General features: G+C 38.8%; 7 protein-coding genes, 1 long non-coding RNA gene and 1 other non-coding gene across 34 annotated transcripts; 6 read left to right on the forward strand and 3 right to left on the reverse strand.

Annotated features, from left to right (window-relative positions):
• Positions 1 to 12,207: 12,207 nt before the first annotated feature.
• On the reverse strand, positions 12,208 to 23,582 carry LOC104594812 (MLO-like protein 3). Of its 5 annotated transcripts, none has more exons than XM_088899436.1 (16): positions 22,309 to 23,320; positions 21,968 to 22,200; positions 21,805 to 21,862; positions 21,357 to 21,613; positions 21,090 to 21,206; positions 20,684 to 20,744; positions 17,144 to 17,232; positions 16,926 to 17,000; positions 16,718 to 16,806; positions 14,964 to 15,013; positions 14,812 to 14,852; positions 14,509 to 14,682; positions 14,371 to 14,406; positions 14,204 to 14,271; positions 13,221 to 13,281; positions 12,212 to 12,977 (listed from the first exon to the last, which is right to left on the reverse strand). In XM_088899436.1, the coding sequence occupies exons 1-16, from the start codon at positions 22,409 to 22,411 to the stop codon at positions 12,717 to 12,719; spliced, it is 1,773 nt and encodes a 590-aa protein (XP_088755562.1). In that variant the 5' UTR covers positions 22,412 to 23,320; the 3' UTR covers positions 12,212 to 12,716. The 5 variants fall into 5 exon arrangements, with proteins under 5 accessions (XP_088755566.1, XP_088755562.1, XP_088755564.1 ...); XM_088899438.1 differs by having other exon boundaries at positions 22,305 to 23,320; XM_088899437.1 differs by lacking the exon at positions 22,309 to 23,320 and adding an exon at positions 23,327 to 23,558 and having other exon boundaries at positions 12,213 to 12,977.
• Positions 23,583 to 30,699: 7,117 nt separating this feature from the next.
• Positions 30,700 to 37,691, forward strand: LOC104594814 (serine carboxypeptidase-like 27). The gene is made up of 9 exons (XM_010255306.3): positions 30,700 to 31,542; positions 31,661 to 31,756; positions 31,939 to 32,031; positions 32,162 to 32,247; positions 32,347 to 32,607; positions 33,610 to 33,737; positions 33,830 to 33,925; positions 36,952 to 37,057; positions 37,180 to 37,691. The coding sequence occupies exons 1-9, from the start codon at positions 31,173 to 31,175 to the stop codon at positions 37,318 to 37,320; spliced, it is 1,377 nt and encodes a 458-aa protein (XP_010253608.1). The 5' UTR covers positions 30,700 to 31,172; the 3' UTR covers positions 37,321 to 37,691.
• Positions 37,692 to 38,321: 630 nt separating this feature from the next.
• On the forward strand, positions 38,322 to 38,393 carry TRNAP-AGG (transfer RNA proline (anticodon AGG)). The gene has a single exon. It is a non-coding gene; the product is annotated as a tRNA-Pro (tRNA).
• Positions 38,394 to 41,331: 2,938 nt separating this feature from the next.
• Positions 41,332 to 43,264, forward strand: LOC104594815 (tetraspanin-6-like). The gene is made up of 3 exons (XM_010255307.3): positions 41,332 to 42,095; positions 42,525 to 42,841; positions 43,016 to 43,264. The coding sequence occupies exons 1-3, from the start codon at positions 41,604 to 41,606 to the stop codon at positions 43,053 to 43,055; spliced, it is 849 nt and encodes a 282-aa protein (XP_010253609.1). The 5' UTR covers positions 41,332 to 41,603; the 3' UTR covers positions 43,056 to 43,264.
• Positions 43,265 to 52,362: 9,098 nt separating this feature from the next.
• LOC104594816 (MLO-like protein 6) lies at positions 52,363 to 58,912 on the forward strand. Its single transcript, XM_010255308.2, has 15 exons — positions 52,363 to 52,726; positions 52,848 to 52,905; positions 53,037 to 53,275; positions 53,539 to 53,655; positions 53,763 to 53,823; positions 53,947 to 54,035; positions 54,653 to 54,727; positions 54,869 to 54,963; positions 55,040 to 55,089; positions 57,014 to 57,054; positions 57,163 to 57,336; positions 57,453 to 57,488; positions 57,670 to 57,737; positions 57,858 to 57,918; positions 58,040 to 58,912. Exons 1-15 carry the CDS (start codon positions 52,604 to 52,606, stop codon positions 58,496 to 58,498), a joined length of 1,746 nt encoding a protein of 581 aa, XP_010253610.1. The 5' UTR covers positions 52,363 to 52,603; the 3' UTR covers positions 58,499 to 58,912.
• A 9,718-nt stretch (positions 58,913 to 68,630) lies between these two features.
• On the forward strand, positions 68,631 to 69,465 carry LOC104594817 (Preprotein translocase Sec, Sec61-beta subunit protein). Its single transcript, XM_010255311.3, has one exon. The coding sequence runs from the start codon at positions 68,820 to 68,822 to the stop codon at positions 69,141 to 69,143; it is 324 nt and encodes a 107-aa protein (XP_010253613.1). The 5' UTR covers positions 68,631 to 68,819; the 3' UTR covers positions 69,144 to 69,465.
• A 5,354-nt stretch (positions 69,466 to 74,819) lies between these two features.
• LOC104594818 (uncharacterized) lies at positions 74,820 to 82,017 on the reverse strand. The gene is made up of 3 exons (XR_734792.3): positions 81,549 to 82,017; positions 75,617 to 75,724; positions 74,820 to 75,493 (listed from the first exon to the last, which is right to left on the reverse strand). It is a non-coding gene; the product is annotated as an uncharacterized LOC104594818 (long non-coding RNA).
• A 10,788-nt stretch (positions 82,018 to 92,805) lies between these two features.
• On the reverse strand, positions 92,806 to 106,555 carry LOC104594819 (uncharacterized). 21 transcript variants are annotated; one of them, XM_088897435.1, is made up of 10 exons: positions 106,370 to 106,536; positions 100,795 to 105,278; positions 99,781 to 99,921; positions 97,869 to 99,441; positions 95,410 to 95,576; positions 94,385 to 95,137; positions 93,899 to 94,308; positions 93,445 to 93,543; positions 93,217 to 93,354; positions 92,806 to 93,091 (listed from the first exon to the last, which is right to left on the reverse strand). In XM_088897435.1, exons 5-10 carry the CDS (start codon positions 95,507 to 95,509, stop codon positions 92,942 to 92,944), a joined length of 1,650 nt encoding a protein of 549 aa, XP_088753561.1. In that variant the 5' UTR covers positions 95,510 to 95,576; positions 97,869 to 99,441; positions 99,781 to 99,921; positions 100,795 to 105,278; positions 106,370 to 106,536; the 3' UTR covers positions 92,806 to 92,941. The 21 variants fall into 21 exon arrangements, with proteins under 21 accessions (XP_088753561.1, XP_088753559.1, XP_019052842.1 ...); XM_088897433.1 differs by having other exon boundaries at positions 97,869 to 99,421; positions 99,781 to 105,174; positions 106,370 to 106,548; XM_019197297.2 differs by having other exon boundaries at positions 99,781 to 105,174; positions 106,370 to 106,548.
• Positions 106,556 to 120,749: 14,194 nt separating this feature from the next.
• Positions 120,750 to 131,343, forward strand: LOC104594821 (syntaxin-71-like). Of its 2 annotated transcripts, XM_010255321.2 has the most exons (9): positions 120,750 to 121,119; positions 121,225 to 121,350; positions 121,893 to 122,052; positions 122,180 to 122,265; positions 122,413 to 122,481; positions 122,564 to 122,608; positions 122,738 to 122,800; positions 122,921 to 122,997; positions 131,036 to 131,343. In XM_010255321.2, the coding sequence occupies exons 1-9, from the start codon at positions 120,964 to 120,966 to the stop codon at positions 131,046 to 131,048; spliced, it is 795 nt and encodes a 264-aa protein (XP_010253623.1). In that variant the 5' UTR covers positions 120,750 to 120,963; the 3' UTR covers positions 131,049 to 131,343. The 2 variants fall into 2 exon arrangements, with proteins under 2 accessions (XP_010253623.1, XP_088754695.1); XM_088898569.1 differs by lacking the exon at positions 131,036 to 131,343 and having other exon boundaries at positions 122,921 to 123,001.
• The last annotated feature ends 12,836 nt before the right edge of the window (positions 131,344 to 144,179 follow it).

Genomic DNA, 144,179 nt, shown 5'->3' on the forward strand with positions numbered 1-144,179 from the left:
TAGATAGTTCGAACAGTTCAACCACCTGGGTCAGCAATTTGCTGACCAAATCAATGGTTTTTGGTGAAATAACGATTCTGGGGTAAAATGTAACCGATCACTTGACCGATTCCCAGTTTTCCAGTCTGACCATACGGTCCGGTCCAGTTTTGAAAACCATGGTGGGTCCATAGAATGTAAACTCGTCCTCGGCGATGTGTATTGTGTTGGGTGGAAAAGTTAAAAAAAAATCAATTCAGGTGGTTCAATCAACATTATTTGAACGACAAAGATTTTGTACACGTGGCAAATAAATTAATTTGGAATTTAAAAACGGTTTTTCCAAAATTTTCCCCGAAACCTCTTGTCACGTTACAAAATAAACTAATTTTATAAGTGACTCACCCATTTGATGAATGGGCTGGATACTGGATTGGCTACAACACCTCTCTACGTGACAGAAATAGGTAGATTAATTTAAGAGCAGCTAGAATGTATATATTAAGACATGGTGTTTAAAAACGAACAGGTCAGGGGTCCGGTTACCGGTTTGAACGGTCTGACCGTTTGATCCAAACGGCTGGTCCGTTCTGATAAAAAATAAAAAAAAATTTAAAAAAATCGGAAAATGGTCAAAACCGTTCAAACAGTTCGAACGTTTATCCGGTCAATTCAGCAATTTACTGACCAAAATCAATGATTTTAAGAAAAAAAACGGTTTTGAAGAAAAACGGACTGATCAGATAACCAGTTCCTAATTTTTTCGGTCCAACCATCCAATCCAGTCCGATTTTGAAAACAGTGTATTAAGACAAGGACACCTTACATCGGAAGAAATATAGAATAGAGAAGAAGTAAGGGGCCGAGTCTAATTAAAAGGATAAAAAGCTTAGAATGTGGAGCCCCATGTCAGCCTTACAAAAAATCTGATCAAAGCCAAAGCTGGGTGGAGATAATTATATTCACATTGGAAAAACTAGTTTTGGACAAGTAATAACTCAATGAGTTGGTGGTGGAGAGAGTGAAATGATCATTCTTCTTTTAAAGGATAAGTGGCATATTGTTTTGAGCTCCATGAGTTAAGTGGCCATGATGTTTTTACAGTCAATATAAATCACAATCTGATAGTGTAAGTGTGGAACATTCTCCACCACACACACACAAAGAGAGAGAGAGAAATAAAAAACACTAAAAAAACTGTGTCAATTGGTTTCAATTGTATTGCCTTCTAGATGGAATTAATTTCACTATCTGGACCAATCCGCCCCACTGACTTGGTCCATGCTTTTCTTCTTTTCATAAATCAAGTTTAATTGTGGCATGCATGCATCAACAAATTTTAGTAATAGGAGTCTGCTCCATTCAGTACACATTGTAGTGCTTACATAAAAGCCCGAATAGCTTATGAATGATTAACCACTACAAATTTAAGGGGTGTTCAACAATATGGTAAGCCAACAAAGTTATATGTACATGTAAGGTTCAGAATTTTGGTATATGTTGGGCCGTATCGACTGATATGTATCACATCAGGGCCTTCTCAATATGTCCTTACAGGAAGTGTTTCGGGTCAGTGAGTGGTTCAAGGGGTAGATCGGCCTTAAATCGGTCCCTCTGAACCAGATTCAAAAAAAAAAAAAAAAAAACAGTACCGATACATCCTACCGGTGCATCACCCTATATTAATATTTTGAACCTTGTATATATGTAACCATAAATTAAGAGAAACAAACACAGAAATCCACGCTTGTTTTCCTTTCCTTATTTGGCCAGCCAATAACATACATCCAGTAACTCCAGTTATATCTATTATTTAGGTTAGGACTTAGGATCATGCGGATTCAAGCCTGGTCTGGTTTGATCCAACCTAGTGTAGGATCCATTAATATCACTGTTGTTAGGGGTGTTAATGGATCAGGTTTGGACTGGACTTGTCCAAATCAAAATCAATTTGAATGGATTGGATGAACCAATAAAACATATTGAATTGGATCAGTCCAGATTTTAAACAATTCAAAATATTTGTTGGATTGGATTGGATCTGGTCCATTTGTAATGGATCCGTATTGGATTGGGTTGGATTGAACCAATACCTAATTCATTGACATATGATAAGAGCACAGGTGTCGATGGACCAGGTCTAAATTAAAACTAATTTGAACATTTTGGGCAGACCAGATCGAATTGGACCAGTATCTGGTGCATTGATAGCCCTAACTGTTGCCTAAGAGACTAGGGTTTAGAAAATGGCATGATATGTGTGCCTTTTCGCCTTCTATTCATGTAACTAACAATTTCAACATCAAAACTCCAGTTATATGTCTAAAATAAAGCCTTTTATATGGGCAGTTTTGAATCTAAGGCCGAGTTTGTAAGGAGTACAAATGCAAGTATGTACAATGCAAATACATACAAAACAATACAAAATATATGGTTTTGCACTCTACATATTTGCATTTGTGCTCCTTCCAAAAGAGCACAAATATAAATTCGTAGAATATAAAACCTTGTATTTTGTATTATTTTTTATATATTTGTATTTGTACTCTTTCCAAACCGAGCTTAGGGCTGAGTTTGGAAGGACTACAAATGCAAATATGTACAGTGCAAATACATACAAAATAAAAGGTTTTGCACTCTACACATTTGCATTTATACTCCTTCCAAACTGAACCTAAGGTTCTATTTGGAAGAAGTACAAATACAAATTTGTAGAGCGCAAAACCTTGTATTTTGTATTATTTAGTATGTATTTGTGCTGTACATATTTGTATTTTGTATAGAGTGTAAAACCTTATATTTTGTATGTATTTACACTGTATATATCTATATTTGTATTCTTTCCAAACTGAGCCTAAAAAAGTTATCAGAGGATCGAAGAACAGGAATGAACACTTGGACAACCCACCCAAAGAATCATCAAGAAACCAGCCTAGGAGGTTCAGAAATAGGGTGTTTAGGCCCAAGCCCAGACCTTGTTTTTTCACAGAGGCGCTGGACCTGGCCCAAGAAACTAGTGGTGTCCGACATACGATGATGGACCAATCCGGGGCTTCAAATATCAGACAACTCTCCCTTGAATGCCTATAAAAAATTGGAAGTAGGAATGGCGTTTAAGGCTTCAAATACAAACGCATTTTTATCTTTACTCCCTCCCCCTCTCTCTCTCTCTCTCACTTGACACCGGACCCTATCAAGGCTAACACAGCATTCACATCTAAACCTGGGCTTCGGGCTTTGGCCCATTTAAATTTTATCAAAAACTAAACCTGAACCCAGCTCATGAACAAATCTATTAATGGTGGAATTGGTGCAGTGGTGGTGACCCAAGGCAGACAAGTTTTTAGTTCCCAGATGTTGGGTAATTAGGATTTGGGTGGACTAGTGTTGGTGTTGGACCACCATTCAAACCGGTGAAGCCTAGCGACAGCGAGTGAACTGGAATAACGGATGCCTTTCCTGTTTCTAGTTTTAACAAACAACAGAGACAGAGGGTGTGATTTCTATCAAAACCAGTTAATGAATGGGCACGGCACGTCTGTCCCCACTCCCCAATCAAATAAAAGATGAGGAATGGAGTACTTTTGATTGTTAGTAGTCAGTTTGTTTGTATAGCCAAGGATTTTTAAAGCAGAGAGAGAGAGAGAGGAAAGGCCAAAACAAAGCAACAACATCACGTGAACACACTCATTACGGTAGAGAGCAGAGACACTCGGGTGGAACACGCAATCCTGCGTCGTCTCTTTCTACTCTCTAGGTCCATCTCTTTCTCTCAGTTGAGAGTTGTTTGTAGGAGTGGAGGACCGACCACCATACGTGATGGTAGCAGTAGGTGCCCCACAACGTCCCACACTGTATCCACGCCTTATATTGGGAACATCATCGTATCTGATACTATCACCGGAAAATGTTTCGATCGCAGATGTGAATTCGCAGTGTAGGGTGTTAATTGTTAATTAATTGTGGGGTGTGGGGGGCCTCGGGCCTCTCCAATTCCCAATTCGCTTCTCACATCCAGATAGGGATTAAGGATTAAGGTGCATTTTCTATGTTTAGGGTCGGTCGAGATCGGGATATACTTAGAATTTGATCCATATGGCATCTTTCATACTATCTTATTGCTTTTAAGTAAACATCCTCATCTGAGACAGAGACTGAGAGGAACCTTGTCCTATCACCCACCACCCACAGATTCCACCCCACCTTATGTTTTGCTTAACTGTTTCTCAACAAATCAATAATATTCATTTTGTTTTTAATTTTCTGTACTTATGGTATTTGACAGATAGGTAGATTTTAAGATGCCCATGCCATGCCTATGCCTGTGTCTATGCATATATGCCTATATATTAACAATTTCACATTTGAGAATTGTGAGATTCCCGGGCCCCAACTCTCACCTCAATATCTATCGTTTCACAATGAGGATATGTAATGTATGGATACTTTGGGAGTAGGATGGAATCGATGGCCTCATAAAGTAGTGAACTATGTATTATTGGGCAAAAAATGACCAAGGACCATGCATCAACAAGAATGCTCCTTTCACCCTCTTATAGAGTTACAAGATGATGTGACGGTTTCCGGTCACGTATTATTTTTTGGCTAAGTACCTCGTCAATTTGTCTGCTCTCAAGTGGCCAGTGACTCAGGGGCTGAAGTGGAATCCTCTAGTGTGGCGCAACCCAGCTGCTCCCTATAGGAGGTGATCTGGCTACCAGCAACGACGGGAACTGAACTGACTACTCCCTACTGGCAATGATCTGCTCATCTTTATAAGCGGTGGGAGTTGAGGGACCTGCGAGAACTAAATCAGAGAACATGTGGGTGTTTATCCGACGAGGACACTCCGATGGCTAAGTTACCATACAGTGGAGAGCTAAGAATGATATTAGAGAATGAGAGAGCTAGAGAGGTAGAGAGCAGGGGTTACCCATCCCTTTTTTTTTTTGCCTCTAGGGGGTGAGGTCTTTATATACTGGAGTCCTTGTGGGTTAGGTGGAGTAGTTCTTGGATTCCCTCTATGATGGGACCTGTTTTCGTGTTAGGTGGGGATAAAGCTACCAACTGGTAAGGTTGCTCATTTCCGCCTGACTCGGGGAGTGGGTGAGCTAATATAGCTGTTACAAGTCACAATCCCGTAAAAAGTGGGGTATGGTGGTGAGCTCCTCGGGGTTGTCAGGTTGCCAGATCGGTGCCTGTGTCAGGTTGCCAGGTCGGTGCTTGGGCCAGGCCGCCAGGTCGTGCCTGGGCCAAGCCGCCAGCTCATGCCAAGGCCAAGTTGCCAGCTCGTGCTAGGGCCAAGTTGCGCTAGGGCCAGACTACCAGTTCGTGCCAGGGCTAGGCTGCCAGCTCGTGTCAGGGCTAGATCGTGCCAGGGCCAGGTCGCGCCAAGGCCAGGCCACCAGGTTGCGCACACCATCAACTTAGCAAAGGCAATGTGTTACCAAAGTGGTCCCAGTGAGGGGAGGAACCCTTCCGTGGGCTGATTTCCCTGGCAAGAACAACGACGCCCTCCTTGCTAACTCTATCTACAAGCCTATCTATGCTAGAACTCGACATAATTGGAAAACGGAAAAAATCTAAGGGAGACTCACCGAAAATGAGGAATGAAGTGGGAAATGAAAAGAAAACCGAGCTGGAAGACTTTGACGTGACCTCGGGAGAGATCAATCGCAGAATTTGTGGTGAGGATAAGTCGCGGACCCTTCTATTTATAGCCGCTATGTCCGAGAACTAACGGTCGAGATTGAAGCAACCCTACGACTCCTAGGAAAACCGGCTGTGCGACCCCCGAGGGTAAATTTGGTTTAGCGCGCTTTTTGACATCTGCGGAGTTTATAATTCGTGTGACGTCCGCGCATAAACCAAATGCGACCTACGTTTTCCTGGTTGAGCTGGGTGGCCGAACAAGTCTGACCCGTGAGCCATCTGATAGCTGGTCGGTCCTTGGACCAAATCCACTTGGCTCGTTATGAACTCCCCGCATCAGGTCAGGACCCCTGGCCCGGGGAGTGGGGGGCAATTGATGTAGGGTGATTTGGCCCGACCTAATAATAGACGGACACGTGGACACAACCTAGTTGACAGAACGACAGCTCATCCCAACGTACCCAAGTGTGCGATGGACCGAGCTTGGATAACCGAACCACCTCGGGGCAGGTTCACCTCGGAAGCCAATTCACTTCGGGACAAGTTCGTTTCGGGGCACAATTGCATCAAGATCACCTCGGTTACCAGGCACCTCGACGTTCGTAACAAGTCGGACCCGGGGGCATTAGTATATAAAGACCCCACGAAGACTCCAGTATATAAAGACCCCATCCTTTTGGGGGCAAAGGTACGCGCAATAACTGCTTACTAGCTCTCTTGCTTTCTAAATTATATTCAACTTGCACATTACCGATTTAAAGCATCGGAGTGACCTCACTGGATAAGCACTCCCGGATTCTCGATCAACCGACTCCGTCGTCTACTGGAAGTAGAATCATCTCCGGCTAGGAACAGCCAAATTGCGTCGCATCACAACACAATGTGATATATGTCTAAATTCTGATGGTAGCTTCTTTTACTCCATTTGTATTCTTTTTTCTTCAGCAGCCGTTGTAAAAAGGAGTTCATCAAAACCGCTCCTTGGTCCTTTAATTAATAATTTATTTACTAAAAGACAAATCAAATCCACCACAAGGTCTCTCAGTTCAGCTTCTTAAATAAATCTTAATGACAACCTCTTACTAACAACAATATTAAGAATAGACCCAAATTATCGATCATTATCATCCAAACCACAAGGAAACAAATTAAAATGAGATGAGAATTGAAGCAGAGAGACTGGACTTTGACTCTTAAATTGGATAGTTAAAAGTCTTTACTCCTTTAGTCGGCGGGCCGGGTAAACCACCCTGGACCCCTGGCTCTGAGACTCTGACTGACTGGAAATTGAAAACAGGAAAAAAAAAATAAATAAAGGCCCCAAATAGAAATAGAAATAGCTTTTTAATTAATGGAAGGGATTGCCCAACCCCATATGGCCATACATCCATATTGTCTTTGTGTTGTAGAAAATTTGAAAAACAAATTAAATCAAACTTTGTTATTGTAGTTGTATTTGACTAGCTATTATTTTGTACAGCAGAACAGAACAAACAAATGTCTCTCCTCGTCTTCTCTTCTGTAATGGCTGTCCTTTGTTGGCCTGGCTAGACCGAACCAGAGTTCCCAACCTCAACATGTGAGTGTGACATTCACATGGTCCGACTTAAAATGAAGTACAATTAGCGTGTGGGAGAGGCGTGGACGATTCAAACTGTCGATGCCACCGTTGTCCTTCCTGTCTGTCCATCAGATCAAGAGGTACATCACATCTGGTCCCAACCAGTCCCCAACGATTAGATACCCGGAAGCTTGGAGATGCCGATATGCCGACTCCGACTCCGGCGCCGAGCCCAGGGTCCAGGGATGATGCAAAGCCCAAACCCCATCCACTTTCAAGGTAATTACAACGCTATCTCACAACAATTTCCTCTTCTACCCACATAAGGCTGTCAACATTCACCAATAGCTACTGACCAGTAATGCTACATGAGCATAAGCAATTAAGCATAGTCTCTCTCTCTTCCTATTCTCCTTCTCTTCCTTACTATATTGTCAAACCACACAAGGACTCGATTCAGGATTCTTGTCGAACCACAGACGCAACGGTTCTAGCCCAGAACCGGAGATGTTTCTTCATTTCGGCGGTGGCAGAAGCCCGTGGCAACCTCAGATTGAGGAGAGGTGAATCGGGTCTTTTTATTAACCACGCCTCGGATAGATACGGCCTTCTCACCCCTCTCTTCTCTTCTTTCTCCACTTCAATTTCCTCATCATCCTTGAATTTCTTTTTTTCAGCTGCTTCCATTCCGCATCTGTAATCCTCTCCTTCATCTTCGTGGTCGTTGTACTTTCCAAGCCTCTGTAGGCCGGGAATGACACTCATCATTCGTGGGGTCAAGTATTCCTTATCAAACGTGAAGCCCAGATCCATGAACCCCTTCACCTCTTCGTATTCCAGCTCCCACAAACTCTTGCAGCTCGTGGTCTTCTGCAATATTCTTCTGCTTCTGTCATTGTTGGAGTATGTAAGATGTTTCTGGCCTTTCTTCATACAAGGAGACGATGAACGAGAGCGGCTTTGGCTTACGTCGAAATCCGACTTTGTGGGTCTCTTGTTGTTCGTCTCTGTACAGACCTTGCGGTGATTTATATTATATATGGCAAGAGGAAACATGATGAGTGAAAGAATTTCGCTGACTAAGCTTAAAGCTAAAATTGTTGTAAATAAGAGGAACGGAAAGGAAAGGAGAGAATTGATTACCTGGAGAGGGATAAGGGGCGAATCTGATGAGATTTCTTCCTCCGAAAGAGGCGTGGAAGGGGGAGTTGATGAAATTGAAGGTGATTTCATTGGATAAGTTTCTGTAATGAGTTTGGAGAGTTGGCGCCGAAGTGACACGTATTCTGAGAAAAGAATGGTGTGATGAAACCAGAGAAGATCCATGACTTCTACGAGGTTTGGTAATTGATGGTTGTCGGCCATGGCGACGACACACACATACAGAAAGGAAGTAGTAGTAGTTCTTCGGTTTTCGGTCTGGAAAATCTTATATTTAAGATGGTGGATGACTGGATGTAGTAGTAGTAGTGTTAGTGACTTGTGAAAGAAGACTGGAAACGAATGAAAGAAAAATATAAAATGAGGATAGAAACGAGGGGTGGGTCCGGTGGGACAGGTAATCTTTGGGGGCCGGCTACACGGCCTACACTAGACTAGACTACAGACTAGGAATGGGTTGTTGACTGACCCAGACCCGTCCCTTCTTTTTTTCAGATCAGATGGTGATGGTCTACAAAATGGAGGGCAGTGATCCCCCTCTTAACCCTTAATCAACACCCGATTTAGCAGTTATAGTGTTGTATTATTTGAACGGAGTAGTTGAGTATCTTGTCTACATCTGCTCTTAATTAGGGATGGGGGAACTCCACTTTATAAAAGCAAAAAGGAGGGGAGGGAACGCCTGGTCTGTCCCCAATACGTGGCGTGGGAGGAATTGTGTCAGACTTGGTTTTCACCTTCCTGTGTGCGGAAAATGAGAGAAGAGGAGCGATCACCTCCTTTACTAGTATGGAGTATGCCCCCCCCCCCCCAGCTTTCTGTTTCTCTCTTATTTTGTATATAAGAAAGCCAAACACTGCCTAATAAATTGCAGTTTTGAAGCATACCAGTCGCCTAGTCTCAGGGTCTCAAATGGAACATGGCACAATTAAACACAGCTCTTGAGCCCTGTATTACATGAAATCACAGCGAAGCATCACTGTATCATATTTATAATGATCTGGACCAAGCATTTATAACTCATCATCATCATTTAAGCCTAGCTAGGGGTCGGCTACTTGAATTCTATTTCATCATTCCGTCCTGTTATTTGCTGTTAAATTGTGGATTTTTAAATCATTTCTCATTACTTAGGTGGCCTGCCCTTGACTCTTCTACTCCCCTCAGTGAAGGTATAATATAAGATGTTGTAAATAATAAATAGATCGAGGTTGTCTTGTAAATTAAGCCCCAGTGATTTTTTCTCTTTCTCTTGTAGTGCTGAGGGACTGAATTGTTTTGGTTTGGGAACTGTGGGTTTAGGTGGGGGGATAAGGGAGTAGAAAGTAGAAACCTATGTGAGAGTGGCATCGTCGATGCTCCCAACTTCGGAGATTTGGCTGCAAGAAGAATGTCACTCCTTTACTGTTTACTGTTTCAGTAATGCAGGTACGATTGTGCTGTGAACCTCTGTCTAAACAACCACCCAAGTCATATCAGGCTTCACGCCTTTCTTTCTTCAAAAATTGCTCTAAACATTTAATAAAAATTTTTACTATTTCCACATCAAAACAGGGGTATTAATTTATTTATTTGTTTTTGGGGCTGAGAGATTCAATCAACATGATTTTAGCCCATATTACTTCTACCTATTAATAATAATAATAATCATAAAGAACAGGATATACAAACAATCAGTTACGATGAAAGAGAGATCATAATTAATTAATTAGAGACAACTGCTGAAGAGATCTCTTGTTTTTCACCATAAACAGGGTAAAATATAGAAGAGTCAAAAGACAAAATTGGGTTTTTTTTTTAAAGGCAGAATAGATTGTCATTGGGTTGAATAGACGTTGTTGCGACAATGACCTCAAATTTGGTTCCCGCCGGGACTTAACCCCATCTACAAACGTAATAAAATGTCATTCTGGGTGAAGTAGCTATGTCGTCAGTAGATAAGTTTGAAAGACAAAAAGAATTCATGGCCACTTGATGATCCATTAATTACTGCACAAAAACAACTGGACACAAATAGGATACCCACAGATATACATTCCATCCTGGTTCAGTTCAATCAATTTCCTTCAAGAGAAATTTATGAAGATAATGAATGATAAGAACCCATTCTGTAGTCTGTAAGATGACAGCCATCTTCTGGCCCACTGGACCTGCGCTGAGGTGACGTCCACATTCTGCTCCAAAATCAGCGGGCTTGGAAGATCGGTTGTCCCAACTGGACAGCCCAATCCAAGGATCGCTTTATATACTTTGGAAATTGAAGACTACTTGTTATGTTCGTGTTGGAATTCCTTGTTGTGATCCGTTTCTTGACCCAATCCATTTGAAATCGAGAAAAACCGCAAAATTTTATAGTGGTTTGTGATGGAAATTATAGGGCCTTACGGCGGTTTGGACTTCAACTTAGGATCAGTTTGAAAGGAATACAAATATAAATTTGTAGAATACAAAACCTTGCATTTTATATTATTATTATGTATATATTTGTACTGTACATATTTGTATTTATTTCAATATGATCCTTAATGAAAATACAAAGAGTAATGTATTTAGAGTGCTTTATCTTGTATATACTGTCATTGGCTTTAATGAGAAGTCAAGTGACGTGGGTGTAATTTATTTTTGGTAAGAGTGATGTAGGTGTATTTGGGGTTTAGGGTATTGTGTGTGTGTGAGAGAGGGGGTATACATAGTTATAGTTATGTATTCTTCACCATTGTTCATTCTATAATGGATTTCTGCTCCTCCTTTGCTTGTGGATATAGCCTATAAGTTAAACCACATAAATCTATGTATTCTCTCTATTAACTTCTCTTTATCTCTATTTATTTTTTTTGGGTATTATTCAAATTTGTATTTCTAGGTTTTGCGCAACATATTGGTTGACAAATGAGCCTATAAGATTAATTTGCCAAGATATATTTATCATATACTTTTAGAGGGCACTGAGGCAAGGCCCTATGGCATATGCCTTGAAATAGGGTTGGGAAAACCCTTAAGGGCCGAAGGTTGGAGATAATGCAATGAGTCCCAACACGTTTAGGTTTTTTTTTTTTTGTTTTTGTTTTTTTTTAATTTTTAATTATTTTAACAAAGATAATAAGATAACAGATAATTCCTGTCTAATAGAACAAAAACATTTGGATGAGAGACATGTTAACCGGGACAAATGTCACACAGCCAAACCTAAACGTGTTGGGACTTATTGGATTCTCTCCAAGCTCCAACCTTCTACCGTTTAGGGTTCTCCCAACTCCAACCTTCGGCCACTGCAACCAAGTTCTATCCAACTTCAACCTTCAACCACAAAATTCCAACTCCAACCTTTAAAAGTTCTCTTTCTTCCAATAAAGCGAAGAAGATGAATCTTTAGAGAGGAATGATGCTAGGCCTCTCAAATTGGTCCAGAACCCTCTTTTCAATTGCAAACAGTGGATGAGGAAGAAAATGACTAGGAAAAGCTGTGGTATGAGAGAACTCGACAGTTGTTGAAGGTCGGTATCAGAGAGAGAACCCTAAACGGAAGAAGACCGGAGAAAGTCCAATGAGTTCCAACTCCCAACACGTTTAGTTTTTCTTTTTTTTTTTCTTTTTATTTTTAATTATTTTGACACAAATAATAAGATAACAGATAATTCCTGTCTAACGGAGCAAAAACGTTTGAATAAGAGACACATTAGATAGGACAGATGTCACATAGCTACTAGGTATTCACTCATTGTGCTTACCTAACGTGCCTACTACATCCAGACCCATATGCTGCATATATATAAATCCAACCATGTAGGGTCCTAATTAATAGGAAATTTCAACAGCCATAGTTCAAAAGCTTAGCTTCTATTTGTTTGTAATGTAATTTTATTTTCACTAGTACAAATGCATGGAAGTACAAAGGAAAGGAGTTTAAATTTACTTGGGCAACTTTGATTTAGACTTTATACACTGTGAACAAACAAAACAAAGTAAGATTGAAAGGAAAAAAAAAGGATTTGCATTCAACTCATTTGCACCACCATACAAATGAAATTGTATAGCAAACAAAGTCGTCCTTAAAAAAACCCATGAGCCTTCATTTCCTGAATGCGCATGAATTGGCGACCTCAGCGGGTCCCCGAAGCCACTACTGATGTGTTGGTTACATATAAGTGGGATTAACTATTAAGCAATTTCCTGTAGGAAGAACATCAGACCTTGACATCTACTGTAAGCTGAGGAGATTGCTCGGATATATGGAAATGGTATCAACTCAACGCTGGCCTTCTAAATATATTGTGGGTGACGCCTCGACGGTGGCAATTCTATTACCACTATCCCCGAGTTTGAATTGCCCAAACTTGTTTCCTCTTCAAGTTGTTCAGTGATGTCATCTCTGCCAGGGAATTGAATTGCTTCGGAAACTCTGGTTGTGGACTGTGGGGGATAAAGGGGAAGAAACCTGAACTTGGGCGGGGGTAGGGATAGCCTCCTCGTTGGTGCTTTCAGTTTTGGGCTGATCACAACTTGGATGAGATTGAGAATGTGACGATTGTTCTTTTCTCTTCTTCTTCCTCCCTCCAGCATGCCACTGCTTTATGAACTTTTCTGTTTGCTCTTGAAGCAATGCGCTCTTGAAATGTGAACCCATCTGCGTCCAACACAACCACAACCACCCAAGTCATATCCACTCCTCCTCTCATGCATTTCTGCATAGATATCTTGACCATTAATTTTTAAATAACGACCCATTACTTAACCAGAGTTGGCGATTTTATCTGGATACCAGACACTGAGAGAGCTCCATCGAATTTAGTAATTTGGGTCATACTTTTTGCTTTGTTCTTTGTTGATTGTTGTTTGTACATTGAATATATATACCCTTTCACCTTACCTGTGTTACGAGTGCATAGAGAGGGAGAGTAATGTAGCTGCAAAGGACTTGCACCGTCACCCTAGGAAGTAAGAAATATAAAGAAATTAACCAGATTTTAGAGGAAGTTTAATCATCAACTGCAGAAATGAGGAAAAGATCGCTGTCATCTATGCACAAAAAATTAAGGCTGCAACTTGGGCCGGGTTGGCCCGAACCTAGCCCGAAAAAGTTGGGTTGGGTTGATGTTTGAGTTAGGATTAAGGTTGAAATTCATGAATCTGATTTTACTTTGGGTTGGGTTAGGGTTGACCCCTTAACCAACCTGAACCCGAAACCCTAACCCGACTCTATAGTACATGTAATATATAAATATATGTTATATGTAATATATAATATACATTGATTTGTTTAGATGCACGATATTTGTATAGCCCCCACCATATAGTATCATGTATTTCTTTTAAGATAATCACTTCACTTAATCCTAATCAGAAAGACTAAAACTTTAATAATTTTATTTTATGTTTTTTTGAAAATTTTATTCTTCATCTCCTCTAAGTTGTTTGCTGCCCAAGAAAGATCTATCATAAGCCATAACTCATAATAAACTATAGTCATTTCTAACACCTGCTTTTCTGAATTTTGTACCAAAAGAACAAAAAAAAAAACTGTCAACAAACAAATACTAATAAAAATAGGATTAATATGTGTAGTGAAAGTTGAATTAAAATCTAAAATCAAAAAATTCTATGAGATTTTAAGGGATGGGAAGAAGGTTGGGTTGGGCCTAACCCGAAATTGAATTCGGATTGGGTTAGGGTTGAAGGAATTTAGTTAAGGTTATGATTAGGGTTTAGAACTTAGGATTGGTCTCAACCCAACCTAACCCGGCCCGACTTATAGCCCTACAAAAAATACCAATAAAAGAGATGACGAAACACTAATCGGCAATTAATTAATTATATAAAAGAGATTAATTAGAGCTAGCTGTGGATCCTTACGCTAACACAACCCTTGTGATGATGATCTCAATATTCTCATGGTAACAAGATTTCAGTCCATATTCTATCTGTAAATATGATACGAGAGACATCAGGTCATTGTATATATACTTGTACCGATAATTTTAACTAATTTTTTGACAAGGGGATCAGACCAGAAAACTTACCGTAACCCAAATGAAGAATGAAAGCTGAAACGCATTCTAAAAGGATTCAACAAGATAGAATCAGTCAATTTGGAGTGAAAAGATCGTTAAAGGATGTGAGAAGATTTCTTGTTTATTGGCGAGTCAAGAAGGGATTACCATAAATAGGGTGAAATGTAGAAGAGTCAAGACAAATCTTGGATCCTTGAACCAGAAAAGATTGTCGTTGGGTTCCACAATAAGAGCCCCTTTGATGACGGTGTTCTGGTCCTTTAGCTGAAGAGCCATTCTTGTGATAATGACTTCAAGTTTGGTTCCAAGAACTAATACTATCTACAGCCATGATCAAATAATGGTTTGCTGGGGTAAGTTTTAGATTACTATGATTTCGAAATGAAAAAGTGATGAGAAACAAAGTGGTCTTCTTTTTATTATTATTATTTTTATATAATTAATACTTACAATCAATGGGAGAAAGGAAACCCAAAGATACACGTTCCATCCTGCAGTTCAGTAAACTAACCGGGTTTGAGGAGGAAAGAAAAAACTGAACACTGAAACCAAAACTACAGGGTTTGAATGAAAGAAATAATGAATTAATTAATGGTGCTTACCATGCACGTCAACGAGTATGAAGACGATGACAAGGAACCACATGACGGGACTGTTGTGGCAAATTAAAAGAAATCTGATTAACAAGAGGACATACGGGAGAGGAAAATAAACATGCTAGATGCCTTAGCTTTTAATTAATTAATTAAAACTCCGTTTTAAAGAATGATTACTTTTTTTAAGCCACAAAGAAAGAATGACTACCTAAAGATCGAATTCTGAGCCAAAAAAATAATATTTTCTTAACGCTACGGTTAGATAAGTTTCAGCCTTTGTGTTAATTTTTTTAAGTCCCAAAAAGTACAAAGCCCCAATTTTAGGCTCTGTTTCTGGAGTTAAAAGTATTTTGATTGTAACAAATGCTTACCAATTACAACACTTTTTCACATTTTTGCCTCCATAGCACAAAGCTCAAAAGCAGCTTATCCTAGCATACTTTTTTAGTTTCAAAAGATTTAATTCTTAGAATGAACTTTAAGCCCAGAAAACTATTAATACTAACAATTTTCATAAATTCAAATGTAGAGGTGATTCTTAGAATCGCAGAATTTAACAGAATTAATTCTTTAAAAGCATTCCAAATGCAGCCTAAGTATATTGATTGTTTCCCGTTGTTAAATTAGGAAAGAAAATATGCTACGAGAAAGACATGACATACCACCTTATTGGTTATCACTGTTATTAACACCGGTTGATCGTTTACTAGTTTTTCCAGCGTCGTGTCTTTATGGTATCATGGTCGAACCCTTGAATTTAACAATCGTTTTGACGAGGTGTAGGGGTGTCAAATTCAGACCCAACCCACTCATTTACAACCTATTCAGACCTATTCATTTACTTGGTAGTTAAACATCCATTAGATCAATTTAAATGGATTGGATTGGACTGCCTTATAGGCACACGTATGAATGATAAGTTTAAATTGCCCATTTTTTTTTTCATTATTTGCCATTGCCCCTTAACCTCATTCATTAATGCATTAACTTATGATTAATTGTTGAAAATAATTATTAACTCAAACTACTAAAACCTAACATTAACTCAACTTGTAATCAATCGATGTACCTAATTAATTCAGTAGAGTAGGGGTGGTGACCAAAAAAAAAGAGTAGAGGTGGTGACAATTGAATTTGGCACATAAAATGGTCCAACCCATAACCAGTATGGACTGATCCAATCAGTTTTCCAGACAGCTAATGGGTCCAGTTTGCTACTAATAAGTTATAACACCTATATGAAATACAAGCATTCTTACCAATAAGTCATGTCTAGCCAAGTTGTTAAAAATAAGTTGATATTAACTTTTAATGCATTATCTAAAACTAAAGTTATATCAATTTGTGTTGAACCTAATTCATTTAATTTTATTTAAATGGGTTGGAACTCAAATCAAATTCACTCAATTATCGCCATTACATTTAGGTGGTTGCGGTGAAAACATTTTCTAATTAGGGAAAAGGAGGGCCAAACCAGATTTTCAATTACTTGACAATTAAATTTAATGACCCTAAATGTTTTTTTTTATTTATTTATAAACAACCTTAAATGGGTTTGGTAAATGTTGATGATAACTCTTAAGGCTCAATTTGAAAGGAATACAAATACAAATATGTACAGTATAAATACTTATAAAATAATATAAAATGTAAGATTTTGCACTCTACCTATTTGTATTTATACTCATGTTGTGTAGCACTGTGAAATTGCATGGAAAGAAAAACTTTCAAGCAGAATGTTAAGTTGCAAGATTTATTACCTGACTCCGACTACCAATTTGAAATCATCCTCCAAGGATCGCTTTATGTACCTATGAAAGTTGAAGGCCTTGTTGGTGGAGATATGAGCCTATCAGATTAATTTGCACAAGTTATATTTAATCGCAGAAGTAGAGACTTTACTTACTTTCTTTTTTTTTTTTTGAAACAGGAAATTTTACGATTACAAATTAAAGATATTAATCTTACTGCAATGAATCCATGGCGCAAGGTGAGATAGTCGACTTTTGCTACTGAATTGAAGAATTGCCGGAAGAAGCATTTCTGTTCCATTTTGTATACGTTTCCCGAAAAAGGCAAACGTAATTACTTAATCACAATATTTCCTTAGAAAAAACGAAAAACAAAAAGAAATAAAATTGAAAACCTATTTTGAAGAGAAAAGAAAATGGGCATGGTGAACTCACAGTCCAAAGCAGAACTGAAGTCCCTGTGAAAGATTTCATATGTCTTCTCCCAAATGTCGTTGCCCTTATAAATCTAAAACGTCTAGAATCTGAATTTCATTTAAACCAAAAAAAAAGAAATAAAGAAACAATATATAAACACTTTATATCTGGAAAGGGAACACCTGAAGGCCCAAACCCTTAAGTACTCGACCCCCAAGTGTACAACTAGCTAAGAGACTTTACGTTAGCTGGTACCTTCATTTTAGTTTAGGTAAAATACAAAAACCTTCCCTGAAGTTTCTGACAATCATAAAAACCTCCTCTCTAGACTCTAGTTTAATTTTAAGTTTTTAACAAATACCTCTTTTTAAATTTTTGAGAAATTTGACAAAAACCTCCATTCCGTCATTTTCTTAGACGTAAAACGTTAGACTGATGTATCAATTTCTTCTAAATACTCATTCTACCATTTTATAAATTATTTTAGATACAAAATTACTGAAATAACCCTGTTTTTTTACTTGACAAAAATCTCCTTTTAATGAACATCTTCTAATGTTTTTGTCGAATTAAAACATGGTTATTCAGTAATTTTGTATGTAAAATAATTTAAAAAAGGGTAAAATGGGTATTTGGAAGAAACTACTACATCAGTCTAACGTTTTCTGTCTGGAAAGGTGACGGAAGGGAGATTTTTGTTGAATTTCTCAAAAGTTCAGGGGAGGTATTTATTAAAATGAAACTATAGGGGAGGTTTTTATGATTGTCAGAAACTTCAGAAAAAAGGTTTTTGTATTTTACCCTTTTAATTTTTATAGCATTTTGTGTTTTTCACAAGCTAGTCCCCTCGTCTAAATGGATTTGTTACAATCAAATGTATTTGGTAGAGGTGGCAATCTTATACCCAACCCATTAGACCTGCCAAACCGATTCATTTATAATCTGTCCATTTTACTTAGTGGTCGGTTGAATCATCCATTGGGTCAACTTAAATGTGTTGGGTTGGGTTAAGTTGCGGGTAACCAATAAATTAACGGATAATGATACAAGACTATAAGTGTTAAGTTGTCTAGCTATTTTTTTAATTAATTCCTATCATCCCTTTATTAACTCATAATTATCGTGATTAATTTTTTTATAAAATTATGTGCATGTGATATGGTTTGATCCTAGAGCACTTGCATTAAACAAATGGTACCATTAAGTCGTATATAACCAAATTATTAAAAGTGAGTTGGTTTTAGTTTTTAAGACATAGGACTAAAATTATTGTTGATGGAGGGTGATTTGGCACGACCTATTAAGTAGAGGTCACGTGGATGTGATCTGCCCGAAGGATGACAACTCAGTGAAAAGAGCCCAGCCAGCAATAGTTAGAGCTCGGGTGTTCGGTTACCTCGGCACAAAACCACATCGGCGTAGAGTCACCTCAGCGTAAAGGCATCTCGGCACCTAATCCAGTTCGGGCTTAAGACTCGGAGTGACACGTCATCAACTCCAGACGCTGTCCAATGAACTCTGAACCTCACGAGATCACACCGCATAACGGAAGGCCTTATCTTCTCCCTGCCCGGATCGGGCGGAGACGATAGACCTCCTTAATTGGTATGTTATTCTCCGACTAAAGCGGAAACGGACCTCATCTACTTAGGCCGAAGATCTCGGGACCGTTTCATAAGATCCACGACAACTCAGCTATACAAGGGTTGTAACCCTTCCAAAGCCCATGTATGCGCGATTGTTTACATTCAAGCTCCTTAATATCCAAAGCTTTAATTCACAATCATAGCATATTACTAACTTAAGCATTGGAGCGACCTCATCGGGTCTTCCACTCCAGTCTCTCTAATCCCTATTTCACAGATTGATCCAGCTTGCCACGTGGCATTCAGATCATGCATCATCAATTTTATATAAGGTTAATGGATTGGGTAAACCCAACCCACTTAATTTTATTTAAATGAATTATTAACTGGTTAATGGGTTAAATGGATTGGATTGAAACTCAATCCAAATCCAAATTGCCCAATTGCCACCCCTAACAGTCATTCTCTCACCTTCACTTTGAAAGCACGTCAACCAACTATTGCAAAACCTACTCAATTCAAAATTTGATTCAAACTCTCAAATTCATCACCTCCACTACATGAGTCAACTCTAGTTGCCCATTTTCTACGGCCGAAACACCAAATACTAAAACCTTCACCGGACTTTGACAAAGACGAGAGACTTTCAAAGCTCAAAGATGTTCCAATGAGACTGCAAATGGATTTGAATCGGATATACCTCCATTCAAATTCAATTCCAATTGAATTATATATACTTGGGTTGGTTTTAGATATTGTATATCACAATTAAAGTGACCTAGGCCAGGATAAGTATATTAATTATCACATTGGGTTTGGGTTTCGGTACCTTGTTCGATGATTTATAATAAGAGAAAGAAATTGAAGAGGATGTCACTCTCACCCATAGAATTAGAATAGGATGGACAAAATGGAGGGGTGCACCTAGAATCTTATATGGAAAATTGGGTTTGTTTCTGACCTGTTCGTTATGACTCTGGATCTCCTACACTAGTTTCCTCAGCTCAACGTTCTCCTATACTTCCGTTCAGTTGTGACTGGTGTCTCTTTTACAGTGCCTATGTGATCCGGATTGTCCCCTTACATGCCTATAAACAGTTTGGATCAGGTAGGCACAATGTTGTAAGCATGAACACTTAAGAATTTTTTTTTTTACACCTGTCCCTTAAAATATCCCCAGACTACCTTTTAAAAAGATTAAAAACTACTTATAACAGTTGTCAGAATATTTTATCAAGTGTTCATTGAATGTACTTATGCCTACTAAATCCGGTCCCGTCTATAAATATTTGTTATCTGCCTTCAAGTTTGCAATCAAATTATGTAGACTGTAAGTCCACAATGTGGTTCTTCCACTTATACAGGGATCCTAGAAGAAAAAATATAAAGAGTGAATAAATTGATGTTTATTATTGTGGGCTGGGTTCAAAACCTGGAGCATTTTGTGGTTTGGGCTAACAGGGCCGGGCCATATTGCAGCCCTGCCAAGCCAAGCCGGATTCTTGGCCTATTAAGTACTAACCATCAAGTCTAAAGCAAAAAATATACAGTCAACGGAAAAACATGTCGCCAAAAGAGTAAACCGTAGAGCCAAAGGTAGTGGTTTTGGGCGGTGACTTGAATTTCCTTTTTCTGGAAAAAAGAACCTAATAACCATTCTGTTTTCTACTTTTCTAGCATTTCTTCCCTAGCTCATTTTTAATTTAAACCTGCAAGGCATCAAGGGCCGTGTTGAGTCGCCGGTTCTAGTCTAAGTTGAATTCAAATTCTATATTTGTTGACAGCATGCATGACCCAAGTCCGATCGGACCAGACCCAAACCGACTATATACTATATATTTCTCACAAACGGCTAAGTGGGAAAAATTAAAGAAAGATGGATTATTGTATTATGTATATATCACAGGATCTCCTTATTAAATTCCAATCTGATGGCTGAAAGCTAGTGGCAGAAAGAGATTGCATACAATACCATTAGCAACTTGGTACTCAGTTGTCTGGGTTTCTTTCTCCCATGCTTTCCAGTTCTTCATCTGGGCTAGATTGAGAAAGAGACAGAGTGAGTTGAGCGAACCGAAGAAGATAAATCATAGATCTAAGAAGAGAGTAACAGAGTGTTGGTAAAGGTTGGGCGGCCTCATTAATTACGACTAGCTACTCAGAAAGGACTCACAGCCTTTACAATATATACGACAGATCAGGCCCAAGTCGCCAACCACCACCGACGACAGGCGACATAGTAAACTAAAAATAAATGAAATGAAAACGAAACTTTTTAATGCATGGATAGAGCACTTAGCAGGATAGGTATATAGTTAGTAGTACTTGTGGTTGTGGAAAAGGGTAAAAGTAAAACATAAGATCAACATAAAATTCACCTTCGCCCTTCCCAGAGCCATTGTGACAAGACTGTATACAATCTGCATCACAGCCAAAACAAAGATGAATATATGAAGCTGATGGATCCCGTCTTGGCTTATCAGAGAAACCATTCCCTGCATTACAGCAATCATGCAAGAATGCTCGATCGTTATCTGATAGGAAAACCGATCACTAAACTAGCTAATTAATTATACATATATTTGCGTTTGTGATGTGTATATATGCATATATGCAATCGACCGGAGAGAAGTCTTCGATCATACCTTAGCAGAACAATGATCTAAGGTTTCACTGCTATCCTCCGCTAATCGTCTTTGGGATTGCCATAAACTATGTTCACCCAAAAATTGATTCCAGGAATGACTTTCACTATTCAAGTGCCCATTTATTCTTGTAGTAGTTTTCATGGTTTTATGGCATGGAAGCATGGTCTCTGCAACTCTGTTGGGTATGCAGATGGAAGAAATGGGTCTTTGGATTACTGTTAATAGAAGAGACATGAACCCCAATAGCATCAACTCTGCCACAGCCACCAATCCATCACAAGTCCATAATCCAGAAGTCGGAATCCCCCACAAAATTAAGTAGAATTTTGTTAGTTGCTTTTGATTAATACTTGTTACAGGAAAACTGATCGATAAGGAAATAATATATTTGGTCAATAAATAAATAAGATGGGTCATGGGCATGAACATGATGGATCCAATTAACCTGATTTAAGCTTCTCTACAGCTTCGTTCAGTGCCTTCTTTTGACGCCTCTTGAGCCACTGCAACGATATATGATTCCAGGTTAGATAAAGAAAGGGAAGGAATTCATTAATAAGAGATAATTAATTCTTGTTGTATTGTTGATCGATGTCGCTACTCCCTACGTTGGTAAGGAGATGAATGGAGTGCTCGAGGAAAATGGAGATGGAGATGAAGCAGAAGCAAACGGTGGCCAGAGCCCAGGTGGGTGTTTGTTGGAGAGAGCGTGAGCCTACTGCCGTTGCCGACGCCATCTCCTTCGCTGAATTTCCTCCTATGTGTTCTCGTTGTTCTCTCTGGACAAACAAGGCCAAGCAGCATCGAAGTTTTTTGCTTCTTCGCCTCAGACAGACCCGGACTGTTTTATTCAAAGAGCCAAATTAAAGGAAGTCTTCGCTGACCAGAGAGTAGGAGAAAGGATCAAAGGAGAAGAAAAACTTGTAATGAGTTTGGATATACTACCCACACTCTATAACCGAACACCGAATTAATTCATTTGGGGTTCGCATCCGCCCCCACGGATTTGACCCCAAAAACGTCCCACAAAACCGAAACGCGACGCGTGTCATGAAACACACGCACTAGGCGAGATGCGTGCGAAATCAATTTGACGCCGTTTCAGGCTCCCCCGTTAATTCCTATCTTGCCCAAAGTGTTTCTTCTCTCAGTCTTCTCCATTCACTTCGAACTGAAACCCTGAAACCATTGCCCTTTCGTAACCCACCCACCGGAAATTAACCCGGTCGAGTTCCGCCGGCTGAGAAGCACCATGTGGATTGAGAACTCTCTCTCTGCACCTGCTTCAAACATTTGGCATGCATGTGGAGTAGTCTGATGTCTGAACACTCTTGAAGTCTGAATAAAGGTTCAACTGGCATTTCCTTTGAAAGTATTTTTGGAATTGGTATTTCCCTAATGGGATCCGTCAAACTGTAAGATCTTGATCCTCTCTGCTTCTATAGAGAAGATCAAGATTCAGTTGCCGCAGACCCGCACCTGTTTAGCAAAGACATCTCTGAGTTAATGACGCTTCTCTGCCGGACTACTCCACATGCATGCCAAATGTTTGAAAACCGGACTACGACGGTGACGTTTCAGATACTAGTCAATAATCTGCCGACGGCTAAGCTCACCGTGGAATCGGTTGGGACCGTCAACAACCTCACTACGAAAATCAAGGCCGCCCTTCACTACGAAACCGAGAGACAGTGAAGAGATTGAAGGTGCGGGTGCTGGCTGTAACTGTCCTTACTTGCTTGAAGACGACTAATCTAACGTTTGTGTATCCCAAATAAATAATTAGCAGCAGCATCCCAAGTGGATTGACTGAAATATATAAAAGCATGAAATCACACTAGTGTGTACATGCAGTTTTCAGTCATCTCATAAACATCAAACATAGAAGTAGAGTTACGGAAGGTGGAGGGTTTCAGGTCTGAAATTGGAGAAAGAGAATGGATTACGGAAGGTCGAGGGATACTTACCTCCTGCCGGAACGATCATCGGCGGAACTCGAAGAGAGCAATCTCCGGCGAATTACGAAAGGTAGAGAGTTTCAGGTCTGAAATTGGAGAAAGAGGAGAAGGGGATGATGCTCTTTAACTCTTTTGGGCGAGAGGGAGCTAACGGGGCGAAACTAACGGCCGTCCTATGAACTCCGCACGAGTCTCTTTATTTCGCGTGTGAGCGGACGTGTGGCGCGCCCACAAGGCGTGGGATGTATTTGGGGTGCAAATCCGTGGGGGGCAGATGCGAGCCCATTCATTTGCTGCGAAATTTGTAAAAATCATAAAATTGAAAATTTATTAAAGACCTCACCAAGAGGGTGTCATCCATCATTTCCTCTGAGTTACACCTCTGCTAGCTATTCACGTACGAATGAATAATGTGAGAATCCAATTACAATACAGTGTCAATCTCCCTGCCCAAACAAACAAACGCATAGGGTTTTTCTTCTCTGCTGCTCCTTGGGTGTTAGTACCATCTTGCCTTGTTTCTACAACTCAATGAAAATTCATCAAAATGGGGAAAAACTAAAATGTGAGATCAAATTAATCTTCTCTCACATTCAACCATCTGCCACCTCACGAATTTTAATGATTTTTTTTTTGTTGGTTAAGACTTATGAGTGTGTTAAGTGCAGGAGATCTGGTGATCATTTTCAGCCCGGCCCATCCCCAGCCTGAAAATTGTGGGCTTGGACTGGCCCAAGCCCGCACCTATTTTCCCAATTCCTACACTTCCGTATCGTTCAATTTGTGGCAAGCAACAAGTGACACGTGTGTATTTCCATACAATACATATTGGCTATTCACGTACATGTGGTATTTTATCCAATGACCTTGCAGTTCCAGGGGTTTGATCTCACATCTTTGTTTTTGGAGGAATGTTGAATGGATCTTCTCAACTATCAAGTAAAAATGTATTATCTTCAAAATTAATTTAAACATCAGATTATTGTCAACCTTTTTCTTTTTGCACAGCAAATATTCGAAATGTACTATAGTTACATGACCTTCCCAATTAAGGACATTTATATTTGCATGATTTATTTATAATTAAATTTATTTCATGGCAGCAATCCTAACCAGATATAACAACAATAATAAAATAAAATAAAAAGAAAAAAAGAAAAACAAAGCATTGGTTAGTCTAGATACATGGTTCATACTAATAACATTTAGAGAATTCTGAAAAATTATTAATTAATGAAATATGGCCTATAAGAGAATTCTGATTCTTCGGTCTTTTTGAAAAAGCATCGCTGTGAATGTGATTGTAAACAATGTTTTCCTGTATCTTCTTCGGTCGTTCTTCTTGCACTCCTCCATCGAGCAGCATCTCCTGGCATTCGCTCGAAGCTTCCTGCAGTTACTCTTTTACCCCACCCCCATGTATGTTAATATGTCATACACATGAATCTTCAAAAGAGCCTCAGGGCCCAGCCTTTCTTTTTCTTTTTTATTGGTAACATACAAACTTTTTAAGCTGAATTTGATTGACGGTTGCTCACAAGAAGAGAACTTCAATTCTCTAGAATGTATTAGCACTATTGATTATGGGCATAAAACCATTTTTTTTTTTATGGTAAAAAAGCGCATTCTCACAAAGTTGTTACCCATCTGTTTATTTACTAGCTAGTGAAGCTCCCCACAATCAAAGGCACATGAAGGGCCTCACAGCTTATTTTGTTTATCTAATGTCAGAAGGAAATGATGTTATAATTAAGACATTTTAAGAGTGAATTTATAACACATAAAAATATTAAGAGAATAATTAGTTAAAATACTATTAAATAGTATTTACTAGGGCCAAAATTAAAATACAAGATTTAGGGGACAATAAATATAAAATTATTAATCAGGATGGGCAAACTAATTTCTCAAATCTGGCTTTTTATTATTATTATTATTATTATTAAACTAAAATTGTTAGATTTATCTATGAAAATTCCCAATGGGCAATGCCATTCTTTTAATTAATGCTGAACTGTTGGATTGAGGCTTTTTAATCAAGAGGCCAATAGAATACAATCAATTGCAAGGTTAGGATTGTATTAGAGTAGGAGTTTATTTGCTCAAAAAACCCTTGTATCAGAATATAGGAGCCATGATGACTCTCACAGTGCTGAGGCCTCAGATATTCAGACTCAATTCACTCGACCCACGATCTAGAGAGTGGAAGTTCCAATTCAACAGTAGTATAGTAAGGGCATATTTCCTTCTGAACCTGAAGTGACATTGTTATCACTAATATGATGCATGGGTAGATGTTAAGCACTGGATCCGTAATCCTTTGGCGTTTTACTTTTATGGGTCCAAACCCAAAGGGAATAATAAAACTTTGTGGAATGATTATTGCCTTGTTGGTTGGGCTTCCACAAAACTCCAAACCCCATGCCAATTTGTTTTGGCCTTGTTAACTCCATCTATAGCCTGTAGAATTGGTCTAGACTGTGACCGGCCAGACTAGTTTGGCACCAGAGTGAATACATGGACTGGACTAACTTGCTGATCACAGAGAAATGCATGCATGAAGTCACATTGATCTGCCCATCGACTGCCGGCAGGTGCAGCTTGAAAGCAGACCCAATGAATCGACAGCTGGTTTTCAAAGTTCAAATTAATGCACCAATTGAAGATTGCAGCCGAAACATTAATGCGTCGATCATGTGTGTCTCCGACATCAATTCTATTTCTTGGCCCATGAGGTTGGAAATTGCAGTCCGATTCCGACTCTAATAATTTCTTTTTTTTTTTTTTTTCTTAAATAGCCCTACCCGCCAGGACGGATTTCCATTGACTATTTAAACCAGCTGTCAATTGACTTGGCTCAGCTCGGGTCGGTCTACTAATAAAATTAAAAACATCATGCCCCAACCCAATATCCAGCCTGTGGAGTGTGGACACTCTTAACCGCTTGAGAATTGGACAATAATCTGACTTTTAGGTAATTGGGATCTGTATTTTAAGGCTTTAAGCAAAGCTGATTAGAATTTGAAGTGAAACGTTGTGAGAAGAGATTGACTACTGGAGGATTTTGTTTAGGAGAATACTAAATTAGATTGTACGGTTTGGGACCCGTGGTTTTATTTAGAAGAAATGAAAAATCGAGAAAAGCAGCTTATGGCATTTCCAATTAAAGGTGTTAATTTAAGTCTAGCTCAAGCTTTTTTTAGGGGGTTATTTATGTCTAGCACAAATTTTAAGTCTCACTTTAGTGAGAGTGGCTAATTTATTATGCTCTAGATAAATTTGTATCATTTTTTATTTTTTTATGATTTGTAATTATTTTTGTATTATTCCTATTTAAAAATACTTGTTTACCAACATATCTTTTGGTTTGTATTTATTTATGAATAAAGTTGATTAAGGGTAAATTTGGTATTTAAGAACGAATGCTAACAAAAGGAAAATATCTGTACCTTTTTTCAAAGCAATATGAAAGGTTTTTGTAAAGGTCATAACATATATAGGGGATGTTCATAGGATTGTTAGAAAACCCAAAGAGGTTTTTATAATTTTCTCTATTTTTAAATAGGATTTAAATGAAAATATAAAATGGGTTATAATTTTTATGATTTTTTATTCAATGTATTCAATTCTTCGTTGACTCAAACGGTTAAACTATTCGAACCATCACTCAACCCTATTTTCTAATTTTGGGTTTCCTAGAATCTATTATTTTGTCAAAAACCATTCCACCTAGGTGGTTGAACCATTGATCCTTTGGTCTAGTCATTGAGTCATGGGTTACAATATACAATGTATTGAAAATTTCTAGAAGATTACTTTTCATAATCTTTGCAATCCCCGCTATACAAAAAATAACTCATTTTGTGATATCAAATTTCAATTTTCAACTCATATTTTTATATTTATAAAAAATAAAACTAAAATAAAAATGTACAAATTGAACCTAAAATGATATAAACACACACAAAAATGTAATTATATTATATCGTATTATATATAAAGATGGAAGATGTGTCATAGTTTGATTTGTCCAACCTGGACATTTGAACCATTGACCCATGACCTAGAGGCAAAAACTATTCAGCCTCCAAGTTGATTTTTCAAAACAATGGTTTTATTTGTTAACTGAATTAAATAATATTTATTCTGAAATATAAATTACTTAGTTAGTTAGCATAAAAATTAGATTATTTAGTCTAATAATATATCATTGAATATATCCATTCCAATATAACTTTTTTTTATTGATAATTATAATTTAATATAAATATATTTAATGTATATAAAATTATAGTTAAATTTGGATATAGAATTATAAATATAGATAAAGTTATTGTATTTAGGTAATTTAATGTGATAATGAAGAAGAGAAAGAATTAATGGCATGAGCTATTGAAGGAGAGAATTAATGGTATAATTAATGAAAAAAGATAATTAAAGGAATTAATGAAAAGGAGGAGAGGGATTAATGATAAGTTAATAAGAGGTGATAAATGTCTTAAATCTAGTTCACCACTTATTTGGACCTTCCGGGAGTCAAATTTTGTTTTGACTTAATGGCATGTGACTTAATGAGAGGTGAATTAATGAATGGCATGTGAGACCTTTTGTTTTTTCCTTTAAGTGTGGGGTTGGCCATTGCTTAAGGAGAAAAAGAAACAGAAGGCCTCACTTGCAATTATTTGACAATTACATCCATAACCTATGTTCGTAATCGTAAATGGACTATCTGACAATTCTATTCTACGTTACGTTAATTAATTTTCATCATAATTAATTTTTTATTATACCCCAAGTGTATTACACATTAGGGATAACTGTAGGTAGGGTACACATTGTTGAAAGCTCTTTGATTGATTACTTTCCATCGTTTTTTTTTTTTTTTTTTGTCTTGGTAAACGGGTGATTTCTTAAATAATTTTCTCTTTTCAATTGATAGTATTGAAATAATTAATAGTTTTTTATGCTCACGTTGATTTTTTTATTTTGAACATAATTCCATTAATTGAACTATGTATCAACTTAAATTAATTCCATTCAAGATTTTGTTTGATATATAAAAATACATTGAAGTTTCTTTAATTTAAATGAAACATATTACATAATTGTTTTGTTTTCCATTTCCTTTTGCAGATACAAGTTGAACATTCACATGGTTCATACAAGTTATTGTGGAGGGATTGCTCTTATTGGAATACCTATGGATATGGCAAGCATGATCCTTTACTACACGTGGTAGTTTGTTAAGCCTTTGTTAATTTATTTGCCTCCTCATGCATATACAATTACAGGCACAAACTAAATATAGATGCATCAATTATGGTACCCGTTTACACTTTTTGCATACTTTTTATATATGCACATTTACATTATAATATATCAAGTGGAATCATTAATCATGTTTTAAGTCAGTTTTGTTTTCTTAATCTTATCAGTCCTGTTTAATTAGGATTAAAGAAATTGAAGTTTAGTTTTATTTTGGGTCAAAACTTCAATAATCAAACAAATTGGTGTTAACACAACCACTCAAGAATCACCCAAGTGACTACACCCAACTTGGTAAGTTCTATACCTAGTTTTGGTTAATCGTTCACTGGTTTTAACCATTCTATTAGTAATTTTCAAAAGATAAGATGATAGGGGTGATCATGGGCCGGGTTGGGCTTTGCCTTAATAACAATGGGCTTAGGCTAGGCCCAAGCCTAGCCCGACCCGCATTATGGGCCTAAAAATATAAGCCTAGCCCCAACCCAGCCCTACATGGGCTCGGGCTAGGCCAAGATTCTAGGCCTAATTATTGTATTTCAGTTTCAAAATTAAACAATTGTACTTTCTTTTTTCACTTATTGTCATGGAGAGTATGGTAACTTGTAAGAAACTTTAAACTTAATATCAAGATAAAAGCTACTAACATAAAAGAAATTAAATAATTATACCTTGTAATTTATAAGTTTCAATTGGTCATTAATATGCTCAAAATGATAATTTTAACAAACCAATTCTTCTATCAACAAAAAAACAACCTAGAACCTATAATATCTATAAAAAAATAACCATCTATTGTCATGTAACATCCACAAACAACATTAAACATCTCTATAAGGGGCTTCATCTTCCATTCAACTCCTACAAATAAAAAGTGAAATAAAAAAGATATTAACAAACTAAGAAAAAATAGTTCAAATTAATATAAATAAATAAGTAATCAAATATTGAAAATGGTTTCAATTTTGCTCAAAATTTGCAATTGCTCTAAACTTCAGATTTATCTTCATCACTAGAAGATCCATCTTTTGGTGTGTGTGTGTGTGTCTGAGAGAGAGAGAGAGAGAGAGAGAGAAAGAGATTGGACAGCACAGTGGTTTTGTGAAATTGGTGAGAGAGAGCCGAGAAGATTAGGATTTAATAATTTCTATATTTTATTAAATACTAGATTAGAAGTTGGTAAGATCTAAGACCATAGGATTAAAATCTTTAATATCCTACAAATCTCTATTTAATATATAAAACATCAATTATCAAATGTTTTTAAATAACCTATGTACATAAAGATATATAAATTATTTATAAATATGCGGATTGGGCTAAAAAATTAGGCCCAAGCTCGGTCCTAATATTTTAGCTGAAATGATGATAAAGGGTATTTTAAATGACAGGTGTCAAAATTTATGTTTGATCATCTTACCTGATCCAGACTGCTTTGTTGGTAGCATGTCGGCACTGGGAAAAGTAAAAAATGGAGGGTTGTCACTTGTCACAAGTGATATTGAGTAAAAGACAAAGTGATAATAGTTATTGAGTTGAGCCACTTCAGCTCTTACCACACGACCGGATTGAATATTCCCATTGGAAAGAAAGGCTTTTTCTTTTGAAAGGAAAAGTGAAAGCTGAGAGAGAGACATGCAGGGGACAACCATGACCCACCCCATGAACCAACTCGGAAGTCGGAACTCGTCCACCACCACAAAACCGGCTCTACCACGGAGAGAGAAATCTTAATAATCCCGGTCCAACCCGTGGGGTTAAACCAGATGAGTAGGAACTGTGGTACCAGACAGGGGAGTTCATTGTTGTGAAAGTAGTACTCCAGTTAAAACTTAAAAGCATTCTTTTTTTGGTATCTCAGTTGAATTGAGTTTGATATTATGAAGATTTTAAGCGGTTAAGACTAATTAAAAACTCGATTTTCTTCCTTCTTTTAAAAATTAAAATCCCCGAAAGCTGTAATAAAAAGGCAATGCTTGCTTGTGTTTTGCTTTGCATATGCATGCTCCAGGCTCCAGCTTATCTTTTACTGCAATAAACGCAATCAATGGCGATTGAAACCCCAACCCCATGTGCTTCTTCCTTCCTTTTTATATCACCTGGTCAATTCTCTCTCTAAACCGACTGAAACCGGATTCAGTCAAGTAGGAGATATTCCCAATGTAAGGTGGTAAATTCTGTTCGAACTGAAGCCGATCTCAAAGCGACTACCAAAACAGATAAAAACTTTAATAAATATAAGAAAATGAGGAACACACAGCAAAAGAACACGAATTATGCTTCGCGCTACTGGTCTCAATCACAACTCATCACACCGACTGCGTATCAGCCCCTGTATGATTAATGTGCGTTAAATATCAACCAAACAGCAACTTCAGTTTCCGTCCTTTACTGATCCTCCAGTCCCATCCCATCCGTCTGATTCCTCTCTTTCTTCCCTTCCATTCATTTATGATGAAAACACAGGCACTACTTTCAGCAAGTTCCATCTTCTTGGACTCTGTAAATAAAAGTTATTTATAGAAACACAGAAAAGTTTTGGGATCTGGGTTTCTGGGCTTTTGCTTATCTTTCGATTGTTTAATTGATTATGGATTTTTCTCTGTTACCCGTTTTGGGTTTTGCATTTCTTTTACTGGATTCCTGTTTTTGTTTTTCTTCTCCACTTCAAGACCAAGAGAGAGACAGGATCATCCAGTTGCCGGGACAGCCGAACAATGTTGGGTTCTCTCAGTACTCAGGATACGTCACAGTTAATCAACAGGCAGGCCGGGCCTTGTTTTACTGGTTAGTCGAGGCACCGGCGAATCGTCGGCCCGAGTCGAGACCACTAGTGTTGTGGCTCAATGGAGGGCCTGGGTGTTCATCGGTGGCCTATGGAGCCGCCGAAGAGATCGGACCTTTTCATATCCGTTCAGACGGAAAGACCCTTTTCCTCAACCCCTACGCTTGGAACAATTGTAAGTCAAATTTGAGACTGTCTCATCTTCTTTCGTTAAAACTTTCGGGGAGATCATTCCCGCCGCGTTTGATGCCTTTTCTAATCCAAGTTATTTTATCTTTAATTTTCTTTTACAGTGGCAAATCTGCTTTTCCTAGAATCTCCAGCAGGAGTTGGTTTCTCGTATTCGAATACTTCGTCTGACTTGTACACTGCCGGTGACCAGAGAACAGGTACCTTTATAAATATACATTTTACTTCGTGCTGCATATCTTTTCTGTTCTCTCTGTTTCTGTTTGGATTTGAACCTTTTTCTGTTATTGGCCTTTGCAAATTTTGGGATTTTGGAGGATAAATTAATTACTTTTTGGGCATCTCTAGATAATTTTGGGATTTCTGTTTGTCGAATCTGCAGCTGAAGATGCATATGCTTTCCTTGTCAATTGGATCGAAAGGTTTCCCCAGTATAAGCACCGAGACTTCTACATTGCTGGAGAAAGTTATGCAGGTCTGATAATTATTTCAAATCTTTTACCTCCTTTTAAATCGATTAATTAGTTAATGAATTCTTGTTTTGGTGTCCCTGAAACTCATCCCTTGAGTAGCAGAGTGAGCTGCTTTTGTTCTACGTGTTTCAGGTCACTATGTTCCTCAATTGTCTAAACTCGTTTACGAGAAAAACAAGGGAATTCAGAATCCTTTTATTAATTTCAAAGGTTTCTTGGTAAGCCAGTGAGAATTTTCCATGATATGTCTTAGGCTTTTGGTACTTAACTGCAGTTAAACATTTATGCGCTTGCTGGTTTCCTTTCTGCCTTTTCAGGTGGGAAATGCTGTTACTGATGATTACCACGATTATGTGGGCACTTTCGAGTATTGGTGGACCCATGGTTTGATTTCTGATGCTACTTATCGAAATCTAAGAGTTGCATGTGAGTTTGGATCATCACAGCATCCTTCTGTTGCATGCATCAAGGCTCTTGATGCTGCAGATAAAGAGGACGGAGATATTGATCCTTACAGCATATTTACACGTCCTTGCAATAACACAGCATCTCTCAGGCACAACTTAAGGGGCCATTATGTAAGCCCCCTCACGTACTTCTGTAATTTACTGGAAGGCTTCGTCTAAGCATTATCTGCATTTACTTCATGACCATTATGATATCTAAACCAAGAATGTCTTGCATTTAACTACACATTGTTGCTGTTTTCTGTGCCATTACTGTAACATGGGTTTCTTCATAACCGAAGTAATCCTGTGCCAACATCATCTCTCACTGGAATATCTTAATTCATGGTTCTCCTTGGACAGTTTATTTTCTGGCCACCATTTCTTAGTGTAGCCTGCAATTATCCGTACAGGACCTTTAAACTTACAGACAAGCACAAATTTTTTAAACCCTTTAATTTCTTGAGTGTAACTTGTGCAAGTCCCATCCCCTTGTGCCCCTGACTTCTACCTTTAGAGAAGCAAGGGTTGACATGCAATGCAAATTTTCTTTCGTCTCATCTTTCTTTATTTTGACAGACCTGACCTACATAGATAGTCTTCCTTTCAAATGATTCTGTTTAGTGATTTGCTGCTGATATGGCATGTCACCTTCCCTATAGCTTATAGGGAGAGAGTCGAGAGACTACTATCAATCTCCAAGAAAAAGTAGTATGCCTGTAGCTCACCCAAACCATGGTAACACTTTGCCACAAATATTCCCTGGTAGTGTAAGACTAGACACCAACAAACTGGTTTAGGCTTTGATCAGGAGGTTTAAACCAATTATTTTGTCAATAAATTTATCCCACTCAACTCCTCAGGTGGTGGTAAAGAAACAGAGTTTGAAGCAGTTATCCTGTCCATTTTTTACTTGGATATAGGTGGCCAAAGGTCATATTGATTGTCCTTTCCCTTTAAATTGCATGCCAATAATTAATATTTTTCCCTCTTGGGGGGATGATCATATATATATGTATATATATATATATATATATTTCACTATTGGAGTTAAAAATTCTTTATTTGGTTTCATCTGTTAGAAACTCCTTAGTGGTTTTGTGGTTACATTAACACTGTTTTGTTCAAACTCAGCCTTGGATGACCAGAGCATATGATCCCTGCACTGAAAGGTACTCTACAATGTACTTTAATCAACCAGAAGTGCAAAAATCACTCCATGCCAATGTAACTGGCATTTCCTATCCGTGGAAAACATGCAGGTACAGTCTCATTTTAGAAGTTGGCTGGACTTTTTTTTTTTTTTTTTGCAAAATAGTTTGTGATAAAACAGTTGATTGAGTCTTTGTTGCAGTGACATTGTTGGGGACTATTGGGCAGATTCTCCATTATCAATGCTTCCTATTTATCAAGAGCTTATTGCAGCTGGCCTCCGAATTTGGGTATTCAGGTGCATTTTTTAACCCCCTTTTTTCAATTACTTTTTAAATGATATCTTGTAACTGATAAGGTGTTATTTATTTTCCCATTACATCACCTGATTGCGTAACTTTTGTTTAAAAAAATTGCTTTATTTTTATAACTCTGAATATGAGTTAGCTATATTTGTGTAGATAGTGGCTTTTCTAAAACTGCTGGTCGATGTGCATGTGGAGCCTAGATTTTGTAGGCACACTTGGTGAGTACACTGAGTAAGCACATGATCAATGTGTGACACCAACCCTGCAAGTGTGCTTAAGTCATCACAAAGGTGGATTGGGTGGCACACTAGTGGGACAGGTTTGACACACTCTTGTTGTGTGCTTACTCAGTGTGCTCAGTGCTCACTGAGTGTGCTTACCAGATCTGGACTGGCACTTGTGAAATAAGCAGCATGGTATGTTTAAATATTATGTTTTCATGAATCATATATGATTCTGATAAACAGAAGAGGTGTGATTTGATACTTACCTTACCAAGTTCAATGGTTTATAGGTACAAATACCAATAATCTGAAAAGTCAAGCTGTTTATATATGTGTAGACATGAATACTGGAATAGACATTGTTTCTCATATCAACATTGTTAAAACATCATGCATTGCATGGTCCACTTTTGAACTTCAAAAAAAAATGTAACTTGATATCAATCGGATATTTTTTTTTAATTGGAAAGAAAAAGATGGTAGTTCTAACAATTCACGGTCTCCTTGATACTTTGATTATGCTTGATAAATATTGATAGCTCACACTTGATCCATGTGACAATGTCATTCTCATATGCCAGAAGTTCACACACCTTAACCTTGGCATAACTTTTAGTAATAAACCTTGGCTTCTTTCCTTTATTTTGTTTCAAATTATGCAGGTATACTGTTTGTGGTTTATACAAATCATACTTAAATCTATTGTAGGGCCCAAATTGTCTCCCATCATCTGAATAGGTAAAATTAGTTCATCTCCAGTGGTTCAAAGTTCAACCTTTGGAGAATGATCACGCATCACCTTTTTTTCCCACAAGGTGCCACCTTCCCTAAAAGGGGTGATGACTGTATTAACTCAGGATAGTAATCTTACTGAAGAATGGCAAACTTCGTTTTCCCAGAAGTGGTTAGCCACACAGTCAAATTTTTGGATAAAACTCCAATATGTTCAATACACATCATCTCTCTCTCTCTCTTTCATTTCTGTCATCTCTGAAAATTTCACCAGCATGCAGGAAGGGGAGGAAAAATTCATTCTGCACATTTTACCAGTTCAATGCAGAAACCCCATCATAAATAAATGAGCATATTAACACACTCCCAAACATGTGGTAACCGGTAAAAGATTTAAAGGTTTTGGGTGGATGTGTGGACCACAATCTCCTTGGTTACTGTACCTTTCTTATCCTGTTTAATTTTGAGGGTGTTGGCTAATATGTATCATTTTGTTTCATAAAACAAAAACAACTGCCACATCAGAAAAGACAATTGTTCTTTTTCTTTGTGCAAAAATACCATGTATGCTGTTGGAGAAGAGTAAGTTTTCCATCTAACTCATCTGAATTTTATTGGTGATGTTGATAATTGAGACTGGTTGATGTTGAGACTGGTTGATAATTTTATTGGTGAGTAAGAACTTTTAGCATGAACTGTGTTACACTAATTGATGCTCGGAAAACTATATCAAATGATGTTAATTTTCTTAATATGCAGAAAAGATTATTTGTAAGGAATTAGCAAATTCTATTACATTATTTCATTGCATCTTCCTTTCTTTTAGTTATTTACCATTACAATGTAGAGATGGAAAAGACAAATATAATGACATCCAGGTTGGTTGGTTGTTCACCCATCTATGTGGAGAGGTTCATGTATCATGAGGGTGCCTATAGTGTACAAGTGACTTCTTGGTGAGTGCAAAACAATAGGGTTCTTGTCCATTTGGAACTATAGCAACTGGCATTGATAAATGCATTGCTTTAAGCACGAACTTCACTGGAGAGAAGGTAAACTGTGATACACATTATTTTGTATTTGACATAGGTCCAAACAATCTTCTCCCAAGAGCCACAAGACCCACATCCTGTTAGATATGCATGTCTACTCCAACCAAATATAGAGCAGATATACAGGTTTAGCACATTCAGCAGTGCATACATTAGAGTTAAATCAGACATTTAAGGTTGGGTTTACCTTACTAATGTGACAATCGATTTTTCGGAAGTTCTAATGCACAAAGATTTTCGGGAGGGGGTAAATAAAATTCTAAACCAAATCATCCACCTTGTGCTTTGATTTATGAGAAGAATTGTTGATTGTATTTTATGTTCCAGATTTAGGCTCAGAATGTCTTTAAATGCAACTCCATGCTTCCCCTCAAGGGACCAACAACCTTAAATTGAAGTGGATGGATGAGGATTGCTTGAAACTTGTAGAAAACAAGCCCCAACTCAAATGGGAAATTTTCAACTTCATTCCTGAAAAAAGAATCAGTATAATCTGGTCTAATCACTATAATATTGGTTTTGGCTCCACGGCTCAAACTTCCCTGCAACACATGAATTCAATTTCTTAGAGAATTTCACTCAATTACTTGACAGTTTCAGGATTCAATTCCTTTTTTTTTTTTCAAGATTTCCTCTTACCTGCCATTTTTTGATGGATTGAGTGACGTTTTGTTGATGGGCATTATTTTTAGTACTGTTTTCACATTATAATACTTTTACAGGTACTGAATCCATATTTGGTAAATTTTGTTTTTAGCAACATTTTAAGACTAATTTTGATGACATTGAGTCTCATTCATGTTGTGGACAGTATGGTGCAAGATTTTCCCCATTATTCACTTTGTTTTGGCATGAAGCCCAAATGACAAAACCCTAAAAAAACAATGTAGAAACATGGAATTCTTATAGTTGGCTAGTATATCAGGAGAGATTCTCAGCTGCCTTATTTCTTGGATTTCTTATGCTTCCTGTATCTGATTGTGGCTCGTGATTATACACATCCTGCAGTGGAGACACCGATGCAGTGGTGCCTGTGACTGCAACTAGATACTCTATTGATGCTCTAAAGCTACCAACAGTTATCAATTGGTATCCCTGGTATGACAATGGAAAGGTTAGTCTTGTAATCTGCAATCTCAGGATCTCCATTTTTATATGGGATGCTACATTACACCCATCTTACAGCCCCTTCATTTTTTTGTCATGGTATTTATATATCTGTCCTGTGTGATGTAGGTTGGTGGGTGGAGCCAAGTGTACAAAGGCCTGACCTTTGTGACAGTAACAGGTGCTGGGCATGAGGTTCCACTTCATCGTCCTCGAGAAGCTTTTATATTATTTAAATCTTTCTTAGAGAATAAGCCAATGCCTAGCTGACGCATTCAATCTGATTGGTATGTGTTCCCCCAACAATAAGGAAGATTGATTTATAGAAGAGTTAACGAGTGGGGGCTCCAGAAGAAAGAAATAAAAGGATATGAAGGACCTGCACACCCAGTTCATGCATGGTGATAGCATTACGTTCATGCAAGGATTCTAATCTCCTTTAATCACATGGTTTCCACTATCTTTGTAGTTTAATGATTCTATACATATGTAAAATTTTCAGCCAATATAGTCCACTGTGAACAAATTTTGAACTGCTCAAGGCTTTGCCATGATTAGAAATTATTAGAAGGCACAACCTTGAGAAGCATTGGAGGTTAGTTAATGTCATACTACATATTAATGAAATTGATTCTTTACAAGGCCTGTGCTTCATTGAAATGCATATTGCTTAATTTCATTTTGATGTTGAATATTTATACAAGAAAGCATCTCCGTGAGATGAAAGTGCAGAACCACCAACTCAAGGATCCCCATGACTATGGAAAAAAATAAAAAATCAGAGCTCCCCACCTTCCCCCCAAACCCCATTTGTTCAATTGTGCCGAGTGCTGCGGACCTTAAAGGGTTTGATGAAAAATAAGAGAGAAACAGACCTTAAATCCTTTAGAACTCCCCCTCAACTTTCTGTTTCTTTCTTATTTTCAGGTTCCTGAAAAATCATCCGAAAACAAAATGCACCAAAAATCCCTAAACCGAGAAGGATGATGTAGGAAAGAAAGTAACGCAATTGTAAATGTTTTATTCCTTATCCCATCACCCCATGATTCTCATCCATAATGTTATAAACTCTGTATCTTGTAAACCGAGACGTTGATTGAGAAATTGCTAGCATCCATTGGTGCCTTGTGTGGCAATCACGTCACGACCAAACAAAGGGTCGAATAGCCTATACTTCAGTACTTCGCCCTCCAGAAAATAAGAATTAGGAATAATATTGCTTTGTGATGAATTATCTATTAAAACAATAACAAAAGCCAATTTAGCAAAACGGGCATTTGGTCTAGTGGTATGATTCTCGCTTAGGGTGCGAGAGGTCCCGAGTTCAATTCTCGGAATGCCCCAAGTTATGTTTTTTTCTCTTTTCAATTTATTCTGCCCACAGTACCCTAAATACCATGGTTTTCAAAACCAGACCGAAAAACCGGGAACCGGTTAGGTGACCAGTTTGGATTTGCCCAAAACCGTTGATTTTGGTCAGCAAACTGCTGACCCGTGCGGTTAATGGTTCAAACCGTTCAAACGGTTTTGACCATTTTTTTGTTTTTATTAATATTTTTGTCAGAATGGGTCGATCGTTTGGGTCTGAGAACCGGACCCCTGACCGGTTCGGTCTCCAATGGTACCCAACTTCCCCAATCCCATAGGGTCGAGGATGGGGATTGAGGTCCCCGGTTCGGTCTATGTATATATATATATATATATATATATATATATATATATATATATATACCAAAACATATTTAAAAAAATATTTATAATTAAATTTTTTTATTTATTTTAAGTAAATTTATTTTTCAAATAAGTATTGTTATCTAAAAAAATTCGGGGATCGGGGATGGAGGACAAATTTTACCCCCAACGAGGATCGGGGACGAGGACGGAGGTTAATTTCATAAACAGAGTTGGGGACGGGGAATATGATCCTCGCCCCGTTGCCATTCCTAGATTTATCAACGAAAGTAAAATAAACAATACTTATAACTAAGGAAAGAATGCAATGTTGTTTAAAATAATCACTTGGTTAGTTTTTTTTAATACATTTTGGTATTTTTTAATAATAAAATCCTATTAATTGTACTTTTTAATTATTTTTAATAAATACCCTTATTAACATAAAATACTGTTAACTTTCAATATTTTTTTAATTACTTTCAATATTTAAATTACGTTTAGGTTTTTCAGAATTTTTCAGATTTTTAATTAATTGTTGGTATTTTTTCATTATTATTTAGTAATTTTTGCATATGAGTAATTTTTGCAATAAAATATTGTTAATAAAACGGGTTCTATATTTTAAACATATATTAGTGGGAATCCCATGGGGTGGGGATTGGGATCCTCGCGGGGCGGGGAGTGCTCTCCCCGTCCTGGCCTCATCCCTGCTAACGGGGATGAAAATTTCCCCATCCTCGTCCCTGGAGGGGGAAAGTCATCCCCATCCTCACCCGATTCATACCGGATCCCCACAGGGATTGGAAAAATGGAGAAAATTGCGATCCCTAGCAATGAGTTCAAAGCCATTGCAAAACTGTGATAAGTTCACGTTCACTATAGGTCGAAGATGAGCAAAGAAACATATGATTCACCAATGTCGTGTGTGATAGAATGCCTAGTAAGATTAAAAAGACACATGAGATTAGTATTGATGTCATTCGTGCCACGTCAGTCTAGGAGACTCGCAAAAGAAAATAGCATATGTATATTATGAAAATCATTAGAATAAAGGAAACATTGTCATTGAAATATCTCATAAGACACATGGAGAAACACTAACGGTATTCCTTGATAACTGACACTGAATTAAATATTCCCTTTCCTAGTGGGAGTCAAACCCTTTTTAGCTCTTTGCTTTCGGGACCTTGAGATCTCTCCCTATAAATAAAGGTCTAATTCATAATGAGGACATCATTCTATCAATTGGAGTCTTTAGCCTTCCTTCATCCTTCAAGGAGATCGTGTACATAACCTTACCACCACACTCACACTAATAGATGGTCTCAAATATCTATTTTTGAGAGTTTAAAATATTCAAGTGTTGCAATTGAAAGTTCAAGATATCTATTTGTGACTACCGGAAAGTACATGTACCTATATGTAATTTACCATTTATTTTACATATATAGTTTATAATAATACACACACGGGTTAAAAGGGAAGAAGCGATAAATAAAAGAGGATGGATGATGGAAAAGGCAATATCTATGATGCCAGAAAAGGAATAATACCGGAAGAGCTCAATAAACAATTCAGTGGATCCGCCTGCAAGGCTGCAACATTAAACCACGAGCTTGAACAAAGCTATCAACTTTGAAGAAATTAAAAGAGGTTAGATTAATTTGAGATAAGAAAAAAAAATCTCCTCCTTTATACTTCCCCACCAAGAAAATAACATATCTCTCTAGTCTCTACCGAATCAGAAGCCCCAGAAGCAACTTGCTTTTGTTTCACACCGAGTACCCACCATTCTCACTTCTTTTACGGGTTTCCAGGGTTGTTAACCTAACAGATGCAAATCCATTCTATTGGGGAAAAAAATATTAAAGGTCCACATATTCTAATTCTAATTCTTCATGATGTACCAATTCAACCACTCATTCTAATTCTTACACATACGTCCTACTCCAAACTTCATTTATGAACGACGCCGCTGATTTGATACCTAGTGTAGTTGTCCCGAGTCTCAACTATGCTTCAATTTCATCCACTGACCAACTCGGGTTTAAATTCTTATCCAAAACCCCCATCTGCATCTGGAACTCCAACTGAATCCCACCCTTTTAAGCCTTCTGTGGTCTAGACCAGTTATAACTCAAGGATCTTTAAGCCCGTATCCACTTAAAGCTAAACGTTAAAACAGTTGCTTTTCCTGTATCTAACCCAATGTTGAACTGGGTTACAAATTGGAATTCCCCATCGATCATGGTTTTTCTGGTTAATCCATTTAACTCGATCGTGAAAACCATCATATTAACCGAAACTCAGAAAGGCCATCAGTTCCTGGTTTTTACGGTCCAACCATCAGGTCCGGTACTCCGATCTGAGTCTTATTACAACACTGATCTAACCTACCCAAACAATAAAAGTAGCTAGAGAGCAAATTTGTGACTACTGCCAAACGTAACCCAAAGTCCCGAACAATGATGAGAAGGGCCATTTGGTAATTGCATCTTTCTTGTTAGTCCATTCTGTCATCTCCTACGTTGCAAATTGCAATTTATGAAATTACTGATGATTCCCACTTCTCGGCATATAAAATTAAATGTATGTGGATGAATGAAAGAAGGGAAAGCAGCAGTCGGCCAGTCGCGACTGTCGACTAAAGAAAGGTTCCATACAATTTAGAATAATTGAGCGAGGTCTTCAATAAGGAAAAGAAGCAGCAGGCCAGCAGCAAGCACTGCCCTTCATTCAGAGAGAGAGAGAGAGAGAGAGAGAGCCGGAGAACTTTAGCCTTTAAGATGAAAAGGATAGATAGGCGATCGAAGAAGAGAATATAAGTACTTGTTGTTAGTGTAAGGAGGAAGACATAACTCAAAAAAAAGAGGGAAGAGATGTATCGGTTCAGTAATACAGTGATCGGTTTCTTGAACCTGTTCACGCTTTTGGCTTCCATACCCATCATAGGTGGAGGGCTGTGGATGGCAAGAAATAGCACCAGCTGCGAAGGGTTCTTACAGACGCCGCTTCTGGTTATCGGGTTTGTAGTCCTCATCGTCTCTCTGACCGGCTTTATAGGGGCTTGCTTCAACGTGGCTTGGGCTCTGTGGGTGTACCTGGTGGTGATGCTGGTTCTCATCGCCACCTTACTCTCCTTCACCATCTTCGGTTTCGTCGTCACCAGCCAGGGTGGAGGGGTGCAGGTGCCCGGTCGGGTTTACAAAGAATATAGGCTCCAGGACTACTCACCCTGGTTGAGAAACCGAGTTAAGGATCTTCATTATTGGACCACCATCAGGACTTGTATCTTGGGTTCCAAGACCTGCTCCAAGCTCGCCTTTTGGACGCCTCTTGATTATCTAGAGAGGGACCTCTCTCCCATACAGGTTCATCGATTCTCTCCTCCTTCTATCTTCTCTTCTCCTGCTGTACGTTTTCTGCTTCACCTAGCTATTTCTTTCTTTTTTCTTTTTCCTCTTTTTTGCTTTTTTTTTGTTGACAATTTATTAGTCGCAAAAAATCCCAGTTGAGCTGAGAATTAATCAAGTAAAGGGGTTCCCTTTTTTATTCTTTTCTTGAATTAATACTTCCTCTCTAGTCTCTAAGAGAGAAAAAAAAAAAAAAGATAGTAAAGTTACCTAGAATCTTTTTGCTTGTTCTTCAATTGCAAATAACTCTAAGGAATAAGGAAGATGATTTAAATACTCCCATTGTTTAGTTTTTTTTTACATGAATGAACTGTGCCCAACTACTACTGCCCAATAAGCAGAGATTCACCAAAATTAAGCAGGTTTTATTTGTGATTTTGGATTCAGTCTGGCTGCTGCAAGCCCCCGACGTCATGCAACTATGGCACAGCTACCATGTTGGCTCAAGACCCAGACTGCTATCGATGGAATAATGTGGCGACTTTGCTCTGCTATGAATGCGACTCATGCAAGGCTGGGGTTATGGAAGAAGTGAGGAGAGACTGGCATAAACTGTCGGTTCTTAATGTCGTAATGCTTGTCTTGCTCATCTGTATCTATTCCATCGGATGCTGCGCGTTCCGCAACAGCAGAAGATCCGAAACTGACTATCCCTACGGAGAGAATCGGATGAGCAAAGTCCGACCAAGATGGGACTTTTACTGGTAAGTGGACTGCCGTGCGTGCCACCTAATTCTAATTCCTTCTCTCAGCCATCGCCTTAATTACTTGAAACACAAAGTTGAAACATCTTTTTTCAGCTCTGCATTAATTCTATGTTGTTTCGATCTTTTTAGTGCCGAGACTGAGAGATGCCTCTGGTTTATTCTTTTTTTCAGGTGGAGATGGTTGCGTGACAGAAGAGAGCAGCTTTATTAGGTCTAGTTCTCTGTGTCTTTCACTTCTGCATCCTTGCTGCTTCTAGTCTTGATAGTCTAGATGTTGGGCCATCTTTTTTAACTCTTTAGTTTTTTGTTTTGAAGAGATTTTTTTTTTCTCTCTCTTTTGTAAATAAAGGGTTTAATTAACTTTATCTCTTCTTTTTCCTAGGCAATTAGCTTTATTTCAAGATTCTTTAACTTGCTTTATCTTTATCTACCTTTATGAAATTGGTGGATGCTTTAAAACAAAGCAGAGAATGTACCAGTACTACAGTGTGGATTGCCACAATCCACGCTTCCCACTTGGTTAGAAAAAGTTTCCTTATATATTCTTAGCCGTTAAGGATATACATAAATTATTTTGATTATTCAAATTCTCACATATTATCAGCTTAGAGCACGCCAAGTCGCAATTAATATATATATATATATATATATATATATATATATATATATAGAAGGTTCTTATTGAGGTATAACATGATCACTTGAATTTTAGAACTTAGAGCGATAGCTCACTTTTTTTCTTTTATTTTTTTCACGGGTTATGCTTTGAAATATAATTTGTACATGAAATAACTTATTGCACATGCATGATTCATCCAATTTGGAATTATGATGTTGAAATAAGTGGAAAGCAAAACTAAATAAAACACATTCAGGGACCTGACTCGAATATTGTTCGATCCTCATCGCCCCTATTATATGTTGTCAATTGATTCGAGCTTGGGTCCTATATATATAATATAATATATATATTTATATTTATATATAGATAGATTGAGAGAGAGAGAGAGAGATTTTAAAGGAAGAACCTTCAACGGTCTGACATGGGTCTCGGATCCTTCGCCCAGATTAAGGATGAATAATAATAAGACCAAAATATATTTCATTTGCAAGCAGCAAGCGGTAGGTGTCCCGTGTCCTTGTCATGAATGCATGTTGGTCTGATCACACTGTGCTTATTTTCATCTGCTGCATTCAGATCATTGGACTCTAATTAGGACTCAGATACATATTGTATATTATTAGTAAACTAATGTATATATGTATATATAGATAACATCGAAACCAACTTAACTATTACATTCATATTAATTTTTATGTAGATATAAAAAGCACCGAATCCGTTTTTTGAATATCCCAGTGGTATAATGAAATAACTTTCAACCATAGATATATAACAAATTTACGATACCGTGCTTGAGAGATTCTTGACTACGTGATAAGATGGTTGTCTTCCACCAGGCACCAGCTGATATTTTCTCCTAATACTCCTTCAACATAAAAAACCCAGATGAACTCTTGTATCATTCATGCAAGCGTGGGTCAATCTGAAATATGGGCTGCCAGAAAAGAAAAGCCCATGAGATTGCAGCGCAGAAGGGATACAGAATAGTTTGGACTTTTGACTTTGGATGCATGGAAAGTGATTCCAAGATCGCAGTTGACAACCTAGAGATGATTGCTACCCCAACTTCCCCAGATGTCAAAAGTTCTAGTTAAAGATTGCCATATCACCATGGAGACAGCCAGATAACTCATCAAATTCATGTTCGAAATAGCCACACGTGGAGAAAGAGGAACCAAACAGCTAGCTGACTGGATTTCTAGTCTGGGGCATCAATGAGACTTCTGCATATCTTCAGACTTCCCGTGGGAGCTGTCCTATGTTACCTAGATGGACTTTTGAGCAGTTATTTTCGATTCTCTACTGTCAGGTTCAATCGGGTTAGTGTCAGGATTGACTGGATTTGACTTTGGGTTGAGTTAAGGTTAAGACGTTGGACAGCCCAACCCAACTCGAATTTATATATATATATATGCACGCATTTGTATTAATAATTTTAAGTCTCAAAACAAAATGTTTCATGTTTTACAAGTACAGTATTCCTAAAATCCATATGACTTGGTAGGGGTTCGTGTCAGGCGGGATGGACCGGTTTTAAACTCAACTTATGTTTAACCTTAAAATTTGGGCATAAAGGCATGAATATGAACCAAACCCAAGGTAAATTTGGGCTTAGTCTACAGTGAATACACAAGGTTAGGTTGAGGTTGGATTTGAATTGATCAATCAGTCCATACTAAAATTTGATATAAAGATATTATATATATATATATATATATATATATGTATTTTATATATATTGTATGCATATAATTATACATATATGGAATGATAATTGATGTATACGATAAAACCTGGCTGGAGTTGGGATAAAGTGCGTCATCTGTTGTTGTTGTTTCGATTCAAACCCGGTTTGAGAAAAAAAAAATGGATTGGATTAGGATTAGATTGGAAGATCAATAACTAGGGTTAAGTTAGTATTTACATTTTTCTAAAAAAAGGGTTTTTATTGATTCTGATTCACAAAATAGTATATATATTCTCTCAAGAGTTTTACGGCTGTGGGTTGAGTAGTTATTATTATCCCTGTTGTCTGTTGAGAATAATAGATGGATTAAAATAATTAAGTATTTTATTTTATATTATATATTATCTTCCTCATATATAAACTAGTGTGATTAGACAATGATGATTGAGGGAGAGGTTAGACGTCAATCGTCATATACCTGGAAGGCTGGAATTCAGGTAAAACCTCCCTCATGCACTTTAAAGTCCTCGACGACAAAGAAATGGTGATCAGATTCGTACGTGGCGCTTAAACTGGAATATACAACTTCCACGTACGTAATGGTGTCGTCTTTTGAAAGAAGTTTCTAGTTATCATAGACCCTTCCTTCTTCATCCGTTCACCGTCCCCTCCTGACGAAGAAAATTTCGATTTCTTTGGAAGAAAACTAGAAACGATGTCTGCATAAAATTAACACCAGTAGTTACAGTTTCAGAGCCCCAAATTAAAACTCAAATTTAGTTAATCGCACGTAACTGATATCAGGGGCTGATGCTTTATAGTTGAATGTCTTACGAAATCTTTTTGAGATTTCTCGCTCGAGCAATAGGAGTCTGGTCCACTCTGGGAGGGGGATGAAGTATTGGCTGATGAGGCTCATCATGTCCATTCGATTCGGGCCGGATGAGGATGAAATCTACGATTGCACGGTATGATTCCGAAAGGCTCAGAGACAATTAATGGGTTTTTTGAAACTGTTACCTGTCACTTCAACAAATTTGATCATCGAGGTAGTTGACAAGTCGCATCCACCTATCCTCTCTCCCAACGTTTTAATTTCCCGGCCATGTCCTAAGTAGTACTGTCGAGAAAATTTCTGCAAATCTTACGTAAATGATTTATCCGTAAATTCCATGGCCGGCTAGCTGCCGCTGGTGAATTGATTGAGACAGACGAAACCGTTAATAGCTCAAGATTACGTTGGAGGAATACTATTGACGAAGAAAATTTTTATTCAAATACTCCAGTCTCTCTGCGGGTGCGTGTAAAATTTGTGTTTAAATTAAATCATGTATATGGGATTTTAATGCAGAAGAGAAGAGTGTTTTAAGTCATGGTGGTTTTCCCTTCTGTATGTTCACGCAATGACGCAACCCCTCGGTTTTTCAGTTTTGGTCCCTTTCCCCGGCCATAACACGAGAGAATAAGGTCCACCTCATACTAATTTCTACCCGTGGTCATTGATGATTACATCTCCAACTTGGCAACTACAATGTTCAAATATCAGCTTCACAGCCCTCCACGTATTTACGTGGTCCTCAACTTGAATTTGATGAAGTCACGTAAGTATAAATGGGGTCACAGACTCACAGCAAATGTGTTTGTTCGTCAATTCGTTCAAGAAAGACGTTTACATGATTCAGGAAGTGTGTACAAAACATTAATGATGTAAATGGTTTGGAGCCCAAAACAGCCCATGGTGGACTCTTCGGTTATCACCCAATTCACACAACCAAATTAAATTCAAAAACCTCTATAAGCCCAATACAAGATGGGCTTATACAGTTGACATGGATTTGAGTTTGAGGGATACAGATAACAGACTACAAATACAATGTATGTATATAAAGCTCAGATTCAGATATCGGCCAGGCCATCTTTTAGGTGACAAGTACACGTCATGAATGCCGAATCCTGACTGACTTGCTTTTCCTGATGTCCCATGATCCCATCCCAATGGAATGAAAATGGAAAGGAACCCCATCAGCCCACCCAGCTTGACCTGGCCAAAGCACTGAAAAATCCCGCTATTGAAACCGGCATTGCTGGGGACCGGGGGTCGTCGATTCTATCGCTGTCTCAAAACTCAATATACCCCGTTTTTATTGTATTCCAATTTCCAAAACATTTATTTATAATAAATATTATATAAAATACCACTGCCAAAATATATCCAAACCCTCTTCCATCATCTCAATATCAAGTTAAGATGCATCGTGTGAAATGATATTCGCTTACCACTTTATTCGTTGAGGTAACACGGCTAACGAGTAAATTATTTGTTGTAGCGTATATGTTGTCTCTAAGTGCCCATTTGGGACGGCCTCTATAATTCCATGTTTGGTGAAAAATGAAAAGAGTCCAAATCAGCTACCCTTCTCTAACATGGGCCCCAAATAAAATATAGTGGCAAATTTAATTCAAAGTGACGGTCATTTCATTCCACATTTCCATGGCAATAAAAAGAAAACGATTTTTATTATATTACAGTAAGACTCAGTAGTTAGTTCTAGAGTTTCGTCAGTCAATCTGAATCCGTTTCTCGTTGCAAAGCAATTGAAATCTCGTGCTTTTTAACTTCTGAAAACAGTGATCGGCTTCACTCAGTTTAAAGCCTTACATTGGGAATATCTCCATACTTCTATGCATGGGGAGATATTTTCAATGCAAGGCTATGATGGCTGTTCGAATGGGCTTTCAACCGGCGGAATCCGGTTTCCTGAAAATAGGTAGTGTAATTTCAACGCATTGGAAACCGGAGGAAAGATTTTAAACCCAAAAATGGGCTTAAATACTGTTGATACATAACAATTTAGGAAAAATCTATCATGCGGAAAGGATATGGCATAGAAAGAGTTTTGACCAATCAAAACCCACCCATGAATTTAAATTGATAAATAACACCTTAATTTATTGGTCAGTTAATTATAATTTTAATTTTGATCCCATTTGAACCAAATGGGCAAGAGGTACTATTCCAATTCTGACTACAAACCAAACAGGCCCTATAAAGAAATACAAGATTTAATAAGAGAGGGTAGGTATTACAAATATTAACTATTAGCAAGAGAGAGAGAGAAAATTGAGTCTTAACAGGAATTTCCATTGTCACCTTTTATAATTTTAATAATTTAACTTATAAATAAATATCCACATGTGTGAGAATATGAGAAACTGAGGTTGTGATAGCATGGAGATGAGAGGACCTCGATGCACCTCATGATTTTCATGAGGGGTTTTACTCCTACCATGGTTTGATGAAAGCATCCAACCATGCACTTCAACATTTTCATGATGTTTATATTTTTGTTGCTCTAGCCCAATGCCCAGTCTGGATCAGTCCGTGATCACCCCTATTATTAGGTAAACAGGCGCGCTATTAGGGGTGCAACTTGGACAGATTTGGGGTGGGATTTTGTCAAATTTTGAATGGGCCCAAACCCAATGCAATGCAAACTCTTAGAATCGGGTACCCGACGTGCACCCCTACCTCGTATACTCGATGGTTGATATCACAGTGGGAAATATAAAAACTCCCAAGTCAATTGTATTTGACACGTCACTAACCCATCTGTTTCCCCTACATTTGGATTAGCCACGTCATTATTTAGAAACCTAGTTGACCGGACTAGCCTCTCAGCAACTTCCCTGTAGGGAATGGTGACATGGCATGGCTTTGTAACACTTCGAACTAATACAACCTATTGAAATGTTGTAAGACAGGTTGGACCTTTTATAGATTTATAAATTTTATGCATACATATTGTGAGGGGTAATTTGGCCCGAGCAATGACATGATCATACACGGAGCGACACCCATTGACTTAGCGACACTTTAACATTCCCGAATATCTCAGCAGTCCTAGTCACCTTGGGTCACTCAGCCAATACACCGGGGCCCAAGTAGCTCGCCACACTCACCGACCTATCGAGGTGCCACATAACCTCCTAGAAACGAGCCAACCGTCTCTGATTTCCTTGGGATCAATCCGCATGCCAACGGATCTTATTTTCATCCCACCTGAACCGGATGGACCTGGCTAAGCCTTATTAACTTACTTGGAGTTCATCTTTAGGTGCGGGACTAACTCCGAGTTAGGCGGGCCGGTGATATCGGACACACATCATGAGGCCTACGACAACTCACCTATATAAGGGTTTTACCTCTAGTCTCAAAATACGTGCAATTTAGCTCTCCCATACTATTACTCTCAAACAATCAGCTCTCTAAAATTTCCTTTACTAACTTAAGCATCAAAATGTCCACACTAAAAGCTTTGATTTTCTTGTCTTAGGGTTCAACCCGATTAGATAGTAATTTGACATCGGAACTACCTAACATCAAGCGACCAAATTGCGCATCATCACATATATATAACCATTAGACTTAAAACCTAATCGATCATTGTATTAAAATCAAGAAATTAACCATTTCGACTCTCGCCAGTCGCCACGAACATTGACAAATGATAAAATTTACAAAATATATTTTATGTTTATTTATATGATCCATGACCCGACAAATAATCTGGTTTTTATAATTGCTTGGGATGGAATAGGCACAATTTCTTTCATTTTGTAAATGGTGGGTCCCACAATATCTCCAAATATGTGGTAGGTACATTCAGACATCAGACGGCACTCACTGATCGATGTTTTCTATCAATTGATCAAATAAAGACCAAAGCTACCCCCCCCCCCCCCCCTCCCGAAAAAAAAGGACCACATCCTCTCCATGTAACATACTACCATTCCAAAGAATTAATAAAGGAAAGGGCAAATAAACCGAGGGCGGAAAAGTCAAAACGCGTAGCAGTCACAAATCAGAGGATTGGGTCGAGCCGGTCATAAACGACTCATTTCTGTGGTCTACCTTTCGCTATACCCACAGGCCGCATCAAAACCCTGACCACCGAAAATTTGCTCATAGCCATGAGTTGGGTCTAAACTCCAATCATCCACCGGAACTGACCAGGACAACCCATCGGGATTCAAAGGCTTCCGTTGAAACGGGTAGAGCCATTTCAATATCCTCACAAACTAAGCTATTCTATCTTAATAATTAAGTCTTCAACAAATTATGTTTCAATGAGTCAAATCAAACCTGAACCCGGCTTATGAGGCTTCAACTCTTTTTTTTTTTTTCCTTCCTTTATTTTAATAAACGATAAAGGTAAAGCTCGATAAAAAAATCAGTTGTAGATGCAGAAAACTATCAAAATATTCTGGCTCCTATTAAAATATATATATATGCTTATTAATGTTAAGCAATGAAGGTCAACCTCCTTAGATAAGTGTACCATGTTGCATCCAGGCTCCTTTTATGCTTATTAATGTTTTTTTTTTTTTTTTTTCTTTCTCACGTTTGATCGTTCTCACGGGGAATTAATGTTAAGCAATGAAGGTCAACCTCCTTAGATAAGTGTACCTTGTTGCATCCAGGCTCCTATTATGCTTATTAATGTTTTTTTTTTTTTTTTTTCTTTCTCACGTTTGATCGTTCTCACGGGGAATTTTGTATTTTTGTTCTTAGGTTGCATTTGGTTGCACTTAAAATCTTGACTTCGTTCAAAATTTTTATCCCATTTAATTTTGCTTTTATTTGTCTGTAATTATGCTTTGCATTTCTATGTGATACAATTTATTATTATTATTTTTTTTTTTGTGTGTGTGTGTATGTCCATATAGTAATAGCACAAATTTTACATCCCAAAAATTGATACCAATTTTGCATCACCTTCCTCTTATTTGAACGGTTTCTAATACAAGGTCGGGGCAATGTCTTCTTGCATCCAAACTTATCCCATGATAAGTTTATACTGCATGGATATGCACTCCTAGGCATTTACCTTCCTCTTATTTGCACTCCTAGGCATTTACACCAGTGCAAATGAAATTTATACTGCAACTGAACACAGACTATGAATTTGTACTATAGAAAAAAGAGAATTTGAAATTTTGGACATGGATATGGACTTTTATAGATTTCTTCATTTCATAAAATTTTATAGAATTGTACAATTAAGACCAGTGACATGTGAAAGAATTTATCAAAATTCAAAGGAGGTATTATAACATAGATGGGATTTGGGACAATACATCACAAAACCAATAAAAATTTATGAAAGGAAAAATCCATAAAATTTCCATGAAAAACATATCTCGTCATTAAAATGTTTTTGACAAAATAGTTGAATTATTAATTTTATAAAAAGAAAACAATATAAAAAATACTTACATTAAATACCTTTATAAGATTGATTTTAACAGAGAAATGACGCCGACAGAAAAAAAAAAAAAAAAAAACAGATAATGATTATTAGAAGTAGTAGAAATTTAGGTGATAAAAGGAGGTATCCGAAAGGGATTTTGCACGCAAATCATGCAATATAATTCCAACATAGAATTGGGAGCTTGCAGTCAAAAGGGTTCTCCGGTTGATTGTTTCTCTAAAATGTATTTGATTTGGTCAAACTTATCTCAGATTCTGATGTTTATAGGTGTTATACAACTCATAACCTCTGTCCGATATTTGTTGTCATAAATTTTCTAATGTAAAATAGCTAAGTTTAATAGATAATTTAAAACCATTATTTGTTCATTTCATTTTTAATATTTTTACCATTTATTTTAATTAGAAAATAGAAGTCCTGCAGTCCTGCCGAATCTGCTCAGAAAAAAAAAATAAATAAATAAGCCGAACATGATCTGTGTCCGCACATCATACATCCCATTCCCATGGCAGATATGATGGTTACAAAACTTGATCTTCTTTTGATTACTTGATTCTTCTTCCTGTTAATATTGAATTTTGGAAGGGGTGGACCTGAAGAAGAAATGATTGGTGGTGAAAACCTACCTAATTATTGACAAGTTACAAAGGCCAGGCCCACACGTGTTATATCCAAATCCAAGGATCATCACTTCTTTGATCAGGTCAGTCATCAATCGGGATCCGGGATCCCTCGCGTTCAAGGCATCGCCCGCATCTTGTCATTTGTCAATCTGGTCTACTCTGCCAAGTCTCGATTCGATTCTCAAACGCGGCTTAAAAGTCAAGGTCGTCTACTTTTAAATTTGGCCTTCCTCTCCATTCTCTTCCTCTCACATAAATGATACGACTCAGCCTTTTGTATATAAACAGTTACAGACTCAGAGTTTTCGTCTACCGCCATTAACCTCCTTCTTACTAGTACAGAAACACCTTCCTCCCCCTCTTTTATGTTCCAACTGCCACTGCATGCAGTCAGTCCCAGAGCTTACTCTGCAACCATTTCTCTCTGGATTTAGTCGTCGAACCAGTGCTAGTGCCCTAGTTCCGCTACTTTCAAGACTGCCACGGAAAGTTGAGTTGAGTACCTGTGGACGGAGTGGCAAGGAAAGGTTTAAATAGAAAAAATCCCGAAGGATGGCCGGAGCAGGAGGTGGTCGTTCTTTGGAGGAAACGCCGACATGGGCAGTTGCCGTTGTCTGTTTCTTGCTGGTCCTCATTTCGGTTATCATTGAGCATATCATTCACCTCATTGGAAAAGTAAGACACCGTTAATCCGGCCAACTCTTTAAAACGAAACAAAACAAGACTTGATTGAATTTTCTTCTCCCTGTTTCAATTTTAAGAATCTCAATTTAAATTATTCTTGAACCTTTTGCAGTGGTTAACAGCTAAACACAAGCGAGCCCTATACGAAGCGCTGGAAAAGATCAAATCTGGTATGAAATTTTCTCACTTTGTGATTATGAACATATATAGGTTAGATCTTAAGTTTATATATGATGGTTTATTTGATTGAATACGTGAGCCAGCTTAACGAGTTTATTTGGTTTCAATTTGGGTTTTGAAGAGCTTATGCTGCTGGGGTTCATATCCTTGCTGCTTACGGTAGGACAAGGAATCATCTCTGAGATTTGTATACCAGAGAAGGTAGGAAGAACTTGGCATCCATGTAGTAAGAAGCAAGAGGAAGCCAAGGAAGAAGAGAGTTCGGAAGAGCACCGCCGGAGACTTCTAGCGATACCAGATTCTGTTGGAAGTGTCCGTCGTGTCTTAGCCGGAGGAGGAACCGACAAATGTGCAGAAAAGGTAAGACCCATTATCATATATATACTTCTTTGTTTTTGTGTTTTTCTGGTTCTTTAATTTTTATAATGCAAACAAATATGTAGTAATCGTCATCAAACACAAAATTACTTAAATAATACAATAAGCCTAACTTTTTGGGATATTTTCCTTCATTCACAATTTTCTTGCAACGGATCAGTCCTGAACTAATGTAATAAATTAATAAAAAATGGAATGGCTAACGAATTGGTTATTGATGTTTGCTCGGAATTCTGGTTTTGCAGGGCAAAGTACCATTTGTGTCGGCCGATGGAATTCACCAGCTTCACATCTTCATTTTTGTTTTGGCTGTTTTCCATGTGCTCTACTGCATCATCACCATGGTTCTGGGTAGAGCTAAGGTCTCTTTCTCTCTCTCTCCACCCAAATAATTAAACAAGAAAATAGACTTATGAATAAAATAATAAAAACGTTGATCAACGTGTTGAATGATTGTTTGACCGTTCAGATGAGAAGATGGAAGGCGTGGGAGAAAGAAACAAGAACGGTGGAATACCAGTTCACCCATGGTACGTATTTCTCTCTCTCTCTCTAAATCTATTAATGTCGATGAGTCCATACAAAAATGTCAACTTCCGGTGAATTAGATATTAGTACTGTTATTTGATAAATTCAAATGAATGTGGATACAGATCCGGAGAGGTTCAGATTCGCAAGGGACACGTCCTTCGGTCGAAGGCACTTGAATTTCTGGAGCAAGACTCCTGTTCTCCTCTGGATCGTAAGAATTAAAATACAACCACCTATCCCTTTTTTTCTCATATTCATTTGCTGTTAATCAACATTATAAGGCTAGCTTACGGGTCAAGAATTGCAACTGAATTAGACTTTAACTTTGGATTAGATTAAGGTTGAGAGTGTGGCCACCATGTGTCTAATGTTATAAAAGTCTGTATTTAAAATAAAGGGAAAATTCTCGATTAGTATCCTATACTTTGGGCCTAGTGTTATTTTGGTCCCCAAACTTTAAAATACGATAATTCAATACTCAAACTCTCAAAATATAATAATCTAGTACCTGTTGTTAACCATTTTCTTTCCTCCCGGTGGTGGACAAGCAATTTGACCATTTGAATATTTTGTTTGTTGTTGGGTGGGCACGGAACTCTCTAGGAGTCTGGACCATTCATGTAATGGAAACAATTGAACCAAAGTTATACCGTCAAATATCATACTTTGAGCCACAAACACACACACAACACAGAGAGAGAGAGCCCCAGCATCCTTTGTTCTTATACCCAATAAAATGGAAATAAAAAATAAATTCAGCAGAAATCAATTTATTCATAATATATATATATATATATATTAATGGCTTCTCTCCATTGTTATTTTCAGATTTGTTTTTTCAGACAATTTGTTAGATCGGTTCCGAAGGTTGATTACCTGACACTGCGACATGGGTTCATCATGGTAATTAAGTTGGATTAATTTCATCATGATCAACCTGCTTGGAGTTGTTAACTTGTTAAACTAGCTTGTGAATGGTATCCATTAAGGCAATGCGGCCGGGCACAAATATTCATTAAACAATCTCTTATTCTTTGACCTCAGGCACATTTGTCACCTCAAACTCATGCTCAATTTAACTTCCAGAAGTACATCAACCGATCACTTGAAGAGGATTTCAAGGTGGTTGTTGGTATAAGGTCGTTTCTCTCTCTCTCTCTCTCTCTCTGTGGCTTGTCAGTCTATTGACTAACGGGTTTAAATTAATGTGAACAGTCCAACGATCTGGTTTTTCGCGGTGGTGTTCTTATTATTCAATACGCATGGTGAGTACCTTAAGTCCTAAATTCTACAATCTGTACCATTTATAAAAATGAGAATTGTTAGGTTTTCGTCAAAAGACCTGATTTTTCTATTCAACTATTGCCCCTCAGTCATTACACCTAATTTTTATTACATTGATTTTTACGACACAACAATTCAAAGTGAGGAACAAAGATAGGATGTTTTTATTTCATTCTATTATCATATGTAAAAATGAGAATCGTAGATGGGTAATCTGATTATCTATTTCAATTATCTTCCCTCTTTAGTCATTATTATTCTAATTACATATCTCTTCCTATTATTACCCTTTTTGGTCATTGTTATTCTAATTGTATTTTATAATATTATATATAGTATTTTATATTTCCATTATTGTCCCTTCTTAGCCATTGTTATCCTAATTTTTCTATAACCATTATATATTTTTATAGTCTCTATAATAAAAATGAGGATGGTAACAATGCTTTGTTAAAAAGCCTGATTACACTTTCCCTTTTTATAGGGATGCAAATGGATTAGATCAGATTCAAATTAGGGTATATCTGAATCCGATCTAATAAATTATAGGTCCAATCCAATCGGATCTCACAAATATTGATTTAGATTTGAATTCGATAAGGATGTTGGATATTTGAATATGATTCAATCAGATTTTGTTTTTTTAAATAATAAATTATTAAAAAGAAAATATAACAATTTAAATAATAAAAAAATGAAAGAATTTTTCAACTATTTTCATCATATATACATGTTTTTTATAATAAATAAATAATATAAAAAAATTATAAAAATATAATATAAATAACATATTGGATCCTTTTGAATCAGATAGGGGTGATCTGAATCTGATTCGGTTTTTAATCGGATCCAATTTTCCAATCCGATCCGAAAATCCGTAATGAAGATATCCAAATCTAATAAAATAGGATTAGACTTTGGATCGGATTGAATCATGATCCCTTTTTACCATTTATGTTTTTTTTATTCCAATATTTATTTAACCTATCATTAAATGGGATGTACACTATGAAACAAAGTTTTTTTTTTTCAATAAAAATGAATACTAATCGCATCCTTTCATTTTTACCTTTAGCATTTTTTGCTATTCCAATGTTTGATCTCTCGTAAATGTGAAACTATAAAGTGGGTTATACCCAACACAACCTGGTCACTGTAGCAATTGGGCTAACCCATACACCCGGGTTATGTTGGGCTTGGGTTAGAACAAAAAGATGTACCATGCTAGTATAGGCCTACAACCCATCACAAAATAGGCATATATATATATATATATATTCAATTTTATTATACTATTTTATTCAAATTATATTGTAATTTTTTTAATTTCATATATAAACAATTGTATACATCAAAATTCATAAGGTAGGGCACGACTCACCTAGGACCACGTGTTAGCATGGCACGGCCTGTTAAAAGCATAGACAACCTGCAAAATTATGTTGTGTTGGCATGACACAACCCACTTTATATTTTCTGATGAAGTAGTGAAAAGTGAAAATTAAAGACAATACAAACAGATGAGAAAGTAATAGCAAAAAAATAATCATAAATTGTCAATTATCAATCGAACGACTTCCTAATGACCTAAATCCAAATTCTTTCCAACTTAGGGTCAAGTCAATATTTTCATTCCAAATTATATGTTCTTTATCATATTTGATTTACATTAATAAAAATTTTGTTATAATTTTAACTATTATTTTTTCATTTATTTTCACCCGTGCATCGCATAGACTGTATAGTGATCGTATGAATATGATGGCATCATACATGCACCGGCAAGCTAATTAATTAAGGGGTTGAGTCAAGACCCAACCACCCCCTAAATATGATTTTGACTTTGTATCAATTTTGATTTTTGACCGAGACTGATTTGGATCTCATATGCATGCATGTACACAGGCTGGTATTCTTATCTATGGCTTCCTTTCGTCCCATTGATTGTAAGTTTCATTTCTCTATCTAGCTACGTGCCGTTCGTAAATCTGAGTTTGTTGATATATAAATGACACCTAGCTCTTATGGACCGCTGACTGGACCCATGCATGCAGATCGTCCTATTGGTAGGAACAAAGCTACAGGTGATCATAACAAAGATGGGGCTTAAAATTCAGGACAGAGGAGAGGTAGTGAAAGGTGTCCCAGTGGTTGAACCGGGTGATGACCTCTTCTGGTTCAATCGCCCCCGCCTCATTCTCTATCTTATCCACTTTGTTCTCTTTCAGGTACCAACTAATTAATTACCTTCATTTAATTTAATCTCATAGTTAATTAGTTTCCTTGATTATTACTACTACGGCTGTGCTTAATTCCTTGGTTTTATTCTGCACCATGAATGTAGAACGCCTTCCAACTCGCTTTCTTTGCATGGACTTGGGTAAGCCACGTGATCCCTCCTCTTGCAGTGCCGCCAATTATATTAATTACTTGTTTAATTACACTAGGTACAGATGTTAGATTGTTATTAATCTGATCTGAATAATTTAACACGAATTGAAAGATCTAGTATAATTAATGAATTGAACCCTCCATATGCATGGGTCTGATCTGTTTCTCAGTTCGAATTCGGGATGAAATCTTGCTTTCACGAGCACACTGAAGACGTGGTCATCAAAATCACAATGGGGTACGTAGGTGTTGGTGTTATTTTCGAATTGAAATATAGCTAGGATATAATAGCTGAGCTACTGCTAATTAATACATGCAATTCAAATTAACTTGCTGATGCCTGATGGTGATTGAGCAGAGTCATCATACAGTTTCTTTGTAGCTACGTCACTCTCCCTCTCTACGCCTTGGTAACACAGGTTAGAAACAAAATAACCAATCCGAAACAACTTCATTAATTAATTCCTTAATTATTCTTCATGAATGAATAGCTAGCTACTGCTCTAGCTTTCTGATAACTATTTTGGGTATGTATATTAGATGGGTTCGACCATGAAGCCCACCATCTTCAACGAGAGGGTGGCTATAGCTCTACGAAAATGGCACCACACGGCGAGAAAGCAGATAAAGCAGAACCAGAAGTCAGGAACGGCGACGCCCATGCCCAGTAGGCCGACAACTCCTAGGCATGGCTTTTCCCCGGTTTCTCTGTTGCAGAACCAACGCCGAAGTGATGACGACAGCGTTCAGACATCTCCAAGATTCTCCAACTTCGACAACGAACAATGGGAGGGTGAAGACACACCATCCCCCTCCTACCACTACCACTACGGTGAACGGAGTTCGCACCAAAACTATTTTGATCACCATGAACACCGTTTGGATGAGCAGCAACCAGACGCCTATGAGCAGAGTCCGCCCCCGCCTCCACCTATCCGCACTCAACATGAAATCGACATGGATTCCGTCGATTTCTCTTTCGCCAAAAGATCTGCATAATGAAGTAATAATATTACATATAGCAAAAGCAAAGCAACCATATACAGTTCCGACACGATCGATGGCGGCAGTGACTGATCGATGATGATGAGGATTGACTGACGGCAATGGCCAATACCCAATTAGGGAGAAGGATATTCGGCGGAACGAGAAACAACCCAACAGCTGGTCTTTGGTCTTTCCAATACAAATATTGCATCTGTATCCGCTATCCCTTTCTCGTATATATACACTCCTCCTTCCATCCATCCCCATATTTTGCCGACCCAATGAATCAATGATGGAGCATACTCGTTGTTATATGTTCATTATTTGTTTTACTTCATATATCAAATTTCTATATGCATGCTAGTATCTAAATTGTACAGAAATTGGGAATTATATCCCAGCAATGAAATAATATAATTATGCCAACCACTCACCATTTCCCTTAAAATTCCTTAATTATAATAGATATATAGTATGCCCCCCCCCCTCCCCCCCTTATAATTTATATTTCTTAATAAATAATCCTTATTCTTGTAATAACCTAACAAAAAGTTATTGGAGGAAAAGAGTTGGCTTTATTGATTTGTGGATGTATGTTATTAAATATTAGAATACATGTGATATTAATTTATTTGTTCCATCACGCCAGCTGAGACCAGATTTGCGCGATTGTTTAACGTTAAAATGAATATTCCATTTAATATTTTCTTTTTAATTTGGAACAAAAATTATAGATACCTTGGAGGTGGGCCTAAACACACTTAACTGACGTTACGGTGTGATGGTAAAATATTTAAGATCAATACCATTAATTTATTTAAGGTCAACACACACTTAACTGACGTTATTTTTAATTAATATGATCAATATATGATATTAAAGATGTGCCCAAATATTTATATATATATATATATATTTTATACTTTTGTGTGTTTTCATCTTTTTTAATTTATATTATTATTTAACTATTGACATAAAAAAATTGACACCTATGACCCAAATGGTTGAATTCTTGATTCACCATCATGTAGTAAAACAAATCCATTTTTGAGTTGATTTTTTTAATTTGTATTTTATTTCTATCACCAATAAAAGTAAGGGTAAATTTCTTAAACTACTCCTATTGACTAACTCTATCCTCACCGTTTACATAATGTCTTAAAAGTATTCCTATTGTTTCTAATAACTGACATCATCGTTAAAATGCTAACAGAAAAACAAAATGTCAAATTTTTCCTCCACTTACCACTACAACTTCCGGTGATGGTGAGCAAGCAAACAAAGAGAAAAAAACAAGAACATTGTATGATGGTGGCAATAGGGTCAAACTGGGTCAAACTGAAATTCATTTTTCCGAATTCAAATAAAATCGCTATTGATCTTCTTTGTGAAAGAATGGTAGGATCCATCTAATGGACGCCATAAAGGCTGCGGAATGGGTGGGGCGAATTTCAAAAATTTCCTACCTTCTCCCAACTGGGAATCATATTCCCTGAATTTAGAATACAATATTCAAGGATCTACTTGAACCCTAATCAAACCAGATCTGTACCAAAAGATAAATGGGAGGATTATACCTGATCCGGAGAAGCAGTATCTCCCAAAGTTGGTGTTCACGCCCAAAGAATGCTCCAAGATCTGTCCCTGCTGAAGATGACACAGCTGTGGATGGAACAGAACCAGCAGGGTGCGTCCTACACACTGGATCCTTCACAAGAATCCCCTGGATGTACTAAACACTGAATTCTTTCAGTCTTTCTTGCAAGACTGATGTCAAGAACTGGTTTCTTGACTTTCTTTTCTGCAAAGATCAAATCTTGCAACAATGCAGATGGCGGCGGCAGGAGGAGATTTCCAGAAACGAAAAGGCTGAACTGTTTTCTTTTCTGGAGAGAATGAGATCGAATCTCAATTCGCAGGAACCTTTCTTGCTTACCAGAACCTCTTGGATCGAAATCTGATTTCCCTCTCTTGATTCATTCGAAAATCTCCTCTCTTTTCTTCTTGATTAAGAAATCTCCTAATTAGGAGTTATCCCAATCCAAATCAGTATTTGGATAGGGGATAATCTTAATCCCTTTCCCAGATAGAGTTAGCTTACTCCTGATCTTATCAGGAGGTTACCAGATTCAAATCTGATTTGAATTTGGTCTCTAAGAGTGGATAAGGCTAAGAGCCCAATCCTTTTTGCTAACTTCAATCTCAAATTCGCCCCATTGATGGGTGATCATATCAGCCCACTTCGAAATGGGCTTTTTGGCCCATTAAGCATTCAGTGTTTAATTAGTTTCCAATCTGCTGCCCAGTTGGGCTTCTTTGTATGGCGTGGGACCCAAGCATTGATCTACACACCAGCCACATGGGTTCGGCCCAGCCTTTAATACAAGGCCCAGCCAAATTCACTAAAAATCTCAATAAACCCCTTGAGTCCATCGTATGAACCCTATGGGCCCAACACTTACATTAAGTGGTCCCTGGGCCAAGCCATCTTATAAAAACCCAGGGACTGTGGGCAGGTGCAAGATTAGCCCATCAGGTATTATCCTAAATGGTCTTACACTTAACCTCTCAGCCCTTAATGATCAAGCACTGCCCGACAAGAGAGGACCTCTCCCTCGGCTGCAAGGAACAGTGCCGCACTCTCCTCTCACATGGATCCCGGGAATTAAAACCATTTGCAAACATTTTGAAACCGTACATATATATGTAAATATATTAATTTTGCAAAAACAAAATTCCAACGATTGAAATCAACTGCCGGCAGTTTGGTTTCCATCAGAGAGAGTGCATTCCCGATCATTACCCTTTGTCCGACAAAGTGGCTGATTCTGTCACTATGACCACCCACTCAGATGAATTCTCAAACTGCCCCAACATACCCAGGTTTTGATCCCCACTAAGGATCTCACTGATTGGCATATCAAAGGCAGCCTGATCCAGCACCTAGTGAAGTGTCATAATCGAGTCTAGGGGTCAGGTGTAACTTTCCAGTTTTGCCCATCTATCTCCAAGGTCCAGGGCAAGACTGGAAATCTGGTCCGGTTCAAGGATTCAAGTAATCCCATGCTGTGTGTGCCTCGGGTCTTACCCTGATGGCTGAGACAGGCCATCCCAACACTTGGGGGCACACCAGTATCAGGCAGGATAAATCTCCCCAGACTTATCCAACGGCTGTGAACATTTAAAACTAACATGAGTCTCTACAAATGTCCAGTTTTAGGGTTTTACACAGAATTAAACCAAACAACATGAATCAAACATGCACTTTATTTATTTCCACTAAATAACAAAAGTACATCAAAATGATTGAAGCTAAGGGCACACAAAACTGTCTAACACTTTGAATTCACGATCCCGAACGCTGGCGGCAGCAACCCCCTCTGCCTCTGGTCTCTCTCTCTCTCCTTCTTCTTCTTCTCTTCTTCCCCTCCTTCTTTCTCTTCTTCTTCTTCCTCTCTTCCCTCTTGTCTCTCTCTGCGTTAGTGCATCTTCCTTTCTTGTCGATGGTTGTGAATCAGGGATTGAGGTAAATGGGAGATTAAGAGAGAGGTTGGTGTAGTGGAGGGTATTCAATGGTGGTGGAGGGAAGAGTAAGATGTGGGATGAATTGGAGTAGTAGAGTTGATTGAACTTGTCTGGATTCGTGATATTGTAATAGAGCACGAGAGCAGATGCTATTGCGTTTGTTCCATTAAAGGTTCTGTCGATTGATACTGTTGTTGCCCAAACTGCTATCCACGCGCCACCACCATCACCTCCAACACTGCACGTTGGCCCCATTTCTGTTGGGATCAAAATCGCTCAAACAAGCTTCCGTCATCGGCAACCTAGTTAATGTTGTCATGGTTCGCATGCAAGCCAACGACCATTATCCCCCAACCCAATGATGCAACTATAGCGGTCGTTTTCCCCCTAACCCAACAATGTAGAGGAAAAAACAGGGGAGCTGAGCTGCGTTCGAAGAAGAAGGGGAAAGAGAAAAGGTTTGGATGGCCGTCGTCTCTGCTTCCATTTGAGATCCCCAACCTTACCCATTCCTAGTCCAAGATGGGTTTGTGAAGAGAATGTGTGGTTTGTTTGAGTCATCAAAGTCGTCACTAGTGAACAATAATTCCATTTTGGTTCGAGATGCATGCAGCCAACCCTATTTCAGGCGAGCTCTGGTTTTAGGCAAGCTTTGGAACATTGTTTTTGGTAATATTGGATTTTTTAAAAAAAATATATATACTCATGTGCATACGAATTTTGAGGGAACATTAACGAGGATATAATTAGTCAATTCTCAGAAACAATAGGGGTGGTTTAAGACAATAATTAAATAGTAAGGATACAGTTTGTCAATTAGCTAAACAGTAGGGATAGTTTAAGAAATTTACCCTAAAAATAATTATTATTTGTCACATTTATTTTTCTTTAATATGGTTAATTAATATAGCACTCATTAAAAGAATGGGAATTAATACTGTGAATATAAGACTTAATGATAGGGTACTTTAAATTACATTTTGTGCCCTCACAAGGGAGAATCCAATTTCAAAAATAGTGGTATTCTAATCAATAACATTCAATAAATGTTAATAAGAATTAATACCTTAAATATAAGGCTTAATGAAAGAGATTTGAATGAGGAGAGAACTAATTATTTAAATAACACATATGAGAGAAATCAAATTCAAAAATAAAGATATTCTAGTTTTCACTCTACATCTCTACTGCCACCTCTATTCTATGAGCTAATATTGTTGATCTTCACCTCCACCAAAGCTTCTCCATCTCCGACCAGCAACCAGAAATCCACCCTCTCTCTGTTGTTCTCCATCTTCTATAATTATAGAGTGAAGTTGGTATTCAAGTACGTCAAGTATCTCGTCGAATCAAATTCGATAGGAAAAACAAAACTTAATCGAGTTATAATCATGTTTCAAGTAACAAGCTTTTGAATTGAGCTCGTGCAATGCATCAATTCAGTTCGGCTCAACTGCCTTTTTTTTTTGGCTCAATTACACCCCTAAGCTGAAGCGCTATAAATGAATGGATAATCTTGAGCTATATTTGCGGGGGAAAAATCCCAATAGCCTAAAATTGGACATTTTTTAACATAGTTTGTCTGTTTGTAGGAAGCGCCTCAGAACAGCTGAACCATCAGCTAAGTTAAATGTTAAGCTTAGCCCTCCGAATTCCCAAATGGAGCACAAAAATATTGCTAGAACTAGATGACGAAATGAATGAACTTTTGCCTTGGGCTTGGGGCTTTCCTTTATACAAAGGATTTCATCTAATACAAAAATAAATAATGCAATTTTTAGTACATTAGAAATATCTCTCCAGAAATAAAGCATACAAGTACGGAGACTGTAATAAGAGATGTTTCAGAATGAAGGGAAAAAGTTCGCTCTATTAATTTGTGATGAAAAATATTTATAGACAAAGTGCAAGGTGCGATGAGGTGACATCCCTCTATTTGTGACGAGGTTACAAAGTAGTTTTAACAGTTTTAATTGTTTAAAATGATCTAACAACTAGACTTTAACTAATTTAACAACTTCACAGTTGTCTAAACAATCTACAACTGTCTGTTTGTTTAGACCTTAACATGCCCCCCTTTAAGTTGGAGTGGGAGGTGGATGGATGCCTAACTTGGGTAAGCAGGAGTGGAATTGATTATGACCAAGTGCTTTGGTGAATATGCCCGTAGGTTGTCCCTTGGAAGAAATATGAGCTGTAGTAATGGACTGTGATTGAATGAGGTCCCATACGAAGTGACAATCTATTTCGATGTGCTTGGTCCATTCATGAAAATTTGGATTTGCCACAATGTGTTGCGCTGCCTTGTTATCGTAGAAAAGTTGCATAGGTTGTGAATGGTCAAGTCCAAGATCCAAGAATAACTGTTTGAGCCAAACCAACTCACTTGCTATGGCCACCATGGATTGATATTCGGCTTCTGTTGAGGAGCGAGAGACAGTGGATTGTCGTTTGGATTTCCATGACAGAGGAGAGAAGCCCAAGGTGGTGAAGTATCCCATGGTCGAGCGCCTTGTGGTGGGGCATCATGCCCAATCCGAATCACAATAAGCTATAATTGTGAAATCGCTATAAGACGACAATAATATCCCATGGTCTAGAGAAGATCGGAGATACCGCAAGATGTGCATTCCTGCATCGAGGTGTGCTTGCCGAGGATCAGACATGAATTGGCTGAGTGTGTTGACTGAATAGCTGATTTCAGGTTTTGTGATGGTTAGATACAACAATCTGCCCACAAGGCGTTGATATTGTGTTGGATCTTTAATTGGAGGGCTAGTATTGGGCTGCAAATGGTGGTGTTGTTCCATAGGAAATGAACTAAGTCGACAATCCATCATGTTCGTGTCTTCAAGGATTCCTTTGAGATATTTTCGTTGATTAAGAAAAATGAATTCAAGTGTCCTGATGACCTCAACTCCAAGGAAGTAATGGAGCGCTCCAAGATCCTTAATAGGAAAACAGTTGCCGAGGTATTTCTTAAGACTCTCAATGTCATTGAGATCATCACCAACTAGCACAAGATCATCAACATAGGCTAATACTATGAGGGAATGAACGGATTTGTGGAGGGTGAACAGAGTGTTGTCAGCCTTAGATTGACTGAAACCCCGTTTCTTCAAGGCACTATCCAATGTGTCGAACCAGTTGCGGAAGGCCTGCTTAAGGCTATAAATGGATTTGTTGAGTTTGTAGACCCGATTATCTCTTGGTGGGAGTAGTCCGAGTGGTGGATTCATGTACACTTATTCATGCAACTGTTCATGCAGAAAGGCATTATTTACATCCATTTGATGTAGATGCCAATGGCGGGCCGCAACAAGGGCTAATAAGCATCTCATAGTTACCAATTTTGCTACCATCGCATATGTTTCTGTGTAGTCTACGCCTTCAATTTGGGTGTATCCCTTTGCAATTAGATGCACCTTTGTAGCGTTCGATGCTACCGTCAGGATTTGTCTTTACCTTAAAGACCCATCTACAACTCACAGTTGATTTGTTGCTGGGTAGGTTAGTCAGTGTCCAGGTTTGAGTGGCTTTAAGGGCTGTTAACTCGGCTGTCATTATTGTTCTCTAGTGATCAAATTTACATGCTTGTTGATATGTGGTGGGTTCCAGGTTAGGAATATTGTTGGTGACTTTAGGTGGATCAGGAGTGGCTAAATGAACCTTTGAAGCATGAATTGTTGGACAATCATAGACCGATAAATGTGCTGGAGGTCGATGCTCCCTCCTAGGTCGAAAGGGAATATTGGTGGAGATGCTACCAATAGTTGGTATTTCAGATGGATGATCAATGGTGGGATGAGTTGTATCGTGATTGTCTCTAGATGAATGATCACTGGACTGTAGTAGTTCAGATGTAGCACCATCCGATGCTGGCAATGGTATGACCGGGTTTTGTATGTCACTAGTGATAGAATTCTAATATAGAAACTGATCTTCAAAGAAGCGAATGTCTTACGAGGCAAGCAATTTGTTCTCTTCCAAACTATATACACGATATCCCTTTTGTCCATGAGGGTAACCAAGAAACATTTTTGAGCACGTGGAACAAATTTGTCTCTACCTTGCCGTAGTGTACTGGCATAACAGAGGCAGCCAAATGTTCTAAAGTGATCATAGGTGAGTGTTTGGTGATACAGTAATTCATATGGTGTCTTACCCTTCAAGACTGGACTAGGGAGGTAATTGATGATGTAGGTGGTAGTGAGAATGCATTCTCCCCATAATCGTATAAGGAGATTGGCTTGAAAGTTTAGTGCTCAAGCAACTTCTACAAGGTGACGATGCTTCCGTTCTGCTACTCCATTCTGTTGGGGAGCGTCTACGCAAGAACGCTGATGGAGAATGCCATGCTCATTAAAGAAACATTGCATAGTCCCTGACGAAATACATGTATGTATTAGATTTATAGTTCATCAAATAGACCCAAGTAGCACGAGAATGATTGTCTACAATTGTGAGAAAGTATCTAGCACTTGACAAGGAAGGAGTTCGATAACCACCCCAAATGTCTACATGTATTATCTCAAAACAACTATTAGATTTAGTAGTACTAATAGGAAATTGTAAACGATGTTGTTTAGCCTTTAAGCAAGTGTCGCAACATTGTTCACCAATATGTGCCAACAGTTGTATTGCTGGAATCAAGGCTAGTCATTCATAAGATGCATGCCCCAATCTTGAATGCCAAAGGCTAAAAGAGGCATCAAGATTTGAACATGAGGAGTGTAAGGCTGCCAATTGTGTGGCCGATACAAAGTGATAAAGACCGTCACATATCTTGCCGAGCCCAATCACTTTCTTGGAGATCGGGTCCTGTAATACACAGAAGGTTGAAAACAAATTTTCCACACAATTTCATTGAGAAGTGATCTTGGTGATTGATAGTAATTTGCACTTGAAACCAGGAATGAACAAAACATCTTTCAACTGAATCTCAGGTGTTACGTTCACAGAGCTATGAGATTCGGTGATTAATTTTGTGCCATCAGGTAGATGAATTACCCTTCCAACCATTATGGATTGGCTTTGATCAGAAATATTTGTAACGGGACTCATGTGGTCCGAGGCACCACTATCTAGCAGCTAACATTCAGCGTTCAAGATTGAACAGGGATCCAAAGACTTACCAGTAAAATTGGAGGCTGAGGTTGCATGTTTACTCACACCTAGGAAGGTAATGAGTTGTTGGTATTGTTCAAAAGATAGTCCAGGAACAAGGGAAGCGCCACTACTAGCCCTAGGAGAAGGAACAATGTCTGATTTACAGAGTGTTTGGTGTTCTGGTCGTTATTTGCTCTGTTTGCTTGTGATTTGCCTTCCTCTCATCCTGGAGGGTACCCAACCAGTTCATAACACCGATCCTTGCTGTGACCCTGTTTCTTGCAGTGGTCATAGCGAATCTTGGACCATTTTTTCTATCTTGTGGATGGGTTCTTTGAACCAGAAGAAAAGAAAGCAGCAGCTTCGGGGGTTGGAGGGCAAGAATTGGAGAACAATTGATGGTTCTCTTCTTGGGCAATCAATGCATAGACCTTGGTGATTGGTGGTAATGGCTCCATGCTCAGAATGTTTGATTGTATAATATTAAAAAAATCTCTGAGGCCCATCAAGAACTGATAGACCTTTTCTGCGATGAGATCCTTTGCCCCACAGGTGGCGTAGACTGAGATTGGGGTATAGATAGTGTCCATCCCAAATCCCTTTCATCTTGGTGTAGTATGATGCGATTGAGAGGTTTTCTTGGCGCAGAACAGCCAATTCGTGTTTCAAATGAATAATCTGTGGAGCATTCCCTTGAGAAAATCTCTGCTCCAAGCCAGATTTCTCATGTTGTTTCAATGTAGGTAACAGTTTGGTGTAATACTCATGCCAGGCCATTAAACAACCACGAGATCACCATGCTGTTGCATTTCGACCAAGCTCTCACTTCCGTCGATCTGAGGTCCGGTTTATTTATCATTCCGTCCACGAATCCGATCTTATTCTTGACACTGAGAGTGTTGATCATTGCACATCTCTAAGTTGGATAATTTTCTCCGTTCAGCAAGAACGATACTAGTACTGTACCAGAATTATCCGATGGATGAAGAAAATATAATGATGACGAATCTGTGAATGAATTGATGTCGCCAACGAAGCTCAATTTTGTAGTCATTTTAGCCACATATCAGGAAACCAAGAAAAGCAAAGAGAGGGAAGACTGATGATCAAGAACTAGGAAACCAGGGTTTTACTCCGTGGTGAGAAATATTTAGACAAAGTGCAAGCTGCGATGAGGTGACGTCCCTCTATCCGCGATGAGGTTACAAATCAGTTTCAACAGTTTTAATTGTTTAAAACGATCTATAACAACTGGACTTTAACTAAGTTAACAGCGTCTGTTTGTTTAGACCTTAACAGAGGCATTATTAATAGGAGGCTGTAATGGCTATTAGAACGGGTTTTATAAGGACCGCTAGCCGACCTCCAAAGTCCAAACCCTAACCATGTGGGCCTCCAAGGTATGGCATTGCATCTCGATATTCTAATCTGAGGACTGTCACCGAGTATCCTCCTCCACTTGCCGTACATCACTTCGTATCCAACGGATTAAGCATTTACTACACTAGACAATTTATCAAGGCAGTTAGCAGGTGAAGTGAAGAGACCCAAACAACTACCAGGTCCAGAATCAATCCTCCCCTCTCTCACCAGAACCAGCAGGCAGCAGCACTCAAATACCCAACCTCCCTCTCTCCCTTTCTCTCGCTGTTTCGTTTCGGGAATCCAACTTCCACGACAAGAAGAATTAACAACCAAAATGGCGCGGGGTGCATCTCAGTCTCAGGCTTCGTCTTCATCGTCGGCTCGGCCAGGCACCGTCGGCATAGCGCCGCGCGGATCTGCTGCCGCAACGGCAGGGATGCGGCGCAGGAGGCTCGGAGGTACTTCTGGAGGCAGCTCCGGCGGGTTTAGCGCTGGCGGGAGCGGAAGCAACATGCTGAGGTTCTATACTGACGACGCCCCTGGCTTGAAGATAACTCCCACCGTCGTCCTCGTGATGAGCCTCTGCTTCATCGGCTTCGTCACCGCTCTCCACGTCTTTGGTAAGCTCTACCGCTACAGATCTGGTGCCGGAGCTTGATTCAAGATTCGAACATCTTATCTTCTCCATCTTAAAACAGCTGCGATTAGGCCTCTCTTGGTTTTTGGATAATACGGATTTTTGGCACTGTAAAGTCCCTTCTTGTTTCAAGCTTATTTGCGTACGGTAGTTTGCAGTTTTTAGAGTTGTTCTATTTTGTTCTTCTGTTTTTTTTTTCCCTTCAATTTTCTTGAATTTGGTTTTGGCTGACTAAATGATGTAGGATGTATGGCCGAAGCCCTTCAATTTGCGTTTGTTGATCGACTTGCTTTTACTTGTTGTATTCAACTTGAGCGAGTCACCTCTATATCCGAAATTTTGGTCATGATTGTAGGTCTTGGTTGGCCTTTGTAGATGATTCCCAATTTCCCTTTTGATCTTTTATGCTTTTCTTTTTTGCTGGAGGATCCTGGTTTATGTTTTCTTTATTGATAACGGATTGGTTCGGGAACTCATCTTTGACAACGATTTGAATAGTTGAGTGGAAAAATCAACTTCGCTGATTTTCTCAGTGCAATGAGACTATGACAATGTAAAATAGAGGGATGCTCTCCAAGAAATCGACAATTCTTATTTGAATATTTAGATTTAAGTTTATCCAGCCAATGTTCTCTTTAGGCTCTTTTTCAAGTTTAATAGTCACAATTACTTGGCCTGCTTCTTCATTGATTTGCCGCCCCGTAGATGTTTCCTTTTCTTTACTCAAGGGCTTCTGTAATCCACCTGCCAGGGCTATTCAAATTTCTCCTGCCTAAAATGAATTTCGTGATGCATTCGGTTGGTAGGGAATTCTTTTTCTTTTCCTTTTCTATCCACGCGCTTTTATAAAGGGAATGCTTATATATATATATATATATACTTGTTTTTTTTTGTAATTATTGTATTACTTTGTGTTGTTGAGGATTACACACACACACACAGAGAACATACTAGCAAAAGTGAAAAAAATTTATAACATTTGATCTTGTGATAGAACATACTACCAGAAGCTGAGAATAATTTCCAAGTGAATAAAACTGAACTAGTAGAAAATAGCGACAAAGCATTGATTAATGATCTTTTGAGTTTATATTAAGAGAGAGCAAAAGCAGTGGGAATGGTAGGTTTAGGGGATGTAAGGTAAGCTGCTGACTGGGCACATCCTAAGTTCCTAACTACTGTTGATGCAATAACAGCAAAACCAAGATCAATTAATTGCAGCCGCAGAAATAACAAAGGGAAGTAGGGAGAAAGGTGCATTTGTGTGTAAGCCAGGAGTTGAATCATCAGTTTAAGGATCTCAATTCCCATGTGGACCAGGCAAACATTACTGCATGTTATAAGTTTTAGAACACTGGATAAAAGTTTAATTGTTGGTGTTCAATATTTGGTATCCAAAAGTTTAGATGTCTTATGCAAGTTCAAACTCTGAATAGGATCTATTGGTCTTAGAATAGTCCCGAGATCAAAAAAAAAAGGAAAAAAGAAAAAATATGTTCTTGCCCAGATATGTCAAGGATATGGCATGTATATGGAAGTTAGACTGCTAGGGAGTCAGTATCGTTCACATCAAAGAATATATATTCAAGCATCTGGTAACATTGATTTTCTGGAATTTCTTGAAGCTCCATGTCATACAACAAGATCTCTAACTGTTTTTCATTTGTGGCTACTAGTTATGAGCTACAACTCATGTGCAGCAACACCCTCCTGAATCTAGGTAGTGTATTGGTGCAAATATGATGTTACAATGACAAAATAAGAGCTTGAGTGAATAAATGATGTTTTGTTGAAAGAGGTTCTAATTTTGAAAAATGCGTAGTATGTTTCTTAACATTAATGAATTGGACTTTTGATACACCTCAGTTAATGCACAGAAATAGAGATAGTCAACATTGATGGATATACTAAATAGAGATCTATAGATGACAACATATAATCTTGATTCGCTTTAATTTAGATCCATTTATTTTCTTGGCTGTTTCTTTTTTTTTCTTCCCAATGAGTTTTGGTATAAATGCTTCACAAGTATTGCAGTGGGCAACTTAAAGTAATGATTTGATTGTATGTCTTCAGACTTCAGTTACTTGAATGTTCAGTTACTGTGACCATACTTCAGATTTTAAAGCCGGAGAAAGGATAAGCTTGAGAATGTTGCACAAGCTAACTTATGCCTCTTTTACCTCAATAGTAGAGGCAAGTGGTTTGACTATTACATCTGAGAGTTGAAGTGGCCTTAGAATAAAGTATGTACTAAGTTTCTATCTCATATTTACCAAAAAATGTCTTTATCATCAACTTGTGGGAGTTTGGATGGACTATATTTTTTGCTGGTATTTGGATGGAGTATATATGAAATTTTAGTTTTTAATTAACTAGAAGCTTTAGTAATTTCTGGTCAGCGATTCCAGGATTTATGGCAGGATAGAAGTAAATTTCGATTTGTACAGCTAACAAGGTGGCATTGGTGTGAAATAGGATGCGACTTTATTCCTTTCAAAGCATTCTATTGCTTTCACTAGTCATAGTTCAGTCGTAATAACTTTTACTTGTTTGCTGAAGATATTGAGTTGAGAGTAGATGCTCCTTCCTCAGGTGAGATATGTTATGTGTTTCGTGCTGATCAAAAAGAAGATATGTTATGTGTTTCTATCTTTTTTATGTGAATACATGGAGCTATAAGTTTTATCATTGTGTACCTCTGATAATCTTGAAGTAAAGGTATGGTGATGCTTTATATGAGCAATGGCATGAGCACTAGGGGTTTCAGGTGGCGGTTACCATAGTCATGGCTTTGCTTTGACAGGTTGTTATTACAGTAGAGTGGATAGATAAAATTTCTTTTTGTTAGGGAGGTCATGAGCCATTGATTGGGCAATTAAAGTAGCCATCATGCATGATGCCTGTTACTGATTGCTAATAGAGTGATTAATGTCACTGACTGTGCCATTGGAGGAGGATTAGCTTTCAAGAATAAATTTGTAGAAAACAGAGGATGTCTCTTTTATTCACTACTTAGTAAAAAATTTGAGACTGCCTCTTCGAGATACAGATTAGAATAAATAAATTTTAGTGCATTGTCATAAAGCCATAACAACAACTTTACTCAGCCTTAGTCCCAACCATTTGAGGTTGGATACACGAATCCCGTCCTGCCACTATGCTCTAGGATACCGCTATCAAGAGCCATAATTTCTGTCAGATTATAAGTCCTTAAATCTTTTTTATTTCTTTTTAGAAGATGAGTCCTTAAATGATAAATCATTTTTTACCACTTCATACCATGTTTACAAAGAAATTTTTTTAATTGGTGCTTTGGTTAGGCTTATTTACTTGCCTATTGTTGAAACTATTGAGTCAAGATGCTGATTGTGGATATTGCTAAGCAGGATGGAATGACCAATCCGTAGTGCTTGTTGCATGCCATTTATGTGGTCCGTTTCATCTCTTCTTTGATGTGGAGGGTAGTTTTTGCATGGTTTAATTGGTGTATTTAGTATCTTATTCACTGAGATCTCTAAAAGAAAGAAGTCAAACTTGTAAAACCATGTCATGATCTAGTTGTTTTCTATGGACTCGTATTTCGTGTTATTCCAACCTTGTGGTTTCTCGTTTCCTTTTAGAGACAAGAGGACATCAAATTGTGGGTGTGGTAACTTGACTCTTTTGCTGAAGTCCAGAAATACTGCTAAAGTATGCTACTTATGCGGTCACACCATGAATACCTACTTTGCACTTTTTTAGTCATCATATCTATTTCAAAATCTGTCACTGATAGGATGAAAAGGAAACCTTTTTTCTTTTTTTTTTTTCCCTCATATCTAGTATTAGTAAGAAAGCAAGCTCAAGGTGTTAGAGACAAGATTAATTTAGCTGATACTTTAGGGTTGGGTGGAGGTTTGAATAACGTTCGTTAGTTCTTATCTTTAGTCCGTTGAGCTTGATAAGTGGAGGAGCTGTGAGTCATGTGCTAACTGTTGATTTGTTTGCAAAATTGAGAAAAGTAATAGTGAAACCGTTTATTGACAATTAGGTGTCATTAAGCACCACATCAGTATAACAGTGAATAAATGCCTAATCGTTGGGGGAAGTGTTAGCTTCCCTCCGATGGTAAGTGTGCATATAAATCAATGTCAGTTTTTGTGAGTCTGTGTATGGATTAGCATAATAGGTTAAATGCTGAAGTGGTGCCTATGTGGCAGCATTTATTGAAAAAACACCTATGCCTATGGTTCCAAACACCATTAATATAAGTATGGCTAGGTGGACCTGATACCACAATACATATAAGGTGTATTTTTAGTTTTTATTTCAAATTTCTTATTGGAAATATTAGTTAAGTGGCAGGTGCGAACGACATGACATGATTAAAAAAGATGAGGAAAGAGCGGCAAGAGGACAAACTGTGAATGAAGTTAAGCGCATTTTTCATTCTTAAAGGCTAAACTGTGAATGAACCTTTCCTATTTTTTATGCCGTGAATACATGTTTACCAACTATTGTCCTAACTTGATTTAAGCAATGATGAGCTAAAGGTTTGTGAGAATTTGCATAAGATGAGTCTTGAACTACTAACTGAAATCTGAACTGACATTGATTTGTTGATTATCTTATTGATTACAGAGTATGAAACTAAGCTAAAAATGAGTGTGTTTTTATTCATATATTTATTTGGATAATTAGGGTTCTTTGATTTTATATTCTCAAAAAGGATTCTTATTCTTGGGTTTTCGTAGCTCGTTCTATACGGTATAGCAGATGGCATTACGCATTTGAATCGATCAATTTCCCTGATCCATCGCAAAAAGAAACAGGATAAATTATAAAGACCCCCTGTACTATGGGGTATGTGACAGATATCTTGTACTTTGTTTTGCGACAAAGACTCCCACGTACTAATATTTTTTAATTTCTATATTACCTTTGTAATAATTATTCAAACAAGTGAGAGAAAAACATTGTTCACCTTTCTCGATTTCACGATACACAAACAGTAGCGGCGATAATTCCTTATATTTCAAATTTTTTCACATTTCCCTCTCTCCTCCGATCTCTCTTCCCCTTCCCCTTTCTTTCCTCCCCTTTCTTTTTCCCGTTTTCCCCTGTTTTCGTGCCTCTCGGCCATAGCAGCCAAAACTCATTGTCTGGATGCTCAGCCGACAAGCACAATTGCACTGGGGGCATAGATGTAGATATCGATCGAATTGACAGATGCATTAGCCTGATTCATGGCGTAATTGCACTATTCAGACTGATAACTGGCATAGCAGTAACTATTAATAGCGTTATTGGTCTGATCAGAAATGCAGCATGTGTCTAATGGAAGTCATATATGCCCCTCATGTCGGTTTCCCCATTGATCAATGGATTGCCAATGAATTGGTTTTAGTTAATTTTACGAATCGAACCGAATTTGTCAGGTTAATTTTAATAACAACTGAAATCGATCGATATGAGAGAAAAACCGACTTTGGATTTTGTTTTTAATTAATGTCGGTTTGTTCAGTTTGAAATAAATCGAACCAAAGTGACTTTTGATTGTCCCTGCATGCATTTAATTGAGTTCCTTTTGAATGATGATATTTTGGACGAAAACACGCTTTTCAATAAAAAGATGGGATTTGTTATGTGAAAATTTTCACTATTTTATGCAAAAGGTTGAAATAATCAAATAAAAAATTAAACAATAGAAGTAACTTGATCGAGCTTGATGTTAACTTTTATTGGATTGGGAGAGGGAGACGAGTGACCAACATCTTATTCAAATAACAAAAGAAAAAAAAATTAATTGATTTTTCTGACACCTGACACAAATAAAGACAATATTGTACAAAATTTGAAGCTTTTATTCTTACATCAGTTCAGATTGGTTTTGATTCGGTTTATAAAATCATAACTCGAAACCAAACCAAAATGATCGGGTTCTAAAGTTTTTCAAACCGAAACCAATTGATTGTTTTTGAGAATCGAATAAATCGGGTTGAATCAGATCGGTTCGGCCTCGGTTTTTACAATTTTGTGAACAGCCCTATCAGATACCATAAAACCAATTCTCTATCCTCGTTTTAACCCAGGAGAAAGAGAAAGTGAGAGACTCGGACCATGATCCCTCTAAGATTGATATTGTTCATTCCTTCATTCTTGTTTTGAAGAATTGCATTGGCAAGCTGAGGCACACATTGCCCAACATACCTCTCTCCAACAACATAGAAATCTCTGGTCTTGTACTCGGGGAATCTCTCTAGCCAATTCACCAGAAACACAATTATCCTCAGCTGTACTTTGATCTCCTCTTGTACTGTAATTGGAACTTGTGTTGGAGTAGGAAAAATGTACACCAGTAAGAGACTCCAGGAACAAAACATTGGCCACTAGAAACCACAACAAGAATAAGATTAATTAACAGAAATGGGAAACTAACTAAGATCAGGTTAGAATCTCTAAAAGGAAGAGAGACCAAAAGAGAAAAATGATCAACTGAATTATTCAACAACCTTGATTCCATGCATATGGGTTTCAATAAAGTGTTCTGCCATCGCTTTGCACTCTGAACGGGCCAAGCTCCGCCATTGCCCCATCTCCAAGTGAAGAACACCCAGGACCTTGAAAATGGTTAAAACAATAAAAACACTCAAATCACTGTAATGAAGAAATGTTTATAGCATGAACCCAGAAAATTAAACCCATTAAAAATTTGTTATCAAAACCCCTCCATTGATCCAAAGAACAAGAGGTCTGGACATGGCATCCGGAGCTTCAACAAAGTAGTAGAAAAGAGCCCAACCAGCAGATCCATCCACCGTGACATAACCTCCATACTGATTGAAGTTAACCGACGGCTGCCCGAGCAACATGCTGATCCGATCACTTTCCTTCGAGCTTGTCTATGGTAGCACTCAAGCAGCATCCGATGGATTAGCAGTTTTTTTCTCAGAATTTCTCCCTCAATATTACTACTTTTTATCCAATATAATGAGAGAATTGGAATCTGCTCCTCAACAACGAATTAGCCGCTGCAATGAGTTGCTGCCTCCCTCAATATTACTACTTTTTATCCAATATAATGAGAGAATTGGAATCTACTCCTCAACATCGAATTAGCAGCTGCAATGAGTTGTGGCAGCTATGGCCAAGAGGAACGAAAAACAGAGGAAAGCGAGAAGATGAAAGGGGAATGGGAAGAAGAGAGATCGGGGGAGAGAGAGAGATGTGAAGGAATCTGAGGTAGAAAGGATTACTGCCACTGTTGTTCATGTATCATGAGGTCAAGGAAGATGAACAGTACTTTCTCCCACTTATCTGAATAGTTATTACAAAGGTAGTATGAATATTGCAATGACAGATTTCAACGGAAATCTAATGGAAAGGAGTCTTTGTCTCACGGTCATAATACAGGGGAGTCATTGTCCCAAAACAAAGTACAGGGGGTCTTTGTCACAGACCCGTACAAGAGGGTCTTTGTAATTTACCCAAAGAAATAACTAATTAATAAAAATAAAAAAAGTTCCTAGTGACAGCATCCTCGTCCCTGTGAAAAGGGTCTGGTTTTTTCAGCATTCTGGATTCGCAATGGCTGCTATGCTATGCTTTGCTTGGCCTATTCAGGAACCATTCTTGAAAAAAGTTGATCCTTCTGTGATCAACAGGGGTGCTTCGCAAATTCCTTTTTAACAAATATTCTGCAACTTCTATGGCCCAGGACTTGACACGGTAGCAAGATGCATTTCTCTTTCAATTTTAAGGCCTTTCAAGTGTAGAGGGCAAGTTACACAAATCTATGAATGTGCCCATTGTTGTTTGTTACAATCGTCTTTCCAGCAAATCTAGACTCGAGTTGGTCCCAAGGAAAAAGGAGATAGATTTGTGTATTTTGCATACTAGATTTTTCGTTTAGGCTGCATTTGGAAGGAGTTCGAATATAAATTTGTAGAGTGCAAAACAAAAATGTTTGGTTCATGTGAGTGCAAAGTGGTTCAAGATTTACACACCCACTTTGAACTCAGCTCATTTGTTTTCAAATATGCAAATAAGAATACGATTTTTGTGGATGTTTGGCACTTTCATCAGTGCAAATACAACTGTCTTGCTACCCAGTGGTGTTTCAACTACTCCTGCCATTAAACAAATATAAAAAATAACAGATTCATTAACAAATTATAAAAAATAAAAGTTGGGCAGAGCTGAACTGGCTGAACTGGCTGAACTAAACGACTTACTGAAGAAATCCTTGTTACATGTAGCTATTAGTTTTCTCCCAGCCACAAAACCAAAAATTTAACACCTATGGTTAACACATACATTAGAGGCCATGGAAATCACATATGCTCCGAGGCAATCACTTCCTAATTCAGCTCAACACGGAAGGTTGCTCTTTTCCATATTTGACAGATGATGAGCTAATATGGTACTTTCTTCAGGCGCCTTCAACTCAACATTCAACAAATTAATGATAAAGGTCTACTACAAGCATCATTTTCATCTCATTTTATTAGTTACCAATCACAAATATATATATACATCAAACAAAAAAAATGTTTTTCTAATTTCCCCTTCCAATTTGGGCTTTATTATGAGAAGAATGACAGGAGAAGAACCCCATTCAATACATAACGACCCATATCATTCTACTTAGCGGGAAAAGGATCATGGATTAGGTTCTCATTCTTCCAGAGTTTGAGGTGGCTACAAAAGGGTAAGTTGTATATTAGTACCCTGTGCTTTGGGGCTAGTATATTTTAGTGAATGTTTGACCCCCGATCCCCTTAGTCCAATACAGAAAATTCTCTGTACCAAAGGTACAGAGGATGTGAACTCAACCAATCATCGCCTACATCTCCAATATGAAGTAGAAAAAGGCAAAGAATCATAGCATGCAAGGAAGAATAGTGATTTTAATTCTTGTTTATGCAGAAAGGAATTTAAAATCCACATATTTATACACAAGAATATTAGGCTAAACTCATTACATTGAGACCTTGGTGATTATAGTCATCAAGCTGAATCATAGAAATAAATCATTAATCAATTAACCAATCAGTCACAACAAGACATTCTAATCAAGGCTATGAAAAGGAGGCTCCCCAGGTATGCCAAAAGCCTTTTACATTGTATCCCAAAAACCCTTTTAACTCTAGCTTCATACGGCTATGACACAAGTGCAATTCACAAAGCATAAAGACCATTGACCTGTTTGAGTTCTAAACAATACACTCCTCTTGTTTTTGGTTTTGATTCATAGTCCATACAGGTTGTCTTAGTTTTATTTGTGCATGTCCTTTTGTGGGTAGATTATAGAACACATAACATATAACATAAGAAAAAAAATTAAAAAGCAGCTAGTGCATGACAGATATCTTATAGAACATATAACATAATTAGAGAAAAATTAAAAAAATAATGATACAAGTGAAAAACATTGAAGTTGAACAACCAACTTATGGTTCAGATTATCTATTATTTATTAGTAGGTCTAGGTGCTAATTTTTTATAGTTTTTATTTCGATTTTCCTAGAACATAAACCTAGTTCAATATTCCCATTCAAGATGCACACTGCATCTTTAATTACTTCAGATTCTTAAAGATACACTAACAAGTCTATGAGGAATTCAATGTGTAAATAATCTACAGGTACACCAACTGCTAAATAATGTATTTGTATCCCTTCTAATTGTTGCAGCTAATATATGCATTTCTTTTTACCTTTTGCTTTTAACTACAGGTAGAGAAGAATCAACTTCATGAAGAGGAACTCCTACTAGACAGATGAATGAAAGATTAAGCAAACTAAAAGTTCTGAAATTTGCTTGATAGTTTGTCATATTTTATGTGCTTTCCGCAATCACCCATAATGTTTCATAGTTTTATTTTTAGGGAGGTTTTCAAGGGAATGATAAGTGTTTTATTTTTAGGGAGGTTCTAAAATAATTGACAATTTCTACAATCTCCAATCTTAAGTTGATTCTTGTGGGAGCTTTATCATTTCACTAGTAAACTTTTCATCTCATATTTATCAAATGATTAATATAGACTACTAACTTATTTGTCTGACACATGTAATTTATAAGCTTAGGCATTGGTGTTCACAGATATATAGCAAGCATTGGTTTACTTGGGGTCAGCTACCATTCTTAACTCTCATGTATAGAGGACCCAGAACATGCTTTATCTTCTTTTCCTTGTTCGATCTAGGAAGTAAAGCTAGTGGACATTAATTCATGTTCCAAACTTCCAATTCCTGAAATTGATCCTACTCCCTACCTTTTTATTGTTATTATATTTTGAATTGACATGGACGTTAATTTGCACTAATCCAATTAATGTTTTCTGTTATCAGGGAACTGAAGCAGCTGAAGGTGGCTCTGTTATCAAGGGAAGCTATGAATATTTCCCCAAGAACTTAAGGTGGCTCTGTTGGCATGGATTCCCTCTAAAATATATACCTACCAATATTCATCTGGAGAGCTTCAATACTTCTCTCTGAGGTCTGCTGTCCGACTTTTGTGATCTTAATATTTGCAGTTGAGGGTACCAGGGTTTTTAGCAGGATAAAATTGGGTTTTTAGAAGTTTGGAGTATATGTAGCTAGCTTATATTTAAAGCGTTTTTCTTCAAGGTTATGGTACACAGACACAATGGCAAGAGTTAGATGGTCCATGATGTGTATTGGGGGAAATATACATGTTGATGTATGTAAAATTGGGCATGAAATAATGTCATAGAAGATGGCAAGATACTACATTATAGCAAATGGTTGTCTTATGGAATGGTGTTTCCTGTTCTTTTATGTTTTTTCTTGTTGAATGAATGTTATGATTTTGTGTATTGCTGAATAGCAAAATAGGTGTGCTTCTTAATCCTTTGTTTTCTTATGCATTACTTCTTACTCTAGGGGATATCTTCAATTCCAAGCTCGGTGGGATTGAAGAGGAAAGCACCATCCAGCAACCTCCAATCCTTGCTACCACTACCACACCTGGTTCATAGTTGCCAACCCCATCAAAACTCACCTATTAACAACCCATCTAATAATCTTCAATGATTCCCACCACAACAACCTCAACCCTCTTCTAGTTGCCAACCCCATGAAAACCCACCTGCCCACCCATCCAGTAACCTTAAATGATTGCCACCACAACAACCTCGACCATCACAAACCCTATCAAAATCAATCGAGCAACCTTTTTTGTAAGGTCTGCTAGGTGCAATTCTCAGGTGCATTTTATCTCAAGCAGCACTTTGAAGGTAGTAAACATAAAGCCAAATTAAAAGAGTTGGAGGAAAGTCGGGAGTGGTGGAGGGAAAGGCGACCAGATATTGTGGTGCAAATTGTGTAGTGTCCCATGCATGAATGAATTGTGCTTCAGGCAACATCTTAGAGGCAAGAAGCATACTGTTCAGATCCAAGCAATTGAATATGAAAAGAAACTTGACTAGGAGATACTTGGATGAAGAAACAACAGAGAAAAAAAGTGTGAGGAATGGGTAATCAATTGCTATATTTATCCACTTTAAGTCCAATATGATAGACACTGTCCAATTTTCTTTCACTTGAAATTATCTGATTATATTACCAAAAAAGAAAAAAAAAAGAATTTACCTGATACGATATTGATGTTTTACCTGAGTCAGCTACAAAATGTCAAAAAATTAAAAAAGGACATGAAAGGGTGTATTCTGTACAGAACTACGGACATAATGTTCTGAAAAAAAATTGTCCAAATACTTGAAATATATATTAAAGTGTCAGGCATAACATTATTAATCATTGAAGCTTTTCATTGCTGCAGCCACTGTGCCTTGGTTGATAAGAGAATTAATGTTTAGGAAGTGTACTGTTACTAGTTTCTCCATTCAATTGTGTATTCTGTACAGAACTACGGACATAATGTTCTGAAAAAAAATTGTCCAAATACTTGAAATATATATTAAAGTGTCAGGCATAACATTATTAATCATTGAAGCTTTTCATTGCTGCAGCCACTGTGCCTTGGTTGATAAGAGAATTAATGTTTAGGAAGTGTACTGTTACTAGTTTCTCCATTCAATTGTATTGATTATTTCAACTTTTAGATTCTCATGGATTGCCCAAGGCTTTAACCTTGAAATCTGGAATTCCCTGCTGTTATACACCTTGACTGACAACAGAGCTACTGCAGGTTATCCACTAATTAAGATCTCAATTTTATCTGCATGGATGAATTTCCTTCTTTTAGCTTTCTTATGTGTTACAAACAGAACCACTTAGAATTACTAGTTGATCCACTAAGAACAATGATGAAAGACCCATTCCTATGCATTGGAATATGTGAACAATGGATTTGGAGAAGTCATTGTTCAGCAGATTCATGGAGAAGATCTCTAAAAACGAAGGTAGATGAGCTACCAATCCAAATATGCAACCAAGAAATGAAGGTAGCTCAGATTACCTCTCTAAAAACGAAGGCAAACAATGGATTTTGAGAAGCTCTCTCTTCTAGTGAGGTAATGACCTGAAAACGGAAAAAAAAAAAATGAAATGAGAAACAAAATATCAAAATGGGAACAAATTCGTGGAGATCAGCAGAGCTAAGTCCAGAGTCATTCCTTCTCCTCTCTCTCTCTCTCTCTCTCTGTTCGTCGTTCTCCTGTCACTCTCTCTTCGAGGTTTTTGGAGAAAAACCCTCAAAATTGATACAACCACAATACCTATTTCGTTGGTCGAGAGGAGCAAATTTTTTCTTTCATTTTGAGAAAACAATATTTTCTCCTGTTTTCGATTCAAACCCAAGCCTACATACAATTTTGCATAAAAAATCCATGCTTTTGTGAAGCCTAACCAAACGGATGCAAATCTGAACCGGATTACAAATTTGTAACGGTTCAGCATTTGCACTCCAACCCAACGCAGCCTTAGGTCCAGAGAACATTTTGGAGTTGTTCTCTGATGTCAATTATATTTTTTGTTGCAGGTTTTGAAAAACAAAAAAACATATGATTTGAAAACAAATTGGTTGTCAGAACAAGAATACACAAAATATATTCTTGGTTACGTATGAATTTTTTGTTTCTAAAACTAAAACAAAGATTATGTTCTGAAGGCTTAGTTTGAAAAGTGTATACATACAAGTTGATGAAGGAAGATTTGACTTGACCTCGCAATCACGCCATGTGGCAAAAAACAAATAGTTCGGCACTTAAAGCAGCGTACCCAGGGTGTAAACACCAAAGGGAAGAGACTAGTAGTCCGAACTCCCCTCGAGGAGACCAACTCCCTAAGAGGAGCCCGAACTCCCTATAAGGGGCCCGACCTCCCTACGAGGAGCCCGAACTCTTCCTTTGGCCCCGGGCCACACAAAGCAGTGACCCGAACTGGCCGGTCTCATGGCAGTTCGGGACACCCCCCTATCTGAACTCAAGACTTCGCCTCGCACACTGCTCCAAGCACTTCGCCTCCGGAGCATTGAACTAGACAAACCACACCGTACATGACACCGAAGGGAGTCCGTATCCAGGGGCGGTGCACCTGACTAACTTGGGATCTGACGCTTGACGGCCGCACTTCAACGGCCACCTGCCACCGTCATCTCCAGTTACAGAGACGGCTCCGACAAAAAGAGCAGTGACGGTTCTGCCCCAGCAGAGGCAATGACGCCCGAAATGGCAGAAGCACGGAAGTAATCATTCCCGACCTGACAGAAGTCTAGGAGTGAGTGCGCGAGGTGGTAATAAAAGGCTCTCCACCCCCCCCCCCCCCTAAGAAGAGGTATGCAAATTTTGCGCTATCTGGTTTTATCTTGCCTTTGAAGGATTCTAACTTGAACTTCGGAACCTTTACACCGGGTTTCCCCCGAAGCTTCCTCATCTTCTCCGTTTCAGGTTCCCTGCTTCTCAGTTCAGAGGCAAGGTCGTTGACAGCTAAGACCGGTCGGATTGCGCATCATCAATTGGCGCTGTCTGTGGGAAACGCTTCAAAAAGCCTCCCTCCAAACTCTCATAACCTCCTTTCTTCAAAAAACCCAACACTCATGGCTTCTTCCAGCAACGCCGGACGTGGCACGGAGACAAACACCACCGGGGAACAACTTCAAGTCCCCGTGGTGTGAGTTGGATAGTTCACCATCCCCCTTTCGGTGGATGGGATCCCCAGCTTGAATGCACCACAAGCAGTGGCGCCCGTTAACCTTCCTGCCACGATTCCTCCCCCTATTGAGACAACATTTACTGAACCAACTGCCATCCCCCTGGCAGCCAGCCAAAACCGGTTGGACGACCTGATGCAGTGCATGCAGGCAATGCAAGCCCAAATGCAACAGTTCCAGCAACACCAGCTTCATTAGCACCAAGTACTGCACAACATCTCCCAGTATCACTATCAACAGTAGTTCCCCCAACTACCGCTGAACCAACCACTACTTCCACCTCGGCACCCTGCTCCGAGGCCGGTTAAGGCCTCCCCGCAGGAAAGACGCCCCCACCAAGGAAAGGCCTCCCGGCCCCAGAACCCCCCTAACAGCCAGGCCTCGTCCCCAGGCCGAAGAGAGAAAAATCATCCCCGCCTCGCAGCTCGCAGGCGGGTCGGGAACCTCGCCCGCAAGATCGGCACCTCGGCGCTCCAAGCCCAAGTTCCCGCTCACGGAAAACCGATTCAGCGCCCTGGCAGCGGACTACCAGCATTCCGGGCCCATTGAGCTCGGCAACACGGAGGCCAGCAGCGCCAGTACCAGGCCCACTCAACAACGAAGGCACCGGCGAAGTCGCCGAACTGCCACCCGTGTCTTGTCAGAGCTCAGAGGCAAAGAAGAGACGAGCTCGGACGAGGTAGGAGCTGCCCTGATTTTCTCAATTCCTTCCCCCCTCGCATCAGAACTCCTGGCGGTCCCCTTGCCCAGAGATTTCAAGCTCCCACCTTTGGACAAGTATGACGGGTCCTTCGACCCCAACGACCACGTTGACGCTTTCCAGTCCCAAATGCACCTCGCCAGGGCCAGCGAATCGTGATGTGCGTGGCCTTCACCACCACCTTCAGGGGGGTAGCCCGCACTTGGTACAAGAACCTGGCCCCCGGGTCAATAAAGTGCTGGGCCCAGTTCGTGCAGGTCTTCACCGCACAGTTTGTCACCAGCAAACGGTGCCCTAGAACAGAGGAAAGCATCTTCGGAGTAGTCCAGAGGGAAGGAGAATCCATCCGGGGCTACATCAAGCGATTCAATGAAGCATGCTTGCAGATACCGCGGTTAGACCCCGCGGCGGCCAAAAGAGGAGTAACGCACAAAGAGTTCAAATGGCACATGGTAGCTAACCAGCCCGCAACCGTGGCCGAATTCCTCAAACTCGCGGACAAGTTCATGAGGACAGAGGAAGAAATCAACCAACGAACCGAAGGCGGGAATGAGAAAAGAAAGAGGGAAGGCGAGCCCTCCAACCCAGTCGACAGGAAAACCCGGCCCGGGAGCCGAAGCCGAACCAATCGTTCCGAGCTCCCCTAGCAGTTCGGACGGATTACACGCCGTTAAACACGAGGCGGACCGAGATCTTAATGACGATCAAGGACGCCCCATACGTAAAGTGGCCACCTCGCCTAAAGGGAAATCCGAACGAGAGGAATAAGAATTTGTATTGTAGTTTCCATAGAGACCACGGTCATAGTACCGAGCAGTGTAATAATCTCCGGGACGAGATAGAGGGACTCATCCGTCGCGGATACTTAAGAAATTTTGTACAGCATAACAATAATAACAATAAGGCAGGTCGGCAAGGGGAGCACGAAAAGGATGCCCCCGAATCTAGCAGCAGACCTGCCGAACCGTTGCAGCGACAGCCTCCAGAAGAGAGGCCAGTTCGGGGAACCATCCATGTAATTGTTGGAGGTTCGGTGGTAGCAGGGTGTACCTCAGCAGCAGCCCGGACTTTAGTTCGCGAAGCGGCCCTCAAGGAACGGAACCCCCAAAAAGACCAAAGACCGAATAACCAATCTTCTTCACGGAAGACGACGCGCGAGGGGTCCACTACCCTCACGATGACGCGCTTGTCATTAAACTAAGGATCAGCGACTTCGAGGTCAGACGCGTACTCGTAGATTCGGGCAGCTCAGCGGACATCGTCTTCAAATCAGCATTTGACCAGCTACAATTACAGAGGAGCGAGCTGAAGCCCGCGAACACTCCTCTAGCGGGTTTCAGCGGAGAGGAAGTCAGGCCCCTCGGAAAAATAACAGTACTTGTGGAAGTCGGCACATGGCCTTGTGCGGTTAGACTCAACCATGATTTCCTGGTAGTCGCGACCCCCTCCCCATACAATGCCATAATAGGGCGACCAATCATGCATATCCTACGGGTGGTGGTCTCCACCTACTATTTGGCCATGAAGTTCCCTACGGACTTCGATGCGGGGGTAGCGCGGGGCGACCAGCTCGAGTCCCGCAAGTGTTATGTTGCCGCCCTGAAGGGAAAAACCAAGGTGGCTGACGACCTTGAACTGGAGCGGCCTGCGGAGCAAGGCAAAGAACGAGCTTCGCCCACAGAGGTAACGGTCGCAGTCCCGACTTCAGCTACGAACCCAGCTCGCACACTACAGATCGGTGCTTCCGTCGAGGAACCCCTACGAACCAAACTAGTGAGTTTTTTACTTCAAAATTTAGATATTTTTGCCTGGTCCGCGGCCGACATGCCCGGTATTAGCCCCGACCTGATAACTCACAAACTTAATACTGACCCTGTAGTCAGACCCGTTAGACAGAAGAAACACAACTTAGCCCCAGAGCGCTGGAGGGCGGTCGACGAGGAGGTCGAGAAGCTCCTCGCAACAGACTTCATAAGGGAAGTCCATTACCCGAGCTGGGTGGCCAACCCAGTGCTGGTAAAAAATGCGAACATCAAGTGGCGCATGTGCGTCGACTACACCGACCTGAACCGAGCTTGCCCGAAAGATTGCTTCCCCCTCCCCAGAATTGACCGCCTAGTGGACGCGACCTCAGGACATGAGTTGCTAAGCTTCCTGGATGGCTACTCGGGCTACAACTAAATCAGGATGGACCAGTCCGATGAGGAAAAAACCAGCTTCATAACCGAGTTCGGCCTGTACTGCTACAAGGTCATGCCCTTCGGATTAAAAAATGCAAGGGCGACCTTCCAAAGACTTATAAATAGGCTATTTCGGCCCTTGATTGGCACGAAAATAGAATGTTATGTAGACGACATGGTCGTCAATACAGTTTTCACAGGAATTAATACAAGACTTAGATTCTGTCTAACAAATCCTGCATCAATTGAGTATGAAATTGAACCCTAACAAATGTATCTTCGACATCACCTCGGGCAAGTTCCTAGGGTACATTGTCAACCGGCGCGGTATTGAGGCCAACCCGGACAAGATAAAAGCCATCCTAGATATGAGACCACCCCGGAAAGTAAAAGAAGTTCAGAGGCTAAACGGCCGCATAGCCGCTCTATGCCGCTTCATGTCCAAATCAGCAGACCGCTGCCTACCTTTCTTCAAAGCAATCAAAGGCAAAGGGTTCGAATGGACCCAAGACTGCCAGCTCACGTTTGACGAGCTAAAAAGTTACCTCGCTAGTGTGCCAACCTTAGCCCGGCCCGAGGAGGGCGAGGTCTTAGAACTGTACCTCTCAACAAGCGACGAGGTGGTCAGTTCGGTACTAATAAAAGAAGCAGACCGGGTCCAGCGACCCATCTACTATGTTAGTAAAATTTTGTAGGGAGCAGAGACAAGATACCCGCAGATAGAAAAACTAGCATACGCACTGGTGATAGCAGCTCAGAAACTCCGCCCGTACTTCCAGGCTCACACCGTCATCATCTTGACCGACAAACCTCTGAGGCAAGTTTTACTCAAACCCGAGGTTTCCGGTCGACTGACGAAATGGGCCATCGAACTTAGCAAGTACGACCTTCAGTACAAGACAAGAACTGCTATTAAGGCCCAAGCCTTGGCAGATTTTATCGCCGAGTGCACGTTTAGCCTCGAAGCCCCTGAGCCGGTCGAGCCCGAGATCCCCAGTTCGGGCGAGCTCGAAGCTCCCAAGCCAATAGAGTCTGAACCCCGTGAAGTAGCAGGCAGTGTAGCATCTCTCCTAGTTAGGCCAAACACGAACTGGGATGAGGAGCCCTGGATCCTTCACGTAGATGGCTCCTCGAACCAGCAGGGCAACAGGGCTGGAATAGTGCTACGCGGCCCAAGCGGAACAAAATTGGAATACGCACTACGCTTTGAGTTCGCAGCATCCAACAACGAGGCGGAGTACGAGGCACTGGTAGCCGAGCTAAACCTAGCACACAAGGTCGGAGCAAAGCACGTAGTTATCTGCAGTGATTCCCATCTCGTGGTCAACCAAGTTACAGGAGAGTACGAAGCACGCGAGCTCACTATGATTGCATACTTGGAAAAAGTAAAGGAGGCTCTGCTCAACTTCCAGTCACACTTCATCAGGCAAATCCCGAGGTCAGAGAACACTGAGGCCGACGCCCTGTCCCGGCTAGCCAGCACGAGTCACAACGCCATGAGAACTGTGTACATAGAGGACTTACCTCGGCCCAACATTCTCGATGGGGCAGAAGAGGTCGCTCCCGTCTTTGAAGCAGAGCCGAGCTGGATCGACCCACTCGCGAGCTTCCTGCTAGATGGAACCCTCCATACGGACCGCAATGCAGCCAAGAGGGTGCAGCGCCAGGCAGCCAAATACGTCATAATAGACGAACGGTTGTACCGACGATCCTACACGCTCCCCTACCTGCGTTGCTTGCGACCTGCCGAAGTCGAGCTCGTACTCCGCGACACTCATGAAGGCTTGTGCGGCGGACACCTGGGGGGCAGAGCCCTCGCTCAAAAGGCACTTCGACAAGGATACTACTAGCCAACGATGAAGGCAGAGGCCGTCGAGCTCGTCAAAAAATGCGACAAGTGTCAGAAGCATGCCAATATCCATCATCAGCCTGTTGCCGACCTCAAGTACCTCACCAGTCCATGGCCTTTTGCACAATGGGGCATCGAACTTCTGGGGCCATTCCCGCTAGCAACAGGTGGGAGAAAGTTCCTAGTGGTGGCAGTAGATTACTTCACAAAGTGGATAGAAGCTGAACCTCTGGCAACAGTTACAGCCCGAAACATATAGAACTTCTTTCGGAAGAACATAGTATGTCGCTTCGGGCTACCTTGGGTACTGGTCTCCGACAACGGCAAACAGTTCGAGGATATCAAGTTCCAAGAATGGTGCCAAAGTATGGGAATTCGTCAGAACTTCACGTCAGTCGCACACCCGTAGGCAAACGGTCAGACAAAAGTAATGAACAGAGCCATCCTCCGCGGACTGAAAGCACAACTAGACCGAGCTAAAGGGTTGTGGGCGGACGAGCTACCAAGTGTCCTGTGGGCTCACCGAACCACGGAAAAAACCGCTACAGGAGGGACCCCCTTTAACCTCACCTACGGCACCGAAGCGGTAATCCCAACGGAAATCGAAGTACCTACGCTGCGACTAGAAGCATACAACGAGCAGACAAACGGAGACGAGTTACGCACCAACCTCGACCTACTAGACGAGGTAAGAGACCTCACGCACATCCGAACTGCGGCCTATAACGCCAGAGTAAAGAAGAGGAGCTTCCGCATCAGCGACCTGGTTCTCCGTAAGATCATGGTACCCGAACCCGGCGTGGAAAAACTCGGACCAAATTGGGAAGGACCCTATAGAGTAAAGAAAGCACTCGGGGGGGCATACAAGCTCGAAACCTTAGAGGGAAAACAAGTACCCCGAGCATGGAACATCGTCAACCTAAGGCGATACTACCTATAGACCGCCAAGCAAAGTGGCAAAATAGGCCGCGCGAGTGCGGTAGCCCGGACAGGAAACAGATCGGGCGTATGATTAGTTCGACAAATATGCTTAGTTCGGGAGAAAGAACAACCAACACTTAACCAAAAGTCATTCCATTTCAAAAGTAAGGTAGTACATAAAAAAAAATTTACAAGCCCAGAGCTATTTCTTCATTATCAGAAGGCACTTCAACAATACCCGAAGGCCTCGCCTCGCCCTCAGAGTCTGGCTCACCGTCAGCAGCATTGGCCATCTCCTGAGTTATGTGCGAAGTGGATATGGCGCTAATATCGAGCTCGAGGTACGTATTCTGGATCATCCATCGGCTTAGTTTGAAACCCCTCCTGTATGAATCCACCATCAGATTATCAAAGCTCGGCGAAGCAATGTACTCATCAACAACCTTCTTCTTGGCATCTTCGATACCTTGAGAAAAGATCTGCGTCCTCTCCCTGATGTCCTCTTGAAGGTACTCGACCTGATGCTGCAGATCCAGCTTCAAGTTCGCCATGTGCTTCACCACCACTCCCATAGCCTCGGCATCTCTCTGAGACCTCGTCTGCCTGATCCGCGAAAAACGAGCAGTCTCTTCGGCAGCACGAGCAGCCTCCTCGGCAGCGCGACGAGCCTCTTCGGTAGCTCGTGCCTGCCTCGAGCTCCTCCACCTGAGCCGCCAAGGCATGAATAGAAGAAGTTACCTACCAAAAGGAACCGAGTGATCAAAAGAACCAACAAAACGAAAGCCAAAGAGCTCTAAAAAAGGGAGAACACTTACCACCATGGCATGGGTAACGGCACGACAGGCCACTTGATGCAGAGGGAGATCAGTCCACGCCGCGACCTCCTCGGGGAAAATAGCCTCCTTACTCTTTTGAAGAGCATGGGTCGGCGACAACACACTCCTGAAATCCCCCGGGGCCCCCGAGCCCGAGGGCCCAGCTCGCGTCTAAGCAGTCCCGGAGTAAGCAGGAGCACCGGAGTACATAGGAGCCCCTGTGTAGGTAGTCTCAACATAAGGGCCCCCTGCCGGCTCCTGCATTGGAGGAACCATCTCGGGCTCCCTGGGCAGATCTTCTGGCTAATAGTCCGGCACCTCGGGCTCTGCATCCCGGGGCATCTCGGCGCGAGTTCGCTTGGCAACCCGCTTTCTCCTCTTCATGCCTTGGAACAAGTGCCCACCCCGGGTCCCTCGAGAATCCATCACACCTGCAAAAAGAAGTTCGCCATCAGTAAAAAGCAATAAAGACAGCAAGACAGAATCTCTAAGTGAAGAACCTACCCGAACTCAGGCCGGCCGCAATGAGCTTGGCCTCTGTCAGATACTGTTGACACTTCAGCCCAAGCCGCGCCCATTGCTGGAGGCCCTTCGCCGTCTCTTTATCAAGCGTGACCCTAGAGTCAGGAGCGGCCATCCCCCACCCGGTCTGAAACGGCCACCCCAGCACACTTCACACCCCGAAATGGTCCCGCTTCCATGTTGGGACCTTGTTGGGGAGCTCATGTAAAAGCTTAAAACCCGGGCGAGGAGACAGGTAGTATGCCCGCCTACGCCCGGGGAGGGGACCTACTTGCTTCTTAAGCATCGAGATTGAAGAAAAAATCTCCAAGTCCAACGGAAAGCTCTCTTCGCAAAATAAGGAGATTGTCCCCACCAAATTTCGAATGGAGTTCGGGTGAAGCTGGCCAACCATCACGCCGAAGTGGTTCAAGACTTCGACAAGGAGGGGATAGAAAGGCAATCGTAGCCCCGCGGCGAGCTGCTCCCGGAATATCACGATCTCATCAGGACCGTGTTCCCAAGGAAAGCTACCCGAAGGTATGAAATAAGCGTACTCCCCGGGCAAGTTATAGTAAGTAATGAGGGATTGGATGGTCGAAGGACCAAACTTGTCTAACAGCCGACCCCGATGAGAGGTGAACGCCAAACTACCCGAAGGGCCTCGGCCTACGAGTTCGAACTCTTCCTCGAGCTCTACCTCCGGCTCGCTAGGGCTATCGGGGGATGCAACTCGGTTCGTAGAACCTGCATCAGACCCGCTGAAAGGACTATCTGAGCCATCCAAGCTAGACATCGGGGAGTGAGATGGGATCCAGGAAAGTACTCACCCGGAAAAAGGCTGCAGACCACAGGAGCTCAAACGAGCGGAAGACCTTGAACACGAACTGAAAAAAGCGACGGCTATTTATACTCACAGTGACCGAAAAGCGACGGATTAGATCAAAGCCAATCCGATGGCCTACAGCCGCACTGACCGTACGTCCCCTGAGACCGAGACATGATTGGCGCACGTCTTTCTGAAACTGACAGAGAGCCGGCGCACATCTTTTCGAAACCGACAGAACGCCAGCGCACGTCTCCTCAATAAAAGCGGCAACGGCACGTCTTTTTCAAATTTGAAAAGACGCCCGCTATCGCGCCTCCCAAATGGCGCGCTTTTTTGAAATTTCGAAATAAAGCGCGCGCCGCCACATCTATCAGCGTTTAGGCAGGCCGGCGCGCTTCCCACCTTTTGGACGCTCGAAGAAACCCAAGGAACCCTGACAACGCACCTCGCGCTGTCAGAACCAAGATTCAAAGTGCAGGGCAAATCTACCTAACACCTTGCGAACTCCCCACGCTAGGGCAAGACCCTTAGCACAAGGAGTGGGGGGCAATTGATGAAGGAAGATTTGGCCCGACCTCGCAACCATGCCACGTGGCAAAAAACAAGTAGCTCGGCACTTAAAGCAGCGTACCCAGGGTGCAAACACCAAAGGGAAGATACCAGTAGTTCAAACTCCCCTCGAGGAGACCAACTTCCTAAGAGGAGCCCGAACTCCCTACAAGGGGCCCGAACTCCCTAAAAGGAGCCCGACCTCCCTACGAGGAGCCCGAACTCTCCCTTTGGCCCTGGGCCACACAAAGCAGTGACCCGAACTGGCCCGGCAATTTGGGACACCCCCCCTATCCGAACTCAAGACTTCGCCTCGCACACCGCTCCAAGCACTTCGCCTCCAGAGCATTGAACTAGACAAACCACACCGTACATGACACCGAAGGAGTCCGTATCCAGGGGCGGCACACCTGACTAACTTGGGATCTGACGCTTGATGGCCGCACTTCAACAGCCACCTGCCACCGCCATCTCCAATTACAGAGACGGCTCCGACAAAAAGAGCAGTGACGGTTCTGCCCCAGCAGAGGCAATGACGCCCGAACTGGCAGAAGTACGGAAGTAATCATTCCCGACCTGACAGAAGTCTAGGAGTGAGTGCGCGAGGTGGTTATAAAAGGCTCTCCACCCCCCCCCCCCCCAAGAAGAGGTATGCAAATTTTGCGCTATCTGGTTTTATCTTGCCTTTGAAGGATTCTAACTTGAACTTTGGAGCCTTTACACCGGGTTCCCCCCGGAGCTTCCTCATCTTCTCCGTTTCAGGTTCCCTGCTTCTCAGTTCAGAGGCAAGGTCGTTGACAGCTAAGACCGGTCGGATTGCGTATCATCACAAGTCTATAAAAACAATATACAAGGTTGTGCACTGTACAAATTTGTATTTATACGTATTCGAGAAGATTGGTTCAAACGGATCATGTAACTTCACATGCAAACAGCATGTTTTAAGTCGATTTAGAAAACTCAGGAGTCATTAGTGAAACTGAAACCTTGGCGTACGTTTAAGGATTTTACCCAACATCTCATCCAAGATCTTTCCTCACTCATTCCAATATTTCCTGAAGGCAAGAAAAAGATTATATCCTAAAAAGTTATCATCCTTCCTAGAAAGCAACCTGTATTTTTGTTTATATACATGACCACCAACACAACCGAGAGGGAGGAAACTCATGGAAAAGGAAAATAGACAACAAAATAAAAAAAAAAAAAAACTGGCTACCATGGTAATGCACTAACAATCTTTCATCGAAATTGAGAATCTCCTGTACAAATTTTGCCTAAAAGAATGTTTTTTATCCCTTGGAAAACTCTTTTCCAGTCCAAACATATTTACAATTGAACAGATATGCAGGTAAACGAGTCATTTCTCCTTCAAGTTATCCGGTAGTGCAGGTGCCTTACAGATGGGACAGACATTCTTTATCGACAACCATTTCTTGATGCAGCTCACATGGTAATCATGTCTGCAATTCTTCAGTGTTCCAACCTCTTCCTTGTTCTTATACTCTTCCTGTCAAATTAATATCCAGAATAGGTAAGTTACAAATCCGATCAGCAATTCAAACTGATTTCTAAATTCTAATTGGAATTAGAAAGGATTCTAGTGATCCTAGTTGAAATTTTAATCAAATTTACCAGACAGATTACACATGTTCCTTCATCCTGGTTCTCATCAGAAGAACAATATATCATCTCTATCAAACACTTGGAAATCATGTCTTGAGACAAGCCTGTGCTCACATTCCCAATTCTCTCCCCTAAAGCAAGTAGTTCCTGCTCCAAGCCGAAAGTCTTTTAAAATGAGTTAAATTATACGAACCAGCAAATTAGTTCAAAACATGTGATGGAGAAAATTATAATAACCTCGTAAGTCATATTGTCTATGTCCAACCTCATCTCCCTATGCTGATCAAACAAATTTCTGGAACCATACAAGGTTGATCGACCCACCATCATAAGACCCTGCCAAGAAATGACAATCACTTGTGATTAAACAATTACTGGCATGGAACCAAGAATCTTCTAATTGCCTGATAGCATTATAAGGGTCGAACAAGTCATTTTCATCTACAAAGTTGTGGACCAGTGAGATCAGAGAGAGAGAGAGAGAGATTAGGTAGCTGCTCCTAAAAATATCACAGTAGAGAAAATTACTAAATGGATCATCCCATCAAAATCTGTATTACGGCTGAGAATTTTCCAGAGTGGGGCCATGAAAAGCAGGGTTTCTGCCTCTATACATGCAATGTATACTGGGGTTTAATGTCTGAGCTAGAATTTATCAGCAATGCATCACAAAAGTAGTTCTATCACATACCTCAGATACCATTCTATCATGGGCATCACCATCATCAGAAAGTGACCGTAATCTCTCATGAGATATCCTTGACCTCCCATTCCTATCAGTGTTACGCCAACCCACGGTAGATGGTGGTCTTGAATGTCTAGCACTGTAGGTTTCTGGAGTCAATTGTAGACTGTCCTCTGAAGCTGTGGCATATCCCAAGCGTGGGTAGCTTGAACCAGCACTGTAAGTAGGCATTGCCCTTTGAGAATAGCCTCTGCGACCTCTTGCAGCTTGAGTAATTGTACCATGAAGACTTTGAGGAGGAACAACAGAATTTCGGCTCAAAATGGAATCGCGGTGATACCTACCAAGCTCTATAGGACCATTAGTTGTATGGCTTCCAAGGAACTGGTTCACATCATGACCTAAGCCACTGGTATCTGTAAATTTCATTAAAAAGTCTCAGAAACGCAAAACAGATATGAATACTAAAAGGAAATACGTTCTCTAACTAACCTGAAGACACAATCCTTCCATGAGCAGTAGGACAGACAGGAAGGTTGTTCCACTCCCAATTGGTTGCACCAGCACTAGAACTAAAACCAGTGAGGTCCATCGTCCCAGAATGGTCTACCAGACAAGCTGTAGAATGGGGATAGTGAGAAGTGTTACTTGATAAATGTGTCCTCGCTATGTTGGCTTCCAAGTTAAGTGCAGATCGGCTTCTCACATTCCTTTGAGAGCCTTCACTTGCAATTGACAGATTGCTGCTTCTGTACGAGGTTATGCCAACAGGTTCCCGGGGTAAATGTTGAGCAAGTAAATTTGGCTTCTCTTGCTGTAGGCCAGATGAAATAGAAAGACCAGAGGAACTTCCAGAACCATAGTGTCTGCTACCATCTCTCTCACAGGCTATAGAAATAGCTGGGCTTTTCCTTTTGCATGACCCCCTTCCATTGCCCATATTAGGACTAAGAGTACCGGGTTCTATTCCATGAGTTGCATGCCTGTAATACCCAGAAGAAGATGCGTGATGAGGATAATTCTGTGGAATTGGACAGACACTTCCAGCAACTGAGGGATGCGGGAAAGGATCATAAGAGGGGCCTGAAATAGCTGGTCGATGAAGTGTTTCCATGCTGAGACTTGAGGAAGAATACTCATTTGATCTCAGAGATGAATTCAAATGAGATGTAAAATTTGCTACTCCTGTTGGCAAATTCTCCACTGGAAAAGCATAAGATCCATTTTCTGAAGCACTGGCCCTTCCTGCAATACAGACTTGAGAATATGTTAACCATGACAAAGCAAATCTACAGACCAAGTGTAGGAGATGGTTATTAAATGTAATGCACGTGGGTTTTAATCTCCCAGGTGAACCATCAAAGGCAGGTTCCAAGTCCCACATGTACCACATATTCTGAATATTCCCTTATAGATGTAAGCATCTTAATGTGTAGTCCATAGATTTTGTCTTACAAACCCAACTACAGGAAGATTAATAATTGAATGCACATAACAAGGGTTTAAAGCTATGGTACCCAGGTGGATATAAGGCTGTTCAATGTGCATATGATTCCAGTTCTGGTCGTGGTCCATCTCAAAAGTTTGCGATGTACCGTATATGTGTCTATGCCCCATAACAATGTTTCTTTACGGATCAGCTCTGAAGTCAAAAGAGAAAAAGAGAAAAAGAGCAAAAGAGAACCTGCACAGAAGGGAAAAAGTACAATGAAACTTAAATAAATACTTGAAAACATGAAAGATTTCGTACACAAGAAACTTTTCTCCAAATTGCTATTAATCTATTGTTGCATTAACCACATATATATTATTCCTGTCACATTTTAAGTAAATATTTCAGGTCCATCTCCACTATAATCAGAAAAGTCCACCAGACAGCTATCTGATTTTAAAACCCAAATAATCAACCAAATTCATTGCAGAATCAGAAAAATATTTACACTTAAAACAGTCTATGTCAGTGACCCAAATAGAGAAAGGTTCACTGCATCACATCTGCTGGTATCCTGCAACACTCTTGGGTTTGGTTGGATCAATTGTGGTCAGTTCTGTGTGGCTACTGTGGTTTGGGGCCTTTTCCCCAAGGCTTGGTGGGGCACCATTAGGTTACTGTGGTTGGACCACTTGATTAATAAAACTTGAATCTTACCAATCAATAAAAGAACAATGCTGATTTCCATAACCATACTTTATAGGAATGAAGGTACTTATTGTAGGATGAGAAAATTGGATCAAACTCATCACTAATCATGTTTAAAGTAGCATGCCTATCCAATGTAGTTGCAGAGGATATGGGTAACCAGCAACTATACCCTGTATTAACTTAATGAACATGTTAACTTGCAGTTACCAAATACTCTGTGTATCTTTTTTTTTCTTGGGTCATAATACCCAGTGTGATCACTGTGGTGAAGCAATAGACTGCATTGTTTTGGCCTCTCTGGTCGATGCAATGACTAGTCAGTGCCTAGGTGGCTGTCTAGTTGATTAAAAAGAAGATATGTTCTAAATTTGAGATATAGATGCAATCTCATAAACTGATATAGACTACAATTATGCAAGAAAAGAATGATACTAAAATTTAGTTCATAGTCTTTGTTTTGCAAACAAAGCACACGTTAGGCTGGAAAAAATGGGATAATGAATCACAGCCTTTGGATGAGATAACAATGATGGTAAGTGCTTTAAACGTTTGTGAAGCCAACTTTCACTGTTCCCTTGATCCTATATCTTAATAGGCATTCGCATATCTACATCCATCATTTGACTCAAGAAATATATACCTTATTGGGTTCCCCCAACTAAGGTAACTGATCATTTTTCGCATTCGCCAAAATGTAAGTTGGGAAAAAAAGATAATCTTTTTTGGAGCTCTGTTTTGCATGCTGATCTGTGGTGCTTATGGGAAGAGTGATACAAAGGAATTTTTGAAAATAAACACTCCCCGTGGGAAGCCTTAAAAAACCATGTCCTGCATACCGTGTGTTCTTGGCTTCTTACTGCAATCAGTTCAGAGGCACCTCTTTTGATTAGTTGAACAGAAACTTTGGTAAAGTTCTTCTCTTCTGGAACAGAGCACCCACCTCTCTGCCCAGAATCAAGCGCCCCCCCCCCCCCTTCCTCTTCTCTTTGAAATTTGATGGAAGTTGCAAAATCAGAGTAGGTAGTCATGGGGCTTCTGGGACTGGAGGCCTTGTCTCAGAAGCTAATGGTGGCATTCTTTGGGTTTACTGTGGGTCTATTGGTGAGACTGAAATCAGAGTCTGAAATCAGGGCTCTCCTTTTGGATTTAAGAGCTGCAAAAGCTATATGTGCTAGGCTTTTATTGGTTGAAGGTGATGGTGATTCCAAAAATGTCATTGGCTGGGCTTCAGGGTTGCAGCCTTTAAATTTTTTCTCTTGAAAAATTGAACCAAAGTGGTTAGTTATTTTGTTAATGCACTGCATGACAGTACCCTTGGTAAATAAGCTAGTAATCTTAACCTTACAATTAACATATGAAAAAAACAAAATGACTAAAACTGGGGCTGTAAGGATGGCATTATTAAGCTCTAGTACTTCAAAAGAAGAGCATGCTGATATGAATCAGCACCCTCTGTCATTGCAACAAATTAGGATAAATAATTAAGATAAACATCAAACAAGGCACGCCACATAGCTAATGCCTTGTCAAATAGTCTAATTAGGGATGGACACAATGGTAACTGGGAATCTTGATACAAGTATCAATTGCATATATTACACTGAAAGGAAATATTATGTATATCCATAAAATAACTGACTTCATAATGACATCCATTTGTAGATAACCAAAACACCTGTTTACCATGAAAAGATCATATTAAGAAAAAAATAACTACCAAGAGTTTTGTCAACAGATAAAGATTGTATCTCTAGACACAGGTCCTTTAAAGATAACCCATAAAGCCAAAATGTGTACAAGTGTAACTCATATACAGTGCTTGAAGTACCCTACCCAGAATAATCATACAGATGCTTACAATTTGAGGATAAGCTCCCTCATAATAAAGGAGGGTGTTCATGGCTAACAACCAAAAAGATGATTAGCTTCCTGTTAGAAGCTTCATGGAATTGTTTGACATTGACCATAATGGCAAAGTCCAGGGACATTCTTGAAACACTAATAGAGGGATCAGATGTGAAAACTTGAGCAGCACAATGAAGCTTTAAAGGCATATAGTGTTCATGAAACAGCCCAATAGAGAAGTTGTCAATACTCTCTCCTGATTTCATCTTCCAGTGAATATTTTTATCCCCCCAAGTCCCAGCTTAGGGTTCTGATGCTAGCCAATGAATCCACTGTTCAACATATAAGTTATGGTAATCAAATTCATATATTGATCAGCAATAAAAGCCTTGATCCAAAGACACTAATTCTCCTCCATCTTCTTAGTAACAGTCGTTCTTTGTAGCAGATATCAGTCCCAACAATCATGTAACATCCATCTTTTCCTCTCCCTATTATGATCTTCAGTAGCATTCTCCGAAATGAGTTATCTCCACCTTGCCAATTAATCACACTCTTCTCTCATTGGCAATATACAACATGCACTAAATCCAAATTAGTGCTTTCTGAAACCCATGCTTTATCCATATTATGTGAAAAGCATAATCTGCTTTCAAGCATCAACTTGTCTACTATGCATTATGAACTACAGGCATGATCATGAATGTCCAGACAGTATCATTTCAGTTTTCATTAGGGAATAGCCCTCCTGAAGGAGAACCAGAGAGCAAGTTAGCACAAGGGCTCATCCCACAAAACATACATCTTATACAGTGGGCTCATTTGCTGTCCTGCCCCTCTATTTTTGCCACTTACTTCAGCTAAAGTTGAGAGAACTCCCAATGCCAAGAAAGCAATATAAGCCTTGGCAGAAATGTCTGAAAGCATGGAAATGCTTTCATCCAAGTAGTCGACCCACCACACTGTAAATGAAAACACAGGCCCTCAAATGAAAATTTGCAGCAAATAAGGTGATCCATCACATTAAAGCAGCATGACCACAACAATGGGAAATCATGGGTATGCCTGGACCTTTGATGCCACAAATGCTCTTTGCATGTTCAATATTCAACACCCTGAATCTATAAATACTAGTTCTAAGGACCCTACCATCCTCAGAAAATACTGGAGAGGCACAAAAGAAAATCCCAGTCTCAACACAGCCTCAATTCATTGGAGTAGCATGGCTGTGTTCTGATTTGTAATAATGAATTTCATAGAACAGGGAGAGAGATAAGATGAATCAGGAAATCATGTAGCAGTCTCCTGAAATTTCTACAGTCTGCATCCCAATACAAAGGTTAGAGCCTTCAAATTGCAGCTGTGCACAAATAATTCATCTCGATGGATAAAAAGGACTTTCAGGAATGGAGATCCTTGATTCCGTTGCCAAATTGAGGTGCTTGCAACACCATCCATTATTCAGTCGAAGGCTGTAGCGGTGAAGGGTTAAACAAGTCATCTACCAAATTTGGCTATCCTGTAGATGGGCAAGTAACTAACTGTAGCCAAAGAAAAGTTCCTGTTAACAGTGAAAATAATGAAAACTAATTAACCAAACATTTGTCCTATATGAAAAGCTAAGATAGGCTTCAAAGAAAGATGGTTAGGTCCTTATAAAGTTACTAAGGAAAACTTAGTGGCAAGCAAAATGGTTTAGACAACTTAATGAACCACAGTATTCCCAAAAAAGCTGGTGCTTTCAATGCACAAATTTTTGAGAAAAGCTTTCCAAAGGTATAAAAGGACCAAAAGAAAAAATAGATAGAACAAACAACTGACCAATAGACAGAATACAGAGAGAGAGAGAGAGAGAGAGAGAAAGGGGGGAGGGAGAGAGCACCATACCAATACTACTTACCTTACAAGCAAATATGCCCATTATAAAGCTTCTACAAGAACTTTGGTGAAACACTTCAGAGAGGAAACACATGAAGCAGGAAAGCTATTATCATCACCATCATCATCATCCCTGAACCTGCATATTCTAACCCACCTAAACCTAGGAAGGGTAAGGAAATCAATGACAAAACAATTAACTTCTTGGATTCTTGAAGGAACTCCTTTGAGGAAAAGATGTGACTAAGACAAACAAATGGCTGTAACACGTAAGATGCTTTAACTCTGATTGAACCTTTCCCTGTAATAAAGATAGATGTTTTTTATCCTCTTTGTCTAATTAAATTTCAATCCAGATAATCTGACTGTGCTGTGCTAAGTTCAAGTACTGTTAAACCCACAATTACACATTGATAGTGTATGGTATGATATTGGTGCATATGCCTTGGCGCTGGAGCATATTTGGCAAGGTAAATGGACTGTATGTCGAATAGGTGCCCCCTTCTTTCACCACCTCCTGCCTAAATAAAGTTCCAGTCCAGTTGCTCAAGTGGCCCCTAGCATGAACACAAAGGCATTGCCAAATACTTGATTGGGAAACCTCCACCCTCCACCTTATAACCCAAAATTCCTCTAAAGCTCAACATGACCTCTAACAAAAACCTCTTACTACTCGGTAACTTTCCACCTCTCTTCATAAACTAAAAACAAAAAGGATAAATGGTCATGGGATAAGTTCAATTGGCTCTAAAATCCTCAATGCAGATCTAACTGTGGAAATAAGTGTATCCCTTTCTAATGGCATTGCCACTTGGATCATCCATACAACTATGACCCTTAAGGAAAACAAATCCTTCCAATTCTAAAAATATACAAGAAGATAAAGCTTGACATTCTCATACTCTATGATGTGCAGATAAAGGTTTAGCTTTGAATTTTAAGCTTGCCAAACTGTTTGTAGTTGTCCCTTAAAATACTTTAGGCTTGTGTATCTCACTAACAACAGAAATTTAGGAGAAAGGTAATAAAAGGATACTAAAGAAAAAGTTAATATATTCCTTCCTATCATCTTATTTGCTCCCGGTGTGGATTGTAAGGACTTCAAAAGTGCAGGTAGTAATAATTTCCTGATGTAGATAAAAGAGTGGCAGCATGAGTTACCCACTTCCAAGTAAAGCAGACCCCTCGAGCAAAGACATAATCAAGTTTTTCATCCATGAATCCACAACAGTCAACCTGGTCCTTTGGAATCAAAAGCTTGTTCCAGGCACAAAGAAAACAATCCCCATGTACTTTAAGGTTCAATTGGAATTTTCTGTTTTTACAAGCCCAAAGCATTAGTACTTGCAGAAAGCACTGTGGTTGAAAGCAACTGTAACATTGGACTCCTTTCAGAGAACCTTCCCCTTTAAAACCATGTTTCCTTTCATGCCTAGTTTGGCAACTTTAGTTGGATCTATTAGCAACCAAGAAGTTTATAGGATTGTTTTGTACAAATGATAAGATCATGCCCTTCTAATGTTGTCCCATTTCTCTCATTTTGCATCTTGTACTACTCTTTGTTTTCTTGATAAGGAACATGCCATGTTTGGCATGTGATATTTGGCCATGTTAAAAGTTCCATTTAATATATTATGCTCTTTAACACACGTCAATGTTCTTCATTTAGTGGCAGAGTTTCTGTTGTTTCAGTTAAGTACCATCTCTAATTCTACAAGGATCTTTCAACTGAACCAGGATTCAAGACATAGATATAGGAATAAAGATTACCAGGTAAATTTCATGGTATTCTGTTTCTGTTACTACAACATCATTTAGCATCTACGTTAACTAGTGTTATTGTATAACATGGCAGGCTTTCATCTGATAAAATTTGCCATTAAGACAGTTCCTAACTTTAGATTAATTTATTTAACTTTGGTATTTTAAGTCTTCAAGTCAAAGAACACTATAGGTTAATGGGAATATGGCAGTAAATGAAAAACTATAATTATTATGTACTGAATAAAATAGTTTTGCAAGGACGAACTTTGACTTGATACAGATCTGTTCCTCTTACTGAAATTAAGATAACAATTAATGTGGAACATCATTCTCCACTCGTTGTCTGTTCCTACTTGCATAACTGGAAATGACTGTCCAGAAAGTTCATTTGTTTATGGAGATATCACAGTACTTGTCAGTAAGTTCATGAAGATATCATAAGTGCTACTCAAAATATATAAGAAATATATGCAAGTTGTATGTTCTTGTTTACTTCTTCATCTTCATTATGAGACTTTATTTAAAACAAATAAATATTGTACAAAAAGGCTAGGGAAGAAAAATCCCTGTATGTAGTATCTATGTACACAAGTTTGGCCAATGAATCTTCTTCCATTCCATTCGCACTTTAAGTAGGAAAGAACAATAGAACATTCCTACATACTAACAAGTAGGGCCACCATTATCAATTAAAAAAAGAAAAGAAAAGAAACAGAATGAGTATAGCCACCGCAAAACATGACCATCCATTGACCACCTTCACTTGAACTCAAGGTATTGTGCTGGAAGAACAAACTACGTTCTCATCCCCCAAGGATCCAAATTCTTCAACAATGTTCCATTATATTTGTCGTTTTGTGAATATTTAGAAAAACAAGATTGAGTCAGCGAAGTGAACATGAAAGGGTGATTATGCTCCTACTCCACTTTCACTCATCTCCTTCCAACCTCATGTGCAATTGCGTTAGCTTTTGTTACTTATCTCATTTTGATTTCCTGTGCAGCCTAGAAGGGATGATCTTTAAATGATCAGTGACAATCAAGATAAAAGCCAACTGAAATCAAAACTTACAAAAAAAAAAAAACCAAGGCAATGGCTACAAGCCAGAAAACAACAGTTGTTCACCAAAATTTCTCCACATTCTCAAGTGTTAATAAGCCATCAATGTGCTATTATGATGATGCTAGGCATCAATAAAATCCTGCAGCTTACTCATTCAAATAACCACAAATAATAACTGGTAAAAGAGGACTAATGGAACACTTAATTATTATGAAGATATTCACCATTCATCTTTGTAAAACTTAGATCCATTAAAAAGGGGACAGAGAGGGGGAAGGAAGGAAGGATGGAACATTATATAGTAGATTTGCCAATTTTTGGCTAATAAAAATTAAAATATAAACCCAAATCTGAAGGTCTTACACTCAAAACTATGCAAGATGAGCTCAGTGATGCTAACCTTAACCCAGATGGTGTAGATCTTATTACCAATATCTTATCAAAGATTACAAAGAGTTAGATAGCTATTACAAGTTACTACTAAATAGCAAGCCTACATAAATCCGTTGAGGATGGTTCTGTCTATTTACCAAGATTACTTGCCTTGGAATGAGTTCTACTTGTAGATGTCTGGAAGGCCTGTTTTTCATGTAAGTCGTACAAGGCAAAAAAATAAATAAATAAATTTGCAATTATGAGCAGATAAATATTTTAGCACCAAATATGAGATCCTAGCTACAAGAAGATAAATTCCCAGAAGGCTACCAACTCAATTTTTTTTCTCTTTTCTTTGCTCAAAAGATATAAGTGTGATTTCCTGCACAAGCAGGCAGTCTCTTTAATTAATCCATCAATAGTCTCATCAGCACACTCTACAAAGTATGTCTATATACCGTAAGTCAAACAACCGCAATGTGAAGATGATATTGTTTATAAACCTGCTCCAACTTGGACATTTTTCTAAAACCAAATTCCTCCAAAAAATTACCTAGAACTTACAATCATTTAGTCCAACCAAATGAGAATAAGGTGTTTCAGTTGAATAGACCATGTACACCCAACTTGCTCATTCTGAATCCAACAATGGCACACATAATAGTTACATGAGAAATCAGGCACCCATCAATTCACCATCCAGAAGATCAGACAACATCTTTATACCTTTTTTATCTATTTACTTCTCTCTTTCTTTTCTTTCATTTTTTTCAGGTGGGGAGATAGGACTTTAAAAATCATATCCTTTTATGAGCAACTCTAGCATTTCTGGGGTCCATGCTGGCAACTGAGCTCTGTAATACATATTTGTTTCAGAAGACACTTGTACAACAACATGAAATTAGAAAAACCAGAGGATTCCCTGCAACTGTCAGCCCCAATTAAAAAAAAAAACCACCACTAACCACAAACAATTTCATGCTAGGGCCCTAGATAAATAAGTAGTTGACCTCATGGCATACCATAGAAAAGATCCAAAAATGTTACATAGGCTCCTTGGTATTACCAGCATACTAATATCTTGCATCATTGCAAACATACTCTTCACAATGATGTGCAGATGAAATGTCAATTAAGAAGATCCACAACTTAGCAATACCTCTGTTGAGCAGTACTATATGGCAGGAATAACAGTCCATGTGAACAAGGTATAATGAGATCATTCAGTGAACTGTAATGGCAACTTGAATGATCTCTATTGTTCACATTCTCCTAGCCAAGTACAGCTTTGAGAATCCTCATCACCAAAAAAAAATATGAGAAGATGAGGATCATAGGCAAGCAAATAATTATTGTCATTTGATGGAGGTCGTCAGCAGAGTGCCTGAACCCTATGTTAACCTCAGCTGCGATGCAAATAAGAGAGCAATCAACCAAGCTATTCTTTAAATAAAGAATAACCTATTGATAGGTCATAAAGTATCTCCCACTTAAGATGAAACAAGCATTTGGGAGTCAGAATAGATTCATGCCAATAGAATTGAGCCTTCATCTGTTCCAGAACAGAAGGTAAAATATATTGCAAATAGAAAGGATTAGATTTGGAGTAGCTAGTGAAGACAAAGCTAATAAAATTCAAGCTGATAGGGAAACACTACATCCAATCAGGCTACTAATAAATAAATTCCAAGAGAGTATTCTTTAAAACAACAAAAAAATTCTGGATATTCTGACCATGAGAGGAGTATGCCATTTTTTTTCTTTGGGGAGAGGGATGGCAGAGAAGGCAGGATTGAGGAGATAGATGGAAACAGAGAAAAAAGAGAAGAGGTTCAATGTTATACCAATCCTTCTTTACCTGCACAAACAGGCATTATTCCAGTCTACAACTAAGCACTTCCAAATCACCATAGTCAGAACAAATAAGCTAAAAGAAGGCTGTGCCCAAGCAATATATAAATCATTGTTGCCATAAACCTGCAAATTCATTGAAAACAACTATACCTAATAAAGGATAAGGACAATAATGAGAATATTCATATGCTTCAAGATTATCTTTTGGGTGGATCTTGATAGTAATGTAGTAATGTAACAAACTTAACACAGCAAAATAAAGAGTTTAAGAACATGTCATTAGAACAAACCTGTCTACCAATTGACAAACTGAGAAATTTATGGTGAAATTGTTTGTTTTTCCACAAAAATACAGAGTACCTGAAAGAATGCAAAAGATGGCATCCAAAAAGTACTGTGCTTAGACCACATGAACCCTATCAAACTCTCAGACTTGAACTGTATCCTTCACTATGTTCCCACACCTTTTATAAGTTATTTTCAGAAATGGATCAGGAGTAGAATAAAGACAAGACAGATCAGTCTAATAGTATAATTTTAGAATAGAAACAGAGTAAGTTGTTTTAGTTTTGACACTGGTTGACATTAGAAATCATATTTGCGCATGTCCTCCCTCTCATGCTCTAAGAGATTAATCAGATCATTTCTTCTTTATACTTTCGGTTCTTCCCCTTTTTGTATGTGTGCAAGTGTCAAACAATAGAAGCACTGAATATTCACACAAAAAAAAACAAGATAGATATATGGAAGTACTGGACGGGTAGCAAGATTTAAAGCAAGAGATTGGAAGACAACATCGAGCAACTGAGCTGAGAAGAAATTATATAATTATCAAAGAATCGGATATGATCCATATGAATGTAGCTAATACCCCAGCCCCACCCAACCCAAGAAACACTGTTCTTTTTGTAATTATGTGATCTTCGAAGGGCAATCCGTACTTCAATTTCCATTCTAAATACACATTACATTTAAGTGTCTTATAACGAGAAGGACGATGCTGAAAGAGAAAACAGGACCTTTGGTGGATAACGTTTAAGACCATGCAAAACTCGACCAGTCTAAATTGTCAAAGAAAACAATAGCAACCAAGCTTCCGGATTCTTTCTTCTTTTGCGTATTTTGAAACTTTGGAAATCATCTAAAAAACGTTCATCGTGTTCAATCATTGGGTAAATTCCCCACCCAGAAACCGAGATTGAGAACTCTTAAATTGATACTTGGAAAAAAATAATACGGCCAGATAAATCCCTTGATAATCAACCAAAAAGGTAAACTCCTCCAGGCCTGAGGATGAAAATAACTTCCAGAAACCAGACTGCGTGACTATGCAAGGGACTTTCGTTCTACAGACATCAAAAGCCGCCGATCGCATACAAGAAACAACGAAAATTGTAGAAATACTAAAAATTTACAGAACAATGGAAATTAGAGTAATAATTCCAATAACAGAATATACATAAATTCTAACGATCCATGACAAGTAAAGCATAAACCATGTACGTTACAGTGATCAACGGCCAATAGGAAAAAAAGTTTCGCCGGAAACGCATACCTTTAATGTAAATTACACGTTAGCGCCGGCCGGTCGATCAATCGGACGGCTGGAAACGATCGAGAGAAAAAGGCAGCAGAAGAAAGAGGATGAAATCGAATGGAAATTGGATAAATTGATTGCCAAAGAAAAGGAGGAGAGATTGGTTTGACGCCCGCAACCGTACCGAATACCGATAAAAAGCAAAGCAAAGAAAAACAGAAGGCTGTATATTTATAACAACCAAAATATTAATTTAATTAATAAAACCACCAATAATAAACCTTCGGTGCACACCGTGCACTTCCTCCGCCCGCCACCTTACCAGAAATCCTTCCTAACGCGGGTTTTGTAGTTTGTACTGCTATTTTTCAGTAACTGTGATTTTTGGGAACCCGCCGATAATGACCCCTTTTTGACACGTGGACAAATGCACTTTGCGCACGCGAATGTGGCGACATTGTGGCAGCATTTTTCTTGTCCGCCTGCGCCTAGGGGTTTGGGGTTTTTTGGGGGGTTTGCCTTTGGTTTGGGAAAAAGTTGGAAACGTTGAGTAACCAAACAGTAAACCTTTTACGGTTTTAGCGGTAGAATATTTTATTTTTCTTCCTCTTTTTTAATTGTAATAATACCTTACTTGTAGTGGATACAAAAGTGTGTCACAAATCTGCGCCCCACGAAATGGCGCCCCAAAAACGTCCCACACAATAAGCCCTCGCCACGTGTTCTCTCACACGCTTCTCGCTTTCAGTTGGTGCGGACCTAACGGGACGTCCGTTAGCTTGTCCAGTTACTCCAAAATACCGCGTGCCCTCCGTTCCCTCTCCTCTCGACCTTCCTGTTGAGTCTGGATCTTCTGCCCACGAGAATTCTTCCCACGTTTATCACAGTCATATACGAAGAATATCTCCTCCTTTGTATACAGGGGATCCGAAGTCCTTTCTGTTCCTGTAACCTTCCACCTCCTCCTCTTTTTCTATCCTCGGCGTCGACGCCGACGACCACTCCGGCAACGACCGTCCTTCTCATCTCTGTTCACATTTTATTTTTTTTCAAGACAAAATCAGAAGGGAAGGCTCACCGGCGACCACCCGACCATTGTTCAAGTGCGTCTTTTTTTTCTTTCATTCTCGTTTATTTTATTTTTATTTTGTATTTTTCTCCAACCTGTGCTATGTGTGGGAATCTAAAAGTTTTTATGATGTATTTGGCTCCAGATATGTTGTGGTCGATGTTGCACCCGAGGCTGGATTCCTGAGAATTGTAATTTGTAACCGATAGTGGATTACGGGTATATTTGGTTTCAGTTACATTTCAAATGTACCAAAAATGTTCTCTCGGGAGACGACTACTGATTTACCGAATTGTAATTCATGTATTATTTCGCATGCCAACAATTCCAAGTTATTATAATTGAAATTAACTGGGCGTCATTAGACGTCAGTATGCACATAAACCAAAGTTTATATATGCAAAAGAAAGAGAGAGAAAATGCTGAGATGTCGCCAATGTGTGGCATCATTAATAAATGTTTACTGAATAAACGTAAACGGTACCAAACTTCACCTTGGTTAGAGAAATGCACACAACATGCATGAGTAACTGTTGCGGGAAAAATAAAAAATAATAATAATCAAAGAAATTACACACATGTTCTCGGCTGAATCTCCCCTATTTCGGCAGGAAACAAAAAATTCATTACAGTGTAAAATCCCCTAATGTCCTATGCGCTCTGGAAAATAGCACCGGTTGGAGAAAAATACAAAATAAAAATAAAATAAACGAGAATGAAGATAAAAAACGCACCTGAACAATGGTCGGGTGGTTGCCGGTGAGCCTTTCCTTCTATGATTTTGTTTTGAAAAAAAAAAAAGTTAAAATATGAATAGAAGAGATGAAAAAACGGTCGTCCGCGGAATGGTCATCGCTGGAATGATCATCGGCATCGGCGCTGGGGATGAAGGAGGAGGAAGTGCAGGGTTTAGGTAGAGTTACAATATAGAAGAGAGGAATCAGAGGACACGCGGTATTTTGGAGTAACGGGACAAGCTAACGGACGTCCCGTTAGTTCCGCACGAACCCAAAGTGACATGCATGTGAGAAGACACCGATTTAACCAGCTACGCAAGCAAATACCTGAGTGAATATCGTTTCTTTCTTCCTTGTAACATCCGTTATTCATTTATTTGAGTCTTTGACTCTTAACTTGATACGTAATAATGGTTCAGGCTATTTTAAGTGCCGTCATCGGACCGGGATCGGACGAAAAATCGGAAAGCTCGTTGGTTGAGATCACCGATTTAACCAGCATGTCAATGGTTCAACCAGTAAAAATGTCAAAACAGAAAAAAAAAAAAAAAAAAAATTACTGGTTCATCAGTTCGACCGTCCTATCTATCAGATCCGGGTCTGACCAGACTCTCTCTTGAGTAATGAGAAATCCAACAAGCACATGTCTTCCAATATCTCCAATTAAATTCTCGTTTATTTTTTATTGGCAGGAACTTGTGAGAGAAGGTTCCATGGGTGCTTGTGTTTCGTGTCGTGTTACTTCCATGCAAATAGCCAAATACCATATTTCGTGTCGTGTTACTTCTTTGCCCTTGCCCCTTGATGGCTTGTGTTTAGTTGTTTCATCGGTAGTAATGCCCCTATGACAGTCATACCCACTCCAATATCTTACTTCATGGGCATGACTGATGTGGAATGTTGTTATTGGTTCAGGAGCCCCATCTACAGTCATCAAATGCAGTTCAACCGGTCTCATCAATTAGTATGTTACATTTGTTTAAGACTTTTTGTGGGGTTGCAAAATGGATATCGAGTCATGTATTGGGTTGGATTGCAATTGTATATTGAGTGGTATAAATAAATTAAAATAAAAAAAAAGTAAAATGGTCCAATCATTCGGTTTGAATGGATGCATGGCCCGTTCTGATTTAAAAACATTAGAAATGGAAAAAATCATTATCTGAATCAATAGTTCAATGGTTCGAACACTTGGATCAATAAATTAATAATCGAATTAATACCTTTTGGCCAAAAAGCGATTTTAAGATGAAACAAAACTAATTACCTGAGTCACAGTGCATCCTAGTTATATTTCCTTCCGTGGTAAACATTTTGGACCAACCATGGCCTCGTGAGTCAAAATTTCCATCTATTATGTTGTGACATGAAGACACAAACAGAAGAAACAGAACATGAGCGATGGGGTGGTGCATCTTCCCCCACCCCCAACCACATCAGAATCAGAGATCTACTGATGTAAGTTTTCAACGATGTTCCAGAGTTTGGACCACAAGATATTGGATCGGCAACGAGGGAACGACAGCAAGCGTGGTCTTAAAAAAGAGTTGCAGTCGTTTTACGATTCTGCTCATAATAATGGGGCCTGGGCCAATAGTATAATACTGGTGGCGGTAGTATTGCTATTCACGCAGCCTCCATCCATGTTTAGTTCAAATTTTCGCATCCACCCATGGCAATGACTCGGTCAATCTAACTATCACATTTAATAAGGACTATTGATTATCCATTTATCCATATATGTGTACTTCCTTTTACCACGTCGATCACGTAACCTAGCACCTTTTCAATTATAACCTTCAGCTTGGTTTGATAGAAAATGGTAGAGACGTCGGAATTGAAATTGAAATTCGAATCGGAGTCAGAATTGAAATTGGAATCTAAATTGATGAAGGGGAATTTGGCCCAACCTCGCAATCATCCGACATGTGGCAAAAACAAGCAATTCGGGACAGTAGAGCGCCCGAAGCAAACACCGAAAGCAAGTCCAAGTTCACTACTGAGCCCGAACCCCAGACCGCCCTACTAGGAACCCGAGCTCCCCACCAAGAGCCCGAGCTCCCTACTGGGAGTCCGAGCTCCCTACCGAGAGCCCGAGCTCCCTACTGGGAGTCCGAGCTCCCTACCGAGAGCCCGAGCTCCCTGCAAGGAGCACAAACTATATTGGGCCCCAAGCCTCGCAAAGCTGTGACCCGAGCTGGCCCGTGGCAGCTCAGAACACTCCCCAAACCGAACTCAAGACATCTCGCTCACTCCAACACTTCGCTCCCGAAACACCAGGCTGACCAAACGTACCTGACGCCAAGGACGTCCGTATCCAGGGGCGACGCGCCTAACTGATTTGGGATCTGACGCCTGACAGCCGCACTTCAAACGGCCTCCTGCTACCGCCACCTGCCACCGTCATTACTAGCCGCAGAGACGGCTTCGACAAAAGGAGCAGTGGCGGTTCTGTCCAGCCAGAGGAAATGACATCCGAACTGGCAGGAGTTCAGAAGTAATCATGCCCGATCTGACGGAAGCTTGGAAGTGAGTGCGCGAGGTGGTTATAAAAGGCTCCTACCCCTCAGAAACGAGGTATGCTAACTTTTGCGCTATCTGGTCTATCTTGCCTTTGAAAGACTCTAACTTGAGCTTCGGAGCCCTTACGCCGGGTTCTCCCCGGAGCTTCTCTTCTCCCTCCGTTTCAGGTCCCTGCCACCCGGTTCAGAGGCAAGATCGTTGACAGCTAAGATCGGCCGAATTGTGCACCATCATAAAGCAGGATTCTTTAAAATTGAAATTGGAATATTCTATTTTCATAATCTCTTTGATTCAGACAGTAGTGAGAATGAAAATCGGAATCAATAAGAATAGGATTTCATTCCCAAGAAAGAAAGAGAGAATAGGAATGGATTTCCGATTCCACCCAAACAAACAAACATATCTTGTAACTTCAGATAAGATCTTTTTACAAGATAAAAATAAAGTAAAGCCTTGAGCTATATTTGGCAAAAAGCCAGTCCCTAAAAAGCTTGGTTAAGTACTTATTATTTATAAGGGTGCAAGTCAGGTGGGTTGGGTCGGGTTTTAGTTCAATCCAGATCCAACCCTAAAAATTGGGCCTAAAGTCCAAGTCCAGCCTAAGCCCGAGGTCAAGCCTAAACTATTCAGTCCATGCTTAGTCTATACTAAAATTTGGGGTTGGTCAATTAGCCCACACTATAAATTGATATGCATGTGTGTATGTATGCATGTACACATATATGTAGAGATTATCTATACTATTTTAAAAGGCACAAATAGCTTCAAGAATATTTCTGGAATTTTTTGCTTGAGGACAAAATTTATCCCTTTATATTTAAATTTATTGATAAAAATGAGTGCAAATAGGGTAATTTGTTATTGATATTAAATGAGTTGAAAATAGTTAATTTTAAGATATTCAATACATACAATTCCCTCTCATTAAATCCAACATTCAAGGTATTAACTTGCATTCACCTTCACTTGATCATATATTTAAGGTATTTTTATTTATTCTCATCATTAAATTCTATTAATTAAATCCACACATAATAAACTAATAATTTCAATAACATAAAAACTTATACTTTTAAAATCTATCTAGAAAAAATAGTATTGTCATCTAGGTGGTAGTAAGAAATTAAACCATTTTGGGTCAAATGGGTCAATCTATGTTGTCACAATTAAATAATAAATTTCAATAATATATAAAATGCAAAAAAAAAATGAAATTAAAAAAATAGAAACATTTTTAACATCATATATTTGACGTATTAAACAATAATAAGTATGAAAAATAATAAATGTTTTTATTAATGATGGAAATGGGATGTAAAATTTAAAGGAAATTTTTCTTAAAGGACCACTATGGTTTAGAAAATTGACTAAATTTATCCTTATTGTTACATATTGTCTTAAAACTAATCAGAAAGCAAAGTTATTTTATTATCTAGATGGTGGGTCAATGATCCAACTTTACAAAGAAACTCATGATATTATAATTGAATAATAAATATTAAAAAAAAAGATAGAACACAAAAAATGAAAAAGTACAGAATTTTATCAAAAATAGTTGGGAACAGTTCTAATGTTACATATTCATCATATTAAATAAAAATAATTTTTATCTATGCAAGAAATGGAATACAAAATATAATAATAATAATGATAGTAAATAATGATAATAAATAATAATAATAATAATAATTATTATTATTATTATTATTATTATTTATTATCATTATTTATTATCATTATTATTATTATTATTATTATTATTAATTGTTTTTGTCATTTAAAATTTCCACGTGCAAATGCAAATTCTTAATTACTAAAAAATATGCATATATGCATGTATGCATGCAGATATGTATCCACATATGCACATATAGATGTATATAATAAGCCGAGCTCGGGTTGGGATAAGGTCAGGACACGTTTGGGCTTCCTAAGGGCTATACTCAAAGCCCAGTCCAAAAATTTAAAAGCTCAAAATTTTGGGCCGCCCCAGGCCCAGCCCGTTTAAAATTGCATGCTAGATCGGTCCAGGCTCAAATTGGGCCTGTCCAAGTTGCACTCCTAATTATTTCAGCTAAAAAATCCACTGAATCAGGTTTGGATTCTTTAAAACAGTGATAAGTCAGCCTCACAAGTGGGATCAATTCTTAATTTCGTCTTGAAGTGCGTCTTCTCAAGCAGTCCCACCATATAAAATACTTTGAAGTTGAAGAAACGTGTAGGCATATGCAATGAAAACTTGAGAGTAATGAGAAATGAATTTGTGCAATTGACTAATTAATCAAAGTCTTCTCCTGAGGATGGCCTTTTTCCTTAATTTAAGAGTGGATTAGTCGGGACCCATGGGATGCATGGTATTTGTTTATCAAATTTAAAGCAAAAGGAGTTATTGGACATTTAGACTAGGTAGAGCAATTCTTACTCCAATTGAAGCCTTAATAAGGGCACTATGGTGATAAGATAATTAAATTGATTTAGTAATTAATATAATCATTATAATAATTTTACACCAAATTTCAAGAGAGGTTTGTGGAGGTCAAATTATATGAATTGTTTAAGTATTTTACCCATAAATATAAGTTAATTCTTTTAATTGATAGTAATTTTTATTAAATATTATTTTTCTTAACTTTTTATTAATTTTAGTGGTAATAATTAATAGTGATTATTAAATATCATTAACAGTAGTTATCTAAAGAATGACTAGCAATTATGTGGGGCATCCCCTCCCCATCCCTGCCCCATAGCTAAGATACCCTACCCCTACACTCTCTCTAGTGGTAGGGTGGGTTTGGGGCAAAACACCCCTTCCTTATTAGGGATGGAGAATCATAAATTTTCCTTGCCCTAAAGCAACCATCTAAAATATATCTAATTTGGGGGTGTTTTAGAAATAGAATTGTGGAAATTTATGGGTATTTTAGGAATTAGATACGACAATTTGGGAGTATTTTAGAAATTGAATTATGGGACCATAGGGTTTTAGGAATTTGAGAGAAACTTATGGATATTTTATAAATTAATATTAAACAAAGGGGTAATTTTTCTAATTTACCATCAAGTTTGGGGTAGAAATGGCAATTTTCCATATCCTTGTTGAGTACCTAGCTTGGGGTCAATGATAGAGATTGCCTTGGCGGGGGTTGAGATTGGTAGTGATACTCAACTGGGGATGAGGACAATGATGGGGAGTGAATTCCCTGCCCCACCCCAACCCCAATAGAGGGGTAAATCGAGCGGCCCAGCCTGGCACGACACGAAAGCCCACGGGCCATGTCAGGCCCGGCACGATAGTCCGTGTCGTGCTGGGCTGGGGGTTCGAAGTCCACGAGCCGGCACAATTGTTCATGTCGTGCTACCTGCAGCCTGTGTGCCAGCACGGCCCACAGGGCCCATAGCGGGCCACGCTCAACCCGTCTGAAAACTAGTTGTTGGGCCCCCCACCCCAACGGCTACTTTCAACTTTTTTTTTTTGGGGGGGGGGGTTTATTCATCCAAGTATCCAATGATCCAATCATTGTATTTGTAATTTGTACCATTCAAATTTAAATGAAAAAAAAATCCTATTTTTCTTCTAATTTGTTATTCCATCATTCTTATTTCAATTTGGTTAAGTATTTTTTTTTTTTCATTTATGTGTTAGATAACTTAGATTTCTAATTTCTTAATAGTTCACAAAGTTAAAAGGAAAGTTAAATATTTTAGTTTTACATTTTTACTTGGAAAAGAAATAAAAAATTTCAGAAAAAAAAAAAAAACAAAAAAGTAAAAAAAAAACAGTCTAGCCCGGTTCGGCCTAGGCCCAAGGCCCGCCCTGTGGCCCAAGCCCACAGCATGGCCTACAGCCCGGCCCAGCCTGGGCCCACAGCACGGCATGACACGGGCCTGGGCCGTGGGCTGTGCCGAGTCGACCCCCAAAATTTTCACCGAGGAGGGCGGCATGGCTTGTGACGACCCGTGGGCCAGCATGGCATGACCCACTTTACACCTCTAAATCCCAATTATGTATATAATATTATCTATATTATATATCAAAATATATTTAAAATATTTTTATATTTTAAAAAATGCTCCTTTTTTAAGTAAATCTATTTTCTAAAAGGAATTTAATTTAAAAATCTCAGGGATTTGGGTCCCTAATTAATGGGAAAACCGTCTCCATCAATGATTAGGGGTGAAGGGTCATTTTCACCCCAACATGGATCAAGGTCGGAGATGGAGCTGTATGGTCCCCACCTCATTGCCATTCCTAGTTTGGGGTCTAAATTAATATTATCTAAATTAACTTATCCAAATTAACATAAGCCAAATCACTTGCCCATAAATATTAATTAATTATCCGAATTTAAGTATTTTATTTATAAATTTAAATTAAGTAATTAATAGATATAGGGTCTTCTTTTAATTCTTGAACAATGGATATGAGGATTTCTTCTTTAGCAAGTACCTTACTTTTACTTAAATTTAAATAAAGTTATCTAAGTATAATTAATTAAATTGAGATAATCAAAGTTATAACTAACATTTCTATTATTGAAAATAAATTGTGTTAAATTTAAATTCATTTATATGTAATCTAATTTAAATTTGATTATTGTAATTAAATATAATTAAATTTCACTTAATGTAATCAAAATAATACTATCAAAATTAAGGTTGGTAGCTTAAAGAAATCACTGTTATTTAAATCAAATTAATAGTATCGAAATTAATGTTTTACCCTATATTCCATTTTAGTTATACCTTAGTAGATGAATGGATGATAGGGTAGGTTGAGATGGTGGTGAATGGAATTGTCAAATGGGAAAAGATGAAGAAGGGTAGGGAGAGAAATAAAAAGAGCATGTAGGATATGGACGTTAGAATGTGAAAAATTTAGGTTTTGAGAGATTGAGAGAGGGATTTTATGAAGAATTTTAGGTAATTGGAAAGTGGATGGGAATTTTAGGAAAGTGGGGATTAAGAGATTAAGAGTGAGATTTTAGGTAAATGGGAAGTGGGTGGGAATATTAGGAAAGTGGGGATTTAGAAATTAAAAAAGAGATGTTAAGAAGAATTTTAACCTTGCTGACATGGCAGCTTGAAAGAGTTGGAAACGGTATAAGGTAGATAGGCAAGAAATGAAATGCTGGGGTAAAGGAGAAAGGAGAGGCCATTTGACATGGTCATGTTTGTTTTAATATACCAATTTCTAGAAAAAATATTCATGATAAGTTTGAGAAGTTCTAGTAATTTCTATTAATATAATTTTTTCAATAAAAAGATTTGTAGTTTATGTTTTTAGATATTTTTACTATTTTATGTTAATTTGTGCTAATTTCTAAAAAGAAATCTACTATTTTATGATAGTATTATTATTATTGATAATGGTAAGTAATGGTAATTTATTTTGGTTATATTATTTGAAGATTTATGGTTATTTATTAATAATTTATGGACATTTTTACTATTTTATGTTCTGCATATCTCATTAACTATATGCCATCTCAATTGTTAGAGTATAAGACCCCACATTAATTCTTGTTTCCAAAAGCTCCCTTGTTTTGTAGTCCTATCCGTGTGTTTTATCTAGGATCTTTCATTCTTAGTAAGCTTAATCATCGCACTATTCCATGTGTTTTCTTGGATTACCATTCTCAAAAGGATTACCATTGTTCCACTCATTTTTCTAGGAAGTAGTATGTCTCAGTAAATGTGTCCTTTTTTTTTTTGAAAATGACCCCATTTTCTTTGTTTCTCCCCAAGGGGAGTGTAGGGTTAAGGAGAAACAAGTTTATACTCAAGCTAAGCTCTTTCCACTCCCCGATCCTCCTCCATTCCGTGTATTCATTCGCCATTGTAAGGGCCAAAAATAAGTTCAAGAACATTTGAGCAACTTGAAATTGTACCACCAATACCATCATATTCATCAAAGGTAGATCTTATTCAACCAAGTACTCTTATTCCCGTATATATGTCTGATCCCATTGCTATTGACTCTGATAGTGCTAATAACCTAAACATCTCTATTGCACAAAGAAAGAGAGTTAGGTCTTGCACCACTAACTCCCATTTTGTTTCCTATGAGAATATTTCATCATCTTTTCATGCTTTTCTCTCCTCCATTGACAATATTCCTATCCATAAGAATGTGGTAGATGTTCTATCAATGCTTTGTATAAAAATGGTATATGAGAGTTTGTGGACCTTCTCGAAGGAAAGGAACCTATAATGTGTAACTAGGTGTTTACAATGAAGTATAGAATTAATGGCACCATGGAAAGGTTAAAGCCTTATTAGTGGCAACAAGTTTTACTCAAATGTATAGAGTTGATTATGCATAGACCTTTTGCCTTGGTTGCTAAGATGAATTCTATCATAGTTTTCTTTTCTCTACATGCTAACCTTGATAGTCCCATGTCCTTGTATTGTAACACCAAGGCTATTATCAATATTGCAGCTAATCCAATTCTCCATGATAAAACTAAACATATTGAAGTGGGCAAACACTTGTTAGTGGGGAAGTATGTACTCATTGTGGCACAATGACTTATGTGACAAGTTCTGAATAGCAACTAGCTACCATTTTTACAAAGGGTCTACATCATTGTGGCACAATGACTTATGTGACAAATTGGACATAATTGACCTCTAAGTCCCAACTTGAGTGAAAGTGTTAGAATTGTTAGACCTATTATTAGTTTTATTATTTATTGCTGCAAGGGCACTATTGTAGTTTTTTATCTTTTTTATAATGTTTTGGGTTGCCTTAGTATAAATACAATAGCTAGCACCACCAGCCTAGCTATTTTTTTGCTCTCCAAAATTGTCTTTTATCTCTCTCTCTCCCCCTCATCTTTGACTGTTTTTCTTCCAAGATTACAAATATATTTAAAAACATAGAAACATAAAAAATAAAAAAATATAGAAATTATTTTTGTGGAAAACATTTTAGCAGGTCTAATATTATATGTTCATCATATTAAACACAATAAGTATGAAAAATAAGATTTATTTTTTTACCAAAAAAGAAAATGGAATATGACAAAATTGATTCAAAAGTAAACCAATTTTTCCATCTAAGTTGTGGAGCAAATGGATTAACCATCCAAGTCAAATAGGGCATCACATGACATCATAGCTAAATAATAAAAATTAAAAACAAAGATAAAAATACAATAAATTATAAAAAACATAAAAAATTTGTAGAAAAATATAAGCATATATATAATATTATATATTCATAGTATTGAGACTATAAGTTTGATAAATAAAAATTATTTTTATTAATGATAAAATAGAATACAAAAATCAAGAAAAAAAAAGAAAATTAATGACTAACTTATAACACCACTAACTAGGTAAAATATTACAATGATTTAGATAGTTAGGTCAACATGTTGTTGATCAAGCTAGTGGTTTTTTACAAGCAAGTAAGTTGATGATAAATGAACTCAAAATATTGGTCTAATGTTGGGTCAGCTTAGGATTGGTTAGTTTAACCAATAGATAAAAAAGTGATAAAAACCAATGTTCTAAAAATCAAATGAAACCACCTTTCTTCTTAGTCAGACATGTTAATTTGTGATGTTATAAATTAAATAATAAAAATAGAAATATATAAATATTATAAAATTTAAAAAAAGATTTAAGCATACCCTTAATATTATATATTTATATATTCATTATATTAAATAGAAATATGTGATAAATATGAGAATAATTAATGATGAAAATAACTAAAATACAAAAACGGAAAGAAAACTAATGTCTCATCAATAGCTCGTTAACCTAATCAAAGATGTCAACAATTCCACCAACACATACCATGCATTGATAATTTATCTTTGTTACATTAACTGGTTTTGATAAGAACCCTGAAATTATTAATGATATTATTGTTTTTGTTATTGTGTTATTGTTATTATTGTCATTTGAAATTGTCATGTACAGCACATGTGCACATTTATTAGTATGTATACAGTTATACATACATACACACATATTATTATGATCTAGCTTTTAATAATTTAACAATTTATTATTTTATACATAGAAGAGACTTTTGTCTACTTGTCTTTTACACAAGCATTACAGTTTTCACCAAAAGGGGAAATTTTGGTTGTCTAAATTAAACAATTAGTTGTTAACTAGGCTCTATAGGGGTGCAACTTTGGGCATGAGTCTTCTGAGGAAGCCCATGAGCCCACCTGGTCACCCTTACCTTGGCAAATTATATGTAGAAAGTTGTTGTTGTTATTATTATTATAGTGTTACATAGATTACATGGAATAAAGGCCCATTGCTCACACATGTACTCTTATTTTGGAGGGATTTTGATTGGTCATCTCAATTATTACGTCATTAGAGTGAAAAAAAATATTTAATAAGTTTTGAGTTGGACTAGACTGGGTAGTGAATCAGTGATTTAATGATCCAGTGAAATTTTTTGATCCCTGCTAAAGATTTTCAGTTTTCACAACCAAAATGAAATAATTGTTTTTTTTTTTAAGAAATCAATTAATTGGTTTTTAAAGCCATAACCTTTTTTGTGCAGTTTAATTTAGGGAAAATTGCACTTTAGTACTCTGAACTTTGGGGGGTAGTGTCAAGTTAGTACCCAAACTTTAAAACGTGTCACTGCAGTGCCTAAACTTTCAAAGAGTGTCAAATTGATCATTGTCTTTAATCGACTGTTAGTTATTTGTTGAAAATGTCAAAGCTACCCTTCAAAAGAAGACACAATTTATTGTCTTCTACCTTGAAACTGAACCGATTATCTTTAAAGAAAAAGAGAGAGAAAAACATGAAATATGACTGAGAAACAATATCTAAAAGCAAAGAAATAATTAGATAAGAATGTGCTTCAAATCTAAAGGTAGAAGACAATGACTTCATTAGTCTAGAATCTCAAACACCTCAATGGGTTCAACCTCAAGGTAGAAGACAATGAAAAATGTTTTCTTTTGAAGGATAGTTTTGACATTTTCAATAGATAACGGTCGAGTAACGGCAGAAACCAACTTGACACTTTCTGAAAATTTAAATACTGCAATAACACATTTAAAAGTAAGATACTAACTTGACACTACCCCAAAGTTCAGGGGATTAAAATAGAAAATTTCCTTTAATTTTTATTTGATTTTACATAGTTAAATTAGGCACGGGAAAAGAGCAAGATGGGATTCAGTCCTCACAAAACCATGCAAAGTTGCATGTGGCTGTGAATACGATGTGAGCAGACTGAATCCGAGTTCAGAAAGAGCAAGTTTAGCCATTCCACGGTTATTTATTTATTTTTATTTTGTAAATTCGATAGAAGCTATTCCACAGGGTTTACTCCCACGCATCCTATTTTGGTGGATGCCGATTGACCACCTCAACTATTGGGTCATTTGGCATTTTTTTGTTTGGTTCCGATCTAATACCATTGGTTCTAATTTGCTCTTAAAAATGATAAAATTGGTTTAAATCCTCCATAAAAGTAGGGATGTAAGGAACTCGGATTTGCTCCTCACGGAATGCGCCTCATATCAACCTATACGCTTTTTCATGAATGACAACATCGAAGATGTTTGTAGAACCGTAGAGGATATTTGAACTCTTTGAGAAATGATGGCCATACCGATACCATACCGATTGGCGATTGCACTCGGGATTAGAATGAACAAACACATTAAATAAAATAGGGTGTTAGGCTGTCAATAGTAGTTTGGTTTGGTCAATGCCATCTAGACTCCAGATCAGAACTCTTAAGATGCACCTATTTTTTAAATCAAACACTCTGGAATCTGGATACACACCTAAACCACAAGAGGTTGGCAGATCTTGAGGATCAGACCCTCCATTGGTGGTCAACCACTTAACGTCCCTAAGATTAAAATCAATGTAGTCGCAGCGAGCTTAATCAACTTCTTCATGTTGCTCCATTCAAATCCCCTACGGTTCTACACGTAATGCCTGGTCAATCCCCCATTTCCTTGATGAATCGTGACTCACCACATCAATTCCCATCAGTTCGGGTTAATCGACTCGGGGCGGGGGCCTGCCGGCCTGTTAATTTATTTTACATTTTCTTAATTTTAATTTTCTAATAATTTTTTTTTTTGCAATTCAAGTTTCCACTGCGGTAACCGGATGCAACGCTGCGCGGCTCATTCAGCGCTGCGACGCAATCAGGGGAGAAAGAACAAACGCATTTTCATTGATTTTAACCTTTTTTGTTATTCTCCCCCCGACCTTCTTCATCGTCCCTGCGTCTGAATTAAAATTGGAGTTTAGATTAGCGAGAAAGGGAAAAAACAATGAGCGTGATCGACCTTCTGACTCGCGTAGACGAGATCTGCAAGAAATATGACAAATACGACGTTGACAAGCAGAGGGACCTCAACGTCTCCGGCGACGATGCCTTTGCTCGTCTCTATGCCGTTGTCGAGGCCGACATTGAATCTGCTCTTCAGGTTTCTCTATTTCTTATTCCCTACCTCGTATCTATCTGCTTCACTTCAGATCACACCAGATAAAACATCCAATTCTATATAATGACATTTAACGTCTTTTGACAGAAAGCCGAAGCCGCTTCCAAGGAGAAGAACAGGGCCGCTGCTGTTGCTATGAATGCAGAGATTCGTCGAACCAAGGCTCGGTTGCTGGAAGAGGTCCCCAAATTGCAGAGATTAGCGGTTAAGAAGGTCATTATTCTCTTAAACCCCACTAATTTAATTTACTAATCAATAGATGCCTCCAAAACATCACAATTATTTCGCTTAAAAAGTCGTCCCTTTCCGTTTCCTTTTCTGTAATTTTACTTTTGAAATTTATAATTTACAGCGATTTGTTATACTGCTAAATTATAGAAATATACCGAGTTATTTGCAAATGCAGAACGAAGAAACTAGAAGATAATGATCGTCAAAATAAAAATAACGGATACAAGTGGTATTTTTTTTTTTAATGTATTGTTTTCCTATTTTTGAGTGGAGAGAATTTTGTGAACCTATGCAATGAGTAGATATGATTAAGGATCTTATATTATATCTTAATTGATCACCGTGTCTTGAAAATGGTTCTGTGGCGTGAAATCTGCGAGAAAAATATCTCCTATCTAAAGTGCTTTTATTTTATTTATCTGAAACATAATTTGTCATTATTGTGGAGTATTTTAAAAAACGATGAATTTAGCAACAATGTTTGATAGTTTTTTGTGATCATAACAAAAAGAAACTAATCACAGGTCAAAGGGCTGACGAAAGAAGAACTTGCCACCCGTAATGATTTAGTTCTTGCACTTCCTGAGAGGATTCAAGCGATACCAGATGGTACTTCTGCTCCAGGCAAGAAAACTGGAGGAAGGTCAACTTCAGTTTCTCGTAAAGAAATCAAATTTGACTCAGGTGACCAATCCAACTTATTGATGCTCAATCGTTTGTTCTTCTTGGGGAGTTTATTATAACCTTATGATTAAGAGGCTTTAATCTCTTAATGATTTCTTATTTATCTTGTATCAACAATCTATTGCAGATGGAAATTTTGAAAGTGAGTTCTTTCAACAAACTGAAGAGTCGAGCCAATTTAGGCAAGAGTATGAGATGCGGAAAATGAAACAGGTGGGTATCATCTCCTGATCCATACTGTTCAATGTTCATGTCTAGCTGATAACCTGAAGAACATAGTGCACATGGTTTGACTACTATTAGACTGTGTGCTGTGGCTCATGATGCATTGTCTTGTGATGTAATATTACACTCTTGCAGGATCAAGGACTGGATATTATATCAGATGGGTTGGATACACTTAAAAATTTGGCACATGACATGAATGAGGTTGGTTACTTTAATGTTACTCAGAGAACTCCATGCAATGAGATAAAGATAGAATTTCATCATCTCTCTGTAACATGTGCAGGAATTGGATAGGCAAGTGCCTTTGATGGATGAGATCGAAGCCAAGGTTAGAAATTGAAAGGTTCCTTGTGTTTGATTCTTGTCAGATACAATGGGGAGAATGCAGTGTCAAAAATAATATTGTTATTCAATATTCATTACCCAGATTGATTTTGATCCTGTTACCCTGTTACAGGTTGATAAGGCGAATGCTGATCTCAGAAATACTAATGTTAGGCTTAAGGAAACAATTACACAAGTAAATGAGTTGCATCTAATTTTATTTTTGAATTGCCCTCTGTATTTGAGTTAGTTCACTTGCTGTTTGTTTTTCTTTGTAGCACAGTTCTAAGAAATGGTTCATTTGGTTTTCTTTCAGCTGAGGTCTAGTCGAAACTTTTGCATTGATATTGTCCTGTTGTGTATAATTCTAGGAATTGCTGCCTATTTATATAAGTAAGTTCCTCATCTCTCTATCTGGTAGCTTAGAACCTTATGTAAAGATGTGCTTTATGTGTTTCTTCATCAATTTCTTTGATTTCTAAGAATATTTTGGGCAAACCAAATGTCCTGTGTAAGTTTCTTTATCTTTTTTGCCCATAAGCATCTCTTTGAGTCTCAGTTCCCAATCAACCTTGAAAGAAATGCTAATATATGCTTGGGTGAGGGAATACTTGAACTTATATTTGTCAATGTGCTTTGACCTGAAAGATGTGGATGAATACAAAGTGAATTTCACATTTTTGTCCCACTTGGTTGAATGCTTTCTGTTAATAGTGAAAGATGTTACTTGAAATGCTTTTGGCAGTGGTCAGAACTTCCATTAAAGGTTCAGAAAACTGCGAGCAAAGCTTTTAGCAGCAGTTGTCATTCATAGCTGGTAATAGTGTTGTCTGTAAAGGTTTTGGTGGCATTCAGGACAGTCTCTGATAAAAGCACTATTTGGTGGCATTCGGAATGATGTCTGTAAAAGCACTATATGGATGTGGCAATAGCTGTTCTTCTCCTTCTTGTTTCTGTCAACATCTTTTTTTGGCCCACACTGTCACAAAATTGATTGTAGCCTCTAGGGCTTGTAATATAGCTTATATCAAGAGAAATGCCTCTTTATGGCTTAAAGCACTCAACATGTCTACACTGGCTTTGTTTAGCTTAATCTGTATTAGGGTATGAAGTAGGAAAAGATCTTAAACGCCAAAGAAGGTTTTTTTGCTTCTATGGATGCATTTACTGCTGTAGTTAGGACTGGAGGTGAGAGTCTGGTGAGTTTCCGCTCACCTCGGAAGCCTCTTCGAGGGAGTCTTGACCTCCTGAAACAGAAGATGGAGAGAAAGAGAAGGGAAGGAAGGAATAAACTGGACTCAGGGAGAAGAAAATTAAAGGAGAATCATTCATTGCTTTCATTATATGATGATGGCCTTATATAGCTGGCCTACAGGTGTAATATCAGAGGGAATATCCTCTGATTTCTGGGTAACTAACTCTGGCAGATAACATGGATGGAATATCCTCTGGCGGCAGAGTAACCAACTCTGAGTGTAACTAATTCTGGGGCTCTGTCGCCTGTCTTCTCTGTCTCCTTGTGAATGTCTGTTGGGTGGTGGCCTGCTCCACTCCCCTAGTGGGTTATGGAAGGAGTGTTTGGGTCTCAACAGTTCCTCCCCCCTTAGCACTGACCTTGCCCTCAAGGTCTAGGTTGGGAAACCTCTCATTCAGCCTTAGATAAGGTTCCCAAGTGGCCTCTTCTGGAGGCAGTCCGGCCCATTCAACCTTGGCTTCAGGCACAACCTGCCCTTCTCTCCGAACCCATCGGAAATCCACAATCTTGATAGGCTCCGTGTAAATGTCCCCTTCCTCTGTAAATTGGGGTAAGTTGGGTGAGATAGGGGTATGATTCCCCACAGCTTTCCTGAGAAGTGAGATGTGAAACACCGGGTGAAGCTTCGAGGTAGCAGGGAGGTCCAATCTGTAAGCAACAAGACCCATTCTCTCCAGCACCGTATAGGACCCATAATATCTGGGAGCTAGCTTGTGCCAACCCGTCTCATCACTGAGACCTAGCGGTAAGGTTGGAGCTTAAGGTAGACAAAATCACCTACCTGAAACTCTAGTGGACGGTGGTGAGAGTCATAGTAGACCTTCATCCGTTGCTAGGCTTTAATCAAATTGGCCTTGAGCAGTCTAAGGATCTCGTCTCTTGCCAGTAGGCGAGTCTCTACTTCTGCCACCTTAGCCGACCCAAATTCATAAGGTAATATGGGAGGAGGTTCTCTGCCATATAGAGCCTTGAAGGGTGTCATTCCTGCCGCTGACTGATAAGTCGTGTTGTACCAGTATTCTGCCCACGGAAGCCAGTGGGCCCACTGTTTGGGCTTCTCCCCTATGAAGCATTTCAGGTAGGCTTCTAAGCACCGATTAAGAACTTCAGTCTGTCCATCCGTCTGGGGGTGGTAACTTGTGGATGGGTGCAGTTGGGTTCCTTGCAATCGGAAGTATTCCTTCCAGAATGAACTCAGGAAGGCAGGGTCACGGTCCGAGACAATGGATCTTGGTGTCCCATGCAATTTTGCGACATCCCGTATGAAGATGTCAGCCACCGTTGCTGCGGTGTAAGGGTGAGGCAGGGCAGAGAAATGGCTATACTTGGTGAGACGGTCAACTACTACCATGATAACCTCCTTCCCTAAAGAACGGGGAAGTCCGGTGATGAAGTCCATGGAGAGGTCTTCCCATACTTGCTCTGGAATCTTGAGGGGTTGTAGAAGGCCCGCAGGAGACTGTGAGGAGTATTTCTGCTGTTGACAGGTTTGGCATTCGGATACATAGTGTAACACATCCTTGCGCATTCCTACCCAATGGTAGTGGCTGGTGAGCCTCTTTAGAGTCCTTAGCACTCCTGAATGTCCCCCCAAAGTGGAATCATGAAACAACTTCAATAGTTCAGTTTTGTGGCTGGAGTTTGGAGCAATCACGAACCTGCCCTTAAAGAAGAGGTCTGGTCCTACAATTTAGTAACCTGCAGCTTGGGAAGGGTCCTGCCTCAATTTTTCCCTAATGTTCTGCAGCTGCGGGTCAGACCTTACCTCTTGCCATATGGCTTCAAACAAGGGAAAACTGGGCTGAGAGTAGGTTAGTTGGGCCAGCTCCTCTACCCACGATAAGGCATCAGCTACCCTGTTGGCGGGCCCAGGTTTATACTCTATTCGGTAGTTGAAGCCCATCAGTTTACTAAGCCACTTTTGCTGCTCCGGGGTGTGCACTCTTTGTTCTGCTATATACTTCAGACTTCGTTGGTCTGGTCTTATGATAAATTGGCGTCCCAATAGGTATGTACGCCATTTCTGGACTGCCATTACCATTGCCATTGCCATCATCTCCTTGACATAAGTGGACTGGTTCTGGTGAGCGGCTGATAGGGCCTTGCTGAAGTAAGCAATGGGCTGCCCCTTCTGCATCAAGACGGCCCCTACCCCTGCACCTGAGGCATCACACTCTATCTCAAAGGGCTGGGTGAAGTCCGGAAGAGTAAGGACTGGAGGGCTCGAAACTGCTGTCTTTAAGTCTACAAAGGCCCGTTGGGCCTCATCAGCCCAGCTGAAAGAATCCTTCTTCAACAACGCGTTAGAGGGGCGGCCATGAGCCCATACCCCTTAATGAAGCGCCTATAATACCCGGTAAGCCCAAGGAAACCTCTGAGAGCCTTTACAGTAGTGGGCTTGGGCCATTTTTGGATGGCATCTATCTTTTCTGGGTCTGCCATGACCCGCCCTGCTGCAACCACATGGCCCAAGTATTGTATCTGTTTTTGTCCAAAAGAACACTTGGTCATTTTGGCATGTAACTGATGTTCCCTTAGAGTGGTGAGGGTAAGTTTTAGATGTTCCATATGGGTGTCCCAATCCTTGCTGTAAACCAGAATGTCATCGAAGAATACTAAAATAAATTGCCTTAAGAATGGCCTGAAAATGTCATTCATGAGGGCCTGGAAGGTGGAGGGGGCGTTTGTGAGTCCAAACGGCATAACCAGAAACTCATAATGGCCATCATGGGTTCTGAAGGCTGTCTTGTGGATGTCGGCCTGGTGAACCCGGATTTGATGATATCCGGATCGCAGGTCAAGTTTGGAGAACACCTGTGCTTCTCCTAACTCGTCCAACAGTTCATCAATGAGGGGTATCGGGAACTTGTCCTTCACTGTAATCTGATTCAGGGCCCAGTAATCTACACAAAACCGCCAACTACCATCCTTCTTTTTTACTAGGAGTACAGGGGATGAAAATGGGCTGGTGCTAGTCTGTATATGCCCCTTGTTCATTAGCTCTCTTACCGCCTTCTCAATTTCTAGCTTCTGGAAATAGGGGTATCTATATGGCCTCACATTGGCCGGTTTAGAATCTGGTAAGAGGGGTATCTGATGGTCATGGGCCTGGGGTGGAGGTAATTGGCTTGGTTCCTTGAACACATCACCAAACTGATCGAGTATCGATCGTAGTGCCTCGTGTTGGGCTTCCGTGGGTTGGTCACAGCCTTGATTGTTTAAAGTTGGAACCGTGGACTGCATGCCTAAGTGCATAAATAAGGGCTGTCCAGTATCCTTGGAGGCCCGTAACATGGAAGCTACAGTATCACCTTGGGGACTCGGAGGCCGCACCCCTTGTAGATGGCAAGTTTGACCATCCTGATAAAAGTCCATTGTCATTTTGGCCCAATCACAAAGTGCAGGCCCTAGGCCACATAACCAATGAATTCCCAGAATAATATCAGCCCCTGAGAAATCCAATGGGTGGAGATCTACCACGAAATAGTGGCCTTGTATAAGGATCTTTTCCTTCTTGCACACACCATCACATAACATCTGACTTCCATTAGCCACATAGATCGAAAAGAGTGGAGTGGGTTGTATAGTCATACCTAGTTGCCTTGCTAATTGGCAAGTGATGAAATTCAGGGTAGAGCCACTGTCAATCAAGATCATCACAGATCGGCCCACCAACCTTCCTTCTACTCGCATGGACTGAAGAGTGTTGAGGCCCATGAGGGCGTGTAAGGAGATCTTGGCTCCAACAGGTTCAGGTTCATCTGAGATCAGTTCACAGTCTTCTACGTGTTCTGGGACGGTCCCTTCTGGTTCTTCCTCTGTCTGAAGGAGAAACACTCGCTGGACTCTGCACTTATGGCCCGGTCCAAACTTGTCATCACAATTGTAACAGAGGCCCTTCTCGCGTCGGGCCTGCATCTCAGCCCACGAGAGGCGTTTGAAGGGCACAGTGGGCCTGGGAAAAATGGGTTTCTGAGAATCCCCAACTTGTTTCATGGGTTGCTGTTCGGCCCGCTGGGGAACCCTCACATTCGGGTAGGATAGCTTGCTGGTTCTGCGCATACTATCGATCTTCTCTTCTTGCAGGCGAGCCATACCCACCGCCGCCATGACTGTCGCTGGTCGAAGAGCTCTCACTTCTAGGCAGATGTCTTCTCTGAGACCTCCCACAAAACACCCCACCAAGGCCTTCTCTGGCCATCCATGTACCCTGGTCGCCATTCTTTCGAACTCGAGCTGGTAGTCTGCTACCGTCCCAGTCTGTTTTAGTCGAGTGAGGAGTTCGTCGTAATCCACGAACGTCGTCGGCCCAAAACGGATGCACAGAGCTTCCGCGAACTCCGCCCAAGTTACCTGAGGATGGGTTTGTCGATACCACTGGAGCCAGAGAATAGCGTCTCCTTCTAGGTGAATGGAGGCAATGGCGACGCGCTGGTGTGCAGGGGTTTCATGGTACTCGAAGAATCTCTTTGCTCTGAAAATCCAAGGAATGGGATCTCCACCGGAATAGTTGGGAAAATTGATTTTAGTGACCTTTCCGGCGGGGGAATACCCAGTTCCTTGGCTACCGGAAGCAGAGGCGTCAGCCCCTGCTGGATGACTGGTCTCGCCGGACTGTTGTTGAGAGGCGAGGTTAGAGATGACCACCTTGAGGTCCCTGAGTTCGTTTAGTACCTGGTGGAACCCAATCTCAAGTTGGTCGACTCTATCTTCCATGGTAGAGGATCTTGTCTGCGGCATAGCTGGTCTGCGACTAGGCTCTGATACCAACTTGGTGAGTTTCCGCTCACCTTGGAAGCCTCTTCGAGGGAGGCTTGACCTCCTGAAACAGAAGATGGAGAGAAAGAGAAGGGAAGGAAGGAATAAACTGGACTCAGGGAGAAGAAAATTAAAGGAGAATCATTCATTGCTTTCATTACATGATGATGGCCTTGTATAGCTGGCCTACAGGTGTAATATCAGAGGGAATATCCTCTGATTTCTGGGTAACTAACTCTAGCAGATAACATGGATGGAATATCCTCTGGCGGCAGAGTAACCAACTCTGAGTGTAACTAATTCTGGGGCTCTGTCGCCTGTCTTCTCTGTCTCCTTGTGAATGTCTGATGGGTGGTGGCCTGCTCCACTCCCCTAGTGGGTTCTGGAAGGAGTGTTTGGGTCTCAACAGAGTCCAAAATTTATTAATTAATGAACAAATTCAGGAGTGATGGATTAACCATGTGAATGAGAGATCAGCATTGAAGTGAGCACCATTGCTAAGTAATGATAAAAAATTTCTTCATTGTTAAGGAAATTTATTTCCTTGCTAAAGAGGAAATGAGAAAATGCAATGTCTTGTATATATGTAGCTATGAAAACCCCAACTTTTATGACAATTAATCTAGAAAATTACAACAAAAATGTCTTGACAGTTTTAAGGTGACAGTTTCATTTAACAAACACATCTCATTCAAGGTTGATGAAGGTAATAAAATGTGGTTTTGGATAGATAAATGGTGTGGTGGAAACTTCTTGTGCAGACTTTCTGCAATGCACAAGTTGGTTGTGGATAGACTTGTCAATGGATTAGATCATGTTCTGGATCCTATTTGAATACTATTTTGGTTGAGCCAAAATGTTAACCTTATATGGTAGTTTCTTTATGATTGGATCTAGTTTAGATCTGTACCTGTCCAATTGGATTAAGAGTTTTTATTTGCTATTTTTATCATAATATTTTGCATTTATTAGTGCATCATCTTACATGATCATGTTTGTAGGTTTTTTATTTTTCAATAACTGATAAGATAGCCTGGGCATTTGCTCAATCGGCAAGAAGCCTGTCACTGGGGTAGCTAGCTTCCTAGGAATTTTTGTTAACCTTGGGGGTGATGCATTGAAGTATTGAAAAATCCAATGCGACATTGATCATCATGGGATGGTCATATTGAAATACAGAGAGCATAAGGATATTTAAAACAAATACCTTTTTTCCCCCTTATTTAGGTAGCCTCTACTCTTGATGCTAAGACTGAGAAATACTATTGGACTGTAATACGTGAATATTATGGTGATTGTCATGTTAGCCAAGTCCTTGAAGTATCTTCAGTGGTTGTTGTTGTTACTGTTATCAGCTACATGTAGGCAATGGTTACTACTCAGTGGTTAGAATGGTGCATATGATAGTACCATCTACCTGGTTTAAACTACAAGAAGAGTTGGGATTTGTTTTTTCCTTCTTGAGAGGCAGATGGTGCCTCAAATAGATATGAAGAGCAACGGGAGATCAAATTTGTGTCTTCTGACTAATATAAACTCTAATAAACATAGAAACTTTGTCCCAACCAAGCTAAATGAAGCCTTTTGTTGATAGGAACTCAATATAAACTCTTATAATATATGTTTTAGTGTCAGCAGCAGAATATGTATGAAACAACCAACCTTGATTCGAAGCCATTGTAAATACACATCTTATACATTAATAATGTGAAGCAAGAAAAGGACATAATAGGGGCATGGATGGCATAATGCAGTTGGGTTGGGTAACCCATTTATTGCTTCCTGGAGATTTGAGCTAGGGTAGACCTATCATGATGTATTGATTTTTTTGATCATGATGCATCAAAATCTTTTGATTGTTGGATAATCTACTTAAAGGCATCTCAAATAATGTGCTGCTATGATGCTGTTGCAGCTTCATATTGTTGATCTGAAATTCATTGTAGCTTAGTATCTTTCTTTTTCTCTTTAATGAACTGACATAATAAGAGAGAATGATTCACTATCCTGTACAATCTGCTGTTCATTAACAATGGAAATTTGATTAATATGCTGTACATGAATGGATAAATGAATGCTTAGAAGACTGAATTATTGACTGACTGAAATAGAATATGCCTGTAAACATATTTAATCTGCTAGAATATATCCTCAAAGCTTTAGATTGGTTCATCAGTATATTTTTCCTCAAACAGGCCTCTAAAATTTTGAAAAATCAATATATCCTTTTGCTTGTTTCCATGGTGCACCAATTTCTTTTATTGCTTTAGGCAGATGCAGCAAGCTAGGAAATGCTTTAATTATATTTTGATGTTGAGTTTCTTAATTGCTTTTGCTCCACTTCATTGAGTTTCCTAATCGGCTTTGCTTTACTTTCTGCAAAATTTGTTCTTACCGAGCTCTGCTTGTTTGTTGCAGTGTGCTGAAGTAATGAAATGATTCAAACGGATACGGTTGCTGCTTGTTTTATCATGGTTGTCTGGTTGTCTTTTCTTCTATCATTTGAGGGCTTGCTATGTATACTTGATTTGGCTTCATTTTTTCCCTGTCCCCTGTATTCAATGTTCTTGTACACTTGTGGAAAACCATAACCAGTTTCCTCTGTCAGCCCCCGACTGATACATTGAGCATCTTTGTATTCATAATATTTTGATTCATCTAGATTGATGATGCGACTACTATCTGTATAAGATAGATATATAAAAATGTTGCTTCAAAGAGTATAATTTTGGGGTCCTCTTACAACTATACATAGCTCGGCCTTAATCACAACTATTTAGGGTGGTTAGATGAATCCTCTCCTGCCATTATGCTCTATCAAGAGCTGCGTTTTACTGTCAAATACTGATCCTTTAAATAATGCTTTACCACTTAAGACCACATTTTCTTTTGTCACTAGTCATATATACACGTGACAAAACCATCTCAATCAACATTACATTCCCTCATTTTGCTATTAATTGAATATACTCCCAAGTCTTATCTAATGCTCTAATTTCTGATTGTATTTTGTGGTCCTGCCACTCGTCCATCTCAACATCCTCATCTTAACTATATGATCATTTTTAGAACACGTTTGTTGATTGCTTTGTATTTTGTCCCATATAGAAATGGAGGTCTTAGGAAAATTCAAAATTTGTATTCGAAAATTCAAATTTGAATTCGAGATTTGATATAATCGAATCAAATTCGGGTAATTCGAATATGATAATCGATCAAATTCAGATATCTTATTTATACCATTTAAGTAATAGAATCGAATTCGGATATGGCCTGATTCGATTTGATAAATATCCGAATTTGATCGATTATTTAATTTTTATATATAATATATAAAATATTTTTATATAGTTTATATATATATATATGTAATATTTACATTATGTAAATAATTATGTATTTTATATATAACATATAAACATGTATTTTACACCCCTAACCCAGCAAGATGCATCTCTCCACTTCAACCACTTTGGTTTAATTCTATGATTCTATCTACATCACGTTTACTAATATTTTTATTAAAATTGCATTATATGTATTCTTTTTTTTTTTTTTTGATATCTTTTGCTACACAACGTGGGTAGCCCATCACCCATCCCATAACCCCCCAACCCACGAGAAGGCGAGATTTGATCTCAAGTCTCTGCCACGATCAGCAGGAGGGAGACCTTACCAGGCAGGCAGCTGGTTGGTATTTTGCATGTATTTAGTCTTTGTTTAGCTTGCCTTGACCCCTTTGATTTTAAAACATCCCTTGTTTTAGCTTCGCATTCTATCCGTCTTTTAGTCTAATTAAGCAAAACATATCATCACAAATAACATGCACCATGTTGGTTACTCCATGACTGGCGCAGAAAAGGTACAGATCGATCAAATATAGATCATTAGTGCAAACCCATCGTGATTGGAAATCTTATTGTCTCCCCTTCTCGAGTCTTTAATCTGGTTATTATTCCTTCATGCATACCCTAATGATATAAATTAACCCACTTGATTTCCCTAGCATGACCCTTGGTATTCTGACATACCATTTTCATCATGTCTTAGTTATTATTCAATCATCTTTTCCCGAGTTATGGTCTATAAGCTTGATCTTACAATAACCAGCATAACTTCGTATATCATTTTTTATCTTATTTAAGAACCATTGTACTTTTCTTCTAGTATCAGATTCTGGTCATAGGACAAACTGAAATTTAGTATTTTACCACTTCTGCATGCCCGCCTGTGTGTAGCTTTGTATGTATTGGATCCTTCGCTTTACCCCTTACTGGATATGTTTGCTTTTACTTTCTTTATATCCGCATGAACAATATGCTAGTGGGATGTGGATGTATCGGAGTCTTAATACTCAATGAACCTTACATCATCTACGGAGCCAAAACAGATCTCTCGTTACATAAATAATTAATAATATAGCTATTCTTTCCTTAACGAGGACCGAGGAGATTGGGTTTAAGGCAAAGTTTAAGCAGTGTTTGTTTTGATAGAATTAAACAGAAAGTTGAGGGAAAGTTGTTACAATACGAGATATGGGAGTCTTAAATACGGTTGTTTCAAAACACTTGGTGACGGAAAAGAGGTTCTACTTGTACTTAATTGGCTCTACTCTGGTCTTAAATTCTTAAGGCGGTTTGTTACCCAGTGCCCACGGATTGTGGCCGGAGTGATATTTCACCTCCTGGCAAATCATCTACTCTCAGGTCAGGGCAAATAAATTAAATTACAATTCAAATGGGTCAAGGCGCGTAATAGCTCTCCATATAAATTGTATGAAGCGGTGCATATTAACGTGGATCGGGGAAAACTGTTTCATCACTCCCATGTCCCATCCAAAGGGGTTAATTGGGCTAAAAGCCAGGACAATCCATGGGTTTTGTATGCAACACTATGAACTACCAAAAGTTCTCCAAACCAAACCCATATCGTTGAATCCGGATCTGCCACCCACAAGACCCTATCCTCACCCTAACCACAAGAAACTACAACCGCTTGTGTGGGGTACCCGTCATGTGGCTAGAAGATCCGAGATCCATATCAATTTGGTCCTCCTGTCTCAAAGAAAATCAATGGTCAATATTGCTTGAAAAATTTTTGGTGGGGTTATATAGGTAATATACGAGCTAGCGCCTAAGGGAATCAACATATGGCTAGTCCAACGTCCCGTATGTGTCATATATTCTTATTTGATTTCACAGAATGTTAATAAAATATTATTGACACTAAGATGTTACCATTGTTATTTTACAAGCTAATGGGGCCACCGTGTATAATGGATAATTACAATTATACACAATTTAATATAATTATTTATTTGAAAAATAGAATAAATATGTTCAATATGCTCTTAGCTCTAGGCAGAAGAGCTGAATATGACGTCTTACCAATCTTGAGACAGACACACATGCCTACACTTCACTTTAATAATATTTTTTATTAGACATTGATCCTTGTTGTGTAGGTAGTGGTGCATATTGGGCCAGATTAGCTCGAATTTACGATGTGTTATGGATTTATGGTTGAAGATTCGATCCACCCAAACTTAACACATCTATCCATCTTTGTATAATTACCATTGTTATCATTTAGGCCATGTCTTTGGTTACATGTTTTTTTTTTTTTTAATTCGCTACCAATCATCATATTCATATAGTGCATAATACTTTCTTTTTTTCTGGGTGTAATTTAAATGTTGAAGGCTTGAAGCTGAATCAAAGTCAGAGTCTACGAATTGGGAACATACATAATTTTAAGAGCAAAAAGAAGTGGAAATTAAATACTGGACCGACCTGACCCAACGCATAAAGGTGAAATTTGGGGGGCCTCGGTCTGAGGGTTTGTTAAAATTTGAATGGCCGGGCCCCCAGCTCTGATCGATGCGATGTAAATTCTTTAAATCGCGTACCTGAATTGATTTGCACCCCTACCAAGTACCAACCAATCCAACCTGATTGAGGAATTGTAAATTGGGCTGGATTAGGGTTTACTACATCAAGTAAAAAATCAGGTCGGGTTAGGGTTAAGGTTGGTGGTTCAACACCTCAGGTCAGACTATAGTATTATTAGCATGTAAAATGAATGAAATTATCTAGAAAATACCTTTAGCTAAATGAAAATGTGTAAGAATTATGGAGTGATTGCATTTGCATTCCACCGGGTTTCAAAATTTTCCCTTTGGTATGAGTATTTTGTCTTTTGCAATTATAGATGAAAAAGTTGATTGAAGGCCATCGTATCTTATCTGCTAAGTAATTTGATCTCTTCAAATTCAAAGCTAGGCTCTCTATCTTTACTTGAACTTATAAGAAAGAACAATTGCAATTGTGAAGTCACAACATCATAACAGAACTAGCTACTGCATCCAAAATGTGCGTTTCATTAAATTTCCTGTATGTAATTAACTGTTTGCAGAGAAAATATTCAGAAACATTTCAATAACCTTTTAGAGTTTATACCTAATTCATTTATTGGAATTTCTCTTAACTGGGAATGGTTCCAAATTGAACTTGGGATTTTCTGAAATTAGCTAGAATGGAGAAATACAAGCATTAGTCATAGTAGTTAGGGTTTGCTGCGATCGAGTGTTACTTTTTTGCATGACTAGGACTATGAAGTATGAACTAGCTAGGAAAGTAACTCCTCGCGAGGATCTCTAATTAGAATAGATTCACAATTATAAAGGGTTTCATGATATGGTTCACGTCTGAATACATCAAGTAATTCAGTAGTGCAACAGGGTATAGTGGATTCATAATATGGGAAAATTGCAGATTAGTACCTTGTACTTTGGGTCTAGCGTCATTTTGGTTATCGGACTTAAAATGTGATAATTCAGTACCCAAACTTTTAAAATGTGATAATCCAATACCTGCTGCCGTTAACTAACTGTTAATCAGCTGTTAGGTGGCATTTGAAAAAGGCACAAATGCCCTTCAAATGTTATTTAATTTTCTTTATCAAATATCTAAATGTTGACAAAAAATTAACAATCCCAAATCCTCGCCTTTTCCATTCAAGAAAGTTGGGGTCATGTTTGAGTGGACATTTTGGTCACCCCAATTTTCTTGAATAGAAAAGGTAAGGATTTGAGACTGTTAAGTTTTTGTCAATGTTTAGATGGTTGATGAAGAAAATTAGATGACACTTGAAGGGCATTTGTATCTTTTTCAAATGCCGCTTAATGACTGGTTAACAACTAGTGAACAACAGGTACTGGATTGTCATGTTTTGAAAGATTGAGTACTGAATTGTTACATTTTAAAGTTTGATGACCAAAGTGACACTAGGCCCAAAGTACAGGAATTTTTTCTATTACTTACTCACCTTTAACCAATGAAGTGTTTTTTCGCCTAATTACTCCACATGACATGATATATAGTACTCATTCATCCATTTGTATTAACAAGACAATGGGGTGCTTATTTATTTATTTATTTATTTATTTATTTATTTTTATTTATTTCTTATTTTGAGAGGGGGAAAGTTGGTCAATGAGATTTTGTTCCCCATTGACCAAGAATACCATGTTCTTTTTCCAAATTAATGTGGGGATCAAGAAAAGTTTATTTTCTTGGGTATCATTTACTTGGCATCTCCTATGTGGATAAATAACTTTTCAACATGGGGGGAAAGATTCTAATACTTAAATAGGACAAAAATGTCATATTTAGTAATGAATTTTTATAACTAAAATGATTATTTTCTTTTCTATTTGGAAAATAAAAGAATATGAATAAATACATTTATCTAGGTAAGTATTTCCCAAAAAAAAAACTTATCTAGGTAACTGCATTTACCCGAATAAATAACTTACAAAAAAAGCAAATGGGACCTACATATTCCAGATCAACAATTCAGCTGCTGGCTAGGAATAAGACGCTTTAATTTGAGATTTTTCGTCCCAAAGCAACTGATGACTGCAATTAATATATCAAACTGATGATGATGATGATGATGCAAGTTGCAAGCCAATCAGGATCGATTGATCTGATGTCAATTTTGGACACAGGCCTCGCGCATAGCCGTGTGGTGAATGGTGATGGCGAATCGTTTTGTCGAGCAATTAATCTATTCATGGCCGGTTCAGCCAGTCTAATTAACTCGCTTAATTTGGTGGTCGATCCTCTGCAGGAAGTGAGGAGGAGGATGAGCTTTAGTATGGATAGAAGTAATACTTGAGCTCTCCAGTCTCCACCAAACAAATTAATTAAGCCTTTTTGCGGTCTTTTGCTCTGAATAAAAAACAAGGGAAAAGAAATGTGGTTTCTTTAGTCGTTGATTAATCATTAATTAATGAAGGCAACAAAAATTATAAATTTTATCCATGCAATACAAATTAAGTTAATGGGTGGCTGCTCCCATGGATTATATAAAAAGATCCACTTCATCGTCAATTATTGCTGGCTGCTGCTGTGCATGGTTGAACACTTGAACCATGAAACCTGAATGAATGAATGAAGCCGGGAGGAAAAGTTGAATGTTTTGTCCATGATACAAGCTAGCTACTGAGCTAGGCTCCGCTTCATCCTCTGATCATGATCAGGAAATGGATGATCACCATAAACACTAGTATTGGCGGTAGAAACAATTAAGTATATTAATTAAACAGTACATGCAGTTGCAGTAGTGACCCAAATTAATATCCATCATCAAATCAAAATGGCGGGTTTTAATTAATTAAATTTGGAGATCAAACAGTAGTGTGCAGAGATGTGGCCGCCGATTGTTTCACGTTGCCTTTCAAGATCATCCAAAATAGATTCTGAAAGCAACCCATTTTTTGTCTTTCTTGATGAAGTTAACATACATTGCTTCACACCTCAAATAACCTTTTGTTCTCACTTCTGAGGTGATAATTGAAATGCTTCACATCATCATCATCATCATCATTATCATCAATTTCGATCTACCAGTGCCCTGTCTATTAGCTTCCACACTTATTCCAATTCAATAATTAATATATCAAAATAAGCCCTAGGATTAATTATTCATTCTTCAATATTTCACACTCACTACATACATATGTATATATATATATATATATATATATTTATTTAATTAACTTGAAGGACTTGAATTTGATTTGAAGGTACTTCCGGGAATCAAAAGCAATAATTGTTGCTTTGAATACAAATTTAAAGAAGCTGATCAGAATGGATTACAGATGACTTGCTGGCTCAAGTAGCTAGGTAGGTCACAGTAGACGTAAGCAAGCCTCTTAACTACTTGGTGCGTGGAAGGCTTCTCTAGGGCCATCCAACTAGCTTGATCATCAGCGATTAATTCGACCGGCCGGTGGCATGCTTTTTTTCTTTTTTTAACTTACAGTAGTCTTAAATCTTAATAAATTCCAAACAATTAATTAACCCATTCCAACCATGCATATATAGACAAAGAAAAACCCAATAGGGTACGTAGATGGCTAGAATGAATCGGATTGATTGATTAATTAAGCGATTGTATTAAGTATCACATATTGCATTCGCCATGCAATTAGTTAATTGATTAACAAAAAAAAACAGAGCTATTAATTGCTAATTACTAACATCAACAAACAGAAATAATAATTTAATATATAAATAGATAGGAGGGCGGAGGGTAGCAGGTGGAGACAAGGGGGCAAGGCAAAAGATATGAAATGTTTTGGGTGTATTGAATGTATTCCCCTTGTGACTACTTATGCATGATGACTTGGTTTTATCTCAGCAGCGCGCGCCAAGGTGCATGCATGCATGACAAAGAGAAGACATATGCGGTTGCAAAGACGAGCCCTGACCCATAAAAAGCAACGCACGCGACAGGAATACAGAATTGCAGATTAGAGAGAGAGAGAGAGAGAGAAAGAGATGAGGGGAACATGACAACCAGGATTTGGTTGCCCGGAGATGTTTCTTCTGCTTGGAATCTTATTGTTTTCTCATTTTCATTGTCACTTTCTTCTCATACTTTCTTTCTACTTTTTCCACATGCATCCAGCCCTTCCTCTCCTCCCATTATGGCTGGCCCCTCTCTCTCCTCTTCCTGTTTGTGTAATTCAAATTTCAAAGTACTTGTACGGGTTTTGTAGAGTTCTAATCTTTCACTCATCCCTTTTTTTATTTATTTTTATTTTTACAGAGATTGCACTACCTTTTTGAAGTTTAAAAATGACTTGTTACACAATCTGTTCAAATATAAGTAAGGGTTGGGAATTATCAAGCATTAAAGGTAGAAAAAGGGGGTGATGAGCTTCTTTCGAAGAATACAACCGTTGAAAGTTGAAACCCAATTAAGTTTAATTTTCCCTTTTATTTTTATCTTTAATCTTGAAAATGGGTTGGTTATTGATTAGTACAAAGACAAAGGGCGTGTGTTGGATGGGCCTGGGTTCAGAGCGATGGTCCCTCTTGCCATGTTGGAAAGAAAACGATATGGAATCCAAGGAAGTATTAATATTAGGTGTGTCCTTACTCCTTATATAATGTTTAATTACAATTAATGCCTTTTCCCATCAAGTGAGGAGGGCTGGCACCTCTCTCACTTGTCATTTTATCTCTCTTATAATAAGTTCCACAGTTGGAATTGGGTGGAAATTCTCCTTCCATTCTCTCCACCGCCCCCTCCGGTTATCTCCAGCCCCACGTTTCACATATAAAATTATAAATTCACTCCACTGCAGGCACAAAACCCAGCTCTCGACTCGACTCAGTGCCACACTTTTGTTGGGCCCCCAATGTAGCGAAAAAGGATTGAGAGCAGAAAGCATTCAATGAATGAAACACCTGGAAATCGGATGGATTTAAATAAAATATTTTTATTGCTGATAGTTGTTTGTTTATCCTCTCGCATCATACGCTTATTATTCCAATTTAGTCGGAAGCTATCCATAGGTATTCTTTATTAACACTATTTTAAGAGTACGTGCACTGTATTATTGTATTTTTTTAAATTAATGTTTTAAATAACAATTAACTATATGATATTTGAATTTAAATTTTATGATTTATATCGAATCCAAGGCCAATACTATCTACTTTATATAATAATAATAATAATAATCATCATCTTATTTTTGTAGAAATTAAAATGGTGAGCTTCACTCTACCAGCTAGACCATACAATTATACACTAAATGATATGATTACTAATGGTTACAAAACGAAAACAAAAATCAAAATTCCCCTCTTTATTTTGGGCTTTTGGCTTTCCTCTTGTCCCTTTGGCTACTCTATTTGGGAAGAGTGAAAATTAAAATATATCCACCAGCAAAACCTTGTATGTTGTATTTCTAAACTCTGTATTTATACTATACATATTTGTATTTGCATTCTTTCCAAATTGAGCCTTTGGTCACTTCAGCTTGCAACAAAATCCTACTTGTAGGTGTTCAAAAAAAAAAAAAAAATACTACATATCTCGGTTTATCAAATTTTGACCAAACATATTGATGCAATTGAAGATCTCTACCTTAAAATTTGATAACCATATTTTTTTCTTTGCAAAAAAAGAATAAAAAGAATTGATCTTCAAGGGGGCACTCTACAATATCAGTGTTTTTGTTTTCAAAATTGCCACATTAGCGAAAAACAAAAAACATGTTCTCGAATTGAGTTGGTGTTTCAAAAAGCAAAAACACGTTAGTCTTGTATCAAAAAACAACATTTGTTTTAATTTAAAACCAAAACATATTTTATAGTATGGAAATTATATAACTTATGGAATATGATATTAAATAACCACATAAAAACATGTTCTAGACCAGAAATTGAAGAGCATGTTTTCGGTTTTAATTTTTATAACAAATTCATATTCGAGAGCACCCCCTAAAAGTCTAAAAACTTTTATTTTACGAGGATGTCTTAGGTGGTATTTAGTAAAACTGAACTCTTATCTTCGAGAAAAAGCGAAAAAAAAAAACAAAGATTTGAGTGTGTGGCTCTAGACACTAAATGGTAAAAGTTTGTGATGAAGCGCATTTCGGCAGTTCTCGGCTGGTAGATGACTCAGATGCCTAACTGAATAATTCCTACTTGGAATGTGTTTTGGATGCTTGGTTGAATGATTCCTACCTGGAAGGTGGCTCTGGAGCTGAGTGGTGACGAGCTGGAGAGGTGGCTCTGATGCGATCTGCAAGGACACAGTGTCAGAGTGCCCGGGTTGCTTTACCCGATGTGGGCACTCCGATGCTTAAGTTAGCGAATCAGAGATTGTAAGATAGCTAAATGTGAGAGAGTTTGAGAGCTGCGAGAACTAAATTGTGCCTCCCCCCTGAGGTTGGAGGTAAGGCCTTTATACAGGCATTGTTTGGCGTGAGCATCACGCAAAACGTCTGGGATCTCCGGGAGGACGTGCCTAACTACTCCAAAGTCCTCGGAGGTAGTCGTGCACGTAGGCCAATCTTTGCGTTTTACTCGGTTTCTCCCATAACATTCGGTGTGAGAGCTAACTTCTGAGAAACCCGGGAGTGATGGAATGCATGCAAAAATCGACAGCGAGCACGTCTCGTAGGTCGCTAGGTCGACGCTAGAGGCAAGTCGCCAAATCGGTAGTGGAGGCAGGTCGTCAGGTCGGCGCTAGAGGCAAGTCGCCAAGTCGGCACCAGAGGCAGGTCACCAGGTCGGCGCCAGAGGCAAGTCGCCAGATCGGCGCCAGTGCCAGGTCGCTAGCTGGGACTCCATCATTTTGGCTAAGGCAAGTTGTCGCCTAAGTGGTTCTGGGTGTCACCCAGTTATTCCAAGATGTCATGTGTCATGATGTTAGTGGAGGGCCAAATCTACCCTCATCAGTTTGATTTCTTGCTTTTCTGTCCTCTAAATGCAATTGAAATGTTTGAATATCTGCAAATATATAGATTGCTTTACATATTTAATTACCCCTGTGAATTTATGGTAGATGAAGAGAAAAAAAATCGAAAGTGGTTTAGTAGTAACACTTACTCTACCAAATAAAGAGAAGCAAAAGAGAGAAAATGATGTTAGAGAGAAGTATGGTTTTATGTAAAAGACATGATCATTCCAATCATAGAGTAAGGTTATTTTTAGAACAAGAAGTTATAAAACACTATTAGCTGATTAAGAGGCAGATGCAGTCTGAGAACCAAAGGGTCTGCAGGTATGTTTAAAAGTCATCTTTTCAGACCTCGACATCCATTCAGTGCAAACAAACAAACCCCTAATAGCAGAGTTGTGGACCTGGATCAGGCGTAAAACTGGAAAGCTGACTGATTACCACTTTAACAGTTTAACTGCAGATTAATATATCTGTCAACATGTAATAGTTGCCAAAAACCCGGGACCCAGAAAGTTTACTTGCTCAATGATTCATCGGTTGGACCATCTGATGTGATAAGATCCGATCTGGGTCTGGTGAGTCTGGTCTGACTACACTGATTGAAGATGCTATCATTGCTCCGAGTTGGCCTAGGCCCTAGGCAAATTAAATTTTAATCTATTCTATGAGGTTGGACTGTTGGATGGATGTGAACATTAGGTGGGTTATGCTTTGAGTTGGCTTAATTAGCCAAATCTGTTTTCATCAGGTGGATGTGTTGGGTGGGTTGTGCGGACATATATAGATAGGTGGCTTGAACAATAGGAATAAAAACAAAAGCGCTGATTTGAAATGTAGTGTCGACTAGATCTGTGCGACCAGACCACCAGCTGACTGACTACTTTGGTTCCATGTAATAGTCTAATTAAATGCATACTAACTTATATGTTGGAATGTTTTGGGTCCTAGGTTGTCCACCATTAATTCTGCTCAAGTTAAAAGATTGCTATGAACTCCACCCATGGAGGGTCCAAAGTCAAAACAAAAATCTGGTCTAACTATTTACACTCGACTGCTCTTGACTCTCGTAAGGTCTAAATTATCAATAACAATTGTGTTTGGATCCATAACTTAGGAATTGGCCCTGCTCTCACCCAACAAACAGCCCTAGACTGGTCTTGGGCTCTTGCAACATTTCCATATCTTATGCTTGAAGTAATATTTAGCCCATGGTTTTTAAAATCGATCTGGTCAGAGGTCTGGCTCCCGGGTAATGGTCTGACTGTTTGAATTGAACAGACAGTCCATTCTGACAAAAAAAATTTAAAAATAAAAACCAACCAAATCGTTGAATGGTTTGAATAATTCGATCACCCAGGTCAACGGTTTGTTGACCAAATCAATGATTTTGGGAGAAAACGGTTCTGGAGTAAAATAGAACCGGTCACCTAACCAGTTCCTAGTTTTTTCGGTTTGATTTTGAAAACCATGATTTAGCCTATCGTGGATCATGCCTTAGAATTAGAGGCATCGTCTCTTTTGTTTCATAGACATCAAAGTTTTATTATTATTATTATGTAAAAAAGTCAAAATTGATGTAGTAAAGAAGAAAAGAATGCACAAGGATATGTACAAGAGGGTCTCTCTTAACATTTTTTTATTGTCCAAATTATGCATACTGCTACCATTTATACAAGAGGTTGGTATCACAGTTAGCAAGTCGACAAATGGCCAGCAAACAATGCAGAAGTAGTTCATGTATAGTTCTATCCCAATTCTCAAGTACAAAATGAAGGGTTGTATGAAAAAGAGATTGGCTGATAAAGGTATATTGTACCTTCTCTCATTTAAAAATTAATTAATTCAATATGAGAATAAATTTTGCATTTTTAATTAATTTTAAGTAAATCATCAAATGGTTTTATAATAAATTGTATTATTTGCATGCATGTTGACATTTTTCTTCAAAATATATACAAAAATCACATTTTATTCAGTAATTAATGTGGTTTTGTCATATATATTTGAATGATTTGATAAGCTATATATATGGTACTTGATGTGATATTTCTGATCAGCTTTCAAAAATCACGTTCATGAATAGAGTTTTCCATTGTCAACTTTTCAAAAAACCAAAAACCATCCAAGATGCTACGAATATATTCTTTTGTTTTGGAAAACTAAAAGAAAATTGTAGCTTTCTAAACTGAAAACACTTCTTCTAAGGTACATTGCATAGAAAGTAAACTGATGATGAAATCAGATTTCAATTCAACAACAGCCTTTTTCGTGTTGCAATTTAAAATTAACTCTCAGCTTCAGGAACGCCCATATCTTGGTAAGTTCAAATCAGCCCCACGAGATTTCTCTCCACAACGTTCCGTAGTACATTTTCGTCGTATATTAAGAGTATTTTTCAATGATGACATCATTATTTTTGAGATTATCATTAAGAGATGTTCTCAATATACGACGAAGATGTACTGTGGGAGGTTGTGGGGGACTGATTTGGTTTCTTTCTTGGGTTGAGGGTTGAAAGTTGAAACCCTACAAGCCTACCTACCAAATTTACAAAAATCAAGCATGCCATGTAACGGTATCCATCTAGCCACGGGGTTTGGTAAACGCGTATGGAAACGGGCAGAGAGGTCCAGGTGTGCAGTGGTGGATAATCGAGAAATGTGGGTTCCACCTCCACGCGCTTTGAAGTTGAAGGTATAATGGGCCTTGCTATGGCTAGTAGTCCAATTTTAAATTTGGGTGCAATACAGAACGAAAGCAACCTTCCAAATTCCAACAGGAAGTCAGAAGC

Source organism: Nelumbo nucifera, chromosome 2, assembly GCF_055504915.1.
Source record: "Nelumbo nucifera cultivar China Antique chromosome 2, China Antique-T2T, whole genome shotgun sequence".
Classification (NCBI taxonomy): domain Eukaryota; kingdom Viridiplantae; phylum Streptophyta; class Magnoliopsida; order Proteales; family Nelumbonaceae; genus Nelumbo; species Nelumbo nucifera.

Bases quoted from the DNA above. Each gene is read 5' to 3' on its own strand.
- LOC104594812 (XM_088899436.1), bottom strand. From the start codon at position 22,411: ATGACACGCGTCGCGTTTCGGTTTTGTGGGACGTTTTTGGGGTCAAAT. The intron at 21,207-21,356 runs GTATGATCGAAG...GCTGTAATGCAG, and splicing joins TAGATCATTGTTCTGCTAAG to GGAATGGTTTCTCTGATAAG. The intron at 14,853-14,963 runs GTAAGCACCATT...ACTGAACTGCAG, and splicing joins CATACTCGTTGACGTGCATG to GATGGAACGTGTATCTTTGG.
- LOC104594814 (XM_010255306.3), top strand. From the start codon at position 31,173: ATGGATTTTTCTCTGTTACCCGTTTTGGGTTTTGCATTTCTTTTACTG. The intron at 32,032-32,161 runs GTCTGATAATTA...TACGTGTTTCAG, and splicing joins TGCTGGAGAAAGTTATGCAG to GTCACTATGTTCCTCAATTG. The intron at 37,058-37,179 runs GTTAGTCTTGTA...TGTGTGATGTAG, and splicing joins CCTGGTATGACAATGGAAAG to GTTGGTGGGTGGAGCCAAGT.
- LOC104594815 (XM_010255307.3), top strand. From the start codon at position 41,604: ATGTATCGGTTCAGTAATACAGTGATCGGTTTCTTGAACCTGTTCACG. The intron at 42,096-42,524 runs GTTCATCGATTC...TTTTGGATTCAG, and splicing joins GGGACCTCTCTCCCATACAG to TCTGGCTGCTGCAAGCCCCC. The intron at 42,842-43,015 runs GTAAGTGGACTG...TCTTTTTTTCAG, and splicing joins CCAAGATGGGACTTTTACTG to GTGGAGATGGTTGCGTGACA.
- LOC104594816 (XM_010255308.2), top strand. From the start codon at position 52,604: ATGGCCGGAGCAGGAGGTGGTCGTTCTTTGGAGGAAACGCCGACATGG. The intron at 57,055-57,162 runs GTAAGTTTCATT...CCATGCATGCAG, and splicing joins TTCCTTTCGTCCCATTGATT to ATCGTCCTATTGGTAGGAAC. The intron at 57,489-57,669 runs GTAAGCCACGTG...TCTGTTTCTCAG, and splicing joins CTTTCTTTGCATGGACTTGG to TTCGAATTCGGGATGAAATC.
- LOC104594817 (XM_010255311.3), top strand. From the start codon at position 68,820: ATGGCGCGGGGTGCATCTCAGTCTCAGGCTTCGTCTTCATCGTCGGCT.
- LOC104594819 (XM_010255319.3), bottom strand. From the start codon at position 95,509: ATGGGGCATAGACACATATACGGTACATCGCAAACTTTTGAGATGGAC. The intron at 93,355-93,444 runs GTTATTATAATT...GGCTTGGAGCAG, and splicing joins TAGACAATATGACTTACGAG to GAACTACTTGCTTTAGGGGA. The intron at 93,092-93,216 runs GTAAATTTGATT...TTAATTTGACAG, and splicing joins GAACATGTGTAATCTGTCTG to GAAGAGTATAAGAACAAGGA.
- LOC104594821 (XM_010255321.2), top strand. From the start codon at position 120,964: ATGAGCGTGATCGACCTTCTGACTCGCGTAGACGAGATCTGCAAGAAA. The intron at 121,351-121,892 runs GTCATTATTCTC...AACTAATCACAG, and splicing joins AGAGATTAGCGGTTAAGAAG to GTCAAAGGGCTGACGAAAGA. The intron at 122,482-122,563 runs GTTGGTTACTTT...TAACATGTGCAG, and splicing joins TGGCACATGACATGAATGAG to GAATTGGATAGGCAAGTGCC.